Here is a 142,571-nt window from a genome sequence, read left to right as displayed (position 1 = left end):
CGTCTTCTTCTAGCAGAAATGTCGATTCTGTTCAGCCAAAGCAGCGTGGAGTCACGTTGAATTTCCGGTGTAATGTTGAAGCACCTGAAGGCACCAGACGTCCTCCAACAAGGTGCTCCAAGACTGCACGATGCAATGAGGTCACTGGGGCTGTGTTGGCCAGGTCTGCTGGGTGTGAGATGCAGTATCAGCACACACAAACAGATAGCACCGGGGGGGACACACACAACAGAGCAGTTTTTGCATCGAGTCTGTTGAAAAATGTGATTTCCAAAAAGATGCAGTTTGAGCAGGAGCGTAAAATGGAGAGGGGTGAAATCCGTGACACGCACCCCCCAGCTCTGTCCCCAGTGAGTTTCCAATGCAAAGATCATCAAGGAAGAGGCTTGCAAAGACAGGCATCAGAATCGAGCTCCGGTTTCACTGTTAATTCTGGTGATGATCAACAAAGCCTGGAGGAAAGCAGCAGACCTGGTTCCTGTGCGCCTGCAGAAAGCAACAAAGATGATCCAGAAAAGGGACAACAGGAACCTCCGAAAACGTCTCTCATCCACAGCGAAAGTAGTGCATTTAATTCAGTGAGAGAAGATGAGCCAGAACCTGTAAAGGAGGCTGAACCCACAAAGGGATTAGACACCAACAGCATGCTGACAAAACTGCTTTTTGTTCCGAGCTACCAGATCCTTTCAAAAGAGAAGGATTTTACAGAAGACTCGTCGAGCTGTGCACCTGTCACAGGCCCACCTGCTGGCCCACAGAAATGTGAAAAAGAGTTCAAAACGGGCAATAATGGACACATAGTAGGCACAGATGAAAACGAGAAGGGGGGGAAAAACCCTGGGATAAAAATATGCCTGAGGAGTGTGAAGGAAAATAAAGGCTGCACACTGAATATCGCCAACATGTTGACCCCTAAAATAAGTCTCAACACTGTGAACACAATCAGGGCGGCACGTGATGCCAAATGCCACGTTTTGTCTGCTGCAGATAAAATGCCAAACTTCACCGTTCGAGACATAAGAGACACCAAGTGCAAGTTTGCAACGCCGATATATCAGGTCAGGGATGTGCGTAAACTGGTAAAAAGCTCCTATCGCTTTGTTTCGTTGGATCACAGTGAGAGTAAATGTTCCACAGCAGCTGATAAACCTGAGGTCACAAAGGCGCCGGTTAAGCATGTATTACCATCTCCTATTGTGATTAAATGTCACTCTGTTAAAACAAATGTTAAACAGCAGACGGCTGAGGTGTCTGAAGCATCTCAAAGTGAAAACACACCGTCACATTGCACAGCCAGTAGGGTGCCACTTGCTGTGTCAAAGCACCTACACCCTGACCAGCCAGACAATCAGCCAAATACTGAAACCAAACTGACAAAACAGAGGCAGGAAAAGTTTGCATGTGAGCCAAAAATACCAAAACAGGCTGCGTTAGAGAAGCTTAAAGCTGCAGTTAAGACGATGGAGCAGCTTTATGTTTTTGATAGAAATGAATGGAAGCGAAAAACTCAAGCTCCACAGCCGATCACAGACAGCCACGTGTTGTCGCTTATTGCCAGCGAGGAGCAGGGAGCAGAGGAGATGGAGGCGACAAACACTGACAGGGCTCATCAGTCACAGGAATATAGAGGAGCTCTGAATATCATACATGTTCCATACAGCGACGACACGTTTAAAACACAATCGCAGCAAACGTTTAGTAACAAACGTGTGCTTCACCTTGGCAATAAGGCAATTAGTTCAGTTAGTCCACAAAGCTCTGCGCTGCAAACATCGTCGACTATGAGAAACTCCAAGGCGCCGGTGGCTCCGCTGTCGGTGAAAATAGAGTCCCCGAAACACAGCCAGGTGGAGCAGGGAAAGGTCAAAATCATTCCCGCTAATCCCACTGTCGCGCAGGCCTGCTCAGACTCTGAGAACTATTTGACCATCCCGGGGCTGGCGTACACGAATGAAGTCAAACTGCTGAATCCAGAGCCTGGGGTGACAGGTGACAGGAAGACACCTGAGCAGCAAAGGTCTCCGTTAATGATGGAGCACCCAGCGGCAAGCGTCTACCATCGCTTGGGGGCAAGGACAGGGCCTCAAGCACAGCAGCAGGTGTTGTGTTTCCCTCCGTCTGTCCCCGCTGTGTCACCTACACCTTCGACCGGAGAGGCAGCCCCACAAACACAACGCAAGATGCTTTTGGACCCCACGACAGGACATTATTACCTGGTGGACACTCCTATACAGGCCACCACAAAGAGACTGTTTGACCCTGAGACAGGTCAGTTTCTGGATGTACCCATGCCCCATTCTCCCGTGACATCTGTCACCCCCGTGCCTCTCTCTTTGTCCCCCCTGGCCCTGAGCCCAGGAGCGTTCGCCCCCACGTACATGATCTACCCCGGCTTCATCCCCTCACCCACTCTGCCAGCCCAGGCGGTACTGCCTCCGTCGCCGTGTCACCCTGACGATGCAGGTGGAGAAAAGGTAAAAAACCCCAGAAGCCCTAAGCCGGAAACAGGCGCAGAGAGTGCGTATTACAGTGCGACAGCTGAGGCACCACTGCAGCTTCCTGTAAGTTTGGGACACGTGACCGCCAGAGGAGGCAAAGCGAGCTCTGACAGGAAGCCAGTTATCAGCATCACAACGCAACAAGGTCCAAGAATCATTGCACCGCCCTCCTTTGATGGAACAACAATGAGCTTTGTAGTGGAGCATCGGTGACCAAGGAAACATCTCATCATACATGTAAGTTAGCACATATTCACAAACATGTCCCTTCATTGTGTCTGGAGGTGAAAATGTGTTTTCATTTATTTGACATTTGAATTAGGGCTGGGCAATATGACGATATACAGTATATCGTCAAAACGATATAAAAATGCCTGTGGTATGTATTTTTCTATATCGTTTCCATCGTGATATAAGCTAGGCTTATATTTATTTATTTTTCTCTATATTTTCACTTAAAACTGTTCATTTTGCACTCAAGTTCTTAAAAAGAGTAAATACTCAGTACTTTTCATTTGTCAAGTATATAATTCACACAGGAGTATACAAAATAGGCTTTACTATGTGGTTATTTCATATAGACTATTATTAATTGAATTACCAGAAAACATGCTATATCGTGATAAATATTGTCATCCAGATATGAAATGACCTACAGTATATCAGAGAAGATTTCAGCCATTGCCCAACCCTCATTTGAATACATTTGATTGAAACCAGATAAATATCGAAAACATTATGTTTTTAAATGTTGCACACAAGCTTCCTGTCAACTGTACTGAGACCACTGAAACAGTTAAATTGACGGCTGTAAAAGAAGCAAACTGTTGTGTATGCCATTGTAATGCAAGTGTGTAATTCAGTCACATTCATTATAAAGCGCAAAGGGGTGGAGAAATTACTAATGTATTATTGCTCAAAGCTGAAATGTTAGTTTAAATATTTCTTAATATTTGTCATATTTCTCACTTAGAAGTATGTTTACTTGTATGGAAAACTATGCATAACTAACTAAAGTAGCCTCATTTGAAGACGTCTCTGACTTCTGTTGGTTGCATACAACGTATTTCATTATTCATACAAACCAATCCAGCTTTCAAGCAAAAACATCCTCCTGTCTGTGCCACAGCAGTATACGTATACGGGCACCTCTAAGATCTTTTTTTACTTGTTTGATTTTCTTTTTGTACATATTTAATGAGCATTGTTGGAGGGAGCCCGAGATCTAAGATTTTTCTCTGCTAGCGACTGCTTCTCTGTAACTGTTGTGCACATGACAATAAAGGAAGTTGGAAGCTACTTTTTAATTCTTGCCTTTTTCAAATCACAATACTTTAAAAAGAAAGAAAAATACCTAAAAAATAGTTCATTGTGAGGTTTTGAGTAGAAGTGAAATAAGAAAATTTTAAAATGGAAGTAAATTCTCGACCTTAGACCTGATCTTTATCAGTGGATGAAGAATGCTAGTATGTGGTACTGTCAGTGAACCCTGAGCTATGATTATCTTGTAAAAATAAATAAAAGAATTAAATGCTATTTTAAGGATTTTTTTAATTTTTTTTATTGTACCTTTATTTAACCAGATAAGTCAATTGAGAATGAACTCTCATTTAAAATGACGACCTGGCCAAGAAGCAGCGACAGAAGGCACGTCAATTCAAGAAATTAGAACACAGATACTGGTGCAAAATTGGCCATTGTCTAATGCTAAAAAAAAAAAAAAAAAAATGTTATCTAAAAAATGTATCTAAAAAAAATCCATCGTCATAAAGGTAAAACAAGGCTAGGTCTTTTAATTCATAAAAAATTGATTTTTTTGAGATCCATAGTTTTCACAGAGTCGTGCTCATAAGCTCAAAAAGTGACTCAACTACAGAAATGAGCGTATGTTCGTAATTAGTCACTTTCCACTGGAGAAGGAATGTAACTAAGTATAATTACTCAAGTAATTTACTTAAGTACACATTTGAGGTAATTGCTCTTTACTTAAGTATTTCCATTTCCTGCTGATTCATACTTCTACTCCACTACATCTCAGAGGGAAATATTGTACTTTTTACTGCACCGATCTGGCAGCTTTAGTGTAATAGTTTACATGCAAAACGTCATAATGATTATTATAAAGCTCATAAAATGTGATGCATTGCTAAAATTAAAATACTGGGTCCCACTTTCTAATTAGGGTTAATTGGTTGTAACTAATGGCTTCATTAATAATTGTTAAATCATTTATGAATTGTTATAGATTAATATAGATTGCCAGTAGAAAAACTTATGTAAAAAAAATCCATTTGTTTGTTATCTAATGCATACTTTTACTTACTTTAAGTACATTTCACTGAGAATACTTCTGTACTTTTGCTTCTGTAAGAATTTGAATGCAGGACCTTTACTTGGAATGGAGTATTCTTACGGCACAGTTTTTCTACGTTTACTTAAGTAAAGGATGAGTACTTCTTCCACCTCTGCTTTCCACTCCTGTTAATAAATAATACATGCCCTAAATTGACAGTGAGATTTTTTGGTATTTTGAGGTAGTTGATGCTGAACCATGTGCTCTCCTTGTACAGCAGTGTAACACTCATACAGTCACGTGGACCTGCGTAAAGGTCATGATGTACTACATGAGTTTTTATCGTTTTTGGGTTGTAAACGTTGTAAACGTTGTAAACGTTGTAAACGTTGCTACAGCAGCGGCCCAACACAGCAGCTTCAGCAGCGGCATGCCAGTGTTAATAGACATGCAGTATAGCTTCATGACAGGTAACCTGACTCTGCCGGGCATGCTGGGATTTTCAGCCTCGAGTCGCTTGAGTTCCCTTTTCTCTGCATTACACATCGTCGGGCTATTTTGATAGTGTGAGACGAGTTTGTTTACATGGTTTATTCTCAGGGTTGGAAAGTGTCACAGGAAAGTATTCCAGTGAGTGACACCTTACAACCAGTTATTCTTAATCAGTGTTAGAAATGCTTTAATTACTCGGATAACGTTACAGCTCATTAATGTGTTCGTTCCTTGTTTGTGGTATTTCATGAAAACTTTCTCCGGGCTAAACGAGTTGGAACCACAGACTGTATGTTAATCCTTCTTGCATTTTTATTTTAACGATCAGTCCACATTTGAAGTATAAAAGAATAAGCTAAATATTTTCGCTTAAAAGTTCAGTTCACATTAATACCAACAAACTATTTTTTGCTCTTTTGTCTAGCATACAGTTTCAGTTTCTTTGCAGAGATTTTTAGATCTTGCTTTCCAAACACAACAGTATAGGCCTGTTTTCTTTGGTACAATCCACAAACTTTGCTGTCAATAGATTTCTTTGAGAACTTTTTCTAGCTTGCATATTTCACTAAAAACATGAGGTCTGTTTATTAGCTTGAATGGCCAGTAAACTCTTTCTGGTACCACAAATCAAATACAATTCAACTTCACTTGTGCAGAGTTAGTAGCATAAGTGTTAGTGTCAGAAATCTCAAAGCCTTAGTAAATAAAAACAAAACAGACATCACAGACGTGTCAAGCTACGTGTAGACTACTTTTTCAGGGTTAGCGTAACATCCATCAGCTCCAGCTTGACCTTTAGCTGCACTGTGTCAACCTCCCTGTGATTTGGGCTTAATGCTAGCCTGTTAGCAAGCAATGCTTACAAATAACATGCTAACACATTGCATATAATCACATTTAGGCTACCAAGCTCGCTTCAGTATTCCAGTCTAATGGAGTTTTATCACCTGTTTCAAATATATTTCTACTAGGCTATTATACCATATAATGTTCATTTTAATATGACTTTGGAAACTCAAGTGAAGACTTATGTTGCACAAGCTTTGGAAACAAAAAATTAAAAGTAATGCTAACATTATGTTTTAAAAAAAACAAAACACTCGCAACACACTTGTTGCAACTCCAGTTGTAGGTTAAACTCAACAGGCCTCACAGCAAAACATCTCATCTTGTCCTGGTAGCAGGAGAAGCACAGGTGAACCTGATAACAGTAATTAAGTTCCCCAGTAAGCAGTGACCTGCATGCACAGTGCAACTGAAACCCCAATGTGAAATAACCAGTGGTGGAAAGTAACAAAGTACATTTACCTAAGTACTGTACTTGTTGTACTTTACTTGAGTATTTCCATTTTCTGATACTTTATACTTTTTAACTCCACTACATTTATTTGATACCTTAAGTTACTTTGCAGATTCAGATTAATAATACAAAAAATATAGTCAACAAATCAATTGTGATGTCTTATCATGGATATACTAGATAAGCCTTTATTGATCCTAGCAGTATATAAAGTAATTGAAATGAGCTCTGCCTTTACCAGCTGCAACATTAAAGTGATGAACACATTAATGCATCAATAATTATAATTCAATTGTATAATATTCATGGTATAATATTGATTATTCTGAAATGGGCCATTCTGCATAAATACTTTTACTCTTGGTACTTTAAGTATATTTTGATGCTATAACTTTTGTACTTTAACTTAAGTCAAATTGTAAAATAAAATCTTGTAAGAGAGTATTTCTACACTGTGGTATTGCTACTTTTTCTTAAGTAAAAGATCTGAGTACTTCTTCCACCACTGGAAATAACCATTAATAAACTTTTCTCGCTAGTAAGAGTTATTTTTAAAATGTGCACCATAATCAAATACATGTAATTTTTACGTAAACAAAAAAGCATTTTAACGACAATGAAAGGAAAATAGAATTGATTAAAATAGAAGTACAGCAAAGACAATAAAATGGAACAAGGCCCCGAAACACAAAAAAATAATATTATAAAATAATTAGATTTTATTTAGATGTTGGCCCTGTCTGTGTTAATTAGGCTATTAATAATGTCACTTTGCCATTGTTTTGTTCTGGCTCTAGGCAGTACACGTCAACTGCTTCAGACAAAGGACATTTTGCAGTAGTGCAAAGCAGTATAACGCCAAATTCACACCAGGCAGCGGCGAAATGCGGCTCGCCGTAATAATGACATTTTTCTCCGGTCGGGAGGCGTGTTTCAGGCAGGAAGAAATTCTTTTGTAACATAGGTCAACATGTTACAGGAGTCACAGGATCTGTTTACTGCACTTTGATGTTAAAAGTTAAACTTTTGCGCACTTTGCCGCAGAATCAAAAGGCTGAAGCTCGTTGAGCTCGGGAGCGGCCGCTTCAGCTTTTCATAGACATTGCATGGCAGTTCGCTGCAGGCTGCACTACGCCACACTTCGCCGCTGCTCTGGTGTGAATTCGGCGTTAAGATTTGAAAATAAGAATAATGTGCTCAGTTCTCAAAGAAAGAAATACAGAAATATATAAAGAAATACAAAAAGAGTAATCCCCTCTCTACTTCGCTAAATGCTGTTAATTCTTAGTTTCTCGTACACTTATATAGACACTTACAACTAGTCACAGTCCATTCTCAGCTAATGTGTCAGAGCAATAATACAACTGCATGAGCATGAGGGATACATGTCAGCTGGGTGCGTGGCAGGCAGGGGCCTAGCATGGGGTTGAGTAGTGGTGTGAAGAGGAACACAGGGTGTGTGTGTGTGAGTGTGTGAGTGTGTGTGTGTGTGTGTGTGTGTAACTGGTGGTGGTGGTGGGGGTGTTTGCAGCAGAGGGACGTAGGGGGCATGGCTGGGATAGTGATGCAGGAGGAAAAGGTCAGGCAATGTAAAGTATTTGTTGTGCTGATGCAGGGAGAGGACAGCTGCTCAGAGAGATCAGATGCTGCTGCAGCTCCAGCTTGGAAGCGAGTCTGCAGGGCTGAGATGGGGTCAACTTTTTATAGCCCCCTCCCCCTTTGCTTTTTCCTAAACGGGGAGAAGGAGGTGGAGAGCACCAGCGACCTCCAGCACTCCTACGTAAACAAATCGTGTAGCGTGCCCTCGACAGTGATTCGGCTAAATCTGGTCAGCTGGTTCAGAACCAGGAAATACAGGCTGAACAGTCATATTACAATGACTTCTATCATAAACTGGACAACAACTAAATAATGTTTTCTCCTTGTTTTCATTGCATCCACCAGAGTTTAACAACCATTTCTTCTTTTATGTCACCTCTAGACATCTCCATTGAAGAATCTGCCTTCATTCAACGTAAGTGCAGTTTTCACCCCACCCACCTGCGATCTACTCCCCAGGACAACTTCCACCACCAACAACAACTTCTATCCCCACTATGTTGTGTTGTTTATCCCTGCAGCAGACGTTACTGTAATCTGTATGCATTGCAGCACTTTGTAGGGTAAATGCATTAAGCCAAATTCTCTGGTTGATGCTCTGCCATGTTGCTGTATGAATCTGCTTTATAATACTTTCCATTCAGCTGCTGTCTTTTGAAATGCTGTTTTTCGGCCCTGCAACATGTCTATTCAAAAGGAAACGAGGCACGTCTTCTTTTGCAGTTCAGTGTTAGTCATTTTATTATGATGAATGTAATGTTACCATGTCTTTAAAGCAAGACTATGTAACTTTCGAAAGGCGAGAAAAACACACATCTTTCTTTTACAAAAGTAAGCAATAAATCACAACCTTGCTGAATTCAATACACTCAGGGGATTTGCTGCTACAACTTATCTTGGTTTGGTATGACCAAGCTAATGTCAGCAAACTTGATAGATATTACTGTGTAACTGACATTACTGAGTCAGTTTGCTGACATTATGTCTCCAGTTGTGCTGTTACACTCCGTTTTAGGATGTCACAGAAAAACATTTCAATGGTTCCTGTTCTCATTGCTAGGGCGTCACATACCAACGCTTTGTCATGGCCGTCAGCGTTAGATACTGACACCAAGGCACCCTTAAGCGTCGGTATGTGACGCACCAAGCTTACCATTAACTGCAATGTAAACCCATCTGCGTCAATATTAACACTCAGGGATAGTGCGCCTTGAGTGTGGTGCCGTATCTTTAAGGGCAAAAAGACACAAACCGGGTGTGTGGGAGGGGTCCAACAATCACACGGTTTCATCCAGGAGCCGCTGTTCATGTCCTGTGCGTTATTTTACAATCAGCTGTTCGTTCGTATCCTGTGTTCACAACGTTCAGTGTCATTTTCACTGTACAAACATAGTAGTTTTAAGCCCAACCATGTTGTTTTTTCCTGAACCTATCAAGTGTTTTTGTTTACTTCACAACGTTAAGCATGTGTTTACTGCAGCCAAAAAGAGTGACGCCAAGATGTCTGACACAGCTTCAGTATATGACGACTATAACCACAAAGAAAAAAACAAGCCTTGCGGTAGTTCCCAGTGGCCCAATGAGGTACTGCAACTAAAGAAATCCCTTAAATCCCCAAAAGTATTTTCCGCATAAACCGTCATTATTGAGACATTGGTAGAACTCTGACTTCCCGAAGAATTTTTCTTGCATCCTGGGAAAAGCTTGGGAAATTGAATCAAGAGTGGTCCATGTTCAAACTGACATGGGGACAAAGGGGTCATTTTGGGCTCGTTTGGCCAGAAGAATTCCAGCAGACGGGTACCAGGAGCCCAGAAGGAATGGAGCTTCTGTGGAGCAACTTTTTGTCAGCCTCAAAGAGATTCTGCCAAACTGTCAGATGACACTGGAGGGAGAGGCAGGGCTTAGCCCAGGCTGTTTTCAACATGGGATTAGAAATGCTGACCTATACTAACAATATTGTTATTGTCCTGAACACGACTGAGACGTTGTCCATAGAAGAGGCAAAGCTGGAAGTCTAGGTGAAAGCCTTGTCCATTTCATTAGCGAAGGTCACTGAGGTAGTCAAAAAGCTCCATGGTGGCTGAAGGCTCTGGACATTGTGAGGCTGTCTTTACCGCCTCTAAGCTCTCCATTTACCAGTTGATCTATGGTCCAACCCTCACCTATAGCTTTGGGTAATGGTCGAAAGAATGAGATGGCAGACACAAGCCACCAAAATGAGATTCCTTGAAGGAAGAGCTCAGAAAGGAACTCAGAGTGGGACCACTGCTTTTTGGTGTTGAAAAGAGTGAGTTGAGGTGGTTTGGGCGCCTGATTTTGGATGCCTCCTGGATGTTTACGGTACCTGTGGAGATAATCCAGACAGAGATACACTGGAGAGTTTACATAACCTATCTGGCTTGGGAATGCCCAACACCTTCCCATCCCAACTCGTCACCTTCTGTCGTTGTCAGGACCCCTTGGCGTCACTTTCTAACGCACTGGGCAGCCCAGCGCGTCAAACTACGACGTTCCACTACGGTTGCAGTAAACATGTGGTTAACGTTGTGAATTAAAACAAAAACACTTGCTTAGGTTTAGGAAAAAACATCATGGTTTGGCTTATAAATTACTGTTTGTAAAGTGAAAGTGAAACTTAATGTTGTGAACAAATAGACAACACATTGAAAGCCTCTCATACAGACGCTAAAGGGTGACTTGTGCGTCAGTATCACATGCCGAGGGGCGTGACAAAGCATCGGTATTTGACGCCCTGGGAATGAGAACGGTCTGGAATGCCTCAGGATCCTCCAGGAAAAAATGGAGGACGTGGCGACTGAGTAGAACATATGGGCTGCTTAGCTTAGCCTGCTGCCACTCTGACCCAAACCTAGATCAGCAGTGGAAAATGGATGGATGGATGCACATCTATAAAACAATCACCAGAACACACTCACATCAGGAAGGGGAATTCAATGTGCGATTATCCTGTAATTGCTGCTTGTGGCCACAGTGGCCACTGTTAATCAAAAGGTATATAGTCTTGCCTTAATTCACACAATAAGATAATTACTTACAGTGAATACAACCTATAATATTTTACACCGTTGTCTGAGGACAGGGACCATTTGTCTGCACTGAATTAAAATTAAAATGCAGATCAAGGGGTATTGTTGAATCACCCCAAATTCAGTCAGAGGAGGAATTAAAATTATTGTAAAGATGTCCCAAGTAAATGGTAAATACCTGACATTGCTATGTATCATATTACGACTCTCCAACACTAATTTTCCACAGTCACAATAACATTTCCATGTTTTTTTAGGAGTTGGTGGCTCATGTTCTACTTGAAGTATGTGTAACCTCTGTGTTATGACTCACAACATGCTGCTAATACCTGCAGAACTGATACGCTGTATGAAGTGGTGTATGTTTGTATTTTAAAAGGCACGCTCCTCGTATGTTAGAGAGAGAGAAAAACACACTAAGTGTGTTGCTCAGATGAAGCGGCGGCGCTGGGACTCTGGTTTGACAGTTTACTTAGGTCAATATTTCTTAAGTATTGTTGGGCCTAATGACTCAGAGCAAGCTGAGACATTTAGAGGATAACTTCCTCTATTGTTGTTGGTTTATTTTACACTTTAGTGTGTAATGAGATGGGAGTTACTGTGCGTCTGAATGTGTCCGTGTTCGTGGCTGTGAGTTATGTTCGGCATTTCAGTATTCTGTGAGCGTACAACGAGGAATCATGTTACTTCACTGTAGATGAGAGTGCACAGACCGCACATGTGTTGGGTGTGTCTTTACACTTTACACACAGCAACGTCAGTTTCTCGTTTTTAACCCCCTTGACCTCTTTACTTTAAATGTGTATGAATTTAAGTTATCTCTAAAGGAACACATCAACTGATGACATCCATATTGCTGTTTTGATCTTAGGTCATGTCTTTGTCTGTTTCGTTTCCTTTTGAATATGCAGCGGGTCGTCATAGGTCATTATGCTATACTTGACTCAGTTATACCAGCATCCCATGTAGAAATTTATGTAAACTGTAGATTGCTATTATCTAGCATATTTCAAATCTAAACACACATTAAAGGTATTTGGAGCTGCTGGTCAGTCTATGTACCTTAATTCTGTAAAATACATGTTATTATGCCTCTGTGACAACAGACTTTATATAAATTGCCCTATGAGTCGATTTCATTATAAGTGATATGAATTCATGCAGTGATTTGAAAGTTGACTGTGCAGTAGATTGGACACGGTTTGCTCTTTGGAGCAAATTGATGTTAGAACATTTAATGCATTTTGAGGTGAAATGTAACTTAAATTTGTACATTTAATTCATAACACATTGGACTTCTTAATGATAGTATTTTGTGAGCAGTGCAAATAGTTCTTTATTTAGAAATTATGAATCCATTGAATCTGAAATTTTACCAAGTATCCAGGTACTATGAACAAGTTAAAATTGAGATATTGGATTTACTACCTCCTGCCAAAGAGTTTTAAAGAGGACCTATTATGCTTATTTTCAGGTGCACTTGTATTTTTGTTTTCTACTCCCCCCTGAAAAGCCCAGTCTGCTCTGATTGGTCAGTGTTGTGTCAAACTAGCTGCTAGACAGGTATTATGCAAATGTGTTACTTGGTGACATCACCACATTACGTAAGAAAAGGCGGGACTTCAAGCAAGGCCTTTCAGGAGCAGTGTTTCTGTGGGGGGAGTAAGTCCCTTTGGCCAGGACTTTGGGCTTTGTAACTTTGCAGACCTTTTACATGCACAAAAAAACTATATATCACACTAAAGGAAAGTAAAAAAGCACAAAAGTATAATAGGTCCTCTTAAAAAGAATTCATGATTCATTAAAGCACATATCATTTTGAAACCCTGTGAAGACTAACATAAATAATAACCATTATAATTTGTAAGCTCCAGTAAACCAGCTATTCTAATGTTGCTATAAACATAAAAAAACTTTCTCCCACATGCAGTTTTATTAGTTTCTTGTAAGACCTTTTATCTGTGAATAATAATGTACTTAATGCACTTGGATTGTCACCAACACTGACAGCAATGAATGGCTGTAAACATTGGTGACAGCAGGAGAACTATATGGACTTTTTAATTGTAAAATTAAATTGTTTCTGGTGAATTTTGCCCAAAGATTCACTGTAAAATAGATAATATAAACATTCTTCCAAATGTCCCTCAACAAACCTGCTGACTTTGAGGTTAAATATATGAAACTGATTGCTTGATTTGCATGAAGGAAGAAGGTTAACGGAAAGTGTGATGGTCTGAGATAAGTGTATTTATGAATGTTCAAAGAAAAAGAGGGCACATATTTGAATGAAATGCCTTAATAGGCGTACTGTCATATGTATTTTATGCCTGATGTCAACTGTGACCGCCCCAGAAAAAGACAGAGGTCAGGATGACAGCGGAGAGATGCCTTGAAAGGAGAAGTGAGTGCTGCGTTTGCACACGCAAGCTTGAAAGTAATTAACATGATGAATGAGTGTAATGTAGACTGACAGGCCTTCATATGTTTGCAATAAATTCAAAATCAAGCTACTGAACATGTTTGAGTCCGTGAATTTAAATCCTTTTGAGGTCGAGTTGTGTTTGAATTAAAGACATTTTTTCTGCTGTCTGTATGACCACTCAAAAAAGATTAAAAAAGTAATTATTTAAATTAAATTAAAAAATTAAATAGTAAATATTCAGATCAATGTATTTGTTTGTGTTACAGCTCAGATGAAGGGATGTTAGAATAGTAAAAAAAAGAAGAGGTATAGTTTGTAATGAGGCACTCCATATAAGGGTTTGTAACTAATGGCTTTATTAATGATTAAAAAAACATGTATTAATTCCTCCAAGATCCGATATAAGAACACTTTTGGGGTGCCAGGTTGTGAAAAAAAACCTTTGGCTGGTTTAACAATCTGAAGAACTGAAGAGCTAAAGTTTTTTTTTACAACCTGGCAACCCCAAAATTGGTCTTATTAATGGCTTATAATAAATATTTGAAGTATTAATACATTATTTATTAATCAACAATACCAGCATTAATTGCACATTATAAATCCTTTATAAATGGTGATTTATTAGACAGTGGTTGGTAAATAAATTGATTGAATTTACCAAAATATAATATATTAATTTGAAAAAAACACGTGTTCTACAGTACAGACTAAAAAGTTTGGCTGCAGTGACTCATATTTTTTTAAATTTTTTAACTAACAACCTTCTTCCTCAAACATATTTGCATACTATGACTTTTTAAGTTTCTGAACATTAGTACACATGTATATTATGTGATATTCTGTGTTGACCATATTTACATGTTATTTCCCTCTATCTCATTGACCTGATTATCGGGGCTCTCTGCGGTTACATACATGGCTGATAAAGTCTCACCACTAAAAACATACAAAACAAATGACAAGGGTCAAAGTGAATCGAACAGATTTATGCCGACAGAAGAACGCTTTTGGCATCTGCCAGCGTGCAAGGTTAGCTTTCTGGTGCACTGAAACATCACCCGGGCCGAGGCTTAAGTTTAACCTGACAGTTTGCTGCTGTGTTTACTCGGTTGCCGTGGATGCAGCGAGACTGGCAGACACTGGTTTACCCCCAGCTGCTCTCGGTGGTTTCTAAAGAATCTACATTAAGGCCCAGTTGTTGTATTTGGATGCCAGGAGGGGCTCTGATGTCACAGCTGTGACACAAGGAAAGTCAAGATTTATTGCCTCACCTGGATCAACAAGTGTGTTACATTCAGGCCACTAAGGTACATTCTGTCTCCTTGGACACAACTATCAATACAAATGAGGGCTATTGGTTTACTTAAAAGGGAAAAAAAGCATGTTAATATGGAAAATCTGCTGTAATCTACAGGTTCAAATTTAGGAGTTTGCCACTTTGAATTGATCTGATTGCCAGATTCTCACTTGAAACCACCAGGAGACAAGAACTTCTCCACTGGGTTCACTGGTTTCTAAGAGGCTACAGCTATACTAATGGCTCTGCCAGGCTGTATTTAAGCACAGTAGTGCTTTTAGCTAAATGTAATGTCAGCATGCTAACACAATGACAGTCCTATCATGCCGATGTTTAACAGATATAATGTTTACCACGTTCATCATCTTAAGTGTGTTAGCACTCTAACATTTGCTAATTAGCTTAAAGTATGTGCAAAACTCACTATGTGACAAGTACTTTGTGGTGATTTACTTAATTTTTAATGCATACGGGAATATGCACGACTAAAATACATAAACTAACACTATAAAGGGCCTTAAAGGAGCAGTGTGTAGGATCTGGCGGTATCCAGCGGTGAGGTTGCAGATTGCAACCAACGGAAGCTTCTCCCATGTTAAAAATATGAATGGGCTTCTCTAGAGCCAGTTGTTGTAGGAGTAGTGTAGGTCATTTGGAGCAGAGTCAGTGCGTAGAATGTGTGTGTGTACATGGGAAGTGAGTGGTGAAGCAAGAGAGAGAGAGCAGCGGCGACGGGAGCAATTAACGTTATTGACTCCGACCCAAGCAGGAAAAGTTAACAGAGTTTGGTTTGTCCGTTCTGGGCTACTGTAGAAACATGGCGGTGCAACATGGCAGACTCCGTGGAGAGGACCCGCTCCCTGTGTACAGTACAGTATACACAGTATAACAGTATAAACGGCTCATTCTAAGCTAACGAAAACACGATTCTTATTTTCAGGTGATTATACACTAAAGACAAGATAGTTATTAATATTATATTCCATTTCTGCCAATAGATCCCCCTAAATGTTACACACTCCTCCTTTATTTTCACCTAATGTTGAGGCCCTGTGTTGTGGTATTATGCTTGCTTGCTTATGTGGTGTAAACACCTAAATAAATGTGGTATGATAAATGTGATCAAATGTCCACAAACTAATTAACACACAGTGAATCGTGGGTAGGATAGGATAGTATCCCAGAATAGGAGTACAGGCCTTCCAGTTGGTCTCTGGGGCTCTGGACAAAATATTATGCCATGTGTAGTTGCCATGAGCACCGTAACTGATTACTGAGTACTCCTGCAATATTGTATTGTACGTCCAGAAATTAGGGGGGCTTACATAAATGTCAAAGCAGCAGACTGAGCTACCCGGACGTGTCTTTTTGTATCACAGACTTTCTATTATAAATTTGTAGTCACATCAGTATCTTTCTCAGACTTTATACAACTGCTCTAAACTAACTTTGACATGTTATAATTGGTGAAGTGCCCCTTTAAAGGCAAAAGGAACAAAGACCCACAGTTTAATTTTTCCCCAGGGGTCCACGAGGATTGATCCACCGCTACATATTACACGTGTTCATACTGTACACATTGTTTTTGCTGTATCTAAATCCTTAAGCCAAGTCAAAAGTGTCTCACTGCACATTTATTGTCAGACAATTACAAATCTAACAATCTGCTCCCTAAATATGGAAACACCAGTTCAGAGAAGCTCAAAAGTCTTAAAACTACCCAAATAGTTTCAGACAAACAGCAATTAAAGCCACGTACAAAAAAATATATCCAAGTGTTGATGGATTCATTTTCGGAGATTCGATTTTCACCTCAAATCTTGCAGTTACAAAGGAGAGACGACGCACACACATCGTCTCTGTAGGAGCAATTAAAAACCACCAACATGATTATAAAAAATGGAATTAATTGATATTACTCTGCCAAATAAGTTATTTCAAGTGTGTGAACAGTGAGCGACATAAAACAATAAAAATCCTCCTCCTCAGTAAACACATTTAATTAAAAAACAAAGGAATGTTGACAGAAAGGAGCGTTTCTATTCATATTAACCCACTGTTTCCAGTGTGATATTTACATGTTTACTGTAACTGTGTTGTTGGGATAATTACAGAGTTACTATTCATGCTGAGCATTACCCGTCAAATAAAACATACATCCTGTGTGGGCCCATCATAAATACATTTGAAGAAATCCATAAAAAGACAATGCAAGAATTCCTGATTTCAAACAAAATGTCAAATTAAAATGACTTAAATACTCACAGGAATGTAAACATTGCATGTGTTGTTAAAAACAAAAATAAACATTCACCACTTTTCTCTCTTGCGTACTTTCACTGCGTGAAGCCGAGGTGTGATATAGCTGTCCCTGAATGCAATAAACCCTCTTTGAGTGACTCCTGGATAGTTCATGGTGTCTCTTCTACCAGCTGGAGTCAAAAACCTTCTTGCACATGTTTGAGTTCTCCTGGTGAAGAGGGAATTCAGAGCCGGGGACGAGCAGCTTCTTGCTCTTATGCGACTCAACGCTCTTCCCTGATGACACGCTGTCGTACTTGGTCAGGTATTCACTGAAAGCAGAACATCAAGAATTGACAATTAGGTTTTTGTATAAGACGATTATTGAAATCTTTTCTGTACAGAGAGGGTCTCACGATACCTGACGGGGAAGGTGGTTTTGTCCATCTGCATGCACACCAGGAAGGGATATTCAGAAAACTGGACGGTGGTGATGAAGTCCAGCGATGCCTCTGTTTCGAAGCTGACCTCAACACCCGTTCTCATAAAGTCCATGTCCACTGTAACGTTGCCAGTGAGCACTAACGCTCCCCTGAAACCATGAAGGGAAAACCAAGTGAAAATGTGTCCAACAGACAAAGAACAATATTTTACACCAACATTTGATGTCCCAAAAACACATTCAGTATGCCAGCATGTGAATTCATCACGTGAAGAAGAACTTATGCGGTAGTGATGACAACGTTTATAACAGAAGTTGACGGACAGTGTTAAGTAGTTAAGTATAAGATTTCACTTTGCTAGGTGTAATGTATATTATAAATTAACCCAGACTTTGATTATCACATATCGTCCTTTTGGTCACATGAGGTTGGCACGGGTTACCATGGTTACATGTCTCCAACCGGCAAAGAAGCTCTCAGGAAGTGGCGACATAAATTATTGCTAATTTATTGTTATTTTATATTTATTATTGTATTTTTAGTCTAAACCTTGAAAGGCGCTGTATAAATGCAAGTCTGTTACCATTTATCAACAAGTGAGCATAATGTGGAAGAAAACAACTGTTGCTATGGTGATCTGTAGTTTAACATACGTACCGGACAGCTTCCAGCCAATCAGAAACTATTATTTTCTTTAGCCTTGTCCCAACTACTGTGGCATTATGGTCCTTGTTTGTGACCATGTTATTTGTATCATACAGTAAAGCTCAGACACTTCCCCTCATGTCTCAAAGCCAAGATGTGTGCCAACCAGTTGAACATCCAACCTCTGTAACGTTGCCAGTGGAGACATGCCTCGGCAAAGATGCCAGTGTGGTTTGTTCTGCTTCTATAGATAGCCTGCCAGTCTATTATCAGAGTAGAGGAGGTACAGCTATGCTGATCCATTCACCTGCCTCTGCCCTTCGCCTGCACACACGGGTCAAATCAGCTTGAAGTTCAAATCCAAGATCTGACCCCTAACAGCGGTCGAAAAACAGGAAGATAATCCCAAAACAGGAATATAATAGCTCTTAAACCATGTTTCGTTACTCAGGATGCTGCTCCCAAAAAGATATCAGTACCACAGCATCGTGTGTTTTTTGTACCTTAACATAGATCCCCATTAGAATCGTAATCTCTTACATCTTTTGTAAGTTATTCTTAGTGGAAACATATATAATCACTATCAATAATGCAAGTGTATTTATAAGGCACTAGAGCAGGGTATTGTTTAAAATTTGTATGCAGTGCCAGTACAAAGCCAGAGTTTCATTGCGTAGATTTTTTGATAATTTAGGTAAAAATATATTTTTCTGCAAACATGTTTTTCCATTTAGCGAAATAATCTTAAAATGCATTAATATCAGAGAATATCTGACCAAAAACCAAATGAACAGGACGAAGAATCTGACAAAACACTCGACTTGAGTTTGGTTTTTCAGTACAATTATGGACACAATGTGTCTGGTACTTAAAAAGGTACTGAGGTGTATATGCAGCCCTGTCTCTCACAGTAAAATCACACCGTATTTGAATGTTAATGCTGCTCTTTAAATCCCGTTTCATCATCAGATGCCGCGAGCTAACCGATACCATCACGATGATGTCCGTTGACTCTAATGTTTTAAAAATAGATAACCAGACAGAACTGACGTCATATCCACACAAACCCTGGAAATGAGACAGACATGAAGCACAATACTGGCGCGTGTCCAACGTGCTCGGTGGAACAAATGAATCAGACAACACTTATAGACCATCTAAAGTTCACATGAATCCAACGTCAACAGAAAACTATTTGCAGTGCGGTGACACGGCTCGAACCTCTAAAACGACTTTCCTTTCGGTCACAAAGGTTGTTTCTAAGAATTGTCTGTCTATCACAAAGGCCTTTGCCCTGCTCGTGTATTACATCACACTGTACATACAGTGCTTCACAAACGTACTCAGTGAGATAATTTACCATTCCAGGGCTGCACTTAAAGCTGTGACCTATAAACATGCAACATTATGTAAAAGCTTTGCTATTGCCCCAGAACAGGACAAAAACACCTGCAACAGTAGTTTTATTGTCTTGTCTTTGGACTGTACCTGTTGTTGACGCTGGTCTTGGACTCCCTGTACCATAGGCTGATCTCCATGCCTCCAGAGATGTCGATGGCTAACCCTCCCTGGAACTCTGCATTCGCCTTCAGACCGGACTGCAGCTGGATCACCTGGAGGGCCGAAGATCCTTTCATTATAAATCATATGTTTTAAAGTTACTTTGTTTTCAAAGTAGCCACAGCATAAGGCATAAGAAATGCTGCAACCTTGTATCAGCTGTACGCATTTAGACCGCGTTCACACTTACATCACTACGCTCGACTACTTCAGTTATTAACTTGAGTCATTCACTATCCGTGTCGGTGTACACATACCGTATGCATCTGACCAATAAACAAGTCCTGATATCTGAATGACAAAATAGGTTGTGGGGTCAGTGCTTTCCAAAATGACCCATATATAGACCCTCTTGCTACTTAACGTACATGTAAGTACATTAAAACTGAAGTAACTTTGAGCAAATATGAGTTATTTTTTATAAAACTGTCACTATATCGTGACAGTAGTGCATGAGACAGATAATCTGTGAAGAAAATCATGTTCCTCTGCCTTCTCCTAATGGCATTTCTAAGATTTCACAGCGCCTAAACAACCAATCAGAGCCGAGGAGTCTGAGCAGCAGTCAATCACTGCTCGCAAAATCCGATCAAACGATCAAACTAGGCAGCACTGATCAAATATGACGCAATATTATGTTACTGTAATACCTATTTCTCACCTCAAATGTTTTCAGAAACATCTTGTAGTGTACTGTTTAGCTGTAAAATGAGAAAGTTTGTGACCCAGCAGTGATTGACAGCTGCTTTAGAGACTCCTCGGCTCTGTTTGGTTGTTTTTCTTCGGCACTGTGAAATCTTGTAAATTAGGAGCACCGGAGGACACAGAGGAACATGATTATCTGACTTATGCACTACTGTCAGGATATAGTGCCAGCTTTATAAAAATAACTTTTTATCATATTTGCTCGACATTTTCGACTGCAGCTTTAACAAATGACCAATGCTGTCGTTTTCCTCAAGATGACCCCAACCAAGCTGAACTACAATCTGCAAATGTGACTCTTATTTTGAAGGGGAATAAAGGTTTCTGGGAGCATTGTGCAGTTCATCACCGGCCATCAAATACCAACTGTTGAGGTCATTTACCAAGGACCTAGAGTCAACTACCTACAAGTCACTGCCGGTTGCATGCATGACTCATTACTACTGATTGTCACGCTCATTCATAACCATACTGAATGTAAACTTAACACTTAAACACTAAGATTAAGTTTGACTACTATATTGAGCTGTAGTGTAAATAGGGTGTTGATGAGGGACACAGTTGTAGCTGCTTACCTCAGAATGATCAGTCAGCAGGATGAGGCCTTTCACTACATTCATGGGCTCCCCGGTCATGGAGAACATTTTGGACATGAGGTCACTGTAACCCTTGAAGAAGGTGACGGGCCGCAGCTGGACGTCGAACAGCAGAGCCGACATCCCGGCGAACGACTCCAGGTCCTCCTCTCCCTCGTCGGGTGTGGCAGCAATCAGCGACTCCAAACCCTGGGCCTCAATGGCCACCTGGAAGTCAGGAAGGATATCCATTTATTATTCTGATATTTCATGTGTTTCAAGTGTGTTTTGTATATATATATTACGGTAATTCATTTCAGTTTCATTATGTGGTTTCCGTACCTGTAGTCCATGTAGCATCGCTCCTTTACTAGCACCATAAATATTCATGTTGCTTCTCCTCAGGATCCCAGAGCCTGAATACAAGATGTCCAGACTGTATGTGGAGGTCACATCAGCAGCTTCTGTAGGGAGAGCATTTTAAAGTGCTCAGTCAGCATGCACATAACGGTTGTGTTGTTATTTATCTTATTGCTAAAAAGCATAGTAGCGGGACTCAAAATTATGAGTTTTAAGGAGCCAAATCTAGCTTAAATGTGTAACTACCCTTAAGGTCAATATTTCACTTGGTTGAGTCATGAACTTTTTTATCACTGTTAAATTTCAAAGAACATTTTCCTTCGTTTCTTCTCAGATTGTAAATCTTGTAACAATATATCGAGTAATTTTTAGGCTTAGAGATGAGGGTTTATCACTTACGTGCCATGAATCCTGAGAACGCAGACGACGACCCAACTTTTGCGAAACGGTTGTAGTTGTGGGAAACCGTGTCCTTCATAGCTTGTCGTAAAACTTTGCTGAAAAATGAAAAAATATGTATATTATACAATAAATGGCTGCAACATGTATTGGTAAAATCTTGCTATTTATGTTCTGTGTTTGTCTTAAACCAAAAGTTTTCATTTTTGTTGGTCTATTGGATGTCCCGTAACACACCTGGCAGGCAATTGGAAGCGGAGGATGTCCTGGATCTTAGACAGCATGTACTTGTTCATTTCATGAGGCAGGTTTCCAATAGACAGCAGCAGATTCTTGACCTCCATGTACGAGGGGTTGCTACTGAGGATGACGTCAGCGGCGGCAGCTCTCACGTTTTTCTCATAGATCCGTCGATTCTGGTGGTAAACTCTGTTCACTGTCTGCTTCACCTACGAATGAGATACGGTAAATATTTGGTTTCAGCATGTGCAGGCTGTTTTCATATACTTGAATAACTTTTCATAAGAAATCATTCAAACCGTTGTATGAGAATATGTCGGTATGTGTTACATGCTAATCAGCTCCACATAAGCTGTTAACACTCATAAACAACAGTTCAAATGAAGATGTATTGCTCACCTCATCGGTCATGAGATTGGCATCGTATCTCTGCAGGGCGGTGAGGGCGATGGTGCTGTAAGCTCCCACCTCTGACTCGGCGTATTTGGTAAAGATGGAAATGGCCTCGGGAAGCAGAGAGTTCTTCAGAGCCAGAAGATACATCTGGACCTCGGACTCAACCTGCGTGCTGTCAGGACCGTCTAAAATCAGCTTCTTCACCTTCACCACTGTCTGAGAGGTAAATACACAGCAGAAGATCAGCAGTCAGCTCTTGGGTTGAGTATTACACAGAGGGAATTTCAGGATTAGTTTTATTTTAAAACAGGCACTACATTTTTGTGTAACATGTCATTTATTATCTTCTTGGAAGCTCACCGGTAAGTTGCACCCTCCTTTCTGGCACAGTTTATGGACCAGGGCTCCCATAATGATCACCACTGACTCTTTAATGTCTGTGCTGCCGATCTTTCCCTTAGAAATATCCTGAAAAGGAAACAATCCTCGTTAAAAATTCACCAAAAACATTCAATTGGCATATAACTTATGTCTAATATGACTTGGATTTGAAGACTTGTTCTAGGAACTTTTTAAACTTTCTAAATCTGAAGACATATCATTAAAATGTTATATTTTGGAGGGCAGAAAGCAATATATTATGTGAAAGCAATTTATGAAGAGACCATTGATATATATAATGTGTAATGTTTGTACTCCATGGATAAAAAAGCACAAACATTTTGGGGAATCAATGTCCATTAGTGAGAATACAATTCACCAAAATGTGGTAATTGTTTGCTCTTCTTCAACCACTACAGTTCCACTTTCTTCCTGAATTTATTTTGGGGATACAAACACTTTGCAGTTCATTCTTTGAGGCAGAGCACCAAACTGAAATTCAGTGCAGGTGAAGCACACCTTTTTCCTCTTCACTGAAAGGTACTAGATAACGGCAGGTCTAATTCTTTCCTTTCCTGAGCAAGAAAAGGTGCCAACTCTGTAATTGACAACATGACGCTCACCAGCAGAACCTGGAGCATCCTCTCGTTGGGATGTGACGCAAAGCCACACGCGTAGAGAAACCTCTCCTGCAGAACGAAACCTTTGGCATCGGTGAAGTTCAGGAATTCCAGCATGGCGTCCAGAGATGCAACGGTCTGGGAGGAAGTCACCGCATCCACCACCTGAGGTCTGAGCAAACACACAACGATGGTGAGTTGATAAAGTTAGAAGCAGCAGAGTGATGGAGTCAGGAAGTAACAGTAAGGTGTAGGAGAAAAAAGGAGGAGCCTGTTTACAGAGATGTCTTGCTGGCGCTCTTCAGCACTTTGAGGATATCGCCCTTGGACGCCTTCCTAATGCTCTGGATGAGGGCCAGGAAGCTACGAGGAGCCGTGGCTTTGGACAGGTTCGCCGGCTCCAGCTGCTTCTGTTGAGTCTGCCAATGTTCAAAAAGCTAAGAGGGAGGACGCAGGGGAGAGGGGATTAGAAGAGAGATCGTCTTCAGTCAATCATTACAATACAAAAATATACAGTATCTATTTACTAATAGTGTTATTTAGGAATCGTTTGGGGATTAATGACTCGTACAACCAGGAGAAAGGTCTGTAGGCAACAAAATGTTAGTCAAACTGATTCAATGAATGTCTTTGGATGCACCAACAGTGTGTGGGGATCTTTATGCAACTGTACTAGATGTGCAGTATACTAAAACTCAAAATGAAATGGCATTCCCACATGAAGAGGTGGCCCTGGAGCTGTCGCATCTTTACAATAACACATGAGCCATAATAATGGAAACAACATTAGAGAATAAACAATAATTCCAGTTTGTTACAGCTTCAGTTTAATTTTCATAGTTTGGTTCAACAAATCCCAGGTTAGCAAATCTTATTTGGAAGCGATGCTGACGGCTCTGTGAGGCTGCAGTAAATGCTTACACTAGCAAGACAACATGCTCAACATGGATGAATAATAAGAACTGGATACAGCGCTTTTTCCAGTGGACACTCGCGGTATTGCAGCGACAAATATGTCTGTCAAGTCTTTAAAACTGTTGACAGAACACCTCGAACTGCAAATAAGGTCCATTATGACTCTTTCTATTATGAATTTTTGATCCATGGAGGTTTTATATTTGTTAAACTTTCCTTGAGGCGAGAAAAGCACAAGGAACTTGTGGGCGGAGCCAGCGGGAGAAACACTACTGCACATATTCAGTACCTCGGAAGTAAAACTGGAAGCTATCCATGGCCCACCATAATGAGACTGATTACCATGTTCACCATCCTATTCATTCATTATCCGTTATCACTTATCCCATTCAGGGTCGTAGGGGGCTGGAGCCAATCCCAGCTGACATTGGACAGGTCACCAGACTATCACAGGGCTGAAGTATAGAACAAACTAAAAATTTGACCTGATGATGGCGCTAGAGAAAATGTTAAAGAATCTCCCAAGTTAATTAGGATTCATCCTGAGCGGGACATGAATGTCTGCACCAAATTTCATAGCAATCCATCCGAAAGTTGTCGAGACATTACACTCAAAACCACAAATTTCAACCTCATGGTGGCGCTAGAGGAAAACTCAGAGGATCATTTGGATACAACCTCTGGGGACCATGAATGTCTGTACAAACCATAGACTGTATATAAAGATGGACGACGCGTCTCAACTTCCTTCCGCTGTGCAGAAGTGAAGCCAAAATATCCCAGATACGGGAGCTGCCATCTCGAGTCTGCGCAGTAGTTATATGGGGACTGGAGCCACGGTATCGAGGTCACCTGCCGAACACTGCCGCAGTTCATCAGCGAGAGACTCACAGCTGCCAATCATGACATCTCACCCCCTTTTTATAGCATCAAATAACTAATTAAAACCAAACTTATCAGAAAAATAAACACTTGAACACATATCAGCGTGACAAGAACTACCTAAAATGACAGAAACCATCTTTGGTTGGACGTGTACTTTGACTGTTTAGTTTAGCCTATGACCCATCCACTCACATGGAGGGGGTGGGCTTTATGACCTATACCGCAGCCAGCCACCAGGGGGCAATTGAGATGTTTTGGCTTCACTTTTGGGGAGCTGTCATTTCGTCCATCTTTGTATACAGTCTATGGCACAAAATGGCAATCTATTCAATACTGATATTTCAGTCTGGATCTAAGTGGTGGACCGACATTAGTGCTTGGCTAAAATGTGGTTGTGAAAGTAGAAATTAGTTGTGTGAAGGTGATCAGGTACTCACTGATGGACAGCCCTTGCACTGGGATTTGACCTTCTCCGCAATGATACCAACAGCTGCCAGTTTGTCATCGATGGACTTGACGACTCCAGCCACATCTTTCCCAGCAGCCTCCAGCGGTCCAGCCTCTGTCCTTACCAATGTGAGGGTTTGCCTGGGAAGCAAGACATTTTTAATTTAAAATGTGCCCGTGTTAGAAATGGCAGCACATATTAATTCTTTGTTAAGGCATTTACCTGGACACAACTTTAGTTGCAGCAGATCTGCGGGCGTTAACAGACAGAAAGTGTGTTTCTTCAGCCACGGCCGAGCGGATGAAGCCATCGTCAAGTGTGAACGCTGTAACAGAACTGGACTTCCTGTTCACACCCAACACCTGAAGGGGAACACATCGGGGCGTGATTTATCAGCGATTCAGTTAATAATCTAGCACGGTGAGCCGGTCTGGATGCTGACATACCTGAATGTGTGTGGTGAACCCGGTCTCTGCGGTCTTGCACGTCTCCAGGATCTTGGTTCGCGTCACTTGACCTTTTATCGCCTTGTACTCGACTATGCACCTTCCAGACACGTCATTCTGTTCCCAGACATTCAATTTGTTTACATTAGCGACATGTAATGAAATATGAAACACATGAATAAAGGTGATGGGAGCATTATCGTGCAATTTACCTCTATAGCCTTCCCAGTGTTGAGCTGTACTTGCATTAAGCTGGCCAGCCCTCTTTTTAGGTTCTTGATGGTTGCAGGTTCGGTCCAGAAGGAATAAAATGCTTTCGCCTACAAAGAAAGCAACACGTTATAAACAGAGTGGTATGCTTTTGAACAATGGATACCGTCGAGGCATTTTGTCCAGCGGATAAAGAGGGACGCGACCCACAGGGCTGTACGTGCTGCAGCTCACAAAAGGCTTTCAGGGTGTCAGTTTTCCTTTGCACACTCGTGTACAGAAATGCATGGTCATGACATCAGCGACTATTTACATTACATGCAGAAATAAGATATTCTTTGAAGTGCACATCAAAAATAAAACCAGAATACTTTGGTATTAGCACTTTACATGTTTTAAAAAGAGTCAACCTCTAAGTATATTCTTAATACACATCAGTACACAACACTGACAAGCATGACGGATGAGTCAGTCTTGTGTTGCTGATATCATGTTAAAATAATGGAACCAGAGCTCAGTCAAATAGGCTCAGTTAATCTGGGGCAATATCCGATCACACCACACGGTTCAGTTCGTGGGTTCAGTTTGTCTCAATAACAGACTCTGTGTCCTGCTCATGAGTGGAGAAAGCAGCCTGTTACATCATCCTACAGTGTCTCCTATACAGTATGTAATTTATTTGTGGCGCTCCACCACGATATCAGCTCGGACCATAAATAGATCGTCCACTGCTACTCTGTGTGTCTTTCCTGCCGCTGCCGGCCATCACTATAAACAACATAACAGCACCAGGGAGACGCTGATCACACAACCTTTACTCCACACTGAACTAGAATTCATCCGAAAACATATTTTAAAGCATTTACACCACTGTGAAAGATACCTTTAAGAGTAAGATATTACACATACAGTATGCTGTTGAAGTATCTCTTCTATATTGACTGTATTACTGTATACTAGAAATATTGGTACCGCTTCTTAATAAATAGTTCATAAGTTGTAACCGATTCTTTTATTAATGGTTAAAGCATTTACTGATGCCTTATAGATCAGTTATAAGCCATTAATAAAAACACATCTTTGATTGCCAGGTTGTAGAAAATCTCTTTGGCTGGTTTTTCCTTTCTATTCAGTCATAAAGCAATTATTAAAAATGTTCAAATTAGGGCTGTCCTCGACCAAAGACATTTTTAGCCTACTAACACTTCAACGATTAGTTGATTTAATCGACAGATCTGTAAAATTGAGTTTCTCCACAAAGAATCACATAAAAAGCAGCACTTTAAATCTTGTGTTTACCAGAGATGTGCTCATAAGTTTCTTGAAAATAAGTCACTCAGCATGAAAGAAGCATAAAAAACAAGGAATCGACTAAAGAAATCTCAGTCAACTAAGACCAAAAAGATTAAGAGGGGACAGCCATAGATCAAATCCATTAATAGATGCTTAATAGCTTGCTAATACATTGATTTTGAGGGTTTCAGATCCTCTGCAGACCTTTTCCAATTTTAGGTGGTCATCCAGTCCAATAAGTCAAAGGGATTTCCTATTTGTGATCTATAAAGCATTAGTAAATAACTCATGGAGCATTAATAGAGCCCTTAGTCACAACTTATAAACCCTTTATACAGTGGTACCCAAGTCTTTACTGTATGAACCAACAGGTAAAAAAAAAACCCATTAAACATTAACATGGATCTTGCTGGTGGCTTTCTTCTTTGTACAGTACAGGCGGCAACCTCCGGGTCTGAAAAGTGAAGCCCATGCTGAAGTGCCTTAAACTTGCATTCTTTCTAACAGCCAGCAGGGGGTGACTCCTCTGGTTGCAAAAAGAAGTCAGATTGTATAGAAGTCTATGAGAAAATGAGCCTACTTCTCACTTGATTTATTACCTCAGTAAACATTGTAAACATGAGTTTATGGTCTCAATCACTAGTTTCAAGTCTTCTTCAACACAGCATGATGTTCATTTAGTAAATTATGGTCCAATTTAGAGTCAAATAGACCATAAAGCAGGGGATGCTTTAGCTGGCTACCTTGTGATTGACAGGTCGCTAGCATGGCGTTGTCCAGTCTGGGAGTTGTCCGTGTTTTGGTCCAAAGTGTCCAAGATGGCGACTGCCAAAACATCAGTCCACAAACCAATGGTTGAAGTCACGGTGACAACGTCCACGTCTTATATACTATGGTACAGTATTAGTGCCATATGATTATTGCCCTGAGCCTTAAAATGAGATATCTACCAGTCAGCTTGCTATTATTTCTTCAGTGGTAATTATGAATTATTGGATACTATACACTGATAATGACTTGATAACAGTGAATGAGTTTGGCTTGAACTCAAACATGTCACAACCAGACGACAGCATGAACCTTACCCACCATCCCGGAGCCACTCTTCAAATCAGGCATGTTCATTCATTCATTCATTCATTCATTGACCCTCTGAACCTGATGACCTTTGCACGCACACACATCTGCCTGGTGTTTCCCCTGACAGCATCATCAACTCCAGCAAAACGGAAGGAAGCTTACTAATACTCTGACGACAACAGTGGAGTGCCAGAAGTACACTATCAACTTTGCTCGACATTTCTCACATCCAAAAGATTGTAAATCATATAGCAGCACTTCATATAATATTCAGGAATTGCTGCTGTTGTTATTTGCCTGGAGTGATTATAAATTATGTTAATGTTGACAAATGTATGATAAAATGTGTTTTATTTCAATAGTGTGTCAAAATAAGGATAAAATATCGATACACTTGAGTATCGCGTTATTATGTTTTGTGATATTGTATTGGTTCTCAAAAAACTACGTATACATTTTTAATTAATAGTTTACATGTAGAGATTTGTGTCAGACAGTGGCCCATTTTGTGTTGTGTTTAGCGCTAGATAGCAGTGTTGTATTCTATCTTCAGACATAGAGAATGAAAGCTTCCGTAATATGGTGAATAAAATGGAGCCTCGTCTTTATACTATGACAGTTTTCCTAAAATTAGATTTTAAAAAATTGCAATATATCACCTTGCTTACAGTATCGCCATATTTGAATTGAATCGTTATCCCTATATCATGATACGTATCGCATCGCCAGATTCTTGCCAATACACAGCCCTACATAAAATACTATGAGGTTATACAGGTTATACCAGCGGTAAGTGGTGTAGCCACTCATAAGGACACTTTTCTTTATACACATGTTGTTTAATATCAAGGTTTTAAACTTTTGCAATGCAAACTGTTCAAACAAAATCACTGGCTAAGAAGAATTAAAGGCTCTTACCTTTCCATTTCTCATATGCAACAAGAAAGGTTTAGTGAGAGCTGCCAGTTTGGTCTTCCCCATAAGGCTCTCTGCAGTAGATCCATGGAGGACATTCTTCTTCTTTGATCGCTGGGACGCCGGCTCGATCCTCACATTTGAGATCTATGAATGAGAGATTAATTAATCTGAGCAAAAGCCTTTCACTCCTTTGTTGCATTAGTATTTTTGTGCATTGTCAACACACCACCAGCTACTAGACTTTGCTGCCAGTTTTATGAAAAGTCTATATAGTGAGCAATATAAATATGGATTATTCTACATACCGCCAGTTGAATGAGCTGGTCGTCTTTGCTGCTGGGATCTCTCCACACCAGGTTGATGTCCACGTCGCTTGAGATCCTGTAGCCAGCACTGCCCTCTCTTGACCCTCTGGTCTGGTCCACCAGCACCTCCGTGGTGTAGCTGAATTTATACAGCTGGTTGTTGTTCAGTCGGGGTCCTGTAGCACCACCTGAAGAAACATTGGAAACACAGCTGCTGAGCAAACACCAGAGGAGAAAGTGAGAGTGACCTGCAGTAAGACTATTGTCATATTGTGGTGTGAAGATATTGTAGGTCTTTAAAGGTGTGTTATCACATCAAATATGCTTTACATTAGACATTTTTCATAGGCCTACCTAACCACTGGGTTCATTTCATGCCTGTACCTTATGAATATCAGCTAGTAGAAACCTGAAACTTGACATAGTAATCCATCACAGTGAACATTCAATTCAATCTTCATTTGTTTGTCACTGCATCATCATGTAATTGTGAGGAGTGACTGTTTAAAAACTCTTTTCTTGGTGTTGCGTTCAAGCTCTAAAATCTTAGATTTGAGTTCTGAGCATTGGCTGTGTTGTCAGAAAAACAAACCTGGGTAACAAACAATTAGCAAACATGGATATTGTGGGAAGAATAATGTGATTTTGGTAGTTTCTGTGGAGCAAGTGCTGAAATATCAGATGTCAGAGCTTCTCACAAGCACATAGGATTAGAGCTGCAACAATTAATCGATCAGTTGTCAACTATTAAATTAATCGCCAACTATTTTGATAATCGATTAATCGGTTTGAGTCGTTTGAGAAAAAAGTAAAAATTCTCTGATTCCAGCTTCTTAAATGTGAATATTTTCTGGTTTCTTTACTCCTCCATGAGAGTAAACTGAATATCTTTGAGTTGTGGGCAAAACAAGACATTTGAGGACGTCGTCTTGGACTTTAGGAAACACTGATCAACATTTTTTAACCATTTTCTGACATTTTATAGACCAAACAACTAATCGCTTAATTGAGAAAATAATCGATAGATTACTCGACAATGAAAATTATCGTTAGATAGGTGCATTACATAGGATACTTTTCAAAGCAAGCCACACTTTTAACTGTCTTGCCATCAACAATAATGTAACGTTGACAAGTAAAGATGACGAAGTGTTCACTGTGATGAATGAACTCAAACCAGAAGACTTGAAAGCTGTAGTCTATGTTTTTAATTCAGGTAATTTTTAATAATAAAGAACACTGAAACCCTCTCTTAAAAAAAGGAATTTTATCTAAATTAATTTACAAACATCAAACATGCTGTTGCATTGGCGGATCTAGTTGATTCCAGGTATCGATTGTGCTCCGAAGTGCTCCGTTTTCAGCTTCCTAAATACACTTCAGGTGTTAAAATGAAAGTGTTCTTCAAAGAAGACAAACTGCTCTCTTTTCTTTCATTTTTTGTTTCCTTACAAGTCATATCTGTGGCTATAAGATGATTCAATCAGTGGCCATTTCACAACAAGGTGTGTTCAACCTGAGAGAAGATAAAATATCTCCCCTCTGCTCCATGAATGACTAAAGCTTTCTGTTAGATGTGACATTAGAGGCCACGAGGGAAGGACAGACTGACGTGTCAGTAGTTGATTTCATCAGCGGTCGATGAGGAATGTGGTGCTGAAATTCAACAAATAAAACATCTGGGGCTTTTCTCAACAGCTGGCTGAGATACTTAGAGAACATCGGAAGCCAAAAAAAGCAACAGGAATAATGCAATTTGTGTTTCACAATGCTGTTTTCTTGGCTCTTTCACCTCTTATCAGTGATGTCACAAATGTTACACCATTGACAATGAAGTCTATAGGAGACTGAACCTTGGGGTCACTTCCTACCAGGATTCATTCATTTTGGTGATTTTAAAGTCTCAATAAAAGGCACAATAAAATAAAGCTTGACACTTTAGATCATCCATAACTTTCCCTCTATATATGAAGAAGCCTCCAAAGCTCAGCACAGTGAACAAATACATCCTGTTGACACATTTCTACTCATTGAGCATCTTCTCGTCCCAAAACAAATTCATTAAACCTTTTCATAGATAATCAAGTAAAAGTTCCTGTTGGCCCCCAAAACATCCTACTATACCTCAAACTATCTCTCTACTCACAGAAAAACAAACATCAACTCACCTTTGGCAGCAGCTGAGACAGAGGAGGCTGCACAAAGCAAGAACACAACCAGAGGTAACATTGTGTGTGTGTCCTCTCTGTGTGGTCAGAAGAATCAGAGGAGTCAGTGGCACTAAAAGGCCAAAAAGAAAAAGGCAAAGCGAGTCCGAGCTTCTCCTATTATGTTTTATCGGAGGGGAGGGCAGACTCCAAACTCCACGCTGAAGTACTAAGTACGAGATAACCAGCAAATCATTAACCTGACGAGCACAGATTTGACAGGAACTTGTGCCATTGATGGATGCAGCCATGCAGGAGTCTCCTTTTAATACAGCAGGGGTGGTGTCTGCCTCTGCAAGCAGCCATGTGATTGATTGATCAATCAATAGAAATGGGATTATCTGATTGATTTGAGTTGATCAAGAGAGACAAGTTTCTAGTATAGAGGCTGCTGCATGCCCTGACTAGTCAACACAGTGATTTTGATAGAAAATGTCACATAAAAACATCTAAATTAGCACAAAAAGAGCGTTTATATTTACCAAGAGGTGGCAGAGAGACGTGCTCCTCATGTTGGACAACTTTCACCTCATTTCTTCTGTTTGGGGATGAACAGTCGTGACTCTGTGTTGGAGGAAATGGGCAGTCTGTCAGTGAGAGCAGCCCTGTGGCTCAGATTACAGCAGCTCAGTGAGAGGGACAGAAAGTCTGGGAGGTTTCAGCAGAGTCAGTCTGTGTGAAATACTGAAAATATAGGGTGTTTTTACACTGGAGAAATCAGTTTGAATCAGTGATACGTGTTAAGGATTGAGGATATTATAGGCTGATGTGATCCGATTAATGCAGTCCAGACTTCATCAACCCCCTGAGACCCAGAATAGACCCGTTTTTGTCTTCTTTTAAGAGGGGTACAGGGGGTCTTTAGGGTGAGATAGCAGGTCAACATTAGATGTCACATAGAAGTGGTGTACATCATCTGAAAGCTGGGAACCTGGAGATTAATTTGAGATGCCGCTCAGTAGCCTTCTGTGGGTCAAGTTGTTCTCGTTATAAATCAGAAATACACATTAATTAAATAATTCATTATTTAAAATGAATTGTAAAAGTGTATAAGGGTTTAGAACATTATGGTCGAAGTATATGATGGCCATTACCATGATCTTTTTACCACTGGAGAATTGATCAAAAATGATCAATTATCCCTCCGAAATACCACATTAAGACACCAAGACCTTGAGGAACACAATAGAAAAAGCCATGTTGTGATTTTGAATCTTGTGAAAATCCTGCAAGAATTGCATTTTTCTGTGATTGGATGGCGAGCACTTCTGTTCTGGAAACTGCTCAGAAACCCCTATTGTCAATCTACCTAGGGAATGGCACCATTCATCATGTTCATTAGCGGGTACTTCACACTTATTCTCATGTTTTCATTTAGAATTAAATTAAATCCCACTTTAGTTAGTGGTGGACGAAGTATTCAAAGCCTTTACTTAAGTAAAAGTAATAATACTACACGGTGAAAATAATCTGTTACAAGTAAAAGTACACAATATTAGACAGGGAGGGAGAGAAAGTGTTCTGACAACTAGTTTGTCACATGTAGGCTAATGATGCAGCAGGACAGCAAACGAGCAGTTTTACTTACAGATTTTTTGCCTTTTTCACAGATTTCAACTTCTCACATGCAGTAGGAAAATCAAAGGTGTAAATAATGAAATTAGTTCCATTTAGCTGCTTTGAGTTCAGTGTCTGCGTGCTGGCTCACCGTCACTCTCACTGAACATCTGAATGGAGCCGAGTCATCCTTAGTGTCATTAGTAACGCCTGTGCTTTTCCTACTATGACGAGGCAAAATGTCTGCTGTGAGAAAAGCCTACTGCCAAGACACACAAACTGCTGCTTGTGGCACAATAACTGAAAGTACTAACTCATCTATCTATTGACAGGTAACCATCAGCACATTGTCTCATATTGTAAAACACACGTTGCAAATAATAAATATCTACTTTAGAAACATAATTCAAAACTAAAAGCCTATCTGTTGTTTGCCAAACACTACCTATACACTCAATTATCAACCACCTGCACCCAGAATGCACCTGTGGAAACACCTTTAACCAATTAGATCACTTAGAAATCACAGCTTTAGCACTCTTCACTGGATTCAGCTTTGCTTGTTGGTGTGCACAACAATGGAGAGAGAGTTAGAGGACTGTAATTGCAATATACTGTATTTTGTTTACAGTACAATACAGTAACTATGTTCATGTCATCCTCAGTTAATGTAATTGTGTCTGATGCTGTTGTGAGTATTCAAAATAAACTAATTAATTTTGTTCCCCCATTGCATTTGTGTTCATATTTACAGCATGCTACACATGAAAATACCAGAGACTGTTTTATACTTAGCACATCAGGGTGGAAAGAGCTTTTGATTTGGTGTTTAAAGTTGTGATGCAAAAATACAATTTTAGAAGAGTTTATATAGTTTTGAGTGATGTGTTTGCTTTTGCAAAGTTTTGTAAAAAAATGTTTTTTAAAGTGATAAATAAATAAGATAAAATACTCCATCACACGTACATGTTCTGCATTCATCATGTAACTTAAGTAAAAGAGCAGAATTTTATTATTGTACTGTTGTGAAAATGTAGAATGAAATGTCCTATACTTTATATATAAAGTTAACATGTTCGTAAACTCATCATAGTTTTTATATGTAAAATATAGCTGTCAGATAACTGTAGATGTAGACGAATAATAATTTATTGTTAAATGTGAGTATTAATATAGCATAAAATGTAAGTAAAATGTAAGTAAAAGTACACGTTATCTCAAATTTGTACTTAAGTACAGTACTTGAGTAAATGTACTTAGTTACTTTCCATCATTGATCTCTTGAACATAAAGAGAATTGAATCACAGCAACAGTGAAAACACAGTAGATGTGAGTGTGAGCAGCCAGTGGGTGTCAGTGTTTGTCTGCTGATGATGATGGTTGATCTGAGTCCAGAGCAGGAAACAGAAATAAAATCAAGTCTTTACAGAATATCTCTGTCTTCAGGTTGAGATTATGTAATAATCTCGCCTCCAGCAGAGTAGACATCATCACAGCTCTCCTTATCTGTTGATGCCTTCACTGTCCTGAAGACAGACGTCTCCATTAGGAAGCTGGTCTGTCAGTAGATAATAGTCCTGGATGTCAACGTCCGGCTTCAGGAGCTGCTGCTGTGTATCTCTCTCTCAGACCATCTTCTTCTGATAAAGTGCCAGGAAGTAGATCATGACCTGTGGCACACTGACGGACGATTACTGCTTATTATTATTATTAATAAAGGGATAGATAGATTATCCCTAGTTAAACTACAAATTGCAAACTGCTGCAGAACTACTGTATATCTTCACATAATCACACAACTGGATAAAAGTTAGATATATTCCAAATGTACCAAACAATAAATTAGAAGACAAAACAATTACTGTAGATACAATACATTTAAAACATATTCAAATTTAATTAATCAGATACAAAATCATACCAAGTACTTGTGTAGTGAAATGCTTAGATGCCTTTTCCTTCAGTGACTACAATAGTGCAAACAGTGCAAACAAATAAAAAACTAAAGCACATAGAATGATCACCTAATAGAAACCTTTTTAATAAGTTTTTCCTGACTGTGAAGACCATCGCGGCCATCCTGGTCAACCTTCAGGTTACAAACAGGAACACATGGGGTCAAGAGGTCACTGATGTAAAACAGAGACATATTAAACTAGATTATTTTATAAGCATGCAAGATTTTGAAAACAGGATTAAGGTCTGTTATTTGTGTTTTTATGTGGTGTTTATTTGAAACCTTTAAACTATCTTGGATTATCCTGGTAAAATAAAGGTTAAAAAAAGAGAGAGAGCAAGACTATGAATGGATTTATAAGTTAATAACATCTTTAAATCAGTTCAAAAAGTAAGCGGGGCCAATAAAGGGAGCTTAAATAGGAAGTAATATGTGCAAAAAAAACTCTATCTCTTGCTGTTGCACTTGAAGTAGTTCAGCAAATTCAATAAAGTTGATGAATTTGCATGATTCTTGCAGTCTTTGGGTTGTAATCTACATGGTTGAATGCACTTATTGTAAGCTGATTTGGATCAATGTGTCAGCTAAGTAAATGTAATGTCATACACCATTGTTGTCTCCAAATTTATAGAGGAAAAATAAAAAGTACACAAAGAGTAAAGTACACAAACTGAATTACACTGTTAGGAAGGAGACCCCCAATGGCTCAGACAGATATATAATGTGAAAGCTTCTAGCGGTGTCCCTGCTGTCCCATCAAATATCTGGATAGTAAAACAACTGTACTGTAACTGGAGAATGAGCTGTGTTTGAGCGGAGGGTTGATTACATCAACGAGGCTGCCGAAGTAACGCTGAGGCATCTGGCCAAAGGTCAGATCAGGGGTTTGCAATCAATCCCTGATAACAGAGCAAACACATGCGTTTATCAGAGACGGTTATCTAAATTGCAAATTATCAAGGTTGTGTTGAAAGAAAAGTGGGTTTGTAGTAATCTGTGTTGTTCTTTCTGTGAATGAGGTTTATTTTAAGAGAAAAACAGCAATTAGGCCCGACGACTCCACCTCAGTCTAATCAACAGATCACAATTAGAGAACTGAAAACAATCTGAGACAACACATGAACATAGGAGAGACGAAGCCCGGCTCAGACTTTCAAAACTAACCACCGAACCATGTATTTACCATGTTTGTTTTTAGAACAACTTTTCAGAAACTCTGATGCATCTCAAAGTTTTTTAAAATCAAGTTTTCTGTGGAGATTTCTCTTGAATGTCTGGTGTTATTCTTGCTAAAATTTGAACATCTTGCTGATTCATTTTGAGCATCTCATCTCATAATCACTATAATTGGAATTTAAACAATATTAAAGTGGCAGTCTAAAATGACAAAAAACAAATTATAAATCAATATAATTAATAAATAAATAAATAATAATAAAAGAAAGTATTAATTCTCAACGCTCAGAGTCATCCTCTCCAACTCTTCCTCTGGTCATGGCTTCTGGATTCTTCCACACCGTCCTGTGTGATCCGTCCAGCTGGGTGAAAGATGAACAAAAGGCCTTTTGGCATCATATCACAGCAGGAAAATCACAGGTGTAAATAGTGAGATTAACGATGGCTGAATTCCATTTAGCTGCTTCAGTTTCAGCGTCCTGCTGGTTCACCGTCACACTGTCATGACTTACTGGGACACAACTGAGCCATCGTCATTGTTATTAGTAACACCTGTGCTTTTCCTTAGTTGCCTACGGCAAGTTTACATGTCCGCTGTGAAAAAAACGTACAATTGAGTTCATATAGAATAGACATGTCAATCTCTTTACAGTAGATAGGATTGCTTCTTCTTGAAGCAATTTGATTTGTCATCAAGTGTAACACGCCAGAGAGAAAACCTGAAGTCACAGAAGAGGAATCAGTTTAAAATAATTTGTCTTTAATTGCAGAGATACTAATTTAAGTCAAATATCAAATACACTACAAAAAAAAGTTGATTGCTTTCTTCAACACTGAGGCTGGTAATATTCATTTCAAACAAACACTAGATGATATTGATTTTTTTTTTAACATATATATATATATATAAACTGGAAAAACAAAGTTCGGAAACTTGTGTTTGGTCGATTATTTCTCTGTTGTTACAATGCTAATGGTCATTGTATTTTACATCGTCGGAAAGCCTGTTTATTTACCTTCACAATGATTTCCAACTTGTAAAGATCAGGCATTTGTGGGATGAGCAGCACAGCTGATTATGTGGGTAGCGCCCAAGAAAAATTTGCCAAAATGCTCTGCCAATGGTAAACAGTGTGTTCACCTGTTGGTATTGACTCTTGTTTTGAGTTGTTTGGTGGATTGGATGATTGAACTCTCTATCAGTAACAAGGAACAAACAAGACATATTGGCTATTTTACACTTTATTCATTTAATACACCGTCAGGAGCCTCACTAGCAGGTGGAAGATCAATACGCAGCCACAACAGCCTGGCACCTCCTGCTCATGCTGGTCACCAACCTGGTCACACGTTGCTGTGAGATAGCGTTCCATTCCTCAACCAGGATTCGTTGCAGGTCAGCCAGCGTGGTTGTGTTGGTCACTCTAACACGTACAGCACGCACAAGCTGATCCCACATGTTGAATTGGGTTGAGTTCTGGAGTCTTGGCAGGCCGTTCCATTCTCTCTACTCCCACATTGTGGAGGTAGTCTGTGATAACCCTGGCTCTGTGGGGTTGAGCCACTGGCTGCAGAATCTCATCCCGATATCTCCCTGCATTGAGATGGCCTTCAATGATGACAAGCCTTGTTTTGCCAGTGAGGGAGATGCCGACAACCAAAAGCTGTTACTCCATTAGTGCAACAATCAGCATAGCGTTCTCCACGTCGTCTCCATACTTTGACCCGGCCATCCAACTTTCTCAGACAGAACCTGGACTCATCACTGAACATGACATTCCCCCACATGTTCAGGTTCCATTGTCTGTGTTGTCCACACCAGCGCCAACCGGCCTGACGGTGAAGGGCAGTCATTGCAGGCTTCCTGGTAGCCTTATGAGAATACACTGTTTACCATTGGCAAAGCATTTTGGCAAATTTTTCTTGGGTGCTACCCACATAATCAGCTGTGCTGCTCATCCCACAAATGCATGATCCTTACAAGTTGGACATCATTGTGAAGGTAAATAAACAGGCTTTCCAACGATGTAAAATACAATTACCATTAGCATTGGAACAATGGAGAAATAATCCACCAAACACAAGTTTCCGAACTTTGTTTTTCCAGTATATATGTTTTACAAATAACTGATGTATGTTCTTGTTAATAAGGTAGTCTAATAACGGTGTATCATTTGCTTTGAGAGTAAGCTGTATTTATCCCTATATTTTTTTAGAGGACGTATTATGCTCTTGTGCTTTTTCCCTTTTTAGTGTGTTATATAGTTTTTTGTGCATGTAAAAGGTCTACAAAGTTACAAAGCTCAAAGCCCACGCCAAAGGAAGTTACCCTCCCCCAGAGAAACACTGCTCCTGAACGGCCAGAAACGCCTCGCTTGAAGTCCCGCCTTTTCTTCCGTAACATGGTGATGTCACCAAGTAACACATTTGCATGATACCGAAGAGTTTGGCTCGGTTGACCAATCACAACAGAGTGGGCCAGCTGACCAATCAGGGCAGACTATGAGAAAAAGCATGTGAACATGCTCTAGTAGATATAGTACATATATACACAGACAAAAGTTTACAAAGACCGACATTTATTCAGATATATATTTACAACTTGTCATGATCCAGTTATTTACAAGAATCAGGAGTACACATGAAACAAAAGTTATAATCAGGAGTATGTAGAAATCACAAATATGGCACTGAGTGGTAAGAAAAAGTGTGATCAGTCAACAACAATCATATGAAGGTTTTAATGGGAAAAAGGATATTTGACCCCGTTGCAGCAGTTTTACATTTATACAATTTCATAATTCAGAAATGTATTAATTTTATATCTTTTGTGTAAAGATGTTCAGTTCATCAAGGCTGCAGAAGGCTCGACTGCAAAGGAAAAGCTCTGTGTGACATACTGCAGGTTCACACCGCCTTTACATAAGATGTCTGCGTTTACTTTCATGCTTCTATTAAAGGTTGATGTCTAGAAAGAAAAACATATATCTCAGTTTGCATTTAAAATAATGCTGGTGAGAGAGCCTGTGTGCTCTTCCTTCAAGTATATATGTATGTAGGCTATAAATCATTTCTACGTTCAGTTAAGTTTCACCAAGCAGCACCAGCACGCCATACATGACGAGCGTTGGAAACGGCTTGTATCCTAATTCTCCAGTGAAAACTTACAGATCAAAAAATCTAAACACAACAAACAAAAGGTATCTCATCAATTCCATCAAAGAAACACATTGGAAACAATTAAAAAATGGAGGAAAATGACTAAATGGACACTGACAGTAAGGTAATAATGTGCAAGGAACGGCACAACACTCATAATGTGCTGACAAACCTGTCAAACTGCTTTTGGGAGAAAAAAAAAATATCTGACATTATGGAGCACCATGAAGTTAGAGATGTAGTTTGCAAGTTTTTAAGGAAAAGTGCCCCCTCCAGTGGCTGCTGCTAGAATAACAGTCCTTTTATGAACATTAAAGTGCTTAAGGCTGAGTTTTCTTCTGGTTTCTTTCAGTATATTAAAGTTTTTTTTGTGACTGTTTACACACTAAAAGTGAATGCTTGGACAAAAGGATCAAAATCTTGACTTTAGTAACCAATGCCTTACACAACGGCACCAAAAATACATTTTCTGCTTTGCACTTTGTTTGCAATTCTGCAACACATTTCTTGCATAACTGTTTGTTACATTAGACACACATTCAGGAATGAAATCTCTTGCAATCATTGGGAAAACACTCCTTGCTTGACAACAGAAGATGGGATCCATAAACTATCCACCATCCCTTATACATGCTATTGTTTTTGTTTATCATTGATTTTATTATATTTGTTTTAGGTAACACTTCATTTTACAGGTCAGCAAATTTCATGGTAATTAGGTGATAATTAGCAAGTAACCTATATTAAATTTCTTCGGAATTACTGCCAAATTACCCCAATATTTACCTTAATTTATTGAAAATTACTTTATTATAAACATAATTTAATAATCATATGGTAAAAAACAATATAATGGTTAAAATAGGGCCCTTAGGCTTGAGAAGCGGCTGTGCGTTGCTCTCCATTGGAGGCGGAAAAACCAAAACTAATAGAAGACACTTCTGATCAGGCACAATCTCACCATTGTGTGACTTATTGTCTACACAAATGTAACCTGGTAGCTGATGTCATGATTCAGGGAGATTTTTAAAAGAAATTTCAAGTTATTTGCTAATTATTATCTATTTATCAGCAGACATGGAAATAAAGCATATCAATTAACTTTGTATTATTTTCCTGGAAGTGTATTAAATAAATTACCAGCTATTGGGAAATAGCAGAATATAGTTATTAAATAATGTTTATAATAAGGTTATTTTTGATCAATTTTGAGGTAAATATTGGGGTAATTTAGCAGTAATTCCAAAGACATTTCATATAGGTTACTTGCTAATTATCACCCAATTACCATGAAATTTGCGGACCTGTAAAATGAAGTGTTTTACTTTCAGTGAGTTTACAGTAACATTGCATTGATTACTGTACTGCAATTCTACTTTTCTTTATGTTTTCTCGTTGTAGAAACCGGCAATGGCAAGGAAATAAAGCTGTATATATTTTTTTCTGAAGACTTTCTATTTTTGTGTCATTGACTCATGTCTTGTCATGTGAGTCGATGTACTTGGACGTTCTTTCACAGAAGCCTGTATGAGAAAATGAAGGAATGCAAAGTACTAAAGAGAGCAGTGTTTTGCATAAAGTACATCAGTGTGTCGTTCCTGCTTTGAAAGAAGAATTCAAAATCATTTTGTTGCAAAAATGACATTTTGAAAAAGGATTGCAGAGTTTCATTTCGACATACAAGTGTTGTGTCTTATTGGCTCGTGTGTAGAGTTTTGATACAAGAGCCGAATACCGCAACAAGTGTATAAGCAATCGCAAAAAAAACCCTGTAAGACATTGTTTTAATGTCACTGCCAAAACTCTTAAAAAACTGCAACTTTGGAAAGCCTACAATATCAAATCACATCCCTTCATGATACTACATGCTGCTAAATCCATCTCAGCCCCACGAAACGCTGCTTACAAACTGTATCTGTAGAAAACGAGCATAATGTCACAGATGGAAATACATGTAAAGTTAATTCTCTGCCGCTTTAAGTAGATTCCATTAAACATTCAACAAAGTGCTAACCAGCCGCTTCACTCTAAACTACTTTAAACTATTTTACAAATATTTTTTTTTAAAATACTTAACATTAATGAAATACATTTAGGAGAGCCAATGTCCTACCAGTAGACAAAAGGCATGCAGTGCATTTCCAGAATCACTTTTATCTTTGTACACAACCTTTACATGCAGTGTTAAAAACTGCAGCTGTGAGACATATAAAACCAAGGCCCTTCTCTGAATGAAGCACCACCTCTGGTAAAACATCACATCTACCAGTTATGACCCTCTCCGCTCTTCATTTACAGGCTTACAAACTAAAGTAGTCTGAGCTGTGGGACTCATCATTTGAGCCACTTCACCATCACACTGTAAAGCATTTGTTTAATGTGTACTGTATGAGAGCTACAATACATTTTAGAGGTTGTGCTTCATTCAGAGAACAGGGCCACAAATAACTCTAAAAATAACTCTACATTTACTATTTACATGTGAATGAGACTCTTTGTTCAGGACACATCAGCTGATTCATGTTTTTCCCTTCATTGCCGGCGTCCAAACTGCAGAGTCCTGTAGAAAGAAAAAAAAAAAACAGTGCAAAGACAACCCACACGGGGAAATCAATGGAATCAATCAATATAAATATAAATATTTATACGCCTCAATGTTAATGATGAAATCTAATAGTGCTTACCTGGTACATCCTTCTTGCCTTTGGAGATTCAGCGGGGGTCTCATTAGGTAAACAAACTGCACAAAAACAAGAGGAAGATTTAAGAACAGATGCAATACAATTAAGATATAAAATGCACATTTACATAACAACACTCGCAAGCGGCTCCGTGAGGCTGAGCTTAGGTAGAGAACAGTATACTGGCACGAGGTGCATGGACTCTGATGAAGGCCTCAAGAAACACATCTGTCTCACAATTAGTTGTTATGAATACTTCATGTGTTGCTGGAGTTTTGACCCTTAACCTTTTGAACTCTGCAATAGAAATGGTCCACCAGTGCCTACATTGGTATTTTTGCGTATTGAGATGTAATTTCTTGATTTGAGTCTTGAAATGCTTCATATCCTAAAACCTGTACAACCTAAGTTAAAGGTTACGTAAGCCAATAAACCATAATAATTGATAAAAGTGTTGAAATTGTGTCATAAATAAAAAATCTGACATGTTTTTACATGAAATGTTACTAAATAAACATATTGATCCAAACGATTTCTAAATGTAGAAACATAAAAAAAAATATTTCTTAACACTTCATAAGTTATTTGAACTGTACACATTCTTAAGTTTTTGAGATATGCTCAATTTTATGAGCAGATTGAGTGCAAAGGGGCTTTGGTAGTTTCGTTATGTTCCGAATGTAACGTAACGTAATGACATCATCACGAGCGTATAACGCAATGACGCGATAGATAGAAGCCTTAGCTTTCTGCTGCAAAAAGAATGAATGCTCTGGCTATTATTATTTTTATTATAGATTGATTTAAACAGGATAATGACAACGGTCAGCGATCTCCCGCCGATGTTTTTAAAGGGTTAAGATACTTTGGGCTTAATGCTAAATGTTATTGTCTGCATGCTACAGTAACATACTCACAATGAAAATGTATAATGTTTACTATGTTCTATGTTCTATGTACATTTTAACTTGCTAATTAGCAGTGAACACTTAGTACAGATGAGGATGGTAGGAATGTCATTAGTTTGCAGGAATTTGGTGACATATTGGACATTTTACTCAAAAGCACAAATGCAAACCTCATGGTGGTGCTATAGGAAAAGTCAGAGGATCACCAAAGTCAGTAGGATTCATCCACTAGGAAACATGAATGTCTAAACCAAATGTTGTACTAATCCATCCAGTAGATGTTATTATGTTATTTCACAGGATCACCAAAGTTACAATTCATCCTGAGGGGAACATGAAAGTACCAAATTTCTTTACCATCCAATAGTGGGGAGATCAGGGTTATTATAGTAAACTAAAACTGAAACTAAAACAAAAATAAGCAGTGAAAAATACCCGAACAAAAACAAACAAACTAAACTAAAACTAAATCTATAAAAACTAAATCTAAACCTGTCTGAAAAACTAAACTAAAACTAAACTTAAATTACATCGAAGAGGTGGAGATATATCCCTCCTGCACTCCTGCAGCTAAAGTAAAAGTTATTTAATTTATCAATTTCACAGCATTAATTATTAATACATCATTGTTGACCAGCCCGAGTGAAAGTGTGCTTGGATAAACAAACTGTTGCCACCTACCAACTCTCTCTCACAGCTTCAATGTCACTCACGAGATTCTGCGCTAGACAGATGCCAAAAATCTAAAACAAAAAACAAACATTAGTTTAATCAAAGTTCGACAGAGATGAGATAATAAACTAAACCGCTCACATTGTTCCTCACCTGTAGTAATGCAATCCCAATAAAGATGCCTGCCACCACCGTCAGGTTGTCTTGAAGCCACTTCTCAAACTGAGGGACGCATCCTTTGATATAGATGAAGGTTCGCTGCTCAGAGTCCTGATACAACATATAAACCAGTACATTAACAAGCAAGTACAGATTTAGCTTTTACTTTGTTTATGCTTTTAACGTTGTAAATCTTATAGTTAAGGTAGGAAATGATGTTGGGATTTCCTTTGCTTTGCAGCGCTTGACAACATCGTTATTTATAATGATTCTACTTTTCATTATCATGTGGTCTCTTTCACAATAAAATCCCTCTGAACTAATGTTACCCGCTTGTTAACACACACTCAGCCTCACACGGTTGTTTTTCTACTCTCGACTCTTGCAAAAAAAAAACCTCGTCCACTCTGCCTTTTTCCTCACATTTAAAGTGCAGAAAACAAACACAGCCTTTTCCTTACATTATGCTTCTATGGAGCGAAGCCAAAGCTAATGATGGGGGAGGGGGTTCAATTCCCAGAGAGCATTGCTGCAGCATGAGTAATACCACTCGGCCCAAAGTGCTGATGGGGAGCCAGCTGCTGTATTTTGAAGACTTGGGAAACCTACTGAGAGAGGAATATTGTGTGCCCAGGGTGGAGTACCTGATGACCTCATGCAGCCTAATAAACCTGCCTGAGGCCAAATAAGCCAGATCACTTTCTACTCTTCGGACTGTTTTATAGCGGCTTACTTCTAGATGAGGATCTCAATCTCTGTTATAAATGTAGGTTTATGTTCAGCCACTCACCGGTTTTGCTCGGATGTCGTAGCCACACTGAGTGTTGATGACATCCTCCTGTGAAGAGAAGATGGTTAAACGTGTTTCAAAAAGTTAAAGTCAACACATTTAGAGACTTAAGCTGGGAGGAAGTGAAAACGTTAATGCTGCTTGTTTTCAGCCTAGACATCATTTTCATTTTTGTCAATGCTGAGGTTAACATACTGTCCCCATTATATCCCCAGGAACACTGCTGACCAGCGTTAATACTGGAGTGCTCCCAGCTCCCATAGCTCTACTTGAGACTCAAGACTTGGATCTGAGTCAGATTTAGGTCATAAAAATTGGGATTTTAGACTTGACTCATGTTTTGACCTTGTAAAATCCTGAAACATTTAAAAAAACAGACAGCAAACACGGGAGCCTGCATAGCCACACGGGTTGAATATTTCATTACTAACACAACCGTGAACCGTGATATGCAAATTTCTTCTTTTCGTCAACAAATCCCAAGAAAAGACTAAAAAATAACAATTTAACCTACTAAAAATGAATGTGTGTGTAGCCAAAATCTGATATATCTTATTCTTCAGTGCTCCATTGTTTCCACTGTTGCGCTAATGCACTATTTAGAGTTCAGACTTACGTTTGCTAAGAATTACAGTACCAAGCTGTTTAAGGAAATGAATATATATATATTTTAAATGAAACTATATTTGTGACCCTTTTTAAAAAAACGTTTCTGTCTTCAATAAGAAACAATAAACTCAGGTCTGAATGCAACAAACAAGTGGAGAAACTCAGAAAATTTTGAGAGAAGGACATCAACACTGTTGGTTTTGGTGTCTTTATGGTATTATGATGATAGTAATAAATAAAGAAATAAAGAAAAATCTCAGCCTTACTCTTTAAATGTGTGTTATGTTAATGGTCAGCAATTGGAGACCTTAAAGACTTGTAATTGACTTGCAGCTAATTTATGAAAAATTGTAGAGCTGCAACGATTAATCGATTAGTCGTCAACTATTCAAGAGTAATTTTTAAAGAAAAAAAAAAGTCAAAATTCTCTGATTTGAGCTTCTTAAATGTGAATATATTCTGGTTTCTTTACTCCTCTATGACAGTAAACTGAATATCTTTGAGTTGTGGACAAAACAAGGCATTTAAGGACGTTGTCTTGGGATTTAGGAAACACTCAACACAGATTTTTCACCATTTTCTGACATTTTATAAACCAAACAACTAATTGATTAATCGAGAAAATAATCGGCAGATTAATTGACAATGAAAATAATCGTTAGTTGCAGCCCTAAAGAATTGGGACTTGGGCTTGCTTCAAAAGACTTAAAAAGACCTCTGCATAGTGCTTTCATTTTGAATCATGTGTTAAACATGAAGTGTTGCTCTCAAAGACGATGACCTGTGTGGATCAGCATGTTTTTGGGTCAGCAAATAAAAAAGACTCTCGGCAACGCCTGTTTTGCAGAAGCACCGTCACTGCTCTGAGCAGAGAGCAGCAGTTTGAGCATTTTTCTGTCAAAAAAAACAACCTTGGTCAAGATAACTCCTCCCAGTCGCTTTCAGACTTTGCTGTGCTGGCAGAGCCTGAGAGGACTAAACACCGAGGCCTCGACGTCCTGTTGGAAGCCAGCCAGGACAATTGACAGCGTCAGCCAGCCTTCTGGAGGACGCAGATAACCGAGCTGTGAGTCACAGGGAGGACCCTCGCAATTTTCCCTCAAACTAAAGGTTTCAACATGTTAGAAAGTGACCTAATCAATTTGTACTCCAACTTTTTCATCACAAAAACACCACATTTCACCCATAGGCTTGTTGTGTTTTACCATAAATGGGAATGAATTGGCTGTGGATCAGAGAGACTGAAGTGTGGTGAGTTTTTGTGGTAACATACCGCTGGATCTTTGGTGCAGCAGGAAAAGGGCACGCCACATTTCTCACGACTCGGGTTCGTATCAGTGCAGTTGAAGTAGATGTTCAAATTCCAGTCATCAGCTCCGAATGCGCCACAACACTCCCACTACAAGGTTAAACAGACATAAAAAAAACCTCACATATATGTCAACAACGTCCCACAGAAATGGTAAAAAAAAACAACACCTGAGAGGAATCCGTGCTGTGGATAAAGAAACAGAGTGCTCACATATTCCTGAGTGAAGTCTATCAGGTTCTGCAGATCGATGTCGTCTCTGTAGGCCCGAATGTTGTTGTTAATGAAAAAATTGAGTTGGTCCTTGATCCAATCTTTGAAGACAAAGGCCAGGACTCCTGCAGTCAGTTCCAGGAAGAAGATGATACCCAAGAACACGGAGAACTGAAAATACATTTAATAAATATTATTATGAGACCAAGGAGATTGTAAAAATCTAATTTCTTCACAATGTGTTTGATGAGGGAACGTACAAATTTGAGCAAGAAAGAGTTTTCTCGCAGCGCTCCGATGCAACCAGCGAATCCGAGGATGAACATCACACCACCCACCACCAAGAAGAGCCAGACCGGGTCAAAGCCCCCCAGGTCTGTGATGGACGAGATGTTGGACAGAACACCCTGGAAAAAAACAGAGCGGAGAGGGGTTAGAAATCATTTGAAATCTGACTGAAGTCCACCGTCTCCATGAGCTCGTAGTGTACACCCTACCAAAAGTTCCAACTTCAATAATGTGATGAGCTGAAACAATTAATCGACTGACAGAAAATGCACTGCCGACTAGTGTGATAATCAATTAAATGAATAGTCTGACATTTTCCACAATCTTCCCGAGAATCACATGAGAAGATTGATACCACTTCAAGGAGAGGAAAACATGCACATTCTCAAAATTGTTTGTGGTGCCGGGAGGAGATCTCCTCCAATATGTACTTTAAAAAAAAAAAAAAAGACTTGCTCCCACACACACTTCTCTCTGCTTTATCAGTCAAGGTTTCGGTCAACAAGGACCTTCCTGATGTGCTGATGAAGGTTCTTGTTGACCGAAATTTTGACTAATAAAGCAGAGAAAAGTGTGTGTGGGAGCAAGTCATTTTTTTGAAAAAGATTGATACCGCTCTCACATCTCTACGGTAAATATGAAGCTGGAGCGAGCAGCCGGTTATCTTAGCTCAGCATAAAGACTGAAATCAGGGGGAAACAGTGTAGAAGTAATTCTCTTAGAGTCATACAGAAGTGTGCTAACCAATGATAGAGAATATTGATCATATAACCATGTTGAATTCTTGAAAAGCATATAATCCTAGTTATTGTTGTGATGTCTGTAGCCCCTAGTAGCGTCCCTGCATGACCCTGGCTTTATCCTTCAGCTGTTCATGAATCCTCATGAGGCCTCCGAAAGAGATAATTCCTAAATGTGATGTCTGGAAAGGCCCTTAATTCCCTTAGTTCCTTGTTTGACTAGAATTGCAACTTGTATAAATCAACTGTACCAACAACAGGTGGCAATTATCTTTTTTAAAATAGACGCTGGGAAGCACCAAACATGTTCGGGGCAGATGATGTAAACGATATCTTTATGACTACTGACCATAAACGCTAAATTACCGGACACCAATATAATCGAGACAACTGTGAGATGTTATCAAGACGGAGGGGAAAGCCCCTCGGTCTAGTACAGGGGTCAGCAACCTTTACTATCAAAAGAGCCATTTTAGGCAAAAACAAAAAAAGAAATCTGTCTGGAGCCGCAAAACATTTGCAGCGAGGTATGGGGCCACATTGAGGGAAAAAGAAATTAGATAAAAAAAAGAGATTTTGAGAATAGAGTCATAACTTTACGAGAAAAAAAGTCATAATTTTACGAGAAGAAATTCGTAATATAACGAGAATAAAGTCATAACTTTACAAGAAAAAAAGTAATAATATTACCAGAATAAAGTCATAACTTTATGAGAATAAAGTCATAATTTTACAAGAAGAAAGTCGTAATATAACGAGAATAAAGTCATAACTTTACGAGAAAAAAAGAAAATAACACGTAAAATCACTACTACTATACATATATATATATATATATACTAATATTATGACTTTATTCTCATAATATTACGACTTTTTTTCTCGTAATATTATGACTTTCGTACCGTCGTACCATAGACCTACAACAATGATAAATTTAAATTTAAATTTAAACAAAAAAAAAGTTATTCTTTTCCACTAATTTTTTTAAAAATCCACGGGGGGCCACTGGAGAGTGGCTAAAGAGCCACATGTGGCTCTGGAGCCGCAGGTTGCAGACCCCTGGTCTAGTATATAAGGCTATGATATTAACCCTGAAGTCAGTAGTGTCCGGAACGGCTCTGGTTTTGGTTGCATCTCTTTCTGGCCTTATTGAACACAATAAAAACTCTGCTTTTTGCATCAGACTTGGACTGTCTCCAGAGAGTTATTTGAGTATCCTATATTGACTTTTTGATGCCTTGGACATTGAGTTATGAAGAAAGTTGATCCGGGTTCTCATACACTTTAGGCCCAAGGCCTGAGATATCCTGCTTCTACAACAGCTAGCCTGCCTCTGTCCAAAGGTAACAACATCTGCCTACCAGCACCTCTAAAGCTCACTGATCAACATGTTATATCATGTTTGTTAGAGTTTAAACAACAAGTTGTGGTTGTATGGGAGGTTATGAGTTGGATTATTACGTGGCTGAAGTAGTGACTTAACCTACTTACTTACCCGTAAAACAGCAAAGTGTTGTTTTTACACTTCACTTTGTGTACGGTTTAAACAAATGAGGTATGACGTGTTAATTAGTGAGCTTTAAGTACGTGTGCACATACAGGGAATTTGACTCAGGTTTTTAGCATCTCTATCAATGTACTTACACAGAAATAAGAATAACAGCTAGGGACAAGGACAACAAGGATGAACAATAAAGGTAAAGAATAGACAGGACACTGAAAAAATAGGTGTATATATATATATGTATATATATATATATATATATATATATATTAAAAAGTACCAATGACCAACAATAATATAAAAATAAAAACATCTATATACAAGTCAACTGTTCTGTGAGTTGTAAACATTACAAATAGTGTAAAGAAATAAATACTGGATGGATATACATGGACTGGATGATTATGTACAGTATGTACATGTGACGATGACTCACTGTATGTACAGCGTGTATAGGACTTATATTGACACTGACAGATGATATGTACATATTAGAAAAAATATTAGAAAAATTGTGCATTATCCCTCCTATTATCTTTGGGGTCAATTTGACCCCATTCAATGTTTAACAGCTGAAAAATAAATGATTGACATCATTTTTTTGCTTCATATTTAATGACTTTTCCTAATTTAATGGGGACAACTGGGTAAAATTAACATGATGATATGTTTTCAGTGTCCTGTACACATGCTGTACGCATCGGTGTTCTTTGGGGTCAATTTGACCCCAGGCTGTTTTAGCTGTATAAAACATATACGAAATATCAACATTTTACACACATTTGTTTTGGTTGTTTTGGATGATATTGAGGTCACTATAACATGCAATTTTATAATCTTCAAAAAGCTTTAGGACCCTAACCTAACATAACCATACCTGTAGTAGTGACAGTCTGATTCCCTCCCCCTATTCCAGTCCCGCCACAAAGCCCACCTGTTCTCCTCTGCCTACTCCTAGCCCTCCCTCCCCGTACCCATGTATATGAATGAGAGTGCACCTGTGTGCGTCGTCTGTTTGTTTCACACCGTCTCCCCCGATATTGTAAAGCGTCTTTGAGTTCTCTAAAAGCGCTATATAAGTTTAATTTATTATTATTACTAGTGCGAGAACCACTGATAGTTCACACGACATGGGGGAGGGGAAACATCAATTCTCGCGAGAACTTTGATATTTCCCACGCTGCGGGGGCGGCAAAATGTGGTTCCCGTGAAGATATTGATACTTCACACAACATAGGGGTGGAGCAAACATATACAAGCTTCTAAACCATTTGTCTCGGTGCTCTGTGTGCTCTCTCTTTCTGCTCTCTCTCAACTGAAAATGACTTCTAAGGAAAGGTTTTCTGTCATTGAGGTGTTGTCACATCTCTTTGACCATGAAAGTGACATAGAGGAGGATGTGTCAGAGACAGAGGATGATGTTGAGGAGGACCCTGATTATGAGGCATCCTCCTCTGATGAGAATGAGACCCTCAGTGTTGACCCTCCTGTTGTCTCTCAACCACCAGCAAACACACTACCTTCCAAAAATGGAAAGTTATTATGGTCCGTCTCCCCACTTGAACAACAGGGTAGACTTAGTGCTGCTAATGTCATCTAAATGGTTCCAGGCCCCACCAGATACGCTGTCAGCCATGTCCAAGACATGAAATCTGCATTTGAGCTCTTCATAACACCATCAATCGAAAAGCATATACTTGAGATGACAAATTTTGTTTTATTTAAAAGGGCTATTTAGGTAGTCAACAAACAAACATAAAGTACCTGACACATAAACTTGGGCAACAATTTTAATTATAATCATTTTCTGGAGTTTTACATTGCTGGGGTGAAATTGACCCCAAGGATAAAAGATGTTAGTAAATTTGAAGGCAACAGGAGGGTTAAGAAACAATGAAATGATAATAATATTTACTAATTATTAGTAATGCTATAATTTCTGCTATTTTATCATTAGTTTGTGTAATATGAAATAATTCGTTTATAGATTATATATTGTATCATAGCTGATAACAGACAATAACAATTACATTCTGATTACTTTAGTAAACTATTTATTAACAGTTTATTGTTGTACACAGTACAAGTATTTGTTAATGATTACCAAATGATTTGTAAACCATTAAAACATTTATAAACATTACATAGATAGATGGACCAGAAACCAGTTATTAACCATTGACAAAGTATTTATTATCTAAATAATGTTTATAGATGCTTTTCAAGATATTTATTAATCATTTAACAAGGTATTATAATCATTAGTTGTAACTTTATGATAGCCATCCAAATAATGTTTATAGATGTTTTACAAATCAACCATTGACAAAGTGTTACAACTATCTATGTAATGTTTAGAGACAAACAATTTCTTTAAGCTTTACAAATAATATCTTAATAATTAACAAATAATTATATATATATACTGTATATAGTTTATAAAATGTTATAATGTGTGCAACAATAAACTAATACCATACATTTTAGCATTACTAATAATTAGTAAACATCAATAATTATTAATTATTTTTAATTATTTGTTGTTTGCTAACATTAAATAACTTTTAACTATGTTTAAAGACTGTAAGAATTACAGGCTATAGGTGCTGGTAGGTGGATTTTGTTACCTTTGGACAGAGCCAGGCTAACTGTTCCCACCTGTTTCCAGCATTTGTGCTAAGCTAAGCTAACCAACAGCTGGTTCCAGCTTTATACTTAACGTACAGACATGAGAGAGGCATCAAATCTTCTTATCTCACTCTTTGGACGACAGAACATGAGCCTGTTTCCCAAAATAGTGAATTATCACTTTAATCATTTAAGTAATTTATTTAAAAATGCCAAATATTCTCTGCTATTCTATTTTCAGCGTTGCACTTATGTGACGATTTGCACTTTTCTCTGTTTTACATCATTGTAAATTGAATCTCTTTGGGTTTTAGACTGTGGGTCTGACAAAACAAGACATTTGAAATCACCTTGGGCTTTAGGAAATTGTAATGGGCATTTGTATTGACCAAACAATTAATGGAGCAACCAAGACAATCATCACATTAATGAATAATGAAAAGGATCATTAGTTGTAGCGATATGTGATGGATGAAGCAATAATCAGAGAAGTTATCTCGATCTTTTCTTCAGTGAAAGTCAAGATGAAAACTGACTAGAGTGTCTGTCTGCGACTACACAATGAATGAATCTGTGAAATGCATCAGATCCTTTCTGCTGTCCATTGTTCAGAGGGACGTCCCACCGGAAAGCATGACATTCCTTTCTGATTCAGTAAAGCCTCTGCTGTTATATCGAGAAGTCAGACGGGTGAAACGACGGGAGACGAATGTAAATGATCCACTTAGTTTATGGATTAATTGCAGGGTGATTCAAGATTCACACAATAAATTGGTTATTGTTTCACAGATAGACGAGCAGTAAAATCACCTTTTCGCTCCATGCCCACAGCCCGATGCCGAGGAACGCCACTCCAAGGAACTAAAAGACACACAAAGAAGAAGAAAGAGACAAAGAGAGCAGGATTATTATTGCTGGGACTGCAACATGTAGTCATCATCACACAGCAGCACACGAGAAACCACAGAGAGATTTTCCTGGCAGCGATCCATTAACTAAATATTTCTGGTGTCAGTCTGCTCTGCAGTATCAGCAGGAGACTCCCACACTTGAAAGCATCTTCTAACAGCCTGAACGCATTATGACTCAAGCTTACGGTGTAAAAGTTCAAAACCACATTTCAGGATTTGAAAAGAATCAAAGCATCGACGTTACTAGAATTAATTGTAATTATAATAGCCATTAAAAATGATAATGAATTGATTAAAATCTTAATTTATTAGTCATTTTAGTGATCTATTAAAACACTCATTTGCTGGTTACATTTCCACAAGTGCTAAGATTTGCTTTTTTTTCATATTATTATATGAATATTTTTAATTTTCATCTTATTTTCATGGACACATATGAAAAGGCAGCAACTTTAAGACATCACTCTGGGCTGTGGCTACTTGTGATGGGCATTTATCATTACTTTTTACATTTTATATACTGAATAATTTGGGAATTAATAAGAAATAACACTTAGTTGCAGCTGCTTGGAGACCGAATAAGAGTTAATAGAAATAAGTCTCTGCTGTAAAAACCTAACATTTTACTGTACTTTTGTATATCTCTTGGGTTAGTTGTAAAATGTATCATCATAACACTGATTTGGTGGCTTTTATTGAACCAAAACGGAAGGATGTCGGAACATATTCACGTGACAACGCTCCATAACAACACAGCCAACTTTATCTGCTGTCGAGTGATTGTTTGTGAAACCGTTGCAGAGGAAGAAGGAGGGACACATGCTTTTGACAGAGCCGACTTCCTGTGATGATTTATGAATGGTGACGGGATCAGAGAGGTCAGAGCCTCTGCAGGGCCGGACAGGTGGCCTTCCTCTTCATCATCCTGAGGCCCACGAAGGCTCCACTGACAGTATGGGGAAAGGCGATGTGACGATAGATGTTGTGAGACAATATAACTCTGTCAACTGTCACAAAACATTTTCATAAACTGTGATAGATACGTGTCAGTGGGCCTTTATTTGGATAGTCAATTCATGAAAGTACCTAAATAATCTCTATATAAATAATAATTTAGTTACTACTCACTCAAACTTTGCCGTACAGTGGTCACATATAATCTGTTAAACATCTGCAGACAAAGTGAAACAGTTGAATTGTTGAATCTCAACTAATAAAAGCTGTTGAAATGTATAATATATACATACTATTGGCAGCCGAACCATCTAAATGAAAGTGTTACCAGCCAGGCCTTTTTGCACAGAAGATGTTTTAACAATATTTCAAATCCATATGCAAGACAGCTGTTTGACAATATTGGATTTTAATAGGATAGTTGCATCAAAATGTGGTGTATTATTAGCCCAAAACTGACAAAACCATCTGGTTATTTCATCTATTTCATCATAATCATTGCAGTCAATTATGACGCAAAAATGCAAAATATTTTCTGGTTGCAGCTTCTCAAATGTGAGAATTCACTGATTCTTCTTCTTCTTTTTCTTTGTCATTGTAAAATGAACCACTGAGTTACACACTGCTTGTATAGTCAGTGGTGGTCAGTGTGGTCAGACACAACAAGAAATTTGAAGAAGTCGCCTTGGACTACTTTATGACATTTAGACATAATTCATCGAGAAAATAATCGATAGATTTATTAATAATACAAAAGATCATGTTTAGCTGCCAACTAATCAGTTTGAGATTAATGTTTTTAGTCTATAAAACATCAGAAAATGGTCATCAGAATTTATTCTATTTCCTATAAATGTAAGGAAGACCTGGAAAAGCAGCCTTATTTAATTAATTGTCTGCCATGTTTTATATTTGAATAACTAAAAAATGACACACAAGCACCTCAAGAACAAGGAAACTTGTAGAGGATAGCAGTGGTGTAGAGGTCGTTGATAAGGTGGGTGTACGACTAGGAAGAGATGGGTAGGTTACCGAGGAGGAAGTGGGTAGAGGCTACTCTCCTATAGGCCTATATGGCGTAAACCCACGTATACCCTCCACACCGGAGGATACAGTATGTTTCACTGAACCACTGCTCCAACCATGTAGACTGTCAACTTGCTCTTAACTTTATTGTGTTGTTATTGATTTTGTCTCTTTAGTGACTAAAACCTTGAAGCTTTGTCTTTGTCTTGTAACCATGTGAGTCTGAGGTTAGAACAGAAACCATGATGCACGATTAGATCATCTTTTAGCATCAGAGTACATTTTGACTCCACATTTCCTGTCGCATGTAGCAAGAGTTTGACTTGACATAATATAAAAATATAAAAGGAATTTTAAAAAAGAAAGAAAAGCAGTGAATTCTCATCAAACGATTGGCATTTTTAAACTATTAAAGCTCCAGTGGGTAGAATTGGAGCAAATATGATAACAGAACTGTTACTGTAATGCCTATTTCTCACCTCAAATGTTTTCAGAAACATCTTGTAGTGTTCTGTTTAGCTGTAAAATGAGAAAGTTTGTGACCCGGCAGCCATGTTGAGATCAGTTCAAGGCCTATTGAAGGAGGCTGGGACATGGACGGACACGCGTCTTGGGGTATAACACATGCGCAGTGTAGCTGGAGCTGCGGTCGAGCGTTTGCGATCGGCTCAATTTCGTCGACTGCGCATGGGTTGTGCCCCAAAGATATGACGCGTTGATGACGCGTTGATGACCCAGCCTCCTTCAATAGGCCTTGGATCAGTTGAGGAAATATCAAGACCCGCCCACCAGCCGGAGCAAACTTTCTCATTTTACAGCTAAACAGTACACTACAAGATGTTTCTGAAAACATTTGAGGTGAGGTTACATAATGATGTAATGTATTTTGTCGTATCTAATTGTTGCTGTCGTGATTCAATGTTGTCTTTATTTGTTGGATGTTGCTATTTGACCCGGTCTTGGCTAGATCTCACTTGTAAAAGAAGTTTTAATCTCAATGTGACTTACTAGTTAAATAAAGGTTATACATAAAGCCATTTGTTATCCCTAATAACTCCTTTTAGAAAGAATAACCAACCCTACACTTTCAGTTTCAGGTTTGTAACTGGAGGCCCAAAGTGGGACATCCCAGAAGTCCTTAATGGGGTTACTGGAAGTATTTGTCTCCCCTGTGATTTCACTCAGTATATATATATATATATATATATATATATATAGATAGTACAGGATGATCAGGGATGAAGAGACAGTTTGCTCTGCTCAAACATCACTGATTATAAAATGTCCTCAGATGTAAATAAGTGATGTTGTCAGACAGGAGACCCCTTCATCATCACACTGATGCAATTCCGTCGAAATGCGCTAAAACGGAGCGTTTAAGACAGAGGGTATATACACAGGTATATTCAGGCCGACAGTATGAGTAAAATAAAGTTTTTTTTTAACATTACAGCATGTAAACATGTTCTAGTAGAAACACAAAATACAAGTATGAACCTGAAAATGAGCACGATATGGGACCTTTAAAGCCTTAAAACAGAGCCGTGAGGAGGTGCAGAAGTCTAAAGTCAGAATACTTTAATTTAAATATGCTGTAAGGTGAATTTTTTCCCAATCATGCCAAAAATATTACTGCAGATAACTAATGTTAGTTTTCTGTAAATTGACTAAACAGCTTTAATACATATAACTCCACCTTTCAGATAACGCATTGTATTAATGAATGACATTACTAAAGCTATTTGTTATCCCTAATAACTCTTTTAGAAAGAATAACCAACCCTATACTTTCACTTTCAGAAAAAGCAGGTTTGTAACTGGAGGCCCAAAGTGGGACATCCAGAAGTCCTTAATGGGGTTACTGGAGGTATCAGTATATATATACAGTATATATATATATATATACTGTATATATATATAGTACAGGATGATCAGGGATATAGAGACAGTTTAATCTGACTATAAAATGTCCTCAGATGTAAATAAGTGATGGTGTCAGACAGGAAAACCCCTTCATCATCACACTGATACTGTCTTGTCTGCACAAAAACAAAAGCTGGTATAGGTGACACTATATATGTGTCACAGGAGCAGTGAGTCTATTGCAGGGGCTGAAATCATCTCAACGAGAAGAAAGAAAAGAAAGAAAGCCAAAGCTGCTGCTGTTGTTGTTGTTGTTGTTGATGATGATGGAGGACAAAAACATGTCATGTCAGTGTGTATTATAAGCTGAGGATAAACCAGGCCTGAACACAGTGGAAACAGTAGACTTACCCAGAATATGATGTTGAATCCGAAGATGAAATACTTGATGCAGCAGCTCACTTCATGAGCCTTGAAATGCTTTCCGGACATCATTATGTGGATTTGTTTTGTGTTAAACGCCCTCAATGGGAAAAGGAATCACATCTACAGTCCTCTTGTTTTTGTTGTGGAAACACCTTTTTTTTTCTTTTTATATATATATTTTTAAGGCTCGACAAAAACGCGCTCGTCAATTGTTTTTTAGCGTCTTATAATAAACATCCTCTCGTGTTTCCTGGAGACAAAGAGACGCAGCTGGAGCCGCAGAGGAGCTTCAATCTGCGGCTAAAAATACGCGTTCATTTCCGGATACACAGCTCCAAAAGAAGGTATAACGGTGAAATACATCTACTGAAGTCAACCAGATTAAAGCCGATGGTCTCCTATCTGACCCATAATGTAGACATGGCTGTTGTTTGACTGACGTGTCTGGGAGACCAATGAGCGTCTTTTGTTGTCACAGGAGGCGGGACTTCCGGTAGAGGAGGGCGTCACTGCCCTCATATGACCATGACATACAGTATATCATCATATTTAATCACTTTAGAGTATCATTTATTCATTCTGACTAATTAATTTGGCTTATAATAGAAAACTTTATAATTAAACCTTATTAGAGCTATTGGGCTATGGGGAACTCGACATATTTAAATATTAAATAAATCAATTATTATGGAATAAATAATCATATGGATAAATACAGGCAGCACATAATAACCAACACATTTGGAATAATAATAAAAAAACTCTAAAAGTCAGCTTATTAGTGTTATTATTTTTTCATCTCCTGCTTCTTTTCACAAGTTTATTTTAGGTCAAAAATTTTTTTTTTTACAAAGTCTCTTTCATTTCACAATGCTTGTTGCACAATGTATTTATTTATTTATTTATTTATTTATCAATTTCATTTCATTATGCCACTTTTCATCACAAAGTCTTCTTTTTCAAGACTGAAAAGGGGACATCTTGAAATAAAAACGTCTGGAATAAAAAATTATCTTCAATAATGAATAATGAAAATAAGCAGGATAAAATAACATTTCATAATATTGTCTGTATTAATTAATATAATTTCATAATGGTGAAGTTATGTAATTAATTATATCTCTCTATATATCTATATATCTATATATATGATAAATATAGATCAAATATATATATAATAGATATAGATAAGATAAGATATATATATATATTTACTCATTATTTTATTATACTGATTTAATATGTAATTTAATAAATAACTTTTCATAACAAAGTCTTCTTTTTCAAGACTGAAAAGGGGACATCTTGAAATAAAAACGTCTGGAATAAAAAATTATCTTCAATAATGAATAATGAAAATAAGCAGGATAAAATAACATTTCATAATATTGTCTGTATTAATTAATATAATTTCATAATGGTGAAGTTATGTAATTAATTATATCTCTCTATATATCTATATATCTATATATATGATAAATATAGATCAAATATATATATAATAGATATAGATAAGATAAGATATATATATATATTTACTCATTATTTTATTATACTGATTTAATATGTAATTTAATAAATAACTTTTCATAACAAAGTCTTCTTTTTCAAGACTGAAATACTTGAAAAAAAAATTCTGAAGGTATAACGGTGAAATAAATCTACTGAAGTCAACCAGATTAAAGCCCATGGTCTCCTATCTGACCCATAATGTAGACATGGCTGTTGTTTGACTGACGTGTCTGGGAGACCAATGAGCGTCTTTTGTTGTCACAGGAGGCGGGACTTCCGGTAAAAGTTGAAAAGTGGCATAATGAAATTAAATTGATAAATAAATAAATTGTGCAACAAGCATTGTGAAATTCTTTTTCAAGACTGAAATACTTGAAAAAACAATTCTGGAATAAAATATGATCGGCAATAATGAATTTTGAAAATAAGCAGGATAAAATAACATTTCATAATATTGTCTGTTATTCATTGTCATTAATTCATATGATTTCGTAATGGTGTCGTTATTTATTTTAGTATTGACATTTTGACCTAAAGAGACCAAATTGTGACACATCACATATTTAATTTAAGTGGTGCTCAGCAGTGACTTCATCATGTTTGTCCATGTTTAAAATAAATAGAAAAAAATACCATATTTTCTCAGGTTTACACTATAATTAATCACTGTATGTGGTTTGCGTTTGTGAATTTCTTTTGGAGGGCGGTTGTTTTCTTCTTGTAGACACTCTACTGTATGTCTAGACGTACAGTATATTTTAAAAATCTGTACATCTGAATGTCCAGTAAAATCTCAAAGGGACTGATCAGTCTGCTGTGGGGGACGGTGGTGGTCCTGTATATTAATTCAATCACATATTTCTAATTTTCTTATGCTAAAAACTGAAGGTTGTTCTGGAGTGATCAGTGCTGAGAGAAAAACAATAAGGGAGATGTGGAAAAATTTCTCCCCCTGGTGGCAAAAAGTGTCATCTGAGTCATTGTGAGTCTCAGTCCAAAAACAGCTGAAAAATGTATAATTAACAATATTTTTAAAGCATGTGTTATACCAACATATTGTATTTAATTTGTAAAATAAACACCAGAGATCATTTTGAGTATTGGCTTGGTTTATTGCATAAAATAAAAATATACTAATGTTCTAGTCTATTACAAATATTTGTTTACAAAACAGGATAAATTATGAAAATAAATATTTCTGTGCAGTTTGTCTGTATTGTCAATGCAGGCAGAGAAACACTGAGATTTATATACACATGTAAGTCCATAAAATGGACACAACTCATTGTTATGAGATCATAATCATACCTCATGCCAAGACAAATATCACGATGCAGAGGGCAGCATTTAACCGGCTGTCCTGTTCACACAAACACACTTTATCTGAGGGTGATTCATACATCAGATGTACGATTCAATATCATTTGCACAATTAAAGTATGCTAGGGCTACAACAGCTTTGTTCACATTGTCAATACTGTCCCCAAAGAATCTCCTGAAGATTAAATAAAACAAAAAAAAACAGTTTGGCAATACAAAGGTAATATTCATGCAATATCAAAAACCATTCACCCTTCAATTTTGGCTGCACTTCACTTAGAAAAATATAAATTGTTTTGGATTTAACAAAATACTCACAAAAATACTAGTTTTTTATTTCTAAATAATGATCCTTCATTTGACCCTGCATGTGTGTGCATGAGTTATTTTAGCAGTTTGAGCTCCCAGAAGCCTCTGCAGGAGGACGGGAGTGAAATAATTGAGGCAGTTTTCAAGAACAACATTTAAAACAATGGTTTGTGGTGAAAAAGCTTTGGTGATCTTTGTTGGTTAGAGTTAGTGTTCAGCTTTTTCAACATACTTCCCTTTTATATTCTACATAAAGAATTTCTATTCAGTTCTGCCAAATGAACAAGTTAGACTTGGTTTTAGGTCAGAAGTATGACTCATCTGTCCCACAATTTGACCTGCTATAACCTCATTCCCAATTGTTCTTTAAAGATCCAGTGTGTAGGATCTAGCGGCATCTAGCAATGAGGTGAGGAGATTGCAACCAACTGAAGCCTCTCTCGTGCGCCAAGCGTGTTGGAGAGCTGCGGTGGCCGAGGCGAAAACGCGAATGGCGCTCTCTAGAGCCATTTAGAGCAGAGGCAGTGCGTAGAGTGTGTGTATGTGAGTGGTGAAGCAAGAGAGAGAGAGCGGCGGCGACGGCAGCAGCGAGTAACGTTATCGACTCCGGCCCAAGCAGGAAAAGTTAACAGAGTTTGGTTTGTCCGTTCTGGGCTACTGTAGAGACATGGCGGTGCAAAAGGGCCGGCTCCTTGGAGAGGACCCGCTCCCTAGATATAATCAGCTCATTCTAAGGTAACGAAAATACAATGATTCCTATTATCAGATAATTATACACTAAAGAAAAACATAAGTAGTATTATTATTATTATATTCCATTTATGCCAATAGAGCCCCCTAAATGTTACACACTGGTCCTTTAACACAATCAATACTCTGCATTTCCCCTTTGAGAGCAACACATTCAGATGCATCACACAAGGACACCGTGTACCTTCATTTGCTTCTGTATCCTGTTTGATTAAGGCTTTTTGCACAGTTTTCATTAGTTGCGATAATAATTAGCATAAAGTCTAAAATACGGAGTCTGGAATAAATAACCCTGAAGAGAATGTTTAAGAGTTGAGAAAAAATCATTTGCCGTGAAAACTTTAGCTGTGCATTAGGAAGCGAGGTTTTGAGCTACATACTTGTAATTACCATTGAAGTGTGCATTTAGCCAAAGGCTTTGAGAACCATTCTTCATTTTGTGCAAAATATGTAATTAATTCCTTAAATAGTCAATCATAGTTCAATACATTTTGATTTCACATTCATTTTTTTTTTTTTTACTTTGGGTTTTGGCCAATATCAAAGGGTACCTATTCAGTCAGTGAATTATATGATTTTCCTCGGAAAATAACTAGTTATTTATTAGTTAGTTATTAACAAAATATATACAGGAGGAGAATATTAAATACATTTCTCATATACTATCTCCTAAACAATCACAATGGCATGCTGTAAGCAAAACATAGTATACCCATAACAGAAATAAGCCTATTGTGTTTCTGGCGTATTAAATAATAACGCCCGTCCACAAAGAGGGCAGGTACAACAGCCTGAATGCATTTTAAACACATAAGGCTTTGTGTGAACAACACTTCTGTAACATCTTATGAACCAGCTTGGTGATTCATTGAGCATAGTTCGATCGGCTAAGCAATATCATATGAAGCTTTAATGCATTATGCATTAATCACAGTTAATGGATCCAGTGCTTTATTGTTCCTATTGGCCAGACTGCACCTATGAGATGCTATACTTAATGTTTATAAAGGCAATACAATGCTTTATAATGAGGTTTTCTGAGTTACTATAAAACATACAAAATCTTCTTTTTAAAGAAGCCTGAAATATATAATACCAATACTGACATGATCTCATATGCAAAGCCTGAGAAGATGTTTGGAACACTGTAAAGGTTTCTTGGCTTCGATATTGTGTTGTTTATTCAGTCACCCTTCTTTCTAATTTGTTCACCTTTTGTTCTTTGACAGAGTTGTATAAAAGATAAATCCTCAAGTTTAGCCTCAATGTGCATCGCCTACATCACCCAGTCACAAGAGCACAAGTGGCCACAAAGTCGCCATAGTTGTTAGGATACATCCTGCAGAGCAGCAGACACCTTAAGTCACCTTGACAGCAGACTTCTTGTGGACGCAGAGAAAGCAAATGTATGGCACGCCGATGAAGGCCCACTTCTCGTTGGGCCAGAACATGATGACGGGTCCTCGCTCCGGGGCCTCGGTCGCCACGTCAAAGTAGGCGAAGCAAACACAGCCCAGGTAGGAAGCCAGGCAAATGAGGATGTGCCTGTAAGAGCAAGATGAGTTTGAATGAACCAAGCTGCCTGAGAACTGGCTCACTAAATAATATATCCAAGAAGTCTACAGTGCTTTATCAGGTCTCTTTTGTCTGCAATTTGAGTCTTTAAGGGGAGACACTGCAGGTGAATAGGGTAAAAAATGTAACTAATGGATATCGCCATGAAACTTCCCCAGTTGATTAGTTACATTAAGACAATTGTTTTTTGTATTTCAAGATTTCTGAAATTGTATGTTTAAATATGAAAATGAGGCTTTATCTTGTCAAATATGTGCAAATTTGCATACAGTACATTTCTGAACATTGGATAAAGCCAGGTTCAAAATTATTGTTTCATTTTGTTGACATATTAGAGTCAAAGGTTTTTACAGAGGGGATTTCTTTTCATCACTCCATAAATCAGAAAATACTGTCAACAGCCATAGAAAAAAAAATCAATTTTCGCCATGTTATATAAATTTATATCAAGATATGAATGATTTCTGAACAAACCCCTCTGTAAAAACCTTCAGAATATAGATAGGAATGAAACTGGAAAGTTTGGTGCTACTGAAGTGGAGATTTCTGGCTCAGAGTCTGAGAAGAAACTAATTTTGAGAAAACGGCATTCAAAGATGTGTATTGTAAAGTTTCATACATTTTGAAGCCACGATAGGTGAATATGGTAAACATGTTTAACTAATAGATATCACCATGAAACTTCTCCAGTTGATTAAGTACATTACGTACATAGTTTTTGTATTACAAGTTTTCTGAAATGTTATGTTTAAATATGCAAATGGGGCCTTGTCTAATGCAAACTTTTGGTGAATTTAGGAGAAATCTACAGATGCAAATAGACAAAGTAGAAGACGCGTTAAAAGACAAAATAGCCCGAAATCTAAAAATTGACCAATGCATGAAAAACTATGTTTTTGCCTGTAGTGTCTCCCCAAACTCCTTTTCATGTCGTGCAGTAAGATTATTTTTATTTGTTTTCAATGCAAATCTCCCTGTTTCTGGTATTTTGATGAAAATTTATTTAAATACATTTAATTTCCTGTTTTATTTGTCTTAATTCTAGTGCAGCAATCTCCCTTATTCTCTCATTTTCAAGAGCCAGACCCTAATTTCTTGAAATAAGTTGAAATTTACAAAAATAAGATTTTTAAGACTTAATTAAAGACAGAAATGACTTGATAAGATGGGGATTTTTGTAGTCTAACAGCATACGTCTTAATAATAATCATTTCACTTTTTGTGTCTCAAGTGTATAACCTTAATAAAAGTCCAAACAATAAAATTCTTGTGAGTTGTCTTTGAGCTTACCAAGCGCAGTGCAAGTAGGGAAAGTTGACAGATGACCACATCTCACAGAATATCCTGTCACTGATCCAGCAGAGCAGAGCCAGCGCCCACCAGATCCCCGAGACCAGACCCAACTTGAACACACGTGGATTTTCACACCTGCGATGACCAAACAGAGCACAGAGAAATGTGTACAACTGTGAAAACACACCCAAATTCACACAAACACAAAGTTGTGACAGATAGGCTTATGTTGCGATGACGTGAACGCTTTTCGCATCGTGTCGAGTTGAACTTTGGTGAACTTTCAGGCGAATATCGCCTCGGGTGCATGTATGACCGTGCCTTGAGGGAGAGGAAGAGACAGGACTGGTTCTACGCGTGGGTGCAAAAGCGTGCATTGCACCCTCAGTTGAAATTTGAATAATAAATGCCAAGGTGGTAGGTCTTTTAGGTGCATAGACTGTGTGGACAGTGACTAAATATTATTACTTTTTAAAGGAGTAATAAGTAAAGTGTAACTTATTACACTTCCTGACTAACTTGCCCAACACTGCAAACAGCGTATAGAAACATAAACCACAGGATGTCCTCCACCAATAGTATCAGCTGATACAAATTGGAGATAAATGTTTTTGAAGTACATACAATTTAGTTGAAATAAAACTATAATTTAATATTTAAAATTTTAGTTGGAGTGGGAATTAAATATATAAATATTCTTTCTAGCCTGAGGCATGTTAATCCTCACAGAGGGCAGGCATTCATGGTCAAACAGGGTGTGGATGGGCTCTTTCAGAGTCTTGGCTTCAGTTCTGGTGGTGAACTAATCCCCTCGGCTGGTTCTGAGGTTCTGTAATGATTCGACTGTCTGTGTTGTCCACTCTAGCTGGCTACATCTGAGATGTCCATACCAGGATGTTAAATTGTAGGTTAGCACATTTATTTTTAGTGAAGGGGATTATCTTCTCTTTCTTTTGGGGAGCTGACAGAACTGTGATCCAAGTATTCTGGTCTCTGCATAAATATCTCCAAGTGGACACACCACTGACCTACAGAGACATGTGCTAATCCAGAGTGCTGCTGATAAAACTATTCTTAGTGTCCTCCTTAGACACCCTAGTTAAAGCCCCGCTGCTGCTGCTGCTGCTGCTGCTGCTGCTGCTGCTGCTGGCGGAGGCAAACACTGCCAAAACAAAGACAGCTAGGGCAAGGAAGGCTGACTGTTGATGATGCAACTGTTTAGTCACTGGGACACAGTTTGTCACCTTCCCTTAAGACTGAGCGCTTGATGAAGTCGTCATACACTTTAACAAGCCTTAAGTTTGAGATGCTATTGTTTCAAGGAGAAAGGAATGTTGGGACGACACAAACAGTTTCCAGAAAGCACAAACAGCATGCATCACTCAGCTGCAGAGGCCATGGAAAATTTAAGTGGTAGTTTAAAGTGGAGGAGAAGCCATGACGTCTCTGTGTCAACGGAAAGAGAAGTAAAGACATTTTGCCTTTCTAAAGCTCGCTTATGGAACTTTTTATGACTGGCTCGCTGTACATTATCCCTGACTTATTACACGGCTTTGTTGAATACTGGATTCTGATTGGTCAATCACAGCGTTCTACAGTCTGTTATTTCTTTATAGCAGACCGTTGCTATGTATAACAGACCGTTGCTATGGGCGCAGTTCTGATGTCAGACTCTGGAGGACCGTTTTTGTGTCAAAGTATTGATTTCTTAAGTAAGTAGCCGTGTAATAAGCAAGATAATGTACAGCTAGCGGGTCATTGTTGTGAAATGAACCCTTTTAGGGGGATGCAAGACCCCTCCGCTTCGCGTCAGGATCCACCTGTTGGGGTTTATTTCACAACAATGACCGGCTCGCTGTACATTATCCCTTATACCCTTATACCTGTCTGCTGTTTGGCAGTGGACAGGTAGCATGCAGTGGGTTTATCACATGGATGTATAAAGAGAACTGGATACAGTGTTGGAGGTGGGCTCCCGTTCATTCCTATGAGAGTTGCTCAGTGGCGAAAACTGTCACTATGTTACATAATTGGGCCAGAAAGAAATTGTGTCACGGCTCCTCATCAGCAACCGGATGTACTAAAATAGATGGCCAATGATACGACTTCCCAGAGGGAAATAGGCCATTAAATTGTCATCAAACTTCTATTTTACTTCGAAGTGTTTTGATCGATTATATTCACATGGGAGCCGGACAGTACTAAGCCAGCTATGGGCTCAGTAACTGCCTTTACATACATACATACAGTACAACTGCCATACAGTAAGCCCACACCCCTTCCTGCTAACAGACACTGAAAAAAACGTGTGTCTATCTGCTCCAACAGAAGCATGTAAGATAAGACACATGACATGAAACCAGGATTTCTCCTTGGAGACGTGAGCATCAGCGAGTGTGATGGGGCGTTTGAGTGTTGGAGGCAAAGATAAGTGAAGGAAAGGCCAGTCTGTCTGTCTGGGGTGGAGCACTGCTGAGAGGCTTCGCTCACTCAAGGGAAAAGAGAGGAAGAGGCTCCATAGGATCAGTGAGGCGAAGGTCTGGAGGTCTTCCTGCATTGGTATTAATGATATGATGATGATGGCTTAGCTAGCATATTAGATGTCAATAATCTTAGACAACATGTAATAATATATATTTTGATCTTCAAAATGAGTCAAAACATGTTTTTTTGTACAAAATAAGTTCTATTTGCAAATATGTTTGAATATGTTGATCAGACTTCTTTTTAGTGATTTCAAAGATATCAGAAATTAACTTGATGGGAAACAATGTTGTAATTAAAGATAGTAATGATGGCCAAAACTATGAAAATAAGAAGCCAGTTGTAATGTGAAAAAATTTGAAAATTTCCTTTTTAAAATCTGGGCAGATAAAGTTCATGGTATTTCAATATAGTGCAATGCCTGTTCGGAAGGGTGTGCCCTTCTGGAACGGGCCGATTGCTTGGCTCCCAGAGGTGCTGCTTGCAGCGTTGTCAAGAACCGCGGTATGGCTGCCTGTACCCAGTGTGAAGTGTGAAGTTGATTGGGTGAACGGTTCTTGATAAGTGAAGGGCGGTCATACATACATAGACAGACAGACAGAGATTCCTTCTTTTATAGTTAGATGATGCTGCTACTGCGCCACCTATTGGCCAAATGGCACCGAATTTGTCACAGTCACTCAAACATCATATCTGAACATGTCCACCAAATATGATCACAATAGCACAAAGCGTTCAGGAGATATGACATTTTTTGTAATATAAGCCCTGTCCAAAGCATTGGAGTAAAGTTTGGGGGCCAGCTATAGCAAAACTGAATAAAACATAAAAAACCTGAAAAAAAACAAAACGTTTTTTTTAGCTTGGTCCAGAGCTGTTCTGTACCAAATTTGGTGTTGATTGCTCAAAATTTGTAGGAGTAGCAGCAAAAAAAAATTGAATTTGAAAACAATTCAAAATGGTGGTAAATCAATATAGACCCAAATGGACGTGGCTTATATAGATAGATTCGTCTGGACTCACAAAATCCAGGGAAAAAAAGAATTTGGTTTCTCTTTTTATTTTAACCACCCTGAGATCGCTGCCAATCCTGACCGACTCTGGTTTTAGAGCTAGAGCGAAGCTACTGGTATCATATGAAACTAAAAACCATGTTTTCTTAGCTTGTCGGGAAGGAGACTAAATAACTCTCCAAACTTACGCTAAACTTTGCCGAGGAAAAACTGCCATGGACATTTTCACAGGGGTCCCTTGACCTCTGACCTCAACATATGTGAATGAAAATGAGTTCTATCTGTTGTTTCAATTAAAAATAATACAGTCAATGGATCCACCCATTATCTTTGCAATGTGAAAATGAACTTCGCTCTCACATGCGCACAAACTCATCCTTCAGACAAAATCACTTTTGTTTGTTTTGTATGATATCTGTCCCTTAAGAATAACACTGCTATTATAGCACAAATATGACTTCTGGTATTATTGCTTCAACACTAATAGAATATTTGCAATGGATGTCCTATATATGGGACACGTTGTTCTTGTTCTAACTGGAAGTGACTGGAATAGAGGTCACCAGCTGTACTGTAAAAAAGGCAAACAACAACAAAATAGTTGTTTCTGAGGGCAAAGGTCAATCAGGCCGGGGCCCACAGGAACTATCTCCCACTTAGCAGAACAAAAACAAGCGGCCTCCGTAGATGACTGGCACTCGCAGTAATGTGAGGAATAACTAACAGGTTGAACAATGGATGACTTCAGGTTACAAGACCGACGGTGGTGAGTAAGGGATGTGGGAAACGGAAACAACAGAGCAGCTACACGTTGCTGTTACGGAGGGAAGCAATACACACACACAAACACACACACAAAAAAGGGCATGAGTCGCTTGTTGTGTGTTTTTAGGAACATTCTTTCACATCATAAGGTCCTATAATTAACTTGGAACAGACAACATGTCAGACAGTACAGAAGGCTAAAGGTGATATGTTAATGTACTGTAGACTGCAGAAACTACATCTTTAACTATTTAACATTACAGCAGCTGATTTCACTGACTAGACAACTTTGAACCACTGACATGCTCATTGATATCTGCTGCTGTATTAAAGTTCAAACTTAGCCTAGATATAACACACGTGTTTACTAGGTGGAGATTTACTTAGTGACTGAAATGCCATGGTACTAGTGCTGCCCTCTCTTAGTCGATTAGTTGACTAATCGGTCATTTTGGTCTTAGTCGACTAAGATTTCTTTAGTTGATTAGTCTTTTTTTATGCTTTTTCATGTAAATGACTTATTAACAAGAAACTTATGAGCACATCTCTGGTAAAACACCAGATTTAAAGTGGTGCTTAAGTGTGTTTTTTCTGTGGAGAAACTCAGATTCACAGATCTGTCATTTGAATCAACTAATCGAATAGTCGACAAAATTGTATGAGTGTTAGTCGAATAACACAGTCCTACATGATACATTATATGATGGTCCTGGATCAGGGCTGCATGTTCACCTGCAGTTCCTTAAAAAAACACTTTCACTAACCTTTTAAGCTCAGTAATAAGCAGCACGGTGCAGGGGATGCCCAGAGTCATCAGTGACAAAGAGTTGACGACAGGTTTAACAAAGGCCAGCCCAGTGGTGATCCCCGACAAGATGCCGATGACCACTTTGAACCTTGACCTGAATTTGAAAAGCAAAACAAGTCAGAACAACAGAAATTGCAGCAATTTTGCACTCTAAGAACAGTATTGTGAAATGTCTGACAGCTCTTTGCTGAAAGCACAATAACACAATAACACTCAGACAATAAACAAGAATCACTCAGCAACAAGGGGGTCATTTTTAACCACCAGCCTGAAGTGAAAGAGCAGCCATGACAGCTCTGTGACAATGGAAAGAGAAGTAAAGACATGTGATGCAGTTTCTACTGGTGTCAGCTATCTCAGACAGGCCTATTATTAAACGGGGAGTCACAGCAGTGGGCACACATCATGTGACACAACATTGAGCTCCACTAATACTGTATGTCTACCTGAAATACGAGATAAAAGTGCCCTCTGCCTGGTTGTGAAATTGATTTAATGTGACGTGGTTTGTAAAATATGAATGTAACACAACCACTACTGCATCAGACACCTCCAGCTGTGTGTAGGCAAAGTTACACTAGTCAACATACCGGTCCCTCCTGAACATCCTGGGTAGGTATCTCTTGGGAAACCACATGGCGATGGCACACATAAGCACCCATAAGATGGCCAACTCATCCAGCATCTGGCCGAGGAAGCTGAGAGTGGCGTGAAAATATGTTGATCCGATTCCTGAAAGAAGGAGACACAGAAACACACAAATGTTTGTCATCTGAAGTTAGTCAGTGTGTTAACGAGGCTGGTTTATTGAGAGCGTGTCTCTTTATAAAACCTTTGATGTGTTCAGTGTTGGATTTCATTATGTCCATTTGAAAAGAAAGGAAAGTCAAAGAGATATATCAGTTAATCTGTGCTGGTACTCTTGTCTGTTTCTCCAAACTGGGTCAACCGTCATCTACTGCAGGTATTACACCTACTATAAATAAGTACCTCATACAACCCCACTTCAAAACACCCGGACTATCCCTTTAAAGAAACATTATAGTGACATTAAATGTTTTAGGCAGACAAGTGACTGGCTTCAGGGATGTCAGGGACAGGACTGTACACTGGAATAAACATGTTAATCACAAATAGTAACTTGAAAACCGGTGTTAATGTTACTGGGAGTTTTGAAATGTTGTGGAAGGATGGATCAGTCAGTGCCCCCTCGTTATCACGGTCCAACAGACCTTCTATTATCAGAAGAATCTGTTCTCATAACAAGAGATTCCTACAGTTCAACAAACTTCTTATCCAAAAGGGACTGCTGCTCTCAGCCAGACATTACTAATCATGTCAACCTGTCAGTGAACTCGTACATCATGGGCAGTCAAAACAAAACGTCTACTGAGACCGCCTCAACTTTCTCATGGAAATAAGAGTTGAAGCAATTATTTGATTAATGGATTAGTCGATCTACAGAAAATGAATCAGGAACTATTTCATTAATTGAACTGGAAATCGAATCAAATTAATTGTGTGTAGGATTCGGCGGCATCTAGTGGTGTGACTGCAGATTGCAACCAACTGAGTACCCCTTTGCTCACTCCTCCTTTTCCAAGACTGCAGTAACATTTGTGCAAAACCGTGGTAACGCCGTTCGCCTCGCTCAGAGGCCATCCATACCATTATAACACTACTTTAGGAGCAACAGAAGTCAGACAGTAGCTGGCGGTACCCCGGTTTTGCACTCTGCGGCTCACGCTACCACAGTTTAACAAGCGTGTGGGAGAACTACAGTGGTTTTCAGGTTAACGTAAAAACGTGAAAGGCTCTCTCTAGTGTTTGGTTTGTCCGTTCTGGGCTTCTGTAGAAACACGGAGGACTCCATGAAGGGGACCCACTCCCTATGTCGATATGAAGGGCTCATTCTAAGATAAGAAAAACACAACAATTCTTAGTTTCAGGTGATTATACACTAATTAAGGGACACACTAACTAATTGATCCTAGAAATGTTACACACTGCTCCTTTAATTGTAATCAACTTCTCAAATGTAAATATTAGCTGGTTTCTTCCGTCTTCTATGATGGTAAACTAAATATTTTTTTTAGACTGTTAGTTGGACAAAACGAGACATTTTAAGATGTCACATGGGACTGGATTTGGAAATTGTGACCATCATTTTCCCCTTTTTCTGACATTTTATAGACCAAATAATTAATCAAGAAAAGAAAAAATCTGCAGATTAACCAATAATTAAATTAGTCCAACACTGTATATGCACTGGTAGCAGGCAATGCAGTCATCCTAAACTATATGTACGACACATCTGAAGCCGAAACCAAATAAAAGCAGCTGAACGTTGCTTTGAAGCTAGAACCTATAGGGTTGTTTTTCTGCTCAGAGGTCAAAGGTCGTTCCAGCTACAGAGACGGTGGTAGACATATGAAACCATGTAACCCCTCTCGTCAGCTGTGTGAGTTTTAACAGCCTCCAGATTCCTAATAATGGATGCAGTCAGAGCTAAAGGCCACATATATACAGTAAGCATTTGTGGTACGGAAGAAGAAATGTATGAATGGAAAAAAAGGAGGCTGCATTTATTGAGATCACTGGTTTGGAAGGCAGGTGTTGACACGGGAGATGAATACAAAGTTACACAGTCCAGCATGAGAATACATGACCCATAGTTCAAGGTCAGCTACTCAGTTATCATCCCGTAAGGTCACCTCTCAGGAACATTGGGAGGCCTGTCAGGTTATCTTTGCTGACAGTGCAACCAGAGTGTTTTTGTAACAGCTGCAAGGCAAGAGAACAGTGCACTGTAATCTCTTTCAGACTGTGCTGTTGTTTACATACAGTAGCACCATTTACAACTGAAATACTGTGTCCAATCAAATGAAATCTTGGCAATAGGCTTATTCATCCCACCAATGAATAAGCCTAGTCATAATATAGTGTTTTTCTAAGGAGGGTGAAATAAATTCAGGACAACCTAAAGCTATAAATGAGGACAGCGACAGCTGAGGAAACCTACTTCCTAACGGTGCTGTTGTAGCAGTTTAAGAATGTGGGCCCCTACATACAACTCATACATGCTGTACAACGTGTAACTCGTGTACTTTGTGTATGTACTCACTCATTGTTTGTGCATTCTAGGGCTGCAATTACGGAATAATTTCACTATCTATTAATTTGCAGATCATTTTCTCAATAAATTGTACACTCTTTGGTTTATATTGTAAGAGAAAATACTTTAAAAATGCCTTTCACAACATCCAGAGCCCAAGTTCACACATTTTAATTGCTTGTTTTGTCTGACTAACAGTCCAAAAAAATCCCAAATATTCAGTTTATGAAAGCTGCAGTGGGTAGGATTGGAGCAAATATATTAATAAGTTATTTTTATAAAACCGTCACTATATTCTGACAGTGGTGCGTGAGACAGGTAATCTGAAAAACACCATGTGTCTCTGTGTCCTCCGGTGCGCCTAATAGCATCTACAAGATTTCACAGACTGGAGGAAAACAACCAATCAGAGCCGAGCTGGAGCCTGCTGTCTCTGAGCAGCTGTCACTCACTTGCAAGCTCCGATCAAATGGTCAAACTAGGCAGCGCTGTTTAAATATGAATCAATATTCTGTTACTGTAATGCCTATTTCTTGCCTCAAATGTTTTCAGAAACATCTTGTAATGTACTGTTTAGCTGTAAAATTAGAAAGTTTGCGACCCGGCAGTTGAGAACAGCTGAGAAAATATCAAGCACCGCCCACCAGGCGGAGCACAGCCAATAGGAACGCTCTCTCTCTCTGAAACGACCTGTGATTGGTCAAAGTCTTCCATCACGGGCTAGATTTTCTAAAGCCTGAAAACAGAGCCATGAGGAGGTGCAGAAGTCTAGTTTTCTCTCAGAACACTTGAATTACAATATGCTGAAAGGTTATTATGGAATTTTTGCCCAATGATGCCAAAAACATTTTGCTTACTGCAGGTTTAATCTGTCTATTATTCACATTAATTGTTTAGTCAATAAAATGTCAAAAAAGAGGGAAAAATTACCAAATGTCCAACTAACAGTACACATCCCCAAAAATATTCACAGGAAATTATGAAATCCAGCAAATATTCACATTTGAGAAGCTGTAACCAGTGACTTTTGGCATAAAAAAAATGACTTAAATAATAAATTGTCAAAATTGTTATTTTTCTGGCAGCTAATTTTTTCAGCAGCAGTGTATTTTCTTTTAAAAGATTATTACAGACCACACTCTAATAATCTTTGTATAAATCAAGCACTTCATACAGCAGATATAAAGCATGTTTATATATTACATCAACTGACATAAACTCGGAAAAGAAAGTTTGGAAATTTGTGTTTGGTGGATTATTTCTCTGTTGTTACAATGCTAATTGGCATTGTATTTTACATGGTTGGAAAGCCTGTTTATTTACCTTCACAATGATGTCCAACTTGTAAGGATCATGCATTTGTGGGATGAGCAGCACAGCTGATTATGTGGGTAGCGCCCAAGAAAAATTTGCCAAAATGCTCTGCCAATGGTAAACAGTGGATTGGATGATTGAACTCTCTTTCAGTAACAAGGAACAAACAAGACATATTGGCAATTTTACACTTTATTCATTTAATACACCATCAGGAGCCTCAGTAGCGGGTGGAGGATACTGGTTGAGGAATGTCTTGTTTGTTCCTTGTTACTGATAGAGAGTTCAATCATCCAATCCACCATACAACTCAAAACAAGAGTCAATACCAACAGGTGAACACACTGTTTACCATTGGCTGAGCATTTTGGCAAATGTTTCTTGGGCGCTACCCACATAATCAGCTGTGCTGCTCATCCCACAAATGCATGATCCTTACAAGTTGGACATCACTGTAAAGGTAAATAAACAGGCTTTCCAACGATGTCAAATACAATGCCAGTTAGCATTGTAACAACAGAGAAATAATCGACCAAACACAAGTTTCCAAACTTTTTTTCCCCAGTTTATATTACATCAACTGACATATATAAAAACACATGCCGGACACTTTACAAAATGTTTAGATAATGTATATTAGATGTGCAGTACGCTTTGTTAGCTGATGGTAATTGAAGGTGAAATTAAGATGATGAAGGTTTCCCACAAAGCAGAAAAGAAACATGAAAGGTTAAAAGGTCATCATCACACAGTCATTAATGGTCAGCCAGCCAACTACTTACCAACCACCACTAGTAGACTCCATATGAGGTAAATCCCACTGTTGAAATGTGTTGCATATTGGCGGAACAAGCACATTAATATGGGCGGCAAAACAAAAAACAAAATGTTGCTGATCTGAAATGATAAACAAAAAAAAGGGGAAAAAAGCTATGAGCAAAAAAATATATAATATATCACAGTTGAACTGATCGATGCAGCTCAATGACGTCATGCTTGTCAGAAGTTGATCAGTGCACCTTTAACAAAGTTAAAACAGCCAGTGGAAAATAAGAAAAAACCTGATGCTAACTGTAAACAACATGAAGATAAATGAAAGTTACAGCTAGCTATGGAGAATAATAGTAAAAACTATAAGAAAGCAGTGCATATAGAAAGTAAAAATAGGCAGAAAAGCTGCAGTTTAGTTATCTAACTGTGACTGTACACATACAGCTGTGTTATGCAAAAAACACAAGATAGTACACTTCGTTAGCTAACGCTGGACAAACCGACCGTGTTGTAAAACTCAGCGATGCTGGGGTAAATTAGGTAATTGCCTTCACACCAGTCCACATCGGAGCTGCCAGCCTGCAACTGGTCCCAAAAAATGAGCTTAACGTTACTCATGTCTGGACTAGTCCCGTCCTGATGGACAGCAGACAACACTCAGAGAAAAAACAACCACTCTTTGAGGAAAACGTCCCTATCTCTCGGCTCGTTGTTCACACGTTAGATGTTAACGTTTTGAGACACCGACACGACAATGTGATAAGCTACAAAAGACGTCGCTGTGCTGCATTTTAAAGCCGCTGTCTGTCCTTCCACAAAGCCTCCTCCTGCTCGTCGTGACGCTCAGAGTCAGTAACTGTGTGTCTGTGTTGCATTGACAGCTGCTCGGTCTGCAGCCGAAGAGTGTTCAAGCGCGGCGAGAGGATTCACTCCGCTCTACTTCCTTCTTCTTCGGTGTATCGTGACCACAGCGGCCTTCTTTTTCTTCTTCTTCTTTGGTGTTTATTGGCGGTTGGCCAACCAGTTTATGTGGAGCAGTACATTGGCAGAAAAAAAAAAAAAAAAAAAAATTAAATTAAATTAAATTACAATTAAAATTAAAAAAACATAAATAAATAAAAAAAAATTAAATTAAATTAAATTGAATTGAATTAAATTAAATTAAATTAAATTAAATTAAATTAAATTAAATTAAATTAAATTAAATTAAATTAAATTAAATTAAAATTAAAAAAACATAAAAATTAAAAGAAAATTAAATTAAATTAAATTAAATTGAATTACATTAAATTAAATTAAATTAAATTAATTTGAATTTAATTACATTAAATTAAATTAAAACTAAAAAAACATAAAAATAAAAATAAAATAAATTAAATTAAATTAAATTGAATTGAATTGAATTACATTAAATTAAATTAAATTAAATTAATTAATATTTTATTTTATTTTATAAAATAAAATAAAAATAAAAATAAAATAAAAAATATTATTATTATTATTATTATTAATACCAATAATAATAATAATAATAACTAACTAAAATAAAATAATAATACTACTAATAATAATTAAATTCTATTAAATTATTATTATTGTTGTTTTTTGATAATTTGACTCGGTAGCAGTTAAGTTAGTTATATAAGTTATATAAAGTAACTTGGTACACTTACTTAGGTACAATGGTGGAAGAAGTATTCAGATCTTTTAAAAGCAACAGTGTAAAAAAAAAAGAGTACTGCATTCAAAATGTTACTTAAGATTCAAGATTCAAGATTCAAGCCCTTTATTGTCATTGTGTAGTTCAATGAAATCCGATTGTGACAATCCCATAGGTGCGAATGAAAAGATAATAAAATAAAAAAGAGATAGTGCAATATAAATATAAAAAATATAAAAGATAATACAATATAAAATATAAAAATACAATATGTATATGATGAGGTGACAGTTTTGCCAGATTACAGTTTTGTCAGATTATTGCACAAAGTGTCCGTCAGATAATTATATAATTATTGCACAGAGTGATCAGCATATGTTATTGCACATATCAGTAACAGTAGATTTACAGTATTCACATTGCACAAAAGTGACACAAAATTGACCAACGTGTTATTGCACATGTCCGTAACAGTAGATTTACATTGCACGTGTTCAACTCAGACAGAGGAGATGTCAGAGTTCAGGAGGTTTATGGCAGTTGGGAAAAAGCTGTTTTTAAGTCTGTTTGTGCGTGTGCAGATTGATCTGAAGCGCCTGCTTACGTAAAAGTAGGGTACAAAAGTACAAGCATCAAAATATACTTAATCTATAACAATATATCCTAATGTATTAGTTGATTTTGTATTAATAATCTAAATCTGCAAAGTAACTAAAGTTGTCAAGTGAATGCAGTGGAGTTAAAAGTAGGCTACAATATTTGCTTCCGAAATGTAGTGGAGTAGAAGTATAAAGTAGCATTAAATGGGAAAGAAAACACAAGAACCTCAAAATTGTACTTAAGTACAGTGCTTGAGTAAATGTACATTGCACCATTGCTTAGGTAGCCTACATGTGGGCTACTCTACTTGAGTATTTACATTTTATATACTTCTATTTTTGCACGTTTTACTCTTCTAGCCTACATTTATTTAGCAGGTAGGCTACTAGTTACTTTACAGATGAATATTATAAGACCCCACATGCTTTTTGTTCTACAGTAAATTAAGCTATACAACAGTAAAGGAAGGTAGTTAAGCTCCATCTCAACCAGCTACAACATTTAAATGCTGCATACATGTTTATGCATCAATGACATGAGACTTGTCATAACAGGAAAAGCACAGTGTTACTAATAACATTAATGATGGCTTCTGTTCAAGTGTTCCAGTCAGCCGTGACAGTGTGACAGTGAGCCAGCGTGCACAACACCAGGACTCTGAAACTGAATCAGCTAAATGGCATTCAGGCATAATCTTTTAAAATTATTTTCAGAAGTGCTTTTCCTACTTTGACATGTCACTTCTTCTGGTATTGTGTGTATGCTGAATTCGTTAATTTCCTGTCATCCTTGAACTTTATGAAGTCAAAATCCCCAAAATCTGGTGAATCTGTAGGCCTATCTGTAAACTCCTAGTGTTTACCTCTATGTCAATTAGGTTTTTAGATTGTATTTTATTTATCAATTTTAATATTTATTTATCTATTCTATCACGTCTGTTACTCTTACTTAACTCTGTCTGGTGATTTTGGATTTGCTTTTCTTTTTTTGCAAATACATCTTTGTTTTTAAACTGTTGTCTTCATGTTGTTAATAAAGTTCATAGTTCAAGTTCAAGTGTTTTTTCACACCATAAAATGAGGAACTGTGTTCAGCAGCTGCTTTCATGCATGCTGAAGTGGCCTATGGAATGTGTAATATCAGTGTGGTTAAATATGATTGTATATTTGAGCTGCTAAATACTAAAAGTGATGTGTAGCCTAATTTTGAAGACGATTTGTGGAGCATACAAAGGATTTTCCTCTGATTGGAGTGTGGGATGAATCACAGCTCCTTATCTCCTCTCTGGCACCCTCTGGCTGAGACATGCAGTGACTCAATAATGCCCTCATTGTGTTAATGTTATATATACTTACATGGTCATAACTTAATTAATACAGTTAATTAGTTAATGCAATTTGTTTATTTTGCTTTGAGTTTTAGGAAAGTTTTAGTCTAGACCTTTAAATCTCTTGTGTGAGGGGTTATCTTCTCTTATAGTTTAGTATTTTACGTGCGAACGAAAAAAACAGACAAATAAATTATAAATAAATAAATGAATAAATAAATAGGGCCTACGTATTTTGTTCTAGGCTACTAATGAACCTATTAGTACATCAATCTTGGTATGTAATTGTTTTTTACATGAAACATACCTTTTAACTAATAAAGATAAATGAATAAAAAGATAAGACATATATGTTCATTTCATTTCATTTTCATTTCAAAATTTATTTCGAACATGTAGAATACAAAAAAATAAAATAAAAAATAAAGAGTGGAAACTTATTTAATCCGACCCCTTCTCCATAAGTCAATTATTAATTATTAACCAGCTTCCTTATTGAGCCATACATATACTCTCATTTTCCTAAATTTGTCTAACTATAATTATTATTATTTATTATTATTCTAACTATAATTATTACCTTTAATCTGTGTCATACAGAAATATAAATTAATTACTGATATAATTATCCTTGACAAAATATAAATCCAGATTACCAATTCATTACTTATTTAACTTAATCATATTGACTATTTGTTATCTTTTCTTATATGCGCAGATTATTATTTATAATATACAATTTATAATATAAAATATGCACATGTAATTCAACATGCAATATATACAAACCGGCATTAGTTTCTGTTGTGTAATTTGTTTAATAACCTTCAGCTTGAGTCTGATTAGAGAAATGACAGCGAGCCAGTTCTCGCGAGATCATATGAGGCCTATGTGAGACCTCGCAGCGGATATCCGGTCTCTTTTCCGTGGCGGACCGTCTTTGGGCCGGTTTAGCAAGATGAAGGTACCATGTTTAAACTAACTCTAAATCTCTGGAAACACATTTTATATAAAAAATACTAATGTACGATTGATGCTAAGAGTGTGAGCTTTAAAGCGGACTAGTTTGATGTAGCAGTCTCGGCTCTGACTCTTCAGATGAGTTTAGATTATGATGAGATGATCAGCGCTGACGAGTCTGTCTGCTGTTTGAAACATGGCACGCTGAGCGCAACGTGCACCAACCGTCAGTTTACTGTAATAAACACGTGTCAAAGTTGTGTAGCTTACGTTATGTGAACCTACCGTGTTACCCGTTTGTAACGTTAGCCGCTACACCGGTTGTATTAAAGCTAGTAGTGTCTACAAAGCTAACGTTATGTAGCCGACATAGAAGCTAACAGGCCTCCACAGTGAGACACTGTCTCTCTGATACTAGATAGATAGATAGATAGGTAGTTAGGTGTTTTTAACCTTACTATTTGAACTTCTGCTTTACCTTCTTACATAGCTATGGTTACCTGCTGCACCTACCTGCATGAGGACTACCTGTGATGACCCATGTGGACCCCAAAAACTTATTCTAACAACTGTATTGCAACTGTGCTTTTTTTGTTTCCAGCTGAACATCTCTTTCCCCGCTACTGGCTGCCAGAAGCTGATTGAAGTTGATGATGAGCGCAAGCTGAGGACTTTCTATGAGAAGCGTATGGCCACTGAGGTGCCTGCTGACCCTCTGGGAGATGAGTGGAAGGTAAAGTTAATGTGATGTCTTTGGGGCATCATGGTGCAGAGTAGGGATGTCACGGTACCTGAAATCTAGTAGTCGATACCAATACCGGTGAATTTACATGATTCTCGATACCAATTCGATACCACGGTAAAAAAACAACAATAAATCCCATGTAATTAAAACATTTGAACTTTATAAAAAACAGAGGCATGTAGCCTTTAAGTAGTGAATAAAAAGAAACATCTAATAACATTGCCAAACAGAACAGTGGCATGAAGCTTTCAAGTATTTAAAACAAACAATGTTTTCTGGATGTCTGTCTTTGATGTGCTTTGCTAAATTTGAGGTATTTCCTCCTTTGGAAAGAAAAGTACGACGGCACCGTTACTGCACCGCATTCTGTTTTTTGCGAATCTATTACAACTCCTTGTAAATCCGCCTCGAACGCAAAGTACCTCCATACCCGACTCTTGCTATTTGTTTTTTTCCGTGCTGTTACAGCGTTCTTCTTCTTCCTTCATTTCACAGCAGATGAGAACAAAAGTATCGGTTCTCGTGACATCCCTAGTGCTGAGTGGATATTTCAGTTTTAAATGGGGACAAAAGGGGTTGTATGGTTCTCATACACAATGTGGCACACCAGTAGACCCTTTCTGACTGATCTGTAGTCACTAAGGGGGGACAGCGTGTTGCCAGAGTAACTGTGGAGCCGCTTACAGATACGACCAGGTCCAGAATCAGTGGATGGTTGAACTGCAATGCTCTCTCATTGTGTCTCGTGTACATTCGTGTCAGAATGACACTAAAACTGCTGTTGTTTTATAACCATGGCAGATTGAAACAGCATCGCTCTGTCAATTCCCTTGCATCCTCAAAGAAAACAACAACTAGTTAACTCAGCAACTTTTAACTCTTAATGTGGGCAAGAAAGTAATGTAAAACAAGTTCTGAAAAGGTCACAGGCCTGGAGGAATGGTAAATGGACTGCAGTTATAGCCGTACAATGTGCTGGCTTGGCCATTAGAGTACTTGGGGTTCAGTGTCTTGCTCAAGGACGCTTTGATGTGTGTTTTTGTGGACAAGAAGCGTCGGGACAACCTGTTCTGCCGTCTAATCACAGAAGCCACAGCGTTTTAGCCACTTCATTATTAAAGGACAGTCGACTATCCACTTACAGTCTGAATTCTTGAAATGTTGCAGCCCTGTCTGTCAAAAAATAAGTGAAATTATAAATTTAAGTGGTTAAGTCTGCGATCTTCATGCATTTTGCAAACAATCTTTATACTATGACACATTGTGTACCAGTAACCCTAAATGGAAAAGCTTAGGAGTAACAACTTGTTTTCTGTACTTCTGCAGGGTTACGTGGTGCGCATCAGCGGAGGCAACGACAAGCAGGGCTTCCCCATGAAGCAGGGTGTGCTGACCCACGGCCGCGTGCGGCTGCTGCTCAGCAAGGGCCACTCCTGCTACCGTCCCCGCAGGACCGGCGAGCGCAAACGCAAGTCTGTCCGTGGTTGCATCGTTGACGCCAATCTCAGCGTGCTCAACTTGGTCATCGTCAAGAAAGGTAATGTGTTCAATCTGGATACCGAAGCCAACTATTGACCAGTAAACCAACAGTTAAGTCTCGTTGGCTACACAGCACAGGCTTACTTGGAAATGTATCTTAATATCACTTGAAAATTGTTTATGGCACACCAGTAGACCCTTTCTGACTGATCTGTAGTCATTAAGGGGGGACAGCGTGTTGCCAGAGTAACTGTGGAGCCGCTTACCAGATACGACCAGGTCCAGGATCAGTGGATGGTTGAACTGCAATGCTCTCTCATTGTGTCTCGTTTACATTAACGTCAGAATGACACTAAGGATGTCTCATTTTATAATATGACAAAATGCAGCAGTGTGTTTATTTCTTTGATATTGCTCCAGTTTCCTGTTGATGCATAGTGAGCGTGGCTGTTTAATTGTGGCTTTAGGCAGCTATCTCTTTTCTCTGGAGAACTAAGCACTCTTTTAGTTTTTAAGTGATTGTTGAAAATTAAGCAAATACTTAAGCTGTAGGCAGTGCAATTTGTAAGTGAACTTGACTTTAATCAAGTTGATCGTTTTTACTCATCTCCTCGTCATCTGGTCATTCTCAGGCGAGAAGGACATTCCCGGCCTGACCGACAGCACCGTCCCTCGCCGTCTTGGACCCAAGAGGGCCAGCAAGATCCGCAAGCTCTTCAACCTGGCTAAGGAGGATGATGTGAGGCAGTATGTTGTGAGGAGACCCCTGACTAAAGAAGGTAAGACTAGAGCTAGTTTGTCAGTTTTCTTGTGAGTGTAAGTGTATTTGGGATGACTGAATGGTTTTGACTTCAAATCTCGTCTAAAATATAAATTTTAAATACTTACCACAACGCACTGTGAAAAGGTAAATACAGCTTGGCTTTAAGGGTAATGTTGCTTTTTGTCTGAAAATGTTAACAACAGTTAGCTGGAACACTGGACAGTCGTAGGATAGGCTGTCACAGTTCACATATTTTTACAGTTATATATTGTTAGATAGTCATTTTGTTAATTTATTGGCATTTATTAAGTCCAAGTGTTTTGAATTTATTGTAAAATTCAAAATGCGACAATGTTAAAGGACCACTGTGGCTATTTTCAGTTTCTTCATTTTTGAAGTGTAATGGGTCTATACACACGTTGTCATTATTACACTTTACAGTGTTCTCTGCATCTTGTAATCTTTTTTTGCGGATGAGCAGCAAGAAAAAGATATCTAGTCCCATGATTTAAGTATCTTTGCCAGATAAAACTTTTGAATCCAAGTACATTAACTTTGTTGCTGCTCCTCTGACTATAGACAACTTCCCATCTTGCCTCAGTCATTTCAAATGAAAAATCTGAGATTTATAAAAACAAAACTGAACTTCTACCTTAACTCTGACCAGTGCATACTAACATTAAGTACTGAAACCTAAACAAATGTGTCTAATGCAAGCATTTACAGGCTCCTTCAGAACAGGTGTAATATTTTATACAAGAATGTCGGTCTAAGGCGAGCTTCATCCTCACATTATTTGAAAGGTGTTTTACCCTTTATGGTTGGGCAGTTTAAATAATCAACGTAAAAGCCTGTTCAAATTGCTGCCTCAATATCATTCACGTATAGCTGGCAAAAATGAACAAAGTCTGACACCAGCTATTGGCAGTTCGTACTTCGTATTGGCACCTCGACTGCATCTATAAAACACTTCAAATGTTGGAGTAAAGGGTGTCAATGGTTGTCAATAACTGTACCCCCTCTCTCTGTCAGGCAAGAAGCCCAGAACTAAGGCTCCCAGGATCCAGAGACTGGTGACGCCCCGTGTGCTGCAGCACAAGCGCCGCCGCATCTCCCTCAAGAGACAGCGCACCCTGAAGAACAAGGAGGAGGCTTCTGAGTACGCCAAGCTGCTGGCCAAGAGGATGAAGGTAATGTGTCATTTTAAAGTGGCTCTTAGTTCTGGACATTTTCTCTTTATGCAATATTTAAAGAACTGAGCTGATCACGAAAACTTTCTAAGTGGTTTCAGATCATCATTAATGACTTGAATGTACATTTCAGATCCTTTTCTAAGACACTGATTTTTGTGGTGGTATATTTTCCCTAAAGTTTGAAGAGCAATTTTGTGGTAATTTATATTTGCCACGGGATTAAGCCAAGATAAATGCACCATACTTTGATGGAAACTTTTCAATTGTGGAGATAAAAATCCTTGACTTGGCAGTTAAAATGGAAGAATTTCCATAAACAGTAAACCACTGCGTTGTCTGGAAACAGATTGTTAAGAATTAAACAAGAGTTGGGAATAAATATGAAAACGTATAATGTTGAGGAATCCTGTTTGATGTTTACTGTGTGCTTTGTAGGAATACGTTTGTATGCAAATTGCTGCTTTTTGGATGTGTTGAAACATTTTTACTGACACACATTTGTTCCTGCTAACAGGAGGCCAAGGAGAAGCGCCAGGAACAGATCGCCAAGAGGCGTCGCCTTTCTTCTCTGAGAGCATCCACATCCAAGTCAGAGTCCAGCCAGAAGTGAAATCACAAACTCAAATAAAGACATGTTTTGCTGAAAAATCAGTCTGTGTAATGTAATTGTTTTTCCAGTTCCATGAGATCATAGAATACTTTAAGTATGATTGCAGATTTGACAGTTGAATTCTGGTAGGCAATCAACAGACTGAAATGAATGACAAGTCATTGTACTGTATGTCGGTGCCTAAACCCCTAGATATAATCAATTGGTTGCTATCCAAGAGCAAAATGCACACCCTTAACTACTGTAAGAAAATGAAAGTTTTAAAATTGTGAATTAATTCATTGGTTTACTAAAATATCAGGCTTTTTAAAACAATGTTCTACTTGGCAGGCTGAAAACTCAAACCATTTTAAGAGGGAGGTCTGCAATTGTCACTAAGAAAACTGGTTTCTAAGGGTGCAACTATTATTTTCATTGATTCATTTCTAGATTATCTATAAATCAGGGATGCCCAAATCACAAGATTACATCCTCCAATTTCCTGTTTTGTCCTCACCTCAAAAGATTCAGTTTAATGTCAGGAGTAAAGAAACCAGAAGATATTTACATTTAAGAAGCTGGAATCACAACTTTGACTTTTTCTTAAATTACTCATACAGATTTATCAAAGTAGTTGCCAATTGTTTTATTAAATCAATCTGCCTAATTATGGCTCAACCATATAGATAAATTAGTTGACATAGGAGGTGTCTTGTTTATGTAACTACATTAACTGTCAGTGCTTCAAGTTTTGATTTGGTCTCCATATGTAGGCATTACAGGGTGACTTGTCTGTTTGAACAACTGCCAGACTCGAAGGACAAGAGGAAACAAAAATTCATGAATGTTCAGCTTATTTTAATATTCAGTTATACCTCTCCGGAAGCAACTGAATTCAGCACACAAACCTCATAATTACAATCGTATAAATCAACGAACACATCCTTTTACATAACATCCATTGTCAAACCCAGGTGTCTTGGTTAGCCGCCTCGCTCGGATGCTTGGCTTAGCTTGTGGCTGGACCTGGCCCAGGCCCTTGTGAGTCGAGGAGGTCTCGGCAGCATTGAGACTCCTTCTATCCTGATGAGGTTGGGGTGGCGGGCAGCTTAAGTTGTACATCTGGGAGATAAAGAAGAATGCAGACACAAGCTGATGCTGCAGGTACTGAGGCAGCATCTGGATGCTCCAGTTCAAGTTCAGCCAGCTGGTCTGAAGGTCTTGAACCAGACCTGTGGACCTGGACAAATTCTCCATGACCTGTTGAGGAAAAGACACAAGATACTATTTAACCTGATTTATTGAAGATATAGACTTCACAAGAACTACACTAAAAACATATTGTGACTTGCTGATGCTCGTGCGAGTTCAATGTTACACTTCGTTGTAACCATGTAATATCCCCGATACAACTCCATTATGAAGTCTGTATCATTGGGATCTGTGTTATAACCATGCATGCTCATATACTGCTTCACTCAACCACCTGTCCACCTCTTGTTAAAGAAATAATCCAACATTTTGGAAAATGCACTTAATCGCTTTCTTGCAGTTATGTTGCGTCCAAAATTGCATACTAGCATGCTATTTAGTACGCTAAAACAGTATGTGAGATTATTATTATGTCTGAAACCTTAGTATGAAACCAATAGTACGCAAATTGCATACAATTTCCAGTGAAATTTCCAGTATGCAACGCTGGACACTAAGGCGGCATAAATATCCCACAATGCAATGCGGTAGTGATGACAACATTCATAACAGAAGTTGACAGACAGCTCTGTAACATCAATAACGCATCAGTTTAAGTATAAGCGTAAGATTTCACTTTACTTGGTGTAATATAGTTTTTAAATTAGTTCAGACTTTGATTCTCACAAACCGTCGTTTTGGTCACATGAGGTTGGCACGGGTTACCATGGTTACGTGTCTCCAGTCGGTAAGGAAGGTCGTGATGACGTAACCTCCTGCTCAGTGCGTCTGAAAAGATATATGGCTTTGTCCAAAATCGAATACTATGCACTACATGCTTAATATGTGTACTATCGTTCAACATACTTTTCTGTGAATAAACAGTAGTATGTATCTTTTCGGATGCACTGAGCAGAGATTTACGTCGCCACTTCCTGAGAGCCTCCTTGCCGATTGGATACGCGTAACCATGGTAACCCGTGCCAACCTCATGTGACCAAAACGACGGTTTGAGAGAATCAAAGTCTGAATTAATTTGTAATATATATTACATCTAGCAAAGTGAAATCTTATACTTACACTTAAATTGAAGCATTATTGATGTTACGGAGTCGTCCGTCAATGTCTGTTATGAACGTTGTCGTCACTACTACATTGCATTGTGGGATATTTATGCCGCCGTAGTGTCCAGCGTTGCAAACTAAGCTAACCGGCTGTAGCTTCATATTTAATGGACACATATTAGAGAAGTATCATCCTCTCGTCTAACTCTCGGCAAGAAAGCAAATAAGCACATTTTCCAGAATATGGAACAATTCCTTTAAACTGTACTCACAGCACACCTGAACTGATGGCATCTTGGTGCCGACCATGTTGTAGGTCCTCCTACACAGCTCGGCGGCAAGTGACACCAGTCGCACGGGGTATCTTCTCCTGAGCGTGGCCGCCTCAAAACCCTCCACCAAGTTAGCTTCCTCCTCTAAAAGTCAGCAAGAAGATAAAGTAAGTTTTGAATGTGACTTTTAGCTGTTTCGCATCAGTAACTCTACATGACGCCATGTACCTTTATCTTCTTCAGTGGACGGAAGCACTCGGTCCATCAGAGCCTCTGACGTGCTCAGAGCCGAGTCTAGTCCCACGCTGGCCACGCTGATGGCTCTCTCCACCAGTGACTGGTCAGCCTGCTCATCAACCTGCTGTATCCCACCAGTCAGCCACGCCACCGTGTGCTCCACACAGAACATAGTGCCATTAGCTGCGATGCTCACCACATCCTGGATCTCATGCATCTTGTTCTTGGCAGAGGCAACAATCTGGGTGAAACAGACAAAGAGATGGTCGTAGCTTCTTGTTCTGTTTGAGGAGAATTTATTGATGATCATTAAGATTTCAAAGAGGAAAAGGAAAGTTTACCTGCTCTGTTGGTGCGTGAAGCACTGGGAATGCAGACTCCAGCCAGTCAAGACTTCTACATGCTACACCATTTGCAATGGAAACTGTGGAAATATTCCAGTCAATCAAGCATTACTGAACAGTTTTATGTTTTGTACAATAAATGACACCCGTTTCCTTTTAGCAGAGATGTAAATATCATCTGTATCATCTTTTTCTCCAAACAGCAATCTAAAAAGGTATTAACTCCTGATTTTAAGTAAATATAGATTATTATATTGGGTACACATATGCTGTTAATGTATGAAACTTTTCTTTTAAGCTGTATGACCTTACAGGGATTAAATGATCTCTCGTCACGATGCTGGAATTTCTAACTTCAATACAATTCCTTGAAAAATATCGATATTCAATACCATTTTCGCAGTGGCGGTTCTAGATCATCTCAAATGCGGCTGGGCTGCAATTTTAGGGGTATATACATATAAATATTAAGCACAACTATTACATACCTCAGGAGGTAGAGCGGTCGTCCACTAAATAGAAGATCGGGGCTTAGATCGCTGCAGTTTAAATGTCGATGTGTCCTTGGGCAAGATACTGAACGCCAAATTGCTGCAAGTGTGCGTGTGAATGATTACCGCTCCTGAGGATCAGGTGGTACCTTGCTGACTAGTGTTGTAAAGTGCTTTGAGTGGTCACTAAGACTAGAAAAGCGCTATTTAAATGCAGTCCATTTACCACCTCCTTAGATTTGGTCTCTAAAAGACTAACGATACACATACTGTATAACAATGAACACAATAATACTCATTCAGTGCTGATGTACATTTTATCACTGTTATGAATAATTAAAATGTCTCCTCTCTAGGAAGAAATGTGGGGTGAAAAATGTATGAAAATATTTGCCACAGTTAGGGGGGCCAGAGGGGGTTCAGGCTTAATATTATGATATGAATCGATACTTCAATATTTTTGACAACACTACTTGTTAGTGACGGGGTTGTGTTCCCTGTTGAACTCACATTATTACTGATATATTTCAGTCAATAAGTTATTTATCAAAAAGTATTAAACACTCCGTCTGGTATGGCTCACAGATTTTAGAAAGCTTGCACTGAGAGCCCCAATAAACCTTTTATGTACATTAGTCCTGAAACAATTAATCATATAATATACTAGTCAATCGACAGAACATGAATCATAAACAGTTTTGATAATTTAGTACCTGTTAAAGGAAAATTACCTAATATTTGCTGGTTTAAACTTCCCAAATGTGAGAATTTGCTGCTCTTCTCGCTTTTATATGATAACATAATAATAATTTAAGTTAAATATCTTTGGATTTTGAACTAATGGTTGGACAAATCAAACTAAATTTTGATGACATCACCTTAGTCTCTTAGTCTTTTGCTAGTTTCTGACATTTTATAATTATTTCAATAATGAAAATAATGGTTAGTTTGCAACCCTAATGTAAATTCACTGGCAGTTCCCTTTAATATATAGTCATAAATGTAAGCAGGGAGTAGACACAGCCCTGCCAGTACTCACTGTGGGGCTCCAGTTTAACAATGACAGGTAAAACTACAGCTGTCACGCTGCTCTCCAGCAGCTCACACACAGACCTCAGGCTGGGGTGGCTGCATTTAGTGTCAACGTACAACACTGACAGCTTGGTACAAGCAGAGTGAACCAGGGGCAGCTTGGCCAGCCTGGCAGCTGCACTCTGCACCTTCTGTAAGAAAACAGCACAGAGATAAAAACGTTGACATACAGTCATTTACAGCTGGGTTTAGAGGGAAATACAAACAGTTGTTCTGTTTTGTGTCATTGAACAACAAATCTCCCCAAAGTTGCCGAGATAAAACATTATCAAACGGAAGCCCTCAGTCCCTTTAAGATTTATTTAAGGGACCTTTAGCTGTTATCTAAGAAACTATTTATAACCAAATTCAAACAGAAGACATTTTAGGAACTCATTGGGTTTAAAAATTAGAAATAAAAATTATATTTATTAATTTCATTCATTCATTCATTTTTGGAGAATACAAAAAATAAAATAAAAATAAAGAAAAAAGAGAATGATCATACCACCAAGTGGACAGTCAGAAAGAAGTAGTATTTACATACAATGAAAAGCATAAGAAAAATAAATTGTCAAACACTTGATGCCTTGATTTACATATTGGAAAAGGAGTGAAAAGAAGTATAAATGTATTTAATCCCACCTATTCTCCATAAATCATTCATTAATAATTAACCAGCTTCCTTATTGAGACACACATATATTCTAATTAAAACTTCCTAAATTTGTCTAACTATAATTATTATTATTTATAATTATTATAACTATAATTATTACCTTTTATCTGGGTCATACAGAAATATAAATGCATCAGGTGTTAATGCCGTGTGAGAGGGATAATCTACTTGATTGTACTCACCTGGTTGTTGTTCACTGGCATGTTTCGTGGGCTACACTTTGGAGGGAACATGATATGAGTTAGATAATGTTTGAAATTGTATTTGTAAACTTTATTGGTCGAAGAGGAGTTCAAGAAACTACATCACTCACCCTGCTGCTCAAAATGCTGCTTCATGGGAGAAAACCGTCGCTGGCATGGCGTGGTCACCTGTAGTCAATCAGCTCACCTGTGCAGCTGAGTGCTGAAGCTCTCCGGGAGTTCTCGCGAGATGTCAACGCAGCTGTGACGAGATGATAAAATAGAAATATTCCAGTTCAGTTCCAGTCAGTTATTTTGTTTTTATTTTAATTTCCTTGTCTTCTGTGATAGGTAGGCTGCCTGAAAGCTAGGCTACTCAACTAATAAAATATGTTATTTATTTATTTATTTATGTATTTATGTATTTATGTATTAATGTATTTATGTATTTATTTATGTATTTATTCATTTATTCATTTATTTATTCATTTATTCATTTATTTATTTATTAATTCATTTATTTATTTATTTATTTATTCATTCATTTATTTATTTATTTATTTATTTATTTATTTATTATTATTATTATTATTATTATTATTATTATTATTATTATTATTATTATTAATAATTTATTCTAATTAAGTCATCATCATGAACAACCGTCATATCAGGAATGTTCAGGAGCTCATATACAGTTCCCTAAATGTGTTCTGTATATATATTAGTATTATTATCTATTGACAAATTTCACATTTAGCTGCTCAAGTTGTGCACTGACTAAAAAAAACCTCTGGGTTATGTTCCTAATTACTTAATTAATTTAAAGTGTCATCAGTTGAACACTATTTCCTTATAATTACTCTATAATTAAAATTGTATTCCTCAATTATTAGAAAAATGTATCTGAAATTAAGAGCCCGTTAAATTAATGGTATTTAATTAAGCCTAGTTGAGTTATTTATGGATGTTGATATTTTTTTTTAACTACATTTTTTTATTGTGTTTATTTATGTACTTATTGATGGATATGTAGATACCAAATTTGGTAAGAAGCTCATGTAAGACTGTAATATTACCTTCTTATTGATCATATTAATTAAAGCTCAACGCTGTGAGCAGGATTTGAACCTGCGCGGGGAAACCCCATTGGATTTCGAGTCCAACGCCTTAACCACTCGGCCATCACAGCTGCATAGTTCATGTATAATAGTGTCTTCAAAGAACAAATTCTTTGTGGATTTATCATTATTTCTGCTGTGTGTTCATTGCTTCAGTGACTGAAAGCAGAAGAGGTCAAGTACCACAAACTGAGGTCAGCTTGGGAGTCTTTTTGATAATTCAGGAACAAATCAATCATTTCTTACATCAAACAACCCCTGATTCCTGCACAGACCAGAGATGAGCCTGCTGTTTTGTTGCAGACCTTTGACCTTTGAGAAGTGATCCACAGTAAATGCTGATTCTGATGCCGAGAAGATACCCCTAAAAAAATGCTGGAGGCCTCAGTGGAACACAAAGGGTCAAATAAATCTTCCTGTAGGGGCCTCACTGGTCTGTGAACAGAGCTGTGAACATCTGCAGACAGCATGTCCAGAAATGATAACTGACAGTACACAACAGAAAGGAGGCTATAAGTCCTGTCTAGTTTCAGTGACCAGAAAGCTTTTGAATATAAAGCTGCAGGTAACTAATGACAGTTTATCTACCACAGGAACCTGACCATCTCCAGCTCAAGTCAAAGCAAAAGCTACAGTCTTGAAGGTGTTACTTGTCGGTATTTATGATATATAATATCTACCATGTAGATTGGATGTTAAATATAGGCTATCGTATTACAGTGTAGACCAGCTTTTAATGGCCTCAAATAGGGGTGTAAGAAAATATAGATTATTGCGATATTATGTTTTGTGATACTGTATTGATTGTCAAAAACACTGTATCGATTTTAAATACGTTTTTTACATGCAAAACATAACTCAGTCAATACTTTATTCTCTCTCAAAGTAGTGCCATGATGTTGGATGTAGAGCTGAAACGATTAATCGATTAGTTGTCAATTATTAAATTATTCACCAACTATTTTGATAATTGATTAATCCATTTGAGTAATTTTTTTTTAGAAAAAAAAGTCAAAATTTTCTGATATTCCACCTTCTCAAATGTGAATATTTTCTGGTGTCTTTACTCGTCTATGACAGTAAACTGAATATAATAATAAGTTATGGATAAAACAAGATATTTGAAGATGTTATCTTGGGCTTTGGGAACTGATCGACATTTTATAGACCAAACTAATCGAGAAAATAATCGACAGATTAAAGCAGTGGGTTTAAAAGGAGCGGAGAGAAAAAAGTTATTTTTATAAAACAGTCGCTATATTCTGACAGTAGTGCATGAGACAGGTAATCTGAAAAAAATCATGTGCATCTGTGTCGTCCGGTGCTCCTAACGGCATCTGAAAGATTTCACAGACTGGAGGAAAACAACCAATCAGAGCTGATCTGGAGCCTGCCGTCTCTGAGCAGCTGTCAATCACTCACAAACGCTGATCAAACGGTCAAACTAGACAGCGCTGATCAAATATGAATCAATATTATGTTACTGTAATGCCTATTTCTCGCCTCAAATGTTTCCAGAAACATCCTGTAGTTTACTGTTTAACTGTAAAATGAGAAAGTTTGTGACTTGGCAGCCATGTTGAGATCTGTTGAGGAAATACAAAGCACCGCCCACCAGCCTGAGCACAGCCAATAGGAACGCTCTCTCTCTTAAATGACCTGTGATTGGCCAAAGTCTCCCGTCAAGGCTAGATTTTCTAAAGCCTGAAAACAGAGCCATGAGGAGGTGCAGAAGTCTAGTTATCTCTCAGAACACTTGAATTACAACATGCTGAAACGTTATTATGGAATTTCCCCCCAATAATGCCAAAAATATGCTGCCTACTGCCACTTTAATAGACAAAGAAAATAATTCTTAGTTGCAGCTGGATGTTACAGGGACTGTGATAAACGCAAATGCAGATCCCACTGTTCTGATTGCATAAAAAAAACTTTTCATACTCCAATTTTAGGCATATGGTGGTGTGTTCTTTATACTATGACGGTTTTCCTAAAATTAATCAAAAAAACATCGCAATATATCGAATTATATTGAATCGTAACCCCTGTATCATGATATCTCTTATATACTGTATATATATATATATATATATATATATATCTTGCCAATACACAGCCCTAGCCTCAAGTATATTAATCTATTTTGTAGCCCATCTGTGCTTTAGCATCCACACTGGTTTGACAATAAGGAAGGTTGTTGTGTAGTTTAGATAAAACATCTGTGATGGATTAAGGCTTCTGCTCACCAACAGGTTTATTAAATCCGGCACTGAAGTGGCATCACATCATAGCTGATTAACACTCACAACCCACTCTGTAATTGTACAGTGATGGCTGGTAATCACATAGGGATTGAGAGTCAAGGCAAAGATGCTCATAAAGCACCCAGCAGCTTTTTTTTTGTTCACATATCGATCATGAGCACTGAGGTGATTTTAGAGGACAATGCTATTTGCTCCAGTGGTTCCTAAAGGGCGAGCACGCTCTGAGCCACGAGCATCTGTCTGTCCGTGGTGGTGCTGATGCTGCAGCAGCATCTCGGAGCTGCAGCTGCGTCTCCTGCAGACACACACACACAGTCTGTCTCCTGTATATCGGCATGCGTCATGGATTGAGGAAGGGGGTGTGTATAGCTCCAAGACTGTGTGGTAGCAGCAGTCACAAGGTTTGTGACTTGCTGCCCGCCTGCAAAAAAAAAAAATTGCGAGACACAAGAGAAGCACGTGTAGTGGGTGGTCCTCAGCACACTGCCTTCACGTGGCTCTAGCACCGAGCACCGAGCCCATCAGCATCAGTCCAGTGTGGCATCAGCAGGAGACAACATCAGCATGGCTACGGAGATGGAGCCCTCGGAGTAAGTGTGCTTTCCTTTTTTTTTTTTGGTAAATAACGAGTTACCAGTGATAGTTTGGTGCTGACAATAGAAATATGTAATTATAAGACCACCTGTGTTACTGTACAAAAAAAAAGGAAACACCAGTGTCTCCTCAATAGAGAAGTGTGTGGGTCTGTTATGGAGACTTAATTGCGCATTACGCATTAAACTGGAGGATGTTTATAATTACTGATGTTCATTTGGGGAATCATCATTTTGCTTTTTCTAAAAGTTCCTTCTTACAATAAAATGTGACATTATTTCTAAGGATATTGGCATGTGTGTCATAATGTTTGATTTAAAGAAATAAACAACTATGTTAAATAATCTTTATTTATGACGCTGGTGTTATTTATTATCTGCGTTTGGTTTGTGGTGCAGATGCTTGTGGAACCTCCCATACAATCACTACTACATTTTCTTCATTAATACACTGTTTATTGTGGTGCTGCACATGTGGCCAATGGGCACTGTGAGGCTTTGACGCTCAAATGGTGCTTTGAGCCATTTAATGTGATGGTTCTTGCTGATAATGCTCAGAGAGAGGAGTGTCCGGGCTGTTTTAATGTCTGTTTCATCCACATGTGCCTGTTGATCTAATAGGCTCTCCACCTCAGGCAAGGATGTGCACGTGCTTTTTTATTGGTCAGTCTTCCTGTGGGGGGAAACGTGGGGGATGAAGTGCACATTGTTGCCAAATTGAATCTTGTGGTGGGTTTCTTATTTAATGAAAACATTCAGCATTAAAACTGGCCGTGGGTGATGTTAATCCAGTCACCAGGCAATGTCTCCATGGGCGATCAAACTTAAAAGTCCTGCAGCCTGGTGCTGATGCAGTGACAACAGAGGGGAAATGGGATGTTGTGGAAACGCTCAGCAGATGGCCTCTGAAGTGGGACAAAAGTCCACATGAAGCAGGATCCATGCTGCTTGTCTTGTTTTGATTGGAACAGCTTGCACAAATCTTTTCTTTTGATAGTTGTGCCAGACAAATCTACGGCTACGTGTGTGACAGCATCTGAAAATAAAACAGTATCCAGTTGATCATTGGAGTGTGACAGAAACAATAAATACTGAGATCAAGATATGCCAGACAAAATCATCACGTACCAACAACAGAATCACTTCCACAGAGAAGGGTTTCTGCTGTTGCTTATACACACATGGACGGATTACTGTATGGACCTACTGGCCCAGGGGTCCAACAGGTTATGGGGCCCCAAGCCTCTGTTTGAAGTTACTGCTAACATTTTACTAACAAAATGAGTCACAAAAATAACAAAAAGAGGTGCAAAACTAACAAAAAAGAGATGCAAATGACAACAATAAGAGATGCAAAATGACCAAAAAGAGACACAAAAAGACACCAAAGAGATGAAGAACTACCAAAAAGAGATGCAAAAAGACTACAGGGAGATACAAAACGACCAAAAAGAGGTACAAAGCTTCCCAAAAAAAGATGCTAAATGACTACACAGAGACACAAAACAAGCACAAAGAGACACAAAATTAATTCAAAGATATGCAAAATGACCAAAAAGAGATGCAAAACTACCAAAAAACACTCAAAACGTTTTCAGAGAGATGCAGAACTACCAAACAGAGACACAAAATGACCACAAAGAGAAGCAAAACAACTACAAAGAGATCGAAAACAACAAGAAAGAGATGCAAAACGACTACAAAAAGATCGAAAACAACAAGAAAGAGATACAAAACGACTACAAAAAGATGCAAAACGACTACAAAGAGATGCAAAACGACTACAAAAAGATCGAAAACAACAAGAAAGAGATACAAAACGACTACAAAAAGATGCAAAACGACTACAAAGAGATACAAAGCTACCAAAAAAGATACAAAACGACTACAGAGATGCAAAACGACCAAAATTGACAGAAAAAAACTACGGAGACAAAAAATGAGATGATGCAAAATAATCAAAAACACGTTTCTTTGAGTCTGTGGCTCTTGTTGTTGTGTAGGAGGGGTGGGGGTCCTTTACATGCCTGTGCCCATTGTCTCATAATCCGTCCATGTACACAAACTGCAACTTGTAATTGAACTCTTATCCTTGTATGACTTCACCCCCATGGCAACTCTACAGGCTTACACTAGGCAGGATTATCAGTCAGCATGTGGTTGTAACATGAACCTCTCTCGTCTAGTGTGATACGCCTGATAATGCAATACCTCAAGGAGAACAACCTCTACCGAACACTGACCACCTTGCAGGAGGAAACCACCGTCTCGCTCAACACAGTGGAAAGCATCGACAGCTTCATAGCAGACATAAAGAGCGGCCACTGGGACTCCGTCCTGCTGGCTATCGAGTCCCTCAAGCTGCCCGACAACACGCTTATTGACCTTTATGAGCAGGTGAGCTTTTGCATCAACCAGCTCATACTTTTTCTTGGCTTGATTAGCATCTGATGACCACTGATCTGTTTACTAGGTTGTAATGGAGCTCATTGAGATGAGGGAGGTGGGAGCAGCTCGCTCTCTCCTCAGACAAACTGACCCCATGATCATGTTGAAGCAGACGCAGCCAGAGAGGTACATCCATCTGGAGAACTTGCTAACATGCTCCTACTTTGACCCTCGTGAGGTAAGACAATAAAGTATTTCTTTCTTCTTTTAAACAGCTGTAAGTTCTTCATAAAGTGACGTCCTCTGCGTGTCACTGCAGGCGTACCCGAAAGGCAGCAGCAAGGAGAAGCGGCGCAGGGCAATAGCCGAGGCGCTGGTGAGGGAGGTCAGCGTGGTGCCACCGTCTCGCCTCATGGGGCTCCTGGAACAAGTTGGCGTGAGTATAGAGATCAATATCACTCTCAGTACTCACTCTGTAATTGTATAGCAAGGGAAGCCATTTAATCCATATCCATAGCACTCAAAGGTCTCCTCTCTTTCACTGCTGTCATGTACAAACTGTTTTGCCACCTTGATAAGAGGTTCTTAAAGGCCCTGAAAACACATTTTTCACTCCCAATTTTTTCTACATATTTCTATTTATTTTATCAGTGATGGTGTCCTTCATGACCACGTGTTGTCCTGCCACAGTAAGAACAGTTAAATAAAAGGAAAAACGTTTTTATGCTTGGCCAAGATGGAAAAGTTGGTGAATTAATAAAAGAAAAATGCGACAAAGTGCAGTGGAAATAGACTTAGTGAATATTTGCATAAGATTGTGGATGGAAACACACTTTAATTTGCATTTTCTTTTACTAGTTTTCAGGAAATTCTGTTATAAATATGCACTAGATTTGCATGGAAACTTGACTAACATCAATCAAATCTGATCAAATCGCACCCACACAGTTCGGATGAAACTGAGTTTTTAAGTGTGAAACTTTTAAATAAGTAATAATATTTCTTTCCTTTGATGTTTATTCATTTAGTCATGAATATTTCATTTTATAGATAAATACTTTAGAGTTTTAGTGACTGTCGTTTCATTGGATGGAGCAGCACATTAGAAAAAAAATACAGTTATGAAATTAGTCCCAAATTAGTATTATTTGTTACATAGGTCTTTTCTAAGAGATGCTCAATTTATTGTGTAGCTGATGGTCCAGCATGCATTTTATATCCTCACCTGCACTGAAACCGCACTATTTCAGCACGAAGATTGTGACTGTCAAACCTTGCAGCGATTCCAAGAATAAATACAGCATACTGATTTTTGCTTTTTTTGCTCAGTAAAGGTGCCAGTAAAATATCTGACAGAATTGGCCTGTTTACAGAACCTATAATGCAATAAATAAATACTAAAAAGTATAAATTATCTCCATTTGTTGATAGTGTTTTGGCCGTAGTATACAAGATATTATTTTACTAAATTATAAAGCTGCCATTTGATCTGCAACAGGACAACTACTGCCGATTTGAAATTTGAATATATCAACGAGAGTGATGATGACAGAATAGAATGAGTATTTAATTTTAATGCTTATATGTTGACTACTTTTGATTCTCAAGCTTGGAAAAAACGTCAGGATGGTTTATTTATTCCGAATTATTTTTAATTTATACTCTGGTTTCTGTCTTTTTCTTTATTTTCTAAATAATTATGTCTTGTCAGCCTGTTTGGCATAATAATAATAAAAATCAAATCAATATCGAGAAGTGAGTAAAAGTATGATTTCCCAAGGATTTATGACTTTATCTCTTTTGTTTTGGGAGCTGTTGCATCCAAATTCACTATTTGTTTTTACAGTAATCAAGCTGCAAGTAGTTCTTTTATTTCCATCATGCATGTGTTGTGGGACAACAACACTACATAAAAAAACAATCAATTTTAATATTCAAGTTGGCATTTCCTAGAATTCTTGATTTTGTTGACATCTTGACATTAACTGAGTAAAATACTTAATGTTTTCTGTCGACTGATCCACAGTCTATGAGGATGCAGCAGTATGCAGATCAGCTCTCCCCCGACATGACCATCGACACATCTGGCATCAAGGACAGACCTGTGGAGAAGGAGAGCTTTCCAACACAGCTGTACCGACACATCAAGGTAGACCACCACCAGTTCGGATTAACAAATTCTTCTTCATTTTATATACATATACTCTACACTGTATTCTACACTCTTTATCAGTGCTTCCCAACCTTTTACCTTAAGGGACCCCTTCTCTATCATGGAGTAAACCGACGACCCCTAAGTGACACATTTTATGGATATTTCATATTATATTCAATGCATAACAATAACAGTACAGCACAGCTGTTAAACTGCACATTTAACCCAAATAGTGAACGCAGTAACTGAAGGAAGTTTGTGTAAAACCAGCGATTTGGATTAATTCTGAGCAGACAATCATTCATACTTAATAGGATTCTTTTTTGACAAATTCACACCCCTTAAAATCAAGAGGGACTTGCGACCCCCTGTGAAGCTTTGGCGACCCCTAGTGGGGGTTGGGACCCCCAGGTTGGGAACCACTGCTGATCTATATAACAGTGTTTAGGACATTTGAAGTCTGGTTTGGTAATTGTGAGAGTTGAGGCAAAAACGACATCTTCGTAGTAAACAGTGCATTTGCAGTAAATAAAACCTTTCTATTTTTATTAATGTCATCTCCTAATGTAGACTAACACACACACACACACACACACACACACACACACACACAAAACTAATTACTTCACTCACCTGAAGGCACTTGTCTCAGTCTCTGGCTGTGATCTCATCACTTGCGTCCAGATGGAGCTGCCTCAGCTTGTCCTTGCTTTTCTCTGCCCGAGGTCATAAGTGTGAGTGAAGGGTCGGCCTGCACGACTTCAGACTGCAGCAAAAACTTGTTATTAGTTTGTATCTTATATCTCAGTGAGTCTGGATCACAGGCAGCAAACCCAACTGTGAACAACTGTGTGTGGTTTTAACCTGCAGTTTGGGCGGCGGTCTCATGTGGAGTGCGCCCGTTTCTCTCCTGATGGCAAATACTTAATCAGTGGATCGGTGGACGGTTTCATCGAGGTCTGGAACTTTAACACTGGAAAAATTAGTAAGGTGAGTTATATTTCACATCATGACACTCGACAATACCGAGACTTCTTATCATCTTTATTTTTCTAATGTAATGTTTTTACTTTATTTCAGATAATTATGGAAACTAATACCTATTTATGTATTGTAACTGGATATTGTTTATACTGTGTGTTGTCTTAGTCTGTTTGTTGTTTGTGTTTATCAATGTTTTAATGCCGCCCTCTTGGCCAAAAGGATTTTAAACTTTTTTACCGGGTTAAATAACAGATTTTTTGGTAACACTTCATTTTACAGGTCCGCAAATTTAATGGTAATTAGGTGATAATTAGCAAGTAACCTATTTGAAATGTCTTTGGAATTATTGCCAAATTACCTATTTCCTAATAGCTGGTAATTTGCATTTTGTGTAGACAATAAGTCACGCAATGGTAAGATTTGTGCCTGATCAGAAGTGTCTTCTGTTAGTTTTGGTTTTCCACCTCTGATGAAGAGCAGCGCACATGTATTATTATGCTATTATATGCTATTTTAGCATATAATTATTAAATAATGTTTATAATAAAGTCATTTTCGATACATTTTGAGGTAAATATTGAGGTAATTTGGCAGTAGTTCCAAAATAATTTCAAATAGATTACTTGCTAATTATCACCTGATTACCATGAATTTTGTGGACCTTATCTGATAAGGCTGATATTTTTTTTACAGCAAGTATTTATGACAAAGTATGATGGAAATCTTATTATTTATTTGGTTTATTTTTTTTATTTTTTTATTTTTGTGCGTGTGTGTGTGTTTGTGTGTGTGTGTGTGTGTGTGTTTGCATGGATGTATTAGGATTTAAAGTACCAGGCCCAAGACAGCTACATGATGATGGATGATGCTGTGCTGTGTATGTGCTTCAGTCAGGACACAGATCTGCTGGCAACTGGGGCTCAGAACGGAAAAATAAAGGTTTGGATCTTATAATGCTGTCGGTTGATATTATTCTGAATATTTGTCAACATGTCAACATGTCAACATAAGCAACCAATCATTCAAAAACATGTGTGTTTGTGTGTGTTGTTGGCGAAGGTGTGGAAGATCCACAGCGGTTTGTGCCTGCGGAGGTTCGAGCACGCCCATAACAAAGGTGTGACCTGTCTGAGCTTCTCCAAGGACAACGACCAGATCCTCAGTGGCTCCTTTAACCAGACCATCAGGTGACTGACACACTGACACTGACTCATAGTAGTAGAAGGGCGGCTGTGGCTCAGAGGGTAGAGCAGGTTGTCCACCAATCGAAAGGTCTGCGGTTTGATCCCCTGCTGCTCCGGGTCACATGTTGATGTGTCCTTGAGCAAGACACTTAACCGAAGGCATAGCCATCGGTGTGTGAATGAGTATTTAGATTAGATCCTGATGTGCTATGTTGGCACGTTAGCAGCCTCTGCCATCAGTGTATGAATGTGTGTGTGAATGGGTGAATACTGACATGTAGTGTAAAGCGCTTTGAGTGGTCGGAAGACTAGAAAAGCGCTATATAAATGCAAGTCCATTTACCATTTTAGTAATATTACTCATATAGAAGTTAAACTTGACCTGTAGACTAACTGCAAACACTGTGTGGACGACTTAGAGAGCTTTGTATTGACATGCAGTAAACAGATTAAGGAAAGTCTTAATAGATGTATATATAGGAAAACATATAATTTAATGCAATAAACAAATGAATTAAAATATTTTAATACCTAATACAGTAAATTCAATTTATAAAAGGGAAGTAAATAAGTGAATTCACAAATGATGCACCAACAGTTTTAAAAGAGAAACAAAACAAAGAACATGGTGGGAGCCTTTTTCAATTTCTGGAGCCTTGTTGTGGTAAAACTTTGCTTGTCTACTGTGGGAGGAAGCTGAGAGCTCTCACTGACCTCAGACATGATTCACTAAAGTTTAGGCAGCTGGAAGGCTGTGAGCTCTTTATGCATCCCACGGTGGATTAGCAAAATGTTGCCACAACAAGCCCAATAAATGATAACACCACCAATACCAACCAAAAAAATCATGACTTTATCATAATTTTTTAAAAAACACAGTCATCCAATTGTGTCAGATGTCCATGAATGGTAAAGATAGTATTCGTGACATTTTTTTAATTACCAAAACTGAATATTGCCGTGGAATACGATCCAATATAACCAAGTTATCTAGTTATAAACTGTTGTCAATATGATGCATTTAGGATGCATATGATTCATTTGGGTAAATTTAGTGTGGTAGTTTTGCTGTAAATGGACATAACCATTCGGTAGAGGCTCATAATTAAAAATCGGTGTGGTTAGTTAGAAATAGAAAAGATTTTTTGTGTCACGAGAGCTGATACTTTGGGAACCAAATCGATGCCAAAATTCGGAAAACATGACTGTACTCGTTTTTCTACGGAGACAAAACATCGATAAAATGATAATGTTACATTGTGAACAACTAATCTGTGTAGAAATCAGTAGAAGGAGAGCTAGTTAAGGTTAGCTGTTGGCAGCCGTTGGGCAGCACAGTCCTGCTTGGCTAACAGCTAACGTAAAGAGGTTGCATTGAGTTGCATTATGATGTGTTCAAAGGTAAATTATAACGTTATTATGATGCTTTCAAATGTATTCTTGTAAAATGTAGTTTTTGGCGAGAAACTTGAGGCAAATCATCAGGAATTAATAATAAATTTGCAAAAAACTAGTATGCAAACGGTAATAAAGCAGTGTATGATGAAGCACATGGGGGGTTATTGTTTTGTTTTAGTTTTTTTACTGTGGAATTTCACTGGTGTTGGTATCGACTACCAAATTTCTGGTATTTTGACATCCCTAGTTAGTAGAGAAGGAACCCTTATGTGCTGTATTATCAAATTGATTCCCAAATTATGCTATCTATAATGCATCTGTTAATATAGTTTTCCTATTTCTTGCTCCATATTGCTGGCTGATAGCACATGTTGCATGATGGGTAATGCACCTGAATGTAAATATGTGGGGGCAAAGACATCTGACTTTCATTTCCTGTCTCTCACAAACACACAAACCCACTGAATCTCCTTCATAGTCGAGGATTTGAATATGTGAATATGAATATCTATTTCTGACTCCTTGGGGGGGGGGGAGCTGAGCCTCTGTGTTGTGTCGGAAGCACATGTGCCGAGTGGGTGCAGCTGAGAGAGACCATGTGCTCCGGCACAAGGCTGCAACGTGTTCCTCCCCATTGCAAATTCCACAAGCTGGGAGTCTGAAATGTTTACAATCATCCTCCCAGAGACGGAGTGAATCAGTGAGCATTAGGCGTTTTGTCATGGTTTAGCTTAATCTGCACCCAGTTGCTCCGCAGGAGCTACAAATAACACATCGGCAGCTCAGCAACACGTTTCGTCTGCACCCAAGAAAAATCCACTCTTGAGTTGAGCAAATGTGGATTTGTTAATAAGTCAGAGCTGCTGTTTTGTTTGATTTAATATGTCAATCATTTTTCCAATATGTCATTTTCAGAATCCATGAACTGAGGTCAGGCAAGACACTAAAGGAGTTAAACGGCCATTCGTCGTTTGTAAATGATGCAGCTTTCACTCCAGATGGACTTCACATCATCAGTGCCTCATCCGATGGCACAGTTAAGGTACAATGACCACATTATATTCATGTCCGTGCTGCATCTGGGTTATTTTTATGTGGCTGGGAGAGTGTCACTTATTTCATATTTATGTGCATATTTTAGATTTGGAACACAAAATCCTGCGAATGCCTCCACACGTTCAAATCTCTTTCCCCGAACCCAGACGTCCCCGTCAACAACGTGATCCCTCTTCCCCAAAACCCAGAGCACTTTTTGATTTGTAACCACTCCAACTCGGTGGTCATCATGAGCATGCACGGTCAGGTGAGAGCTCTGACTTATCATCTATACACAAACAATATTCAGATCTAATGAACAAGAGGTACTTTCACATCTAGATTGACTCCATTTACAATACTAGAAGTCTGTGGGACTCATCCTCTGGGGACCATGAATGTCTGTACAAAATGTCATGTTACTCCCAGGTGGCAACTTCTAGGTCTGAGAAGTGAAGCCAATGCAGAAGTGCCTTAAATGTGCATTCTTTCTAATAGCCAGCAGGGGGCGACGACTCTGGTTGCAAAAAGAAGTCTGATTGTATAGAAGTTGATTTATTACCTCAGTAAACATTGTAAACATGAGTTTATGGTCTCAATTGCTAGTTTCAAGTCTTCTTCAATACAGCATGATGTTCATTTAGTAAATTATGGTCCCATTTAGAGTCAAATAGACCATAAAGCAGGGTATGCTTTAGGGCGTGGCTACCTTGTGATTGACAGGTCGCTACCACAGCGTTGTCAGGTCTGGGAGTTAACTTTAACTTTGTTTTTTCAGTTCATTAAAGTTAATTGTTAGATTTTGGTCGCCTAAAAATGTCTTATTATTAGCTCCACCCTCTCGTGTCACTTCTGGTTGCAAAAAAACAAGATGACGACGGTCAAAATCCCAAACTCAAGGCTTCAAAATATCACGGTGACTACGTCTACTTCTTCTATACAGTCTATGGTCAATCCATCCAATAGCTGTTGAGATATTTCAGTCTGGATCAAAGTGTTTGACCAAATGACCGAGCGATAGTTGTCCTCTCTAGAGCTCGCATGGCTAATAAAAAGCGAACGCACTTTGAAACTTCCTGAACAACTTCCATTATATTTGCGTTATGCTACTACTGAACTCAAATATTATGTCTGAGAATCTCTCCTCCTCTTTCTCTGCAGACTGTGAAGACCTTCAGCTCAGATAGAAAGGAGGGAGCCAACTTTGTGTGCTGCACCCTGTCACCCCGCGGGGAGTGGATTTACTGTGTGGGAGAGGACTTAGTGCTGTACTGCTTCAACTATACGACAGGAAGGCTGCAGAAAACGCTGACAGTAAGCTCTGCTGATAATATCCGCTCATTATTGAAGTCTGTGAGAGGAGACAGTTCGTCCACACTGTGCTGCCAATGTTTTTCAATCTAGTTATTTTCTGTCTCACTTGATACTCTGACTGTGTCACAGCTGCAGTCCTAAACAAGGAGGCTGATGGGAACCGGAGAATGTGTGGTGATCTGTGTTCCTCTGCTCCCACAGGTTCACGAGAAAGATGTAATTGGCATCGCTCACCACCCACATGAGAATCTGATCGCCACATACAGCGAGGACGGTCTGCTCAGGCTATGGAAGCCTTAAACTGTCTCCTGCATCGTGTTATGCAGGACATGGAGAGCCTTACACATGGTTATAAAGCAATTTATTCCATTTTTATGAGCACTTTAATTTCTTCTTGTCAATTTTGGCACAAAAGCTGAGGTTCCAAATCAATTGTTGAGATTTCCTTGACTCCATCTGGTGATGAATATCATGTGATATGATTGAAAGCACCACAACAGCTACTAAACGGACCCTGGGGTGAAGTTGTTTCCTGAATTGCTGTTTCCAAGGTCAAGACTTTAATGAAGTGTGGTAATTTCTGCCAATCATTTGAAAATGTCAACAAGTTCAGGTATCAGCCAGTGAGAGTGTTTGTTTTATGCCCGATGGTGGATTAGAATGATTTTGCTATATAGTGGGGAAATAATACAGTTGGCATATGAAAAAGAAAACAGGAGTAAAGTTGGTAAATCAAAAAGGAAATTGAGAAAATAATCTTTTAAATCTCTCTTTTAAAAAATGTCATGAATGAAAATGAATCACATGAAAAGAACACAACCAACTATACTAAACAAATTCCCCACCATGTCTGTGGTTGTCAGCCCAAAGTCCTTTGTTTCTGACTGAAGATGTAAATCTTAAAAAATTTGTCACAAATATAAAAAAGCTAAATAATTTCCTAGAAACAGCTGGGCACTGCATTTTCTTTTAGCAAATGTAAATCAAACTACAAAATGTGTCGGTGCCACATTTGGTGCTCTAGTGAGTATTTACAGCAGTAGGATAGTGTCGTTGGGCCGGCCTCTGAATAAACTACAGTACCCATGTTCATGGTAATAAAGGAACATGTTACCTCGTGCAACACTGAGGCTCATTGATGGTCGTGTCTGGAAGGTTAGGCATTGACCTTGAATAGTTAGGGTTAGGACAAGTTGTTGGACAGCGAGTCTCGTGAGAGTTTTTTCACGTTTTTGCAAGTTTTCGCAATTGCACGAATGCAGGCGGGTGACCATCGCCGGCAAAGGCGATATTCTTGATATTCTTCAGTGTTGGTTTTGGTCTTTTCATTTGACTGTAAGAAGAATATTAGTATACTTTAAGTATATTGTTAAACTCTTTTATAAACTCTTAGTGGGTCTTAATTAATATATTTTTAATACATATATTTGTACATTATTTTTTACATTTGTTTTATTTATTGATGATTCATTTGTAAGGTATTTGCTTTATACAAGTTTGCAGCGCTGTTTCGGCCCTCCATACTGTACTCACACACACACACACACACACACACACACACACACACGTCCTCATGGATCATCACCAGTGCAGTTTGAATCCCCATTTTCATCTCTTCTGTCTTTATTAGACATGAAAATGCATGATGGTGAACTGTCGTGGAAATATTTGTAATAAAAGCCGCCTCTTGTTTGGGCAAAAACAAACAATATCAGGTATATGATTTGACAGCTTTAGTTTATAATAATACTTTTGTAACTTTGATGAAACGATAAGTTTTGTCCCTCCGTGTTCCCTGCATGCTACCTCAGTGTCTAAATGTGGCTCTACAATAATTTTAGTACTCCTTAAACATATGCATGATGCCTAATGATGAACCTCAACGGAGCTCCAGTGACACATCCAGTATCCTGCTGTGTATATAATGAATGTATTTAACGTGGTCACATGACTGTAATCAGTGTTCCTGTGCATCAGTAAACAGAGCTACTGCCTCGGCCAGTATTTATTATTTTTACTACAGTATTTGGTACTTTCTATCATCTGTCTCTGTACTAGCATCCATTTATCATTGATGCAAATAATGTTTAGTCATTAAACTCAATTTTTATATATTCATTGTTGTATATAATACTGCCAGTCATGTCAAAAATGATTATAAATAAAATTCAAAAACCTTTACAATTGTCAGTGTTTGTGTGCCATTTTTTTTTAAATAACTCACTTATTTATAAAATGATAAAATACATTTTTCAGTTCTTGTAGTTCAAAAACGCCAGAATTAGAAATATACGTAATCAATTTGAAACAAAAAATATGCTTGTCTGTACATTGGAAAGTAATTAAACTAATTTTAACTTGGGGCAAAGTGAAATTTTGTAATGTTGTTTTGTCAAATCAACAGTCCAAAATCAGTTTACTGTCTCAGAATATTATTTATTATAATAAAGTCATATTTCTATTATCCTTACTGCTACTATTACTGCTTTTATTATTTTTCTATTGCATCCACTGCTGCTATTATTATTAGTAGTCATTTTTCTATTATTATTATAATATTACTGCTCTCATATGTATCATTTTGTCATATGGATTGTCTATGTTTTAATTTTATCATGTTGCTTATTCTGTACACAAGACGTCTATTGCACATCTGTCCATCCTGAGAGAGGGATCCCTCCTCTGTCGCTCTTCCTGAGGTTTCTTCCATTTTTTCCTAGCTAAAGTTTTTTTTTAATGAGTTTTCCTCATCCGATGCAAGGGTCAAAAGGAAAGAGGATGTTGTATACTTTATAGATTGCAAAGCCCCCTGAGGCAAATTTGTTATTTTGGGCAACATAAATAAAATTGACTTGACAATTGCCTAGAAGACTAAGAAAACGAGTAAATATTCACATTTAGAGGCAGGAAGCAGGGATGCGTTTGACAGTTTTGCTTACAAAATTAATGAAAACGAATCATCTAATGATTATCAAAATAGTTGCTAATTACTTTTCTACTAATATATAAATCATTTACGCTCTGGTGTAGATTATTAGTCTCATGTCTGGAGACATTGGAGACAGATAGAAGAAAAAAAATGTTTTGGCCAATGCTTTAGAATCGTAGCAATATTTCTAAACCTTTAACAAAATCAATGTTACCTTGGTAAAAAAATAAAATACAATTTAACTATAAAATACAGACTGTTAACAAAAACAGTAGTTACTCCAAAAAAAGGACAGAGGTGTTGTGGCTGTTTCAAGCTTTTGCTTTTACTGTGAAGCCTCTGAACAGATACACAGGTGTTTCCAGTTATTCTGCCGATTAGACCTCAGATCAGGTTGAAGGTCGGCCGAAAGTAAGTATCACTCACCCAAAGTAATCCCACCATTTAGAGAGACCATCAAACTGCATTTAATTAGAAAACATGAGCATAAACAAGTAGATCATTGGTCCTAACACACAAATACTGTCAGTCCAAAGTGACAACACTTATTTCACTTGAGTTCTCCTGACATTATCAGTACTCATTATTTTGCATCTGCTTCAACAATTTAAGGAATCTCCCATCTGGTGAGCATAGTTGTGTTTTACAATATCCAAGGCAAAGTCATCACTGAAAAAAAACAAAACAACCTACACTATCAAGTAGCTTCAAGTTAAGTTGTGATAAGGCTTTCAAACAGGCAGACACGTCAATGAGGTACCAGGTGTGTCGATTTTAAGTCCCTCCCAACGACCTATTTGGCATTTACAATTATGACTAGAAATATGAGAAAAAAAAATCCACTTGATTTATTGTCCGCCTACATCAAGTTTATCTTTGATTAAAATTTGTAATGTAAAATTCCAGATTTATGTTTTAATTAATCTTCTAATGATTTTAAAAATACACAACAGAAATAACCGTAAGAACATTCAATCTTTAAAACAACAACCTAGACATAATTTTTTTTGTATAACTTGGGTGCAACTTGGCAATCGACACATTTTAAAGAGGGAAAAACATTTACAGTTAAGGCCTTAGGGACCTGTTATAAGAAGGAAGTTATCCGAGATAACTTTTTGCAAAATAAAAGCCTCAAACCCCGATAAAATCTACAACATAATTATGTTAAAATACAGATTCTGAGTTTAGGTTATCTAGATGACCTGCTTCTTGAAAATCCCCCTGATCTGTTGTTTATTTTTCAAAATAAAGTGACTTCTTTCTCATCTTTGACCTTCCCGTTTCTGAACATTAATATTCAGTCATATTTGGCTCATATCAAACTATGTTTATACACATGAGATGTTTCTACGTTCCACACAAGGTTTCCAAAAAAACAACTAACAAATGATTGTTGTTAGTTTGAATAATCTACATTAGTGGCTTGAACGTAAATACTGCCATGCCTGAATCATTATCACCTTGACTCCAAACTCACGTATTCTTTTCCACATTTTCAAGATTAAGAAATGTCTAGAAAATAGCCCTTGAAAGGGTAAAACAGCATAAACGTTTTCAACTCAAGTCTCAATGCACATCCACCACCATCTGAAGATTGGGTCTTTACACGCACAACGGATTGAACAAGTCATCAACAAGTGGTTCACAACAACAACTGATTTAGTTAACACTATAAAAAAAAGGTTATTTTCATATTAATATTGGCATCCGTTTTAGTGTAAATGCATAAAAAGCAGGCAGTCTTTGTTCAGACAAGTTTTTCTGAAGCCTCTGTGACACCCCTCGTCTCTAATCACAGTGTGATTGAAAAAATAAAATAAAATAAAAGTTAAAATAAGGTCCCAGAGATGAAGAGGAATCCCATTCACCCAGATCCAAGCTTAATCCTGGAACTATAGGATACTCTACTCCATCCAAAAAGTATAATAATAATAAATCAAGAGGGTGATGTGATGCTGTTTTCTGATTCAGATTGAAAGAAAACTTTAAAAAACAACCGTTAAAGTAATTAAATAAAAAGTGCACAACAAATGCAAAAAGGTGCTTTGCTTTAGAGATGAGGGGAGGCTTCTGGAATAAGAGCAGAACCGTTATTATTTAAGACGTCTGGCACTGAACACCACCAGTGCTGGCATAGTCGTCTTCATCCATGTAGTAGTACTGATGGTTGTGTCTTTTTCTGTTCTCAAGGTCACAGTCCTCCAGATCGGCGTAGATGTAGAGGTCGTCGTCCATACTCTCTGGCTGCTCTGCATCCAGCTTCTCTGGGAGGTAGCGCTCCAGCTCCTTCAGCTTGTCATTGGAAAGGAAGTTGGCTTGTGGGAACACCACCTGAAAGGACACAAACATAAACAACCATTGATTACAACAACCATGTAACTGTTCAGCCTCGTTAGTTTAAAGGGTGGGTGCATTATTTTTTTAAGTTTTATGGTCAAAGTACGTATGTTTTAGTGTCAAAATGCTATTTTCCCTTCAAGCCCTTCTAGAAACGTTTCCCCATGTGACCTGATGTAGGTTTCTGCATGATGACGCTGCTACATATACAGTAGATATACACATCCTTATAGTCAGGGTATTAACGTTACATACAGTAACTTAGATGGCGATCGGCATGCTAACAGTTTGGAGAAGCAGACAGGAGTACCGGCACGGAAGCTAAGCAATGTAATGCTGTGAACGCCACGTTAGTTCAGATCCGAAAGTCCCATAACAACACAAACAAACTAACTGATTGATGCAGCGGTAGACCACAAACTCCTGTGCTCTGAGAGGTAAAATTACTGTTTTTGTGGATGGAGTCTGGTCTGGTCTTGAAGACGATATAACTACTTCAGTTAGTAAGTAGAAGGGGAAGAGAAGAGAACAGAATAAAAAAAGTGAATATGGAAAAACCTCTTACCGAGAAGTGAATAATAAGGCGTCCCTTCTCAAACGGCCTGCGATACATGGGCATCCCTTCATTCAAGACACACTTCGTGTCTCCAGGTTTGATCAATTCCCCTGTGAGAAAAAACAACATGGACCACATTAGTCAGGAAAAAACATATTCTACATATCGTCTCATCATTTGAAACAATGTTTCCAATACGTGATGAATACATACAGGCTTTTGACATCATTTATTTGTTTATTCTCAAATAAAATACATTTAATTTAATTTATAGGTTTCACAGTAAACATTTGGTGTACTTTTGACAAGGTGTCTTACACTGGCTGATGAGTACGAGCTTAGCACCTTAAAATAAATAAATAAGTAGAAGCCTGGTGATAAAGTATATCACAAAAACTGCTGTCAAACACATATTTGTAATCAATATAAATATTTTCTTAACATTTTGTAAAAGTCAAATTCATGTAAATAATTTAACTGTTTTGGGGGAAAAAAGAGACATTGGATATATCCTGCGGTCGTAACACACCAGAGCTTACCAGCACATCAGCGTGACTGATTTAAAAGATGATAGGGGGGAGTAATTCACACATTTGATCAACATCAGTGGAGTAACAATATAGTGAGTGGCTATACAGAGAAGTGCAGTGTGGAGTGCACATCAATGAACACCAAACAACTCTCCATAAACACACTCATAGTACTCATCAGTGTTCATTCAGCTGCATTTCTTTGTGTGAAAGGTAAAGAGTAGAGTGAATGACACATCAGCCCTGCTAACTGTTATTAAAAAAAACACTGAATTATAAAACAGTTCCTGTCCAGTGTCTGTTCACCAGGATGTGTTGGTGCAAATCATTTCTACATGTAAAACAGATGCTTTTTTTCCTTGTAAATACTGGTATCTTCCAATGGAGGGAAACTTACTGGCATTGAGTAAAGGTTAGTGTTGTCACAATACTGGAATTTCTTAGATACCGCGGGGAAAATTTTTCGATTTATATTTCCCACGGGATTTTCTGAGACTTTGTGCTCTTGTAAACAATTTAATCAGTGGTTGTATAGATATGAATGGTGATGACACGGCAAAAAAGTCACACCCACTAAGCTGAGCACTGAGCAGTCTGCCACGGTTGCATACAGTTGCGTAGGGAGCAGGGGACCCCGTCCCTCCTCGCAGGGAGAAAAGGCGTGCCAAGCATTAAGTGCACAGAAACAGGAAGCGGTGAGGTCCGGACGAGGGGTGCTGCAAAGCTCAAGGCCGGAGCCACGAGCCCGATCGCGGCGCACCGCCACGAAGGAAATGCATGTGTACAAATATTTTCGGTTCATTATGAAACTGGCGGGCGTACCTACACTGTCTAGGTAATTAATAGGAAACACTTAAAGCTATAAAATGACAAGGACAACCAGCAAATTATTATATTTCAACTGGAGCGAATGAGACGAGTGACAAGAAGACAGCACTGAGTGAGTGAGAGGAGGCGGGGCTATGTGGGCACTGCAGCAATTTGTGTGTCAACTGGCTGTCGGAGAGAAGAGAGAGCAGAAAGCGCAGCTACCGGTGCATCGATACTGAGAACAATGAGTATTGAAACCGTTTCAAATATTTACGATTGATATGTACTGATTAATGTTTATTTTTGACAACACTAGTAAGGGTAGCTGTGTCACCTGGATGTGAGGTGATGAGGAGAGTTCTGTTGTCCAGTGTCTGAACAGGCTTCTTGAAACCACACAAAGCCTCAACCAGCTGCAACTCCATTGACAAGATCAGATCCTCTCCTTTCCTGGTGACAGCAAATTGAGAGAAAAGGGGAGAGGTGATTTTAATGGGTGGACTGGATTTCTTTCTAAAAAAAAAAAAAGGTAAAGTGTGCTGCTTGTAGCGCAGGGTAGCATGCCAAATACTAATAAGAGTAGATTTCATAAAAAAAAATGTAATTTGTCCAGTTTATATTTAATCATGTTCAACTTCAAACAGGGTGCAATTAATTTAGATTTCTACTGACATCTGGTGACCAGAATTGGGGCTTCTAATTTGGCTCATGTACCACTTTAATATTCAATAACAGGCTATATATTCCCCATACATACTGCATATAATACAAGAATAATATAATCACTACTACTGCCATTAGATTACATCAGAAACAAAACACACTAGATAAAAGAGAATATAATACCTGGTGAAAAGTGAATGTTCTCGCTGGTCCAAGACAATGATGATATCACCTGGCTCAATTCCTGGCTCCTGGTCTCCCTCTCCGTGGAAAACGATCTTCTGGCCATCTCTCATTCCTGTAGCAGTAAAGTAACCAGGTGATGTATGTACAATATTTGTTTTTGTAGTTTGCTCTTCATTCAAAGATGCATTTAGATAATAATAATAATTATCATAAAGAGATAAACTCTCCCTTCACGCTCACCTTTGTCGATGTGGACCTCCAAAATCTTCTTCTGGCGCAGGATCTTCCGACCCCCGCATGCTTTGCAGCGGTCCTTGTGGCTGATTCTCTGTCCTTGGCCCTGACAGCTGTGGCACACTGTGGACACTTGCTGGACCATACCTGGTACTAGTTGGTGCATGCGGACCTGCATGCCTGTGCCATGGCAAGACATGCACATCTGTGCAGCTCCTTTCCGACTCCCACGACCTGCAAGGAAAAATAAACCGTCAGCACTCAGGATAATAAAGATGACGGCTATTTTTGTTTTAGGTTTGGTGTATTATATAAAATGTGGTGACCTGGGGAGCGAAGACTGGATTACATTTACAAGACTGATGTGTTTTGTTATTGGACAAAGAGCCTTTTCATGGCCTGCTTGGGTCTGCGTGTGCTGAAAAGCCTGCTTGGATTACTTAACAAGTCCAGTGACGGACACTAACAAGAGCACGTAAAAAAGTAACTTGCATAGTAAAAGACGTACCTTCACATCTTTCACAAATAGTATTCTTCTGGAGAGCGAGTTTTCTTGTAGCTCCATTATAAAGATCTTCCAGTGTCACTGTAATCTGATGAACAATGTTCTTTCCTGGGACGAGACAAATCACAGATTTTTAGAAACACTGTTTCTTGGAATAAAGTTGGCAACTGATACGATTTCATCAACAGTTTCCTTTCATATTACATACTATACATGTTTATATAAACCAGCCTAATTCTGCTACCAATCCTGAATTACAAATTTAAAAAGATGAATAGTTGAAAATATATTGTCACAGAAACATCACACGACAGTGAATGTGAACGAGAGAAAACTGTGATGGAAGATGACAAAGTGTTGCAAAGTAGAGCTTTGTAGCCCAACTGATAAAGGACTTTTGAGTCTGATATGCATATTAATATCTGAGTTTAAAAAAAAAATTGTGATAATGATCTGACAATAATATGAATTTTCTTTTCGCAGCCCGTAACATCCATAAACATTTTGGCAAAGGTTCTCTTAATTATTTTTTTTTTTAAACAATTGCAAACAAGTAATGTACTGAGCAGGACATTTTACAGTTGAAAAAAAAAACGTTTATAAAACTCAATCAGACCTCAAAATTCAAAACAGAGTTACAGACACACAAATCCACACAAAATCTCAGTTTAGTGATTATTTCCGTACCTTTTCGCTCTCTGTGCATCCGACTACCCCCACCAAAAAACAAATCAAAGATGTCCATGGGCGATGCAAAACTGCCACCACCGCCACCACCACCACCAGTTCCTCCTTCCTTTATAGCCTTTTCACCTCCACGGTCATAGATCTCCCTCTTCTTGGCATCTGACAAAATCTCATATGCCTGTGAGATCTGCTTGAACTACAAAGCAAAGAAACAAAGATACATACTTCTTTGACTTTGAAGAGGGTCAAAAACATTTCTGGCAATATACAGCTGCTTAAACGGTATTCAACTCTTTGACATTGTGTGCAAAGAAATAACAGAGCTGATAATGAGTGAGCTCTTTAAATATTACTTCACATATGCCACAAGAAAATTTTAGAGAAATCTACCAAACGACTGAAAATAAACAACAAAAAAAAAATCACATATACACCATTTAATATGGCCCATTACATTATTTCATTTTTAATATCGAACATCCTGATGGATTTTACACTATATTATAAGACAGTTATGAGGAAATTTCCCTTACAAATTTCTATGCAATGAAAATGACATACTAATTAAATGCATCTGCAAATATTGAGTGCAAAAAAGGTATTTACCTTCTCTCCTTCTGTGGGATTTTTGTCAGGGTGATATTTCAGAGCTAGTTTGCGATAGGCCCTTTTCAGTTCGTCAGGAGTAGCATTAGGTTTCACACCCAATGTGTCGTAGAAGCCTGTTTCCTTGACCATGTTTGTCTTTGATGGATAACCTAAGTAAAAGGAAGGAAAAACAAGTATTTCAATATTCAATCAGTTCCATTTCTTACGTCTCTTAAACACCTCCAAAACTTACCAAAAATGTATTGAGTCTCTAAACTTGGTTGCGAAACGACATGGTAAGGAAGTAAGAATCTGCACTATGTCATTGCGACATGAGGAAAGAGTCCTTTAATACATGCAAAAACAGAGCACATCATCATGTGGTGAAGTCTGTGAGAGAGGCCTTTATGTTGTTGGCTGTGGGAACGTTATGCATGGGGCCATGTATTCAACTTTAAAAATGCTAAATATGGATATGCTCTTTTACGTTATTTAAAAAAAAACAGTAGAAATTTCTAAATATTTAGTTTCCCTCATGTGGTGGTGGACAATTTCAATATAATCCAATACAACACAATTATATATGTCTCAAAAATGTGCATTCAGTTGAATCAAAAATCTCTCTTACTTATTATTACAAGCTTCCCAAATGTATGATTTTTTGAAAGTCTGTATTAGATTGCATTACAGATGTAATTAATAAAATGGCAACTCCGTCTGTATCAACAATGAAGTATATGCTTACGGTATGCTTGTATGTACATTTCTAATGCACTAAATGCCAAAGTCTCACTTTTCAGGGTTTAAAATAAGCCCCTGTATACTGCTAACCTATAGTATTTGATTTTATAGTGTTACTAATAATTCATCAGGATAAATAGGCCTTTTTCACAGAAGACATTTTAACCTTGTCACAGTAGGAAAAGCACAGGTGTAAATAATGATTAATAAGGACGGCTGACGGCTTTAGCTGCTTTAATTTCAGGATCCAGATATTGTGCATGCTGATTTACTGTCACTCTTACTGGGACACTTGAATAAAACAGAGCCATCGTTAGTGTTATTAGTTACACTTGTACTTTTCCCACTATGACAAGTCAAAAAGTCTGCAGTGAAAAAGGTCTTTGTACCCAGATATCAGGATGTGATGAGGGTAACGTGTTATGTATACATGTATGTATAGATTTACATGCAGTTGTCATTTAGGTAGACCCAACTAAAACTAATGCAGTGCAATGTGACAGTACCTGGCTGCAATAAAACCAATCTTCGTGAAAGTTGTAATGTTTAAGTAGATATTGTTTTAGAGAGGTACGTTTTCAGATTTATGGTAATTTTCAAGGGTATCCTTATAAACCCTCATTGAAGGATTGGACAACAAATATCTCTGTGAAACAATACAATTCAACAGCACCAAAAACTGCAGTCTCTAAAATGACCACAGTTTAATAAATACCTCTCTAAAAGAAGCCAGGTATACCAAATAAACAGTTAATTAGTGTTAGTTGCAACAAGGTGCTGTAGTTTCTGTCTCCAATGTTAGTTAGTTGTGATGTTGATTGACAGTTACATCTTTGTTATATAGATAACTGTTGTTTGTAATTCATTATTTTATCTTACTTTATATTTGAACCAAGAGCCTGTTGTGAAATGTAAGGATTACCTAACGTGTGAAAGTGATGAAAGAAAACACACCAACACGTCATGCTTGTTTTGGTTAATACTTTGTGTTAAATGTTTCCTCAAATCAGCAGAGACAGGAGTATCAACCACGACCTATCGTTATATGACCACCACAGGTTTCTCTTTGGGTTGACACGAGTATTAAAATTATGTTAGTTTAGATCTTTCTTCCTTTTTTGTTATTGCTTTCCTTCTGGGGTTGGGGGTGGGGGAGGTCCTTTGTATAAGCCTGTGGCTTCTTGACCTCTCCGGACACATTTCTTTTTTTTTTTTTCATTGACTGGATTTTGTGCAGTTTTATATATGTGCAAATAAATAAATCAGGTACAGTAGTTTCTGTCTCCAATGTTAGTTAGTTGTGATGTTGATTGACAGTTACATATTGTTATATAGATAACTGTTTGTAATGAATTATTTCATCTTTATCTCACTTTATCTCACATATTTATAAAATATATGTGCAAATAAATAAATAAATAAAATAAATAAGGTGCAGTAGTTTCTGTCTCCAATGTTAGTTAGCTGTGATATTGATTGACAGTTGCATCTTGTTATATAGATAACTGTTGTTTGTAATGAATTATTTCATCTTAATCTCACTTTATCTCACATATTTATAAAATATATGTGCAAATAAATAAATAAAACAAATAAGGTGCAGTAGTTTCTGTCTCCAATGTTAGTTAGTTAGTTGTGATATTGATTAACAGTTACATGTTGTTATATGGATTACTGTGTTTTGTAATTAATGATTTCATCTTTATCTTACTTTATATTTGAACCTAGAGCCTGTTGTGAGATGTAAGGAGATGTAAGGATTACCTAACGTGTGACAGTGATAAGAGAAATCACACCAACACGTCATGCTTGTTTTGGTTAATACTCTGTGTTAATGTTTCCTCAAATCAGCAGAGACAGGTTAATCAACCACTAACCATCATTATGTGACCAAACAGGTTTCTCTTTGGTTGTATTAAAGTGATGCTAACATATTAGCAACTACCTGTTACCCTGCTCATGATGAAGACGAGGTTTCACATCTCTTCCTTAGGCCCCTTCCTACTATTAGCCAAAGCTAGCATTACTAAACCAAAGCCTATAAAAGGAGGCTGGCCACGCGTCATATATAAGGGGGTATAACGCATGCGCAGTAGAATCTGACCGAAATTGAGCCAATCACAGCGCAGCTCCAGTAACACTGCGCATGCGTTATACTGCCCGTGACCCAGCCTCCGTTCCATAGTCCTTGACTACAGCTAGCATTACTTAGCAACAAGGTTAGCCTGGCTGATGCTAACACGCTAGCTCTAGACCGTTTTTTTTCTATCGATAAGCTACATAATTAAATGTGACACTGGTTATAAACATAATATGTAATGATAGTTGTCCAACCTTGTGTGAAGACTTGTAGTTTGAACCCTCACAACAACATGAGCTCAGAGAGACTCTTCCAGAAGCTTCTGACCCGCCTCGCCGGAAAATCACATCCACTGACGTCACTTTAACTGCGACCGAGACGGGTAGTGATGGGAATTCAGGCTCTTTTTAGTGAGCCAGATCATTTGGCTCAGCAACACCAAGAAGAGCCGGCTCTTTCGGCTCCCAAACGGCTCTTCGTTTTTACCACTTCTGCCTTTTTATAATTCAGACAAATTTAGCTTTAGTTGTTTTGACCTATGATTGGTATGTGTGCACATATAGCACTTAAATTGTTCAATATAATTTTACTAAACCTTATAATTTCCAGAATCAGAATCAGAAAGGTGTTTATTGCCAGGTGTAAGGGGTATACACGAGGAATTTTCTTTGGCTTTTTGGTGCGAGACAAATAGTATAACAGACAATAACAAAGTATAATAGTAACAGTATAACAGTATAATAACAAAGAAATAGATAAAACGTTAGAATAAAATAAGAATAAAAAATGTACAATTTACAAAATAAGCTATAAAAACAAACATGATATAAACAGATAGTGCAAATATTGCCGGTGTGCAAACAAAACAATCAGGTATCAGAGGGAGAGAGAGGGAGAGAGAGGGATACTGTAGGGGGTGGTATTATGGTATTGTACCATAATTTTACATGCTGCTTCGTTTCCGACTATCACTCATCTTGTCTGCTATTTGCGCACCGCGCTCCTCTCTCTCTTTCTCTCCTCCTCTCCCTCCTGCTCTGTACCTGTAGACCGTCAGCGCGCCGCCCCTTGATTGTATGATCCCTGTCTGTTCATCACATGATTGGTCGCACGGACATCGTTAACACAACATTCGGTCACAGTCAGTGCATGGAGTTCCCGTGGCGCGGAGAAGATTGTCCTATCATTCTGCCTTGAATTAAGTAAAGAAAAAGAAAAAAACGTCTCTCGGACGGGAGCCGGCTCTTATCGTTCAGTTAAAAGAGCCGGCTCAAAGAACCGGCTCGTTCACGACCCACACATCACTAGAGACAAGTCACCAAAACAAAGCGTGGTGGCTCTGCAAGCAACGTTCTGCGACAACAGATTGTAAATGTTAATTAGCTAAGCTACATAAGATGATAAAATGCCAATTTGCTGGCTTATCAGCGAGGAGGACAATCATAAACCCATTCGACTACCTCACCTACAGACAGTTGTCCTGGGTCGAGGTCCAGAAACGACTATTAAAGACAAAAAGTGCTCTCGGCAGCAAGGTAACATAGAGATACATTTCTGTTTGATACACTGGCTACGATACAATTTAGCTTACAACACCTTAACAAGGGACAAGATATGGAAATGTCATAAAAGTTTATTCAGAAATGTCACCCAGTTAAGCATCATGAAACAAACTTTAATTCTTAAAAAGTAACCAATGGTTTTATGTTCATGAGATGTACATCCCATTTACAGTTACAGTTAGGTCACAAGCAGAAGTTAACTTCATATATTGCACATATTTTGTACTTTACAAAGTAAAGTTGTGTGATATATTTTTGATTACATTTGTAGTAATTTCTCTCTGTACTAATGCACTTTCATAATTTCCACAAATCAAAAGATAAACACTTTTTTACTTTGTACCTTTTACATTTTAATATTAGCCCAATACCATATACTGTACACAGATGCAATTTTTCGATTTTAGCCTCTCTTCTATTTTCTTTTTTTCTAAGGAATTCAAGCATTGCAACAATTGAATCCCCTGTTAACAAAAAATCCTTAATACATTGTCTGTCTGTTGCAATTACATTTTTCAGTTAAAATCTCATAAAAGTATTAAAAACAAACTTTAATCTGTGCAAATGTTATCCCTTCTCAACCAGTTGAATTGAAAGCAGAATGCAACAAAGGTTATGTCAAAGTTAAACAGGTAAGAAATATAAAGAACATTAATTTTGTCATAGTGAAACTCATAAGACATTATGAAGCACTTGATATACTGAGTTTTGTTAATTACTTGTAATCTACCACTGTTTATTTACCACTCTGTGTCTCTTCTCCTGCCTTTATTCCAAAGCTGGGCTCGAACCCGACCTCCGTAGACTCTGTGGTGGTTGGGAAGGACATTGAGGTCAAAATTAAGCCCGGACAGCAGCTTCATATAGTCAATCAGCTCTACCCATACACTGTACAGTTCAAGGAGGATCTCACCGGGGACCACGGCGGCACCAAAAGACCACGAGAGCCGGCTTCAGGGGGCGGAGAGAGCCGCAGAGAGGCTCCGAGTGTGAAAGCAGTCAAACAGACAGAAAAGTCCTCTGTGTCAGTCAGCCATGGAGAAGCTACTAAAACCAGTGTAAGAGACGGAAGAACGTGTGTGTGTGTGTATATTTTAAATATTGTTTTTATAGTATGTATTTTCTATAGATCTGGTATGAGTATGTTATAATTTACAACAAACATATCATCTTAAATTTGTTGCAGGAAGGTTTTGGGCATTGGAGCCAAGGTCTGAAGACCTCAATGCAAGACCCAAAGATGCAGGTAGCTTTAGATTTACAGTTAGTGTGATGCTAACTGATCTGGATCCCAGCTGGATTTGTGACTGCATGACTTTATTGTTTAAGTCTGACTGAGAATGCTAAAAAAAACAAAAAACACTGTCTCCTTTTCTCTAGGTGTACAAGGATGATAAAGTAGTGGTGATAAAAGATAAATACCCCAAAGCTCGCTACCACTGGCTGGTCCTTCCGTGGCAGACCATTTCCAGCCTGAAGGCCTTACGCGAGGAGCACTGCGACCTGGTGAAACACATGCAGCAAGTCGCTGACCAGATGGTTCAGCAGTGCCCAGACGCCAGCTCGCTACGCTTCCGCATAGGGTACCATGCCATCCCCAGTATGAGGTCCGTAATCACTGTTGGAATGGTGCTATTACAATGAAAGACCATACTGTTTTTTCAGCATTTAATACAAATACTGTACTCCTGTATAGTCTACTCTACTGCCAGCTATATTCTAAAGCACATTATAGGTTTTTAATTGATCCTCCTTATAGACAGCCACTGTTTTCAGTACAAGCTAGTACAGGACAGTTTATTATGTCTAACAAAATAATCTAAACTCAAAGGTCCACCTTATGTTCACCGCTGCAACATTTTCTACCTTGGACTTATGTATTTACCTGTTGAGTATTTAGTTATCTTTCTTTTCCTTTTTACAGGATTTCCATCCTTTTAATTTGCGTTTTTGTAATGTTTTATTCCCTGCTTGCTTTAAATAGATTTAATAACTTAAATAACAAAATAACTTGTTTTACCTATAATGCAAATTCAACCCCAAAGTTCATGAGGAGGAGGATCAGCACATATTTGAATTAACACATTTGTGTATATTCTCTTTTACAGTCACGTGCACCTCCATGTGATCAGCCAAGACTTCGACTCTCCTTGTTTAAAGAACAAAAAGCACTGGAACTCATTCACAACCGACTATTTTGTGGAGTCTCACGGTGAGAGCAAATGACATTTTTTGTTGTGATGTTGGTGTTTTATGAGTTGTTAACTTTACGTACCACAGTAGTACATTGTGTCTATTACTACAAATAATTTATTTTTGACCCTTTTTGTTATCTGCAGATGTGATTCAGATGCTTGAAACAAACGGAAGGGTCACCGTGAATGAAGGAACCAGCGAGATGTTGAAACTACCTCTCCGCTGTCACATGTGTCACAGAGAGATTCCCACTATCCCAGCTCTGAAGGAACACCTGAAGTCTCACTTTCCCAGCTAAGAAAGTGACCTCAAAGGGAATACATGCCTCAGATGATAATAGGTTCAACATAGGACTGTAGTGTGTTGGGCATTATTTTTGCCTGTTCATTCAGATTTATGGTTATATTAAAATAAAAAAGAAGTCATTATGTGACTGCAACTAGGGCTGCACGATTAATCGAATATATTTATCGCCATCACAATTTTGGCTTTCCACAATTAAATGAACATGATCGCCTGCGATATTGACATTTAAAATGTGTGCTCTGCTCATAGAAAACTCTGCTGCATATCAAATCAAGTGCCTCCTAAACTACCAGCCAGCCACCAGGGTGCAATCGAGATGTTTTGGCTTCACTTTAGGGGAGCTGTCTGCGCGCGCACCCGACAGCGGCAGTCTGTGAAAACCTTCCCTGAATGATACAGTCCAGAGTAGAAGAGTAATATACTGTATATTTTATGGGCAAAATGAAAATGCACTGAATTCAGGTGAAGATGAACCTTATTTTAAATGTTATTTTGATTTAACAATTTGTGAATTAGCAGGAATGTAGCACAAATTGAAGTGCTCTGTAGATTTTATTTGGGGTTAAACGTTTTGGTACAATTATATTTTGTTTCTGGGAGATGCACCGTGAATAAGGATAAATCTTTATTTTGAAGCAAAGATTTGTGCAGGAATGTAGCACAACATATAAGTGAAAGCAGTGCTCTGTTTATTTAAATGTGAAAGTGCAATTAATAAATTAATGAATAATTGTGATAAATAATCATGATCTCAATATTGATCAAAATAATTTTAATTATCATTTTGGCCATAATCGTGCAGCCCTTACCGGAACACAATGTTGTAGCTGTAGTTACATTTTCAACATGTTAGTTGTCACCAGGTTTAAGAAGAGTGTCACTGAAGATGTATGTCAATTATGTTGGATTTCATCAGTTTTTTGCCAAATCTCTGGACTGGGAAATCCCAACTATTGCATCTTTTGTTCCAATGTTTCACATGTCTAAATATGTTGTATTAAATGTTTTCTAAAAACTGAACACTTGTTTTTTATTAATTCAAAATGATATCATGTCTTCCCTGATAGTGCAACACATGTGTTTGCTCAATTTGATTTAATACTTGTATATTTTAATTTTAGAGTTTGGGAAGCTCAATCCTGTAGCTAGAAAAAAACTTCCACACACTTGTTATTACTTGTTGTGGCTGATTATGTTATATGGTATCAGTTTGATGACATTATGTAATTCCCAGCGTGGTTCTGTTTAATGTTAAATTGAGCAGAGGTCTAATCAGCCAGAATTGAAAACATCAGTGAGGGTTTGCAGATTCTTTAAAATACCATGAACTGTTGACTTTGTCTCCATCTAGTGGGAGTTTTTATGCAGGCAAGGCTACAAAAACAAAGCTCCAAGATTTGAGTTTTGCACTTCCTGCTCCTGCGTAAAGAATTTAATCATACGTTATCAAATTGTGCTAAATTGTTACTTCTCAAAAAAAAGTGTCAGGTACAAAAGCGATGAGTGGCCCGTACGGGGATCGAACCCGCGACCTTGGCGTTATTAGCACCACGCTCTAACCAACTGAGCTAACCGGCCATGTGACACATTGTGAAAATACTGATATATAAATTATCCTATTTTCTAAAGGACCGATTGACATTGACTTAAACCTAACATTGACTCAAATCTTTCAACATTTAAGCTTCAATCACAGAAGCCTATACTAGCTAATACAGCTTCATAAGCCAAAGTATCAGGTAAAGTGGCCCCATTCAGGTCTAAAGCTACTATTAGCCAAGGTAGCATATACTGAATATATTATTCCAAGTGCAGACACAGAGTTCATTTGAACTACTTTAAATAGGCCTATTATTGGGCACTGTTTAACTATGGCAAATTATAATTAGAGCTGAGCACATGCTTTGTACATAACCTTCAAAATGTTGTGGAGAAATTGGAAATGAACCTACTCAAAACTTTACAGTACCCTACAGTACACTACTTAAAGGGACTGTTTGTGAGAATCAGAAATTGGTTGTAACAGCGACATCTGTGGCCATTAAGTCAACGAAAGTCAGCATCCTGTTGCTCGCGCTCGCCCGTGTGCACGCGCTACCTGAATGTGAGCGAGCATCCGTCAAAACAGTGAGGCGACACACGTCAGCTAAAACCACAACATCACTCTATATTTCATCTGCTTGGCAGAAATGTTAGCGGACCAGACGAAGGTCTCTCCATTAATCAATGCTGATCCTAGTGTTGGCTTTTCCTTCCCCAGCCTCCCAAACGGGGTCGGAGGGAACAGGGGACACCATCACCTGGTCGAAGACGATAAAGTAACTCGCTGCGGAGCCCCGTCACTTCACAAGACACAGGAAACCTCTGTTGGTCTGGAGGAGCTGCAGCATTTATTTCTGCATAAACATCCACTGTACATTCACTAGATATTCTCAGAGCTACTAACTCTTACTAACTCCGACCTATATAACTTTGCGGTTTTGGTGCTTCCGTGTAGTTTGTGTTGGAGTCTGATTCTCAACAGCGTAGTCACACGCGAACGTGCATGGTACACCGACCCGGATTGATTTATACGTGTAAGAAGTTAAAAACAGTCCCTTTAAGTAAACATAGGCTACATGTTACTTTCCACTACTGCCCATGTGTGAATGATTATATAAAAACATGCAAGCACCCAATATCATGGATATATTATTTGTTTATTATTATCAAAACAAAGTAAATACTTTTAGGCTACATCATCATCACATTAATAATCACACATATATAAATCAATATGAGTTGCAGGTAACATTATAATGCCAAATTCAACATTCAGAAGCGATGGGCAAAGAGCAAAAATATCATCCTGAAGTCTTCACGCAGGTCATTAAATGGTGTAGTAGTTCATAGTGGGGTAAAATATATAGAGCTGCACAAGTGCATGCCATCATCTCCTTAGACTCAACTCCCTCTCATCCTCATCTGGCACCATCAGATTGTCCACTGCGTAATGAGCATCGTCTCCTATATTCTCGAAGAAATCCTCCTCATTTTCACAGTTCAGGGTTCCATTCACACAGGTTTTGATTTGTTGCAGCTCGGCGCTGTCGCTGGCATTACTGTCCTCCACGCTCTGGCTGGCATCACTGCTGTCACTGCTGTCACTGGTCTCGCTGGTCTCGTTAGTCTCGTTGCTTTCACTGCTGGTGCTCTCACTGCTGTCAGAGGCGGGGACACCAGTAAGTTCACTGGTGTCTGCACTGTCGCTGGTGGTGTCACTGCTGTCGGTGGGATTCTCCACCAGCGCTAGGTCTGTGTTGGAAGTGTTGCTGGTGGAGGAAAGAGTTAGCTGGTTCTCAGGCAGCTGGTCTGATTGACCCTTGACCTCTGTGCTGCTGCTGTTGTCCTCTGCGCTCAGGACATCGATGCTTGCAAGCTCTTGAACCCAGTTCTGTTGCAGGGAATAAGCAGAGCAAATAGTGTTACTAAACTTTAATATCAGCTAATACAAGATATAGTTTAAAAATTTATTTTTTTTTTATCCCACCTTTCGCATGTTCTCCTCACTGCCCATGCTGTTATCTCTGGTTTCAGCCATGGAGTCGCTCTGTGGGAATACAGTGAATAATATGAGCTATAAGTGGAGACCAGAAGGATGACGTGCCATACATTAATATTTGGCCGACATACTAGGTTTGACAAAAATACTTGATTTAATTATTCTTACCCCATCATCCTCATCTGATTGACTGTTACTCTCCTCTGAAGTCTGTTTGTGGAAAAGAAACGTACAGTTTTAGGAAATAATTCAACATTTTATTTTCAAAATGGAGAGTGCAACACAGTATTTATTTTGTTTTAGTAATGTAAATGTTTACTGGACTTCTCTGGACACTTTTTAAAAAATATTATTAGAGTTTGCGCTATTCCATCCACAACTCCTAAAATGATGAATTTGAGGTTATGAACCCATCAATATTTATTTATTTAGCTCAAATTAAGACTACACAAACATAACAATAACTAAATAAATAATATACAGAGCAGGAAGAGGCAAAAAACTCCATGGGGTTATTTGAAGCCTCCACCTAAACAATGTTAAAATTTCACAATGTTATAGAGATTAATATACAGAAATAATGACTATTTAGTAGTGATGACAAACAATTAGAACAAGATATATATAATAACAACAACAACAACAATAACAATAAATATATCAGAAAAGAAAAGAAAGAAGGTGCGTGTGTGTATGTTTGCGAGGGGGATATTGGTTTAAACATCTACATTGACTCCTGAGCAATAGTAATTATACATAACACTATAAAAAAATAACATACATGGACAACATGGGGAAAATCCGTTACAAAACAGCAGATAAATTACCCTTTAAGCATCTTTTCAAACATTTAATAGATAAACAGTTTTTTGATAGATGTGAAAAACTACTCCATAATTTTGTACCCCTAAATCTTATCCAAAATTGACCTCTACTAGTGAGAAATTTAGGAGGATGGAGATCTAAAGATTGACGAGTTGAGTAAGAATGGACCTGAGAGTTTGCTTTAAAATAGATCTTGATCTGCTCAGGAATATTCCCTTCACCAGAAAATATCTTCTAAATAAAAACACATATTTGAGAAATATTAATGTCATAAATAGTAAGAGTCTTAATGACTGTAGCTTAGTGATAACAATAAAGTGAATAGAGTGATGACACAACCCACCTTGTCCTCGGATGTGGTTTCTAATGATTCTGATGATTCTGATGATTCTGATGATTCAATTGATTCTGATGATTCTGATGATTGTGACTCTGAACTCTGAGTCTGAAAAGAAAAACATTATACAAGGTGAATAAAACATTATACAAGGTGAATTCAGACACATTTACAGACACATTGTCAGATTAATTTGATCAAAATGATTAGATCTCATGCAGGAGGTTGACGAATCAAAACAACTTACTTGATTTGAGGTATTTTCTTCAGAGCTCTGCAACAGAAAAAGGAAAAACCCGTTATTGCAAAAAGTCGTTGGCATCAAAAAATAATAATTTCCTCCTTCCTGGAATAAGTGTATGCTTTACCTGAAGCTCTGAGGTGTCATTTTCCAATGATGATGATGATGATGATGATGATGATGATTGTGAAACAGACACACTTTCAGTCTGGGGAAAGAAAACCAAAATAAGCACTATACCACAATATATTTAATTACACCTTATAACTGCAACACCAACACTCATCACATTCAAGCTGTTGCTGCACACATGGGTCCAGACGTTCAGTATAGTAAACAATAGTGTCTGAAATGGGAATTGTCTTGAGGTCTGGAGAATCTCAGAGTAACCGCAACTATTGTTTTCTGCTGACTGTGTCAGAGGAGCACAGCCTGCCTGCAGTCAAATGACTTATGTGTAAACAGGGTCGAAGTTCCTGCGCAAGAGTTCAACGCGATATAGCTTTAAGAGAGGACTGATTTCAGAAAACACTCACCGAGTTTGAGTCGAGCTCATTCGAGTCCAAAACGGCATTGAAGAAAATCTGTTGAAAAGAAATCACAGGTCATAGGTCATATTTTACATGATGGTGGTTTCTTGATCAATGTGGATCCACATGAAGTGCTCTTAAATTGCATATTACAATTAATAATTCCATTGTCATGTTATTACTGTCATTATTTTATGTTTTTTTGTTTTGGAAAAAACAATTTAAAAGAAAGATGTATGAAAATGCATAACACAGATTCTGATGCCATTCAGGTTGGAAACTGTACTTTCTAGGTCATTTTGTCACAAATTTGATACAATTATTATATTATGTAAATTAATCTGCAGCATCAAGCTGATATATTTGCAAAAATGTGCATTAAGTTGCAGAATGTTTACGTTGAAAAGTCTTAATTGTCTCATTTTCATACTTACTGGGTTGGCAAGAACTGCTCCCATCAGGCAAAACATGATTATGGTAACCTTCATTCTGTAACAGACATACCATATGTGATTAATATTGTGATTCAATTAAAATTAAAATTTCTTTTACTGTACAAGTTCCTCAAGGGAAATTTGGGCTAAACTGGTTTGCAATAATAAATATCATAAAAATCACAAAAAAACATTTATAAATAATCTAAAAATACAAAACATGAAGTTGCTCTTGCACTTAAACTGCTAAACACGTAAAGAAAAAGTTAACGGAAACTTGTTGAACTAACAATACAACTTAAAGACGCTTAACAGTGATGAAAGTTTGGAATAATGTGAACCAATAGTAACAAATCAGCAACATTAAATGATAAATAAGATGTTATAAAATCAATCAATTACCTCTTTGTCTGTTAGATTCAGAGCTGGTGTGAGAAATGTTGTCAGTGGCCCTTGTTCAGTGTCTGTAGCAGCAAACAGAAGAAACCAGTTCCTATTCTGAGCCACGTATGGAAAGCTGACGGTTGAAGCAGTGAAAGCTTGCTGAGTGGATCTGCTGTAGGAAACCCCGAGGACGACTGCCTATAAGTAACCTGAATGAAAACGATTGCGTCACTTCCTTCCGGATGTCTCTCTGCTGTCGACACGCAAAGAAGGTGTATTTTTTCCGGAGAGCGAGCTCAAAACAAACACACTGGCACGATAATGGTTGCATATCCACTCACACACACACACACACACACTAGTTGTTTCATTCAGCCACTACATGTCCTCCACCCCCTCCCAAGTCTTCAGTGAAATATAGTTTAGCATACTACACCATATGGTTTGTGGCCTGTTGGGAAAACAAGCACACCCACTCAGAGGGAAAAGGAGGGCCAGACGGGGTCACGCTCGTTTCCGGTGAAGTGGATGTTATCTTCATTTTTTTTACTATCTAATCCACCAATAGTTTGAGTTTTATTGTTATCTAATAAATAATTATAAGGAGCATGTGAGATGTCGTGCCTTGCTCTGAGAAAATCATTTTTCTAATAAGGAGGCTTAAACTTGTGACAAATCGAGTCAAACATGAACATTAAGGCTGAATACACTACTCTTTTAAAAAACGAAATCATGTTTAGTAACCCATTATCCTCAATGTTACATGATGTTATTGAACTTGTTCTTGGAAATAGAGCCTGTACAGTAGAAAGCCTAAAGAAAGACTTCTGTATTTCCTCCCAGAGGCTCATAATTGTTTCCCGGATGTCCATGTATGGTCGGGTCTAAAATAAGATTACATAATTCCTCGTTTAACCTCACTTTGGATTTCAACCATGCAAAAAGAAACATGTAATTAGACTGGATGTTCTTCAGTCTGGAGCTGTTTGCCAAAAACCACAGCTACCAGTCGCTGTAAGGTCCCGCTTTAGAAACGGGGAGGAGAGAGGAGGATTGATGCTTGTTGTGGCACACAATCAACAGGGTCCTCCCCAAAGATTACTTAAGTTTTATGATGTATCGACTCTTTCAGCATCTAAGTTATCGCTTTTTCTTAATGTGACTGGAGATTTACAGCAGGACAGACTAGTAATAGAGCAGCGGTACTCAAATCTGATCCTCAGGACCCAGAGTGGTGCAGCTGTCTGCTGCTCTCTCCCTGGTGTTTAATGAGCAGCAGCAACTGGGACAATTATGGCTCATTAGTACACTTAAGGGATAGTTTGGGTTTTGAAGTGGGGTTGTGTGAGGTACTTATCCATAGTCAGTGTATTACCAGTAGATGGCAGTCGGGGCGCCCCGAGTTTGGAGAAACAGACAGGAGTACTGGCACAGGAGCAATGTACTGCTGTGGACGGGCCGACAGCAAAACATATTTTAGCCACCCGGCTTTGAAGAGAGCATCGAGAAGTTTCCCTTTCAGTTCAGTTCCCCGTCGGAAAGGGCTCTCTGACAGCAAGATAAAGCAGTAAAAATATTCTAAATATAGCATACACTTAAACAGAAATTGATTATTTTAGGTGAGCCTTTCTTTTAGGTGGCTAAAATACGTTTTGTTATCGGCGCTGTCCACAGCGCTATGTTGCTTTGCTCCTGTGTCGGTACTCCTGTCTGTTCCTCCAAGCTGGGGGTGCACCTATCGCCATCTACTGTTGGTAATACACTGACTATGGATGAGTACCTCACACAACCCCACTTCAACATACCCAAACTATCACTTTAAATTAGTATTTTAAGGACAGAATAATGTGTCTTGCCCTCACCTATAGGCAGTGTTGGAAAGTAACTATAAGTATGATAACTCAAGTATGCTTGAGTACACTTTGAGGTACTTTACTTGACTATTTCCCTTTTATGCTACTTTATACCTCTACTCCACTGCATTCCAGAGGGAGATATTGTACTCTTTACTCCACTACTTTATTTGCTTTAGTTAGGAGTTGCTTTGCAGATTCACAACATTCACACAAAATACAATTAACAAATAGATTCTGATGTATTATTATGGATTAAGCAGTACGTAGATGACATCACATTAGCCCGACCCTTACCATCTGTGAAATTAAAGTGATGCTGACACGTTAATTAATGTAATGTATCAATCATTTTAAATCCAATTATATAATATATATTATCCTGATATGGGTTATTCTGCATAATGAGTACTTTAAAGGGGCAGTGTGTAGCACTGCGGGGATCTATTAGCAGAAATGGAATATAATATTCATAACAATGTTTTCAGTAATCACCTGAAATTAAGAATTGTTGTGTTTTTGTGAGCTGAATGAGCCCTTCATATCTACATCGGGAGCGGGCTCTCTTCACAGAGTCCGCCATGTTGCTCCGCCATGTTTCGGACAAACACTGGCTCTAGACAGAGACTTTCACATTTTTTTACATTACCAGAAGGCCACCGTATTTCTCCGACACGCTTGTGAAACTTCAGTAATGTGAGCCGCAGAGTGCTCAACCGTGGTACCGCCACGCGCCGTCTGACTTCCGTTGCTCCTAAAGTAGTGTTATTAAGGTAAGGATGGCCTCTGAGTGAGGCGAACGGCGTTACCACGGTTTTGCACTCGGCAGCTCACGTTACCGCAGTCTTGGAAAGGGAGGAGTGAGCGGAGGGGTGCTCAGTTGGTTGCAATGTGCAACCACACTAATAGATGCCGCCAAATCCTACACCCTGCACTTTTACTGCAGTAAAATTTTCAATGCAGGGCTGTCAGGGCTTACAGAGAATCTCTGTACTGTTGTATTTGTTCTTTTACTTGTAAAAGATGTGACTACTTCTTCCACCTCTGGCCGCAGAGTGTTTAGCTTGAAGTGCTAATGATCTCAGACACAGTACTACAATTGCTGTAATGATAATTATGAAAGATATATGTTAATATTACTAAAAGCCATATCATGACATTGACACATGAATAGTTAACTCACCTCAAGATCCATTTAGTAACTTTCCTGGAGTTCTTGTTCATATCACATGATCTTCATCAGCAGAGTGTGCCAAGTTGTCACAAAACTGTAACTGCTCAGAATAACACGTACATGTGAACATGTCCATTGATGTGAAAGTGCTTTGTCAGATGAGCAGTAGTGTGTTATAATGAGAAAATGTTAAAAAGACATTTGCAATAGTGAACTCTCTTCCTGCTGTCATGATCAGTGGATGAACATACTTGTTAATAGTGATGAATATTTGTCTTGTTGTTAATCATCATCTCACTCATCATAACACTTGTCATATTAGTGGCTCAGGAGCAGTTTTATGACAGAGTGACATCTAGTGGCCAAAATGGTGTATTATTGTCATTGCAGGAAAAACTCAAACAGGGATTTGATTGGACCTAAAGTCAGAGAGTTGAGGAAGCAGCAGGATTAGTTAAATCAGTGATTTTAAGCAGGTGAGAGAGTTCAAATCAGCAGACGGTCCAGCAGGCAGGTTACAGGAAAGCAGGTGACAGAACAACACATTACTACAACGACAAACTGACAAAGAACAAAGGAGCTGGGCAGGTGTATGTAGTTAAAGAGTGATTGGGGAAGTGAGAACAGGTGAGCAGGTGAATGCAGGGCTAACGAGGGACAGGTGACACTAATCAGGGTGGGGCAGACAATCAAAACTGGCGGGAAAACACACAAAGACAGGAAGTGAAGTGATCTGAGACGAGAGATGAGTAACAAAGTAAAACAGGAAACATTAAACATGAATGATATGAATGGAAGACATGGAGCAGGACTGATTATTATGACAAGCATTTATGTCCTAAATGTCTCATGTGACAAGTTTCACACATTTTCACAACCGACACACAACACACTTCAACTTCAAATATTCACAAAACAAAAAATAAATGAGTAATTAGACATGGTTAACACGCTACCTCTTTCAAGTAAGGCACCCTTTATTCATGGTTTACAGTTGAATTATAAGCAATGTTTGGGTTGTCCAAATTTGCTGTTATGTTTACACTACACTTGATTCACACATTCAAAATTACACACCTAATAAGTAGTAACTATGGAAGCTCTGAAAGGCAAGCCAGAAAGCAAATGTTTTTCGGGTGATCCATTTTCTAAGTTTGATATAAATTATTTTCTCCTCTGTGTTTATAACTTAAGAACAGGTGGATTTGTTTTTGCCAGGATAATCTTTCCAAGTTCCTTTTTTTAAGTAGCCTAGTAGTAATAAGTAGACTTAAATTTGGTGAATTTGATGAATCAATATTGTGATGGAATAATTGATACACAAGTTATCTTTGGAAGGAAGAGGTCCGGAGCTGATGATGTCTTACAAAAGAAGGTTTATTGAAGCTTGATCAAGGAGAATTGTCAGGTCTCCACAATAGATGCTCTCTGCATGAAGGCCTCACAACTCTGCCCTTCCTCCCCGGTGCTCAGTGTCTTACTCCTTATCATGTTTTGACTTACTCCGTTCCTCTGGCATCTCTGACCCTGGTTGCCCTAGCGACTGGCTCTACGGTCTCCACTACAGGCACAGCTGTACAGATAACGGTGGCTCCTCTAGACAGGACTCCAACCCAATAATGTCAACAGAGGGACACTCTGACAAACACTCTGACCTTTCTACCAATAAGAGAGGAATTGATGGAAAATTCCATCACAAATATCACTTTCAATGAAAAGATAATATACTAATGCTAAGATACAAGATACTAATGATTTCCAGCTGTCACCATTTGGCTTTTTGGAGGCAATACATAATGTATAAAATAAGTGTAAATCAAATTCACCAAAAAGATCAACATATGGGTGATTATTTTGTTGTTTTTGACTTCTGGAGTTTCAACATTTTACCCTGATTTTCTTTTTGGGAAGCTAAGCAGCCAATTGAAGTTCAGTGCAGGACCTTTTTCTCTCCCTCTCTCGGTATCTCTGTAGACCCTCCCAAAGTAAAAAAAAAATGTTGGCACCACAGACCCAGAAAAAACTGTGTGTGTGTGTGTGTGTGTGTGTGTGTGTGCATTGCCAGTTTATGTGGACAGTGTGAGCTCCGTCTCGAATACAAAAGGACACCTTCACAGGTTCAACACAGGCGAGGATTCTCATTTTTCTTGCAACTGCCAGCCTCAGGTAAAATAACTAATTACTGAGACTTTTCCATTGTTCTTAACGGTAATTTGTTAATAATCAAATAGAGATGTGAATGACATCGTTCTGACTGTTTGTTGTATGTTGTATGCAGCGACTCGCTTGGTTATGTTGTAGCCTCATTTGTGATGCCAAAACTCTATACTTTGATGTTGACATTGATACCTTAATTATTTTTGTACACATCAAGAGGTAGTGACTATTACTATACTGTCTAAACTGTGATGTACTAATGTACTGTACATAATATAGACACATTTAAATATTGTGCATAATCTATATATGAACATATACAGTATTTTATAGTTGTAAAATATCTTTAAAATTGCATTGAATAGTATACATTTACGACTATCATGTAACATGGGTGTTATTATTAAATATCAAAAGTTAATATGTGTCCTTTGTAACTACACAACAGTGCTGTGGAGAGAAGTTTCCCCATCGGACAATAAGTCTAAAAGTCTAACATTGCCTTGATATTATAAAGATCAAATAAAATTGTGTGATTTATGGCTTTGGTTGACTTTTCATACACCCCCCCCTCTGGCTGTCTACACCTATTTGGGGTTTAGTGGGCCGAGCCAGAGAGCCATTGTTCCTCCGGACAGGCCCAGTACTGTCTGTTTTGTTTCCGTCCAGAGAGACAAAAAGTTTGTGGACTTAGTCAACTTTTTCCAGTCTGGTAGCTTCTAATGTTTACTTTAGCTCTGAATGTGACTTTTGAGAGAGAGGCGCATCTCACTGTAACCTTGACAACCGTGAAGGCCAATCCCGTTCCCTCTGCTTGTCATGAAAGTGTTGGCAGCGCACAGATGCACTTTGAAAGATTTGCCAAGTTCAGGTCTTTGTTGTGACCAGATAGAAGTCAGATTATAATGTATTGATTGTTTATAGTGTTCAGCTCTGCAGTGATTCACAAATAAATTAGCACATGTAATAAAATTTAGTTCCGATTTTTGTCTGATGTGTAAAATATTCATTTCAATGTTTCAGGTATGAGGGCCTGCTTAGTATTCCTTTGCTTACTGGCAGCAACATTCGCCCTGTCTGTGAGTAACGCTTTTTCTTAATTTGACACTAAACTTTGCCATGAGAGGACTGACGAACAAAAGATGTGATATTTGTTTATTGCAGTTCTGAATGTTTGTTCATTATTAATGATCCCCTTTATATCTGTAGGTGAAAAGTAAACCTCATGGAAAACATCATGGAAAACATCATGGATTGCACAAGACTTCACATACAACCAAAGAAAAGGTAGAGCAGGACTCTCTTTTTATTTGAAACACAAGATGATTTCATGTTGTAAATGGATATTTGTCTTTTCTCCCGGACATCAGGACATCATCCCAGAGGAGGCCAACGAGCCGCAGATCTTACCCACTTTAGTCACGTTTGAGGCCAGCAGCCAGGAGCAGGAAGACGAGGAGCTGAGCTCCCAGGACAATGCCAACGCTAACAAGGAGGAGGGAGAGTTTGAGGCGGCTGAAAGGAGCGACAAAAGCACTGCGGTCCTGCTGAGCGAGGAGGAGTTGGTCGACCTCCTGAAGAAAGAAGCAGAAGAAGAGCAGGAAGCAGAAGAAAGAGAACTAAAGGAGGAAGAAGTGGAGATGGGCGAAGGCAAGATGGAGTCCGGTGAGGCCGTGGAGACCATTGAGGACGAGGAAGCTGAGGTGGACCACAAATTAGAAATGGAGGAAGACGCTAAAGAGGGGAAGGATCAGGAAGAAGAAGTAAATGAAGAGAGAACGGGCGATGCTCAAATGCTGGAGAAAGACGAAGAACAGGTGGAAACACTCAAGGAGAAGGAGGAAAAGCCTGTTGAGAAGATAACAGACAGAAAGGAGCAAGGGGCATTTATGGAGGAAACAGATGGCAGCACAGAGTCAGAGATCCCAGTTGATCTTGACTACGCTGCTGATAGTGGCATCTTACAACCTCTACAGATTGTTTCTGCTCAAATAAAAACCCACGCTCCTTCAAAAACAGATGTTAAAGAGGAGGAAACCGATGAGAAAGCACTACCCACCATTGCCGATGACTATGAACATGACATGCAAAACACAGAGGCAGTGGACAGCGAGGAAGTGTCTGATCAGGACAAAGATTCACAGGACAAATCTAAAGGTGTCGATGAGAAAGAGCCCGAAGAAGCAAATGTTGACCGACAAGAACCAAAGATCGGTACAGGGTCCCAACTGGCTGGAAAGGAGGAAGAGAAGAATGAGAGCGGAGGTCACACCAAGGGAAAGACAAGGAAGCAAAAGAAGAACAAGAGGGCGAGGAAGCACTCTCCACAGAGTGAGGAAGCACAGTTTGGACAGGAACAGAGCCAACAGGATCCTCAGCCGTCTGAGAGCAGCAGCATTGACAACACAGCCCAGAAGGCAAAGAGGAGACGGGCAGGGAAATGGGTAATGCATACACGATATATACATTTACTCTCTTTAAAGTGGTTATAATCATTATTTTTAAAGTTACAATCGATCACATAAAGGGGTCGCTCATAGTGACAGAATTATCTCTCGACCGCAGTTCCCCTAGCGTCCTTCAACTCATATTTTTGGTTTTACGTCCAAGAACTCTCATAGCAATGTTTGGCAGAAGCAAGTAGCTGCTCGCACTGTACACTACCTGCCCAGCACCAAACGGCAGACAGACTAAGTTAGCGTTTCCCTGGTGAACATAGTGGATTATTTAGCAGCTAAGAGACAGATATTTTACTCATGAGTAGGCGAAGACCAAACCAGAGCTACAAGTAGAGTGAATATTGGACTTACAATTACCAGGTTGCCAGAAACACAACTCCAATGTTGCTCCATATCTGCTGGATGTGTAAATAGCAGTGGGAAACCTCCGGGTCTGAAATGTGAAGCCAAAGCTGAAGTGCCTTAAACTTGCATTCTTTCTAATAGCCAGCAGGGGGCGACTCCTCTGGTTGCAAAAAGAAGTCTATGAGAAAATGAGCCTACTTCCCACTTGATTTATTACCCCAGTAAACATTGTAAACATGAGTTTATGGTCTCAATCGCTAGTTTCAAATAGACCATAAAGCAGGGTATGCTTTAGGGCGTGGCTACCTTGTGTTTGACAGGTTGCTAACACGGCGTTGTCCGCTCTGGAAGTTGTCCGTGTTTCCATCTGACAGCTTTAACCCTTTCACAGTGTGTTTTCATTCCATTCAAGTTAATTATAACCTTTTCGGTCGCCTAAAAATGTCTTATTCAGCGTTCGGTTGTACTTAGCTCCACCCTCTTGTGTCACATCTGGTTGCAAAAAACCAAGATGGTGACGGCCAAAATGTCAAACTCGAGGCTTCAGAACGACAGTCCACAATCCAATGGGTGAAGTCACGGTGACTACGTCCACTTCTTATATACAGTCTATGGTAAATAGACAATTGTTGCTAACAAGTTAGTCATATCAACAAAAAGTTACATGTCAGTGTTGTGTCTAAAGCATGTTGTTTCTGCTGCCCCCAAGTGGCCAAAATATCTGTTATTGCAGGTTTTCATCGGGGAAATTTGACATTTACGTTTGCTGACGTGCTAAAAATTGGATAAATAAGTGGTTGAAACAAATTCCTTTCAAGAAATATCTCAAGAAATTGCATTTTCATGTTTCCTTTCCAGGGTCCTTTAGTAGGAATGAATCCAGTGCAGATAAGAGCCACGGTGGATCTCTACCCCGAATCCAGGCCCTCTCTCAATGGAGGCGTACATCGCCCAGCAGCCCCAGCTGGTTGGTTTATTCAGCATTCAACATACTGACTAATGCACTATCCCAACAGCCTCACACGGGAATCTGCTGACTGGATCATTTAGCCAAAACTTCTGCATGAATAGCATCACTCTGCTTCACGGTCACTACCAAAACACAGCTCACAACACGGCTTAAGGAGTGAATAATGGAGATCAAGTTGAATTTGATCGCTGTACAAACTCAAACGGCGGAGGAATGCAGTGGGTGGTGTGTAGTGGTTATAGCTCACAGTCAACACACTGTAAAAGCAAATCAAACCAGTCCTGAGAATGATCCTTGATACAACTGCTTTTAAAAATCAGACAAAGTATAGGTCAAAGGTCATCGCGGTGCGTGTCTTTTCTTCTAGATCCATGTGACAACTTCCCTTGCAAACGTGGAAAGACGTGTAAACTTGACGCGGACAATAAGCCAAGCTGTGTGTGTCAAGAGCCGTCAGATTGTCCTCCCAGTGTCAATGAGTTTGATCACGTAAGTATGGATGATCTGTTGAAAGCTAAACAACAGCTGCTGCATTGCATTTAATTATTGCTTGTTGTTCAATTTCTGCAGGTTTGTGGGACAAACAACAAAACATATGAAACATCATGTGAACTCTTTGCTGCTAAATGCAACCTGGAGGGCACTAAGAAAGGACACAGACTTCACCTGGACTACACCGGGCCATGCAAACGTGAGAGTTAAACACTGTACAGTTGAAGTATGGTGCAGGGAATGTTTATTCGACGCTGATCTTTCTCTCTGTTTCTCTCTCAGTAATACCTCCATGTGAGGACACTGAGCTGGTCCAGTTCCCTCTACGAATGAGGGATTGGCTGAAAAATGTGCTGCTGCAGCTCTATGAACATGACTCCATGTCTCCTGGCTTCCTCACGCCTAAACAGCGTTTTAGAGTAAGATCCACTGCTCACATGAATACGTGGGATTCTCAGGCTTCTTAATCTTAATCTTGAAAGCTGTTAAAGTACTTTCTCTGCATCTAGTTGTGTTATTTCTATCCAATCAATCACTCAATGAGTGACTCAAAAGTCACAAAAGGAAAACTTACATAAAATGTATGTTGTTAACAGTCTAATCAAAGTCAATCTGGTATTCTGTAGGTGAAGAAAATCTTTGAGAGTGAGAGGCGTCTTCATGCTGGTGATCACTCTGTTGAGCTGCTCGCGCAGGACTTTGAGAAGAACTACAACATGTACATCTACCCGGTGCACTGGCAGTTTGCTCAACTGGATCAACACCCCTCTGACAGGTACATTTTGTTCCTGCTTTTCATCATAAAACCCATTCATGAGCCTAATTATAATACAAACAGACTGGGAATTATACGCACACAATGATCAAAATTGTACGTCCTGTGCAGAGTGTTGTCCCACTCAGAGCTCGCCCCACTTCGAGTCCCTCTGGTGCCGATGGAGCACTGCACCTCCCGCTTCTTTCAAGAGTGCGATGCTGACAAGGACAAGCAGGTGTCCTTTAAAGAGTGGACTTCCTGTTTTGGTATCAAGAATGGTAAGAGCAACACTGTCACATCAACATACACTTTTCTAATCATTGATGGCTTGGTGGTGGTGAGACTCTGTATATGTTCACATCAAATATCTATGATGAATTTGATGATTTCAGACAAGTTAGTTAACTATTAATGCACATTTTATATTTTCGTGTCTCATTATTTGAATGTATCCTCAATATGGTTTGTATGATATCATTTTTTATGTGTTTTCCTACAAATATCCAGCAACATGTGTCAATATCCTCGTGATACATACTGTCTTTTCAAAATAAAATAACTTGGTAAGATTTAGGAAAAGATTGTGGTTTTGGTTAAAATAACTCTGGAAGTAGTCTAACGCACATTAAGTAGGGAAGTTACGTGACGAATAAATCAACGTTGAGTTCTGGTTTCACTCGGGGTACGAACATTAGTCTGCTGGGCGAAAGTTTGGTGTTTTTTGACTCCCCCAATCCACCCCGACCACCACCTCTTTATGTTTGTCGATCCTTATACTTCCTGGTTCACGATTACATGGATTACATACAAATTGATTTTGTGAGATATATACTAATTGATTATATACTATTAATAATTAAAGTGCATTACTTTTCGTAAGTATAGTTACGTGTATGAGAACAGCCTGCTTATTTTAACCAAATTCTTAAATGAGAATGTGGAAAATTTATTTTTCTTTTATATTATTTTTTATATTTAATTTCATTTAAGTCATAAAATGACTGACAATACATATTCAATTGATAATGTAACATTAAATACTGTACATAGCAATTTTTTTTCTGTAATGGGTGTTCAGTATAAACGCTGTCATTTTACCCGCAATCTGTTCATATTTATCTGCCATACTTCCCATGCATTTGGCAAATACTGTTGTCATCCTATTAATGTCTGCTCTCTATTTTCTCCACAGATGATATGGATGCCAACCTGCTATTCTGAGCTTCATTTTGTGCTTCATCTACGACACAAGCTTGTTGACGCTGCTCCAACAGGAACAGGAACTCTGACAAGTACAACGGAAAGAAACTCATGTTTACCTCCTGCTATAGAGGCCAAGCGTTGGTGGTCACTGCTGTTATTTCTGTGTCAGGCTAAGCTCAGACATTTGGATCTTTGTTCTGTAATTTAGACTAAACTGCTAGAGTCATTTTATTAGAATATAATAAGGTGTTATGTTTAGCTGGTTTTATCCAGAGACTGTTTTCTAATGCATTCCAAACTGGGGAAAAGTTTACATCAGCTCATTAGTAGAAAAGTTGTTGTATATAGTACCAGGCTTTAAAATAACTGTGGTTTGTATGTTAGAGTGATTTAGTGCAGAATTACTCTTTAAATCAACATGCTTGTGTTACAGTAGGAAACGTAAAACAATAACTGTGTTTCTTATCTTACTTGCAAATGCTGTAAATGTTTGTCTGTGCATCCTATGTTTCATTAAAGCTCTAATTAAAGCTTTATGGACAGCAGTGGACTCCACAATATCAGCACCCTGTTGTTAATGATGACTTTCTTCACAGTCCTGAAATAAAGTTATTGCATCATATTGGTGGGTGCCAGTTGGGAAACATCACTTTATGCTCTAATATCATGTTTTATCCGTCGGTCAATTTCCCTGATGCCACCATGACATGAAAATATGACTTCTGCAACAATGGATTTTGAGAGTGCAAGTCACTGTTACCTGGTTAAGGTTGGCCACATAATCCTGAATAATGGCCCTCTGCAAGGTAATAAAGCAGAAAATAGCCTGCAGCATGGTCATGATGATTACAGTGTCTTGTTGTTTTGAGATAAAGCGCTGGACTCTGATTGGACCTTTCTTGGTGATCATTGAATCTGACGCTCTCTATACTGTATATAAGCAGAGAAAGAAGCAACTCTTCACCTGTCGACTGTCTGACTGAGATCAAACATGTTCTGCATACTTTGGGTTATCTTCCAGATGTTGGCTGCTGTGGTGGAGGGCGGCGTGTCATCAGGGAGTGCTGAGGCACTTGCCAATGGGGGAGTGAATAATAATGGAGCAGCAGCTGGCAACAACGCCAACCTTGGGGCTCAAAATGGGCTCCAAATAAATGGTGAACCCCTGTTGGCACATATAGTCCAACTTGGTAACTCGTTTTTTATCCAGCCAGCCGGGAACCAAGTAGGCCAGGCTCCTCTGCAGCAGCTCATTCCCATCGGAGCTCTCCCGCAAGGTGGGGCATTTCTTGCGGGGCAGGCACCCAATGTGAATCCACTGCAGGGGCAGGTGACTCCTCAGGGTGCCAGGGGCGGGCCGATCACGCTGTTTGCTCTGCTGCCACAGAGAAACGCTGGAGGAAACACACAGCAGGGTGGCCTGCTGACTCCCGGCCAAGTGCAGCTGATCTCGTTGGCCGGGCTGAACAACATCCAGCAGCAGCAGCAGCAGCAGCAGCAGCAGCAGCTGCAGCAGCTGGGCGCCGCTGGTGGTGGGAGGGCAGCCGGCAGACTGAGGTTTCAGCGTTCAGTGGCAGCTCGCCTCAGGAGGACACAGGTGATGAAGGTGATGGCGGCTGAAGAGGAGGAAGAGTGCTCGGGGACGGTGATGGAGGAGAAGCAAGCAAAATGAGACCACACAGCAGCTGTCACGTGACTCATTCCCTACATCCTGATCCTGTTCATGCTCAAATGTTATACATCACTGTCATCATAACTAATGACCAATAAATGATGGAATTCACCAGTTGAGTCTTTGTGGAGTCTTTATTCCAATATATGAATAAAATATATGTTCGATTTCACATCATCTGAAGCCCAAAATATGTCAAACAGAGGTGGAAGAGGTACTCAGATCTTTTATTTAAGTAAAAGTAGTAATACCACAGTGTGGAAATACTCTGTTACACTAAAAGTCCTGCATTCAAAATTCAAAAGTACAAAAATATTAGCATCAAAATGTACTTGATGTATCAAAAGTAAAAGTACTCATTATGCAGAATGGCTACTGTCATTATTTTACTCTTATATTATTCGTTCACTACTAAAGTATTAATATGTACAAGCGGTACTTTAATCATGTCGTTGTGAAAGTTTTAACTACTTAATTTCCTTTTGGTTGTTTAATCTGTAACAATGCATCATTTTTTATAAACTGATCACATGTTTTGTTTGTAAAATCTTAATTTGAAAAGTAACTATAGCTCCTTAATATATGTAGTGGAGCAAAAGGTACAATATTACTCTGAGATGCAGTGGAGTAGAAGCATACAGTAGCAAGTAATATACTCAAGTAAAGTACAAGTACGGTACTTGAGTAAATGTACTTAGTAACTTTCCACCACTGATGTCAAAACACTGAACAACATCAACCATCATGGTTGTGGCTCCTCTGATGTTATTTTTAAGAGACTGGTACAAGTATGCACACATTTCTATTTATAATACACCACTTGCAACATGGTGATTTGTGTCTCTAAATATGAGAAACATCCTACACACACCACATCACAGTAGAACAGATTTGTGTTTATAAAGCCAGTGACATAATAAAAAAACTAAATTCTTTATAAATTCACAACTCATTCATATAAAAACATGTGTATATTTACGTAAAATACATTAGGAAATATCATTTGCCACATTGTTAAACAGAAAACAAGAAGAACATGTTACTTAATTTGAACCGTATGACAGTGTGTAATTAGTGTAAAGCTCCAGACCAGACTGAACGGAGGGTGTTTACCTGCTCTGCTGTGGGCTGCCCCGTCAGCAGCACAACTTTCCCAGACAGGCAGCCTCAGTATGTGACAACACACCCAGCCAGCCGACCACACTGGGAACGAATGTAATGGCTCTAAACAACTCGGGAAAATGTGCTGATGTAACATGACAGACAAAATATCTCTGCTCCTGTCCATCAGCAACATCAGAGGTTTCTACAAATTAAAAGCATTATGACATTTTGGGATCATCACTGTTGTTTTGTTGTGCAATATGATTAGTTCTTTTAAGGCTGGTGTGAGAAAAAATCAACTTGAAAGTGAACACAAGGCCTCCCAGTAGACATGCCTGGGGCAAGTATTTTAACTTTGCAATATGTCATAGCAGCAGGAAACATGACTTTTGCTAAAATGTCATTCTTACTTTGTTTTGTTCTCTGTTTCTTACTCTGTTTTGTTGGAGTCACAACCATCTTCTCATTAAAAGTGTCCTCACTGGTGCCCTCTAGGGTGCTCTTCCAGTGGAGAAAACATGATAAAGTGCCCTCTAGGGTGCTCTTCCAGTGGAGAAAACATGATAAAGTGCCCTCTAGGGTGCTCTTCCAGTAGAGAAAACATGATAAAATGCCCTCTAGGGTGCTCTTCCATAGAGAAAACATGATAAAGTGCCCTCTATGGTGCTCTACCAGTAGAGAAAACATGATAAAGTGCCCTCTAGGGTGCTCTTACAGTAGAGAAAACATGATAAAATGCCCTCTAGGGTGCTCTTACAGTAGAGAAAACATGATAAAGTGCTCTCTAGGGTGCTCTTACAGGAGAGAAAACATGATAAAGTGCCTTCTAGGGTGCTCTTCCAGTAGAGAAAACATGATAAAGTGCCCTCTAGGGTGCTTTACCAGTAGAGAAAACATGATAAAGTGCCCTCTAGGGTGCTCTACCAGTAGAGAAAACATGATAAAGTGTCCTCTAGGGTGCTCCGGTAGAGAAAACTTGATAAAGTGCTTTCCAGGGTGTCATTCCAGTGGAGAAAACACAGTAAAGTGCCCTCTAGGGTGCTCTTCCATTAGAGAAAACATGATAAAGTGCCCTCTAGGGTGCTCTTCCATAGAGAAAACATGATAA

The 142,571-nt window shown here is 38.5% G+C and overlaps 11 protein-coding genes and 2 non-coding genes across 19 annotated transcripts in view; 5 read left to right on the top strand and 8 right to left on the bottom strand.

The window, feature by feature from the left end:
• Positions 1–12,802, top strand: part of LOC119485694 (uncharacterized protein C4orf54 homolog) — a 14,376-nt gene extending 1,574 nt beyond the window's left edge. Inside the window, exons 1-3 of one of the 2 annotated variants that reach the window (XR_005206342.1) lie at positions 1–2,735; positions 8,565–11,141; positions 11,206–12,802. The exon at positions 1–2,735 is cut by the window's left edge and continues 1,574 nt beyond it. Coding sequence is in view for 1 of the 2 variants with exons in the window: in XM_037765421.1 (XP_037621349.1) it covers positions 1–2,711 (2,711 nt within the window). In the remaining variant the exon portion in view is untranslated. Of the gene's footprint in view, positions 2,736–8,564 lie in introns of both variants that reach the window. The other variant, XM_037765421.1, reaches the window with a different exon arrangement.
• Positions 12,803–16,572: 3,770 nt separating this feature from the next.
• Positions 16,573–32,368, bottom strand: LOC119485698 (microsomal triglyceride transfer protein). The gene is made up of 18 exons (XM_037765426.1): positions 32,188–32,368; positions 30,020–30,207; positions 29,715–29,858; positions 26,426–26,533; positions 26,214–26,330; positions 25,990–26,129; positions 25,757–25,907; positions 23,799–23,956; positions 23,523–23,691; positions 22,879–22,986; positions 22,522–22,734; positions 22,120–22,331; positions 21,883–21,980; positions 21,466–21,587; positions 21,124–21,351; positions 19,772–19,896; positions 17,617–17,787; positions 16,573–17,527 (listed from the first exon to the last, which is right to left on the bottom strand). Exons 1-18 carry the CDS (start codon positions 32,246–32,248, stop codon positions 17,380–17,382), a joined length of 2,661 nt encoding a protein of 886 aa, XP_037621354.1. The 5' UTR covers positions 32,249–32,368; the 3' UTR covers positions 16,573–17,379.
• Positions 32,369–41,566: 9,198 nt separating this feature from the next.
• LOC119485728 (tetraspanin-5) lies at positions 41,567–58,191 on the bottom strand. Its single transcript, XM_037765476.1, has 10 exons — positions 57,746–58,191; positions 53,391–53,441; positions 47,678–47,824; positions 47,418–47,588; positions 47,169–47,294; positions 45,287–45,334; positions 44,491–44,607; positions 44,347–44,408; positions 42,761–42,816; positions 41,567–42,636 (listed from the first exon to the last, which is right to left on the bottom strand). Exons 1-9 carry the CDS (start codon positions 57,827–57,829, stop codon positions 42,804–42,806), a joined length of 819 nt encoding a protein of 272 aa, XP_037621404.1. The 5' UTR covers positions 57,830–58,191; the 3' UTR covers positions 41,567–42,636; positions 42,761–42,803.
• Positions 58,192–62,079: 3,888 nt separating this feature from the next.
• Positions 62,080–75,713, bottom strand: acer2 (alkaline ceramidase 2). Its single transcript, XM_037765475.1, has 6 exons — positions 75,294–75,713; positions 74,801–74,915; positions 70,180–70,321; positions 69,546–69,683; positions 64,517–64,654; positions 62,080–63,196 (listed from the first exon to the last, which is right to left on the bottom strand). The coding sequence occupies exons 1-6, from the start codon at positions 75,405–75,407 to the stop codon at positions 63,010–63,012; spliced, it is 834 nt and encodes a 277-aa protein (XP_037621403.1). The 5' UTR covers positions 75,408–75,713; the 3' UTR covers positions 62,080–63,009.
• Positions 75,714–79,224: 3,511 nt separating this feature from the next.
• rps6 (ribosomal protein S6) lies at positions 79,225–84,167 on the top strand. The gene is made up of 6 exons (XM_037765477.1): positions 79,225–79,340; positions 79,938–80,069; positions 81,408–81,618; positions 82,193–82,339; positions 83,356–83,513; positions 84,031–84,167. The coding sequence occupies exons 1-6, from the start codon at positions 79,335–79,337 to the stop codon at positions 84,124–84,126; spliced, it is 750 nt and encodes a 249-aa protein (XP_037621405.1). The 5' UTR covers positions 79,225–79,334; the 3' UTR covers positions 84,127–84,167.
• A 775-nt stretch (positions 84,168–84,942) lies between these two features.
• Positions 84,943–89,892, bottom strand: LOC119485718 (perilipin-2-like). 3 transcript variants are annotated; one of them, XM_037765460.1, is made up of 7 exons: positions 89,768–89,892; positions 89,637–89,672; positions 88,744–88,927; positions 87,211–87,293; positions 86,861–87,110; positions 86,640–86,776; positions 84,943–85,365 (listed from the first exon to the last, which is right to left on the bottom strand). In XM_037765460.1, exons 2-7 carry the CDS (start codon positions 89,655–89,657, stop codon positions 85,036–85,038), a joined length of 1,005 nt encoding a protein of 334 aa, XP_037621388.1. In that variant the 5' UTR covers positions 89,658–89,672; positions 89,768–89,892; the 3' UTR covers positions 84,943–85,035. The 3 variants fall into 3 exon arrangements, with proteins under 3 accessions (XP_037621388.1, XP_037621389.1, XP_037621390.1); XM_037765461.1 differs by having other exon boundaries at positions 89,637–89,667; positions 89,768–89,889; XM_037765462.1 differs by having other exon boundaries at positions 84,945–85,365; positions 86,633–86,776.
• An 854-nt stretch (positions 89,893–90,746) lies between these two features.
• trnas-cga lies at positions 90,747–90,828 on the bottom strand. The gene has a single exon. It is a non-coding gene; the product is annotated as a tRNA-Ser (tRNA).
• Positions 90,829–93,386: 2,558 nt separating this feature from the next.
• Positions 93,387–105,316, top strand: LOC119485711 (WD40 repeat-containing protein SMU1-like). Its single transcript, XM_037765450.1, has 12 exons — positions 93,387–93,611; positions 95,801–96,011; positions 96,088–96,240; positions 96,322–96,438; positions 98,029–98,151; positions 99,028–99,147; positions 99,964–100,080; positions 100,201–100,328; positions 102,639–102,765; positions 102,865–103,026; positions 103,920–104,072; positions 104,274–105,316. Exons 1-12 carry the CDS (start codon positions 93,586–93,588, stop codon positions 104,370–104,372), a joined length of 1,536 nt encoding a protein of 511 aa, XP_037621378.1. The 5' UTR covers positions 93,387–93,585; the 3' UTR covers positions 104,373–105,316.
• Positions 105,317–107,444: 2,128 nt separating this feature from the next.
• dnaja1 (DnaJ heat shock protein family (Hsp40) member A1) lies at positions 107,445–117,328 on the bottom strand. Of its 2 annotated transcripts, none has more exons than XM_037765457.1 (9): positions 117,176–117,328; positions 114,119–114,270; positions 113,513–113,708; positions 112,829–112,933; positions 112,327–112,554; positions 112,084–112,198; positions 111,572–111,687; positions 109,907–110,007; positions 107,445–109,335 (listed from the first exon to the last, which is right to left on the bottom strand). In XM_037765457.1, the coding sequence occupies exons 2-9, from the start codon at positions 114,248–114,250 to the stop codon at positions 109,102–109,104; spliced, it is 1,227 nt and encodes a 408-aa protein (XP_037621385.1). In that variant the 5' UTR covers positions 114,251–114,270; positions 117,176–117,328; the 3' UTR covers positions 107,445–109,101. The 2 variants fall into 2 exon arrangements, with proteins under 2 accessions (XP_037621385.1, XP_037621384.1); XM_037765456.1 differs by lacking the exon at positions 117,176–117,328 and adding an exon at positions 116,787–116,924.
• Positions 117,329–118,219: 891 nt separating this feature from the next.
• aptx (aprataxin) lies at positions 118,220–122,005 on the top strand. Of its 2 annotated transcripts, XM_037765463.1 has the most exons (7): positions 118,221–118,456; positions 119,069–119,115; positions 119,263–119,541; positions 119,670–119,729; positions 119,864–120,090; positions 120,592–120,695; positions 120,823–122,005. In XM_037765463.1, exons 1-7 carry the CDS (start codon positions 118,327–118,329, stop codon positions 120,975–120,977), a joined length of 1,002 nt encoding a protein of 333 aa, XP_037621391.1. In that variant the 5' UTR covers positions 118,221–118,326; the 3' UTR covers positions 120,978–122,005. The 2 variants fall into 2 exon arrangements, with proteins under 2 accessions (XP_037621392.1, XP_037621391.1); XM_037765464.1 differs by lacking the exon at positions 119,069–119,115 and having other exon boundaries at positions 118,220–118,456; positions 119,380–119,541.
• A 484-nt stretch (positions 122,006–122,489) lies between these two features.
• On the bottom strand, positions 122,490–122,563 carry trnai-aau. Its single transcript has one exon. It is a non-coding gene; the product is annotated as a tRNA-Ile (tRNA).
• A 1,102-nt stretch (positions 122,564–123,665) lies between these two features.
• On the bottom strand, positions 123,666–127,481 carry scpp1 (secretory calcium-binding phosphoprotein 1). Its single transcript, XM_037765473.1, has 9 exons — positions 127,296–127,481; positions 126,894–126,948; positions 126,466–126,513; positions 126,057–126,137; positions 125,936–125,962; positions 125,695–125,796; positions 124,695–124,736; positions 124,515–124,574; positions 123,666–124,418 (listed from the first exon to the last, which is right to left on the bottom strand). The coding sequence occupies exons 2-9, from the start codon at positions 126,945–126,947 to the stop codon at positions 123,915–123,917; spliced, it is 918 nt and encodes a 305-aa protein (XP_037621401.1). The 5' UTR covers position 126,948; positions 127,296–127,481; the 3' UTR covers positions 123,666–123,914.
• Positions 127,482–132,318: 4,837 nt separating this feature from the next.
• Positions 132,319–139,309, top strand: sparcl1 (SPARC-like 1). 2 transcript variants are annotated; one of them, XM_037765432.1, is made up of 11 exons: positions 132,319–132,470; positions 133,485–133,540; positions 133,671–133,748; positions 133,832–134,905; positions 136,124–136,232; positions 136,603–136,724; positions 136,806–136,926; positions 137,010–137,146; positions 137,354–137,502; positions 137,614–137,762; positions 138,677–139,309. In XM_037765432.1, the coding sequence occupies exons 2-11, from the start codon at positions 133,487–133,489 to the stop codon at positions 138,703–138,705; spliced, it is 2,022 nt and encodes a 673-aa protein (XP_037621360.1). In that variant the 5' UTR covers positions 132,319–132,470; positions 133,485–133,486; the 3' UTR covers positions 138,706–139,309. The 2 variants fall into 2 exon arrangements, with proteins under 2 accessions (XP_037621360.1, XP_037621361.1); XM_037765433.1 differs by lacking the exon at positions 132,319–132,470 and adding an exon at positions 133,119–133,141.
• Positions 139,310–142,571: the final 3,262 nt, after the last annotated feature.

This window comes from Sebastes umbrosus, chromosome 3, assembly GCF_015220745.1.
Source record: "Sebastes umbrosus isolate fSebUmb1 chromosome 3, fSebUmb1.pri, whole genome shotgun sequence".
Classification (NCBI taxonomy): Eukaryota; Metazoa; Chordata; class Actinopteri; order Perciformes; family Sebastidae; genus Sebastes; species Sebastes umbrosus.
Note: the sequence above shows the minus strand (reverse complement) of the source record. Positions and strands in the feature narration are given on the sequence as shown.

Bases quoted from the DNA above. Each gene is read 5' to 3' on its own strand.
- acer2 (XM_037765475.1), bottom strand. From the start codon at position 75,407: ATGAGTAACGTTAAGCTCATTTTTTGGGACCAGTTGCAGGCTGGCAGC. The intron at 69,684-70,179 runs GTATGTTGACTA...TTTCAAATTCAG, and splicing joins AGGATGTTCAGGAGGGACCG to GTCAAGGTTCAAAGTGGTCA. The intron at 64,655-69,545 runs GTTAGTGAAAGT...TGGTCATCGCAG, and splicing joins CTTATTACTGAGCTTAAAAG to GTGTGAAAATCCACGTGTGT.
- LOC119485728 (XM_037765476.1), bottom strand. From the start codon at position 57,829: ATGATGTCCGGAAAGCATTTCAAGGCTCATGAAGTGAGCTGCTGCATC. The intron at 47,295-47,417 runs GTGAGCACTCTG...TTAACCTTGTAG, and splicing joins TAGACTTCACTCAGGAATAT to TGGGAGTGTTGTGGCGCATT. The intron at 45,335-47,168 runs GTATGTTACCAC...TTCTCTTCACAG, and splicing joins GCTGCACCAAAGATCCAGCG to GAGGATGTCATCAACACTCA.
- LOC119485711 (XM_037765450.1), top strand. From the start codon at position 93,586: ATGGCTACGGAGATGGAGCCCTCGGA. The intron at 93,612-95,800 runs GTAAGTGTGCTT...TCTCTCGTCTAG, and splicing joins ACGGAGATGGAGCCCTCGGA to TGTGATACGCCTGATAATGC. The intron at 100,081-100,200 runs GTTTGGATCTTA...TTGTTGGCGAAG, and splicing joins CTCAGAACGGAAAAATAAAG to GTGTGGAAGATCCACAGCGG.
- LOC119485718 (XM_037765460.1), bottom strand. From the start codon at position 89,657: ATGCCAGTGAACAACAACCAG. The intron at 86,777-86,860 runs GTACATGGCGTC...GCTGACTTTTAG, and splicing joins GTCCACTGAAGAAGATAAAG to AGGAGGAAGCTAACTTGGTG. The intron at 85,366-86,639 runs GTGTGCTGTGAG...TTTCCTCAACAG, and splicing joins CCAAGATGCCATCAGTTCAG to GTCATGGAGAATTTGTCCAG.
- scpp1 (XM_037765473.1), bottom strand. From the start codon at position 126,947: ATGAAGGTTACCATAATCATGTTTTGCCTGATGGGAGCAGTTCTTGCC. The intron at 125,797-125,935 runs GTAAGTTGTTTT...TTTTCTTTTCAG, and splicing joins AAGAAAATACCTCAAATCAA to ACTCAGAGTTCAGAGTCACA. The intron at 124,737-125,694 runs GTGGGTTGTGTC...TTCCACAAACAG, and splicing joins AAACCACATCCGAGGACAAG to ACTTCAGAGGAGAGTAACAG.
- rps6 (XM_037765477.1), top strand. The intron at 81,619-82,192 runs GTAATGTGTTCA...GGTCATTCTCAG, and splicing joins CTTGGTCATCGTCAAGAAAG to GCGAGAAGGACATTCCCGGC. The intron at 82,340-83,355 runs GTAAGACTAGAG...TCTCTCTGTCAG, and splicing joins GAGACCCCTGACTAAAGAAG to GCAAGAAGCCCAGAACTAAG.
- aptx (XM_037765463.1), top strand. From the start codon at position 118,327: ATGCCAATTTGCTGGCTTATCAGCGAGGAGGACAATCATAAACCCATT. The intron at 118,457-119,068 runs GTAACATAGAGA...CTTCTCAACCAG, and splicing joins AAAGTGCTCTCGGCAGCAAG to TTGAATTGAAAGCAGAATGC. The intron at 119,730-119,863 runs GTAGCTTTAGAT...CCTTTTCTCTAG, and splicing joins TGCAAGACCCAAAGATGCAG to GTGTACAAGGATGATAAAGT.
- dnaja1 (XM_037765456.1), bottom strand. The intron at 112,934-113,512 runs GTACGGAAATAA...GTCTCGTCCCAG, and splicing joins GATGCACAGAGAGCGAAAAG to GAAAGAACATTGTTCATCAG. The intron at 111,688-112,083 runs GTATTATATTCT...TGCTGTCACCAG, and splicing joins GAACATTCACTTTTCACCAG to GAAAGGAGAGGATCTGATCT.
- sparcl1 (XM_037765432.1), top strand. From the start codon at position 133,487: ATGAGGGCCTGCTTAGTATTCCTTTGCTTACTGGCAGCAACATTCGCC. The intron at 134,906-136,123 runs GTAATGCATACA...TTTCCTTTCCAG, and splicing joins GGAGACGGGCAGGGAAATGG to GGTCCTTTAGTAGGAATGAA. The intron at 137,147-137,353 runs GTAAGATCCACT...GGTATTCTGTAG, and splicing joins CGCCTAAACAGCGTTTTAGA to GTGAAGAAAATCTTTGAGAG.
- LOC119485698 (XM_037765426.1), bottom strand. From the start codon at position 32,248: ATGTTACCTCTGGTTGTGTTCTTGCTTTGTGCAGCCTCCTCTGTCTCA. The intron at 22,987-23,522 runs GTGAGCGTCATG...TTTCCTTTTCAG, and splicing joins GGATGCTCCAGGTTCTGCTG to GATATTTCTAAGGGAAAGAT. The intron at 22,332-22,521 runs GTGAGCAATACA...TCTCATTCGTAG, and splicing joins CCAATCTCATGACCGATGAG to GTGAAGCAGACAGTGAACAG.